At 42.7% G+C, this 144179-nt stretch overlaps 2 protein-coding genes across 4 annotated transcripts; both read left to right on the top strand.

Annotated features, from left to right (window-relative positions):
* The first annotated feature begins 26119 nt into the window (after positions 1 to 26119).
* On the top strand, positions 26120 to 113057 carry sema4c (sema domain, immunoglobulin domain (Ig), transmembrane domain (TM) and short cytoplasmic domain, (semaphorin) 4C). 3 transcript variants are annotated; one of them, XM_076730784.1, is made up of 17 exons: positions 26120 to 26633; positions 55072 to 55196; positions 71051 to 71246; positions 85700 to 85854; positions 90879 to 90941; positions 93555 to 93653; positions 94006 to 94102; positions 94669 to 94788; positions 96356 to 96507; positions 98675 to 98850; positions 101021 to 101165; positions 101743 to 101956; positions 105261 to 105376; positions 107150 to 107307; positions 107904 to 107995; positions 108258 to 110798; positions 111792 to 113057. In XM_076730784.1, the coding sequence occupies exons 3-16, from the start codon at positions 71135 to 71137 to the stop codon at positions 109151 to 109153; spliced, it is 2595 nt and encodes an 864-aa protein (XP_076586899.1). In that variant the 5' UTR covers positions 26120 to 26633; positions 55072 to 55196; positions 71051 to 71134; the 3' UTR covers positions 109154 to 110798; positions 111792 to 113057. The 3 variants fall into 3 exon arrangements, with proteins under 3 accessions (XP_076586899.1, XP_076586900.1, XP_076586901.1); XM_076730785.1 differs by having other exon boundaries at positions 55072 to 55204; XM_076730786.1 differs by lacking the exon at positions 55072 to 55196.
* Positions 113058 to 116022: 2965 nt separating this feature from the next.
* cdca2 (cell division cycle associated 2) lies at positions 116023 to 139582 on the top strand. Its single transcript, XM_076731275.1, has 15 exons — positions 116023 to 116129; positions 116738 to 116930; positions 117280 to 117416; positions 118984 to 119149; positions 119553 to 119707; positions 120743 to 120872; positions 132963 to 133294; positions 133517 to 133568; positions 133623 to 133628; positions 133990 to 134058; positions 134839 to 134969; positions 135162 to 135227; positions 135468 to 135539; positions 137722 to 137887; positions 138109 to 139582. Exons 2-15 carry the CDS (start codon positions 116738 to 116740, stop codon positions 139032 to 139034), a joined length of 2601 nt encoding a protein of 866 aa, XP_076587390.1. The 5' UTR covers positions 116023 to 116129; the 3' UTR covers positions 139035 to 139582.
* Positions 139583 to 144179: the final 4597 nt, after the last annotated feature.

Here is a 144179-nt window from a genome sequence, read left to right as displayed (position 1 = left end):
CATCATGCTTACAATGACTATATTACCATGGTGATGTTTAGATGGACAGTTTACCATGTTTAGTGTGTTAGCATGCTAATATTTGCTGATTAACAGAAACAACATTACAGCAGGACCTGATTGGAAAGGCATTAGTTTTGCATGTGTGTGGTCAAGTACTGGACAAAGTCCAATGTCCTGTGGGATCCATGCATGTCTGTATCAAATGCACAGAGACATCTTACTCTGAACCCCAAATGTTAACCTGCTGATGGTACGAAAGGAAGACTCACTGGATCACTAAAGCCGTTAGGCTTCATCCTCTCAGAGCAAAGAATGTCTGTACCAACATCTGTGCCAGTCCATTCAGTAAATATTTAAGACATTTCACCTGATAAGTGAAAGCTTCATTCAGCTGATAGTGCTAGAAGGCATCAACAAAGAATTCGTCCTCTTGAGATCTTGGATATCCATACCAAACTGCAAGCAGTCCAACAGTTGCAGAGATATTTCAGTCTGACTCGACGGTGGACTGAACAATATTGCCATCCCTGGAGCCACAACACTAACTTGGATAATAAAAATAGGCAAGTTAAAAGCAGGCCTAACTGCAATGTAAATGATATTGCCCATGGGATTACTAAGTAATTTAGATTAGAACATACCCAACCATGATGTCTGAATGTCTGGAGTTGGTAAGATTTTATCAGTGATGATTGGGCCCCTGCAAAGGGACACTACTGAATGTGCAAACTCTCCACTTATTAATCCAGTGCACACACTGACTTCGGCCGCTCGTCCAGTGACATCCAACATGTTGTTCCTTTTTTAACTTAAACACAGGTCCTGTCAGTCAGCACTGTGTGTAAATAGCCTGTTTTTCTTAATACATCCATGTCCTATCTCCCTTTTCATTGTGATAACAGCAGCTGAAGTTACACTAAAATTACACTGAAATTGGCCGTTGCTCTCAATCTCATTAAAGCAACAAGGAAAAATGGCCCCAACGATTGCTACACATAGTATCATATACAAGGCACACTGAGCTGATGTACTATTTATCTGATCCTGGTCACTTCGACCACTGGGTGACCTGTGTGGGTGAAGGAGCAGCATGAGTTCGAGCCTGAGAAGACAATGCAATTTATTTCAGAGTATAACACACAATTCATCCATGTGTTAGTGTTGGGTTATGGATAGTTGTTAGCTAACGTTATGTAAACTGTTACTGTTGTAACAAAACTGCTTAAGGGCAGAAGTTATTCTTCTTCTGGCAGTTTTTCCAGTTACCAAAGAGCTTCAGGTACGTTACCACCCACCTCCTTCCTGACTGGTGGAGGACTGATCCTAATTTGCATGCACTGTAGCCCAGGAAAACCAGCACAGATTGCAATCAGATTCACGTGGTATGTGTCTAAGTGTGAATCTCATCTGGATTTTATGTGGGTACGAGACGCTTGAAATGACAAGTGTAAATGGGGCCTTTGAGTGTTGTATTTGGAAGTGTTCCACTGCGATGTTGCAGAGTTTTGGTGGCATGTTGAAGCTGTAAACATCCTGTGACAATCCCTGGAGAGTTTTGAGGGATGGAAACTCATTCTGTTTAGCAGCAACTGATCCATGTTCAAAGTGCCTTTAATTGCTTGTCTTGACCATCAGGCAGTAACTGAAACTGTGTGTACTACATAGTTATACCATCAGTCCTGGCCATATGGCTGACTGTCTGAGGCAGTGAGTAGTCTGTAAATAGGAACATCCTGCATGCATTGATAATCTGTAAATGAGACTTATATGTATATGTGTGTATTTCGTGTGTGATTGCTCATCTGTGCACATATCCTCTGCGGTAATGATGGTGGGAATCTGGCTGGACAACAGCTTGTCTGAAACAGAGACCCATTCAGAGTTTCAGAGTTCAGACGTCCTTCCCAGCAGCCCCCTGGGAGCTCCACCAAGAGAGAGAGAAGAAGACGGAGGAGAGTGGGGGGAGGGGGGTTGGGTTGGGCGACACAGGAAGTCATTACAATCTGCATAGAGATTGGTTTGACCTCAGCGTCCACCCCCTCACCACTCTGCCCAAAGCCTGACTGGACACAACAGATGTTGGTGGAGGTGGAGTCAAGGGACTGAGGGGGGGTAAGATGACAGCTGTACATTGTCTGTCCTCGCCAGCCATTGTCTGGAATGGAAAAGGGAGAAAAAATAGAGGAGGAGGAGGGAGAAAAGAGAAGGGGAATTGTTGATTACTGGTGTTTGAAACTGCATTTTGTGTAGTGCCTTGGCAGAAATGCCAATAATGTGATTGAACTAATGGCAGAATGAAGAGAGAGAGAGAGCAGAGAGAAAAATAGGAGAATGAGAAGAATGGGAAGAAAGGTAGCAGAGCCAACCAGGCATTGTGTGAAGTTACTGGCTGCTCTCTGGACACAAGAGTTCTCAAAAATAATGGAATCTGAGGCACTTAGGAAATATTAGAAAATCTTAATTCTATTGCCTGTTAATAATGGGAGGTCAAAACTGTTTTAGTCTTTCATTTAATAAAATAGTTTCAATGCTGTTTCACCCATGTTATGACAGTTGTCACAGCAAATTGGTTTTTTATTCAATATTCAGTACAGAGGGTTCAGTTTCGGTTGCTTGTTGCTACAATAGAAATATAGAAACACAGCCTATAAAGGTCAAACATTTGAAAACATGTATTATGTTTAGTCATACAGTATTTCTCAGAGAAAGCAGTATTTTCTCCATTATGCATAGGATGTTATTTTAGTTGTTTCATTTGTGTGGTTGGCCAGTAAAAAAAAGCATCTATTCTACTGGCTGAGTTGATGTAGACGTGGACGAATACCACAGTTTTAAAAAGTGATGAGAATTAACAGACTAAGAGAGACAGAGACAGATGGACATGCAAGGGCAAGCATCCTGGATGGTGGACAGCCAAGGCTGACAACTTGATATAGGACATAAAAAAAAAGAACTGCTAGGTCAGGCGAGAAACCCCAAAAGCGAGGGAGAAAATTCATGACATTCACATCACATCAGCAATATCAGTTTACCGAAAAACAGAAAGCAAGGCAAAGGGAGAGATAGGCAGGAAAGGAGAGGAGGATGAGAGGGAGTGATAATATTACTAATGATGCTCGTAGAAACCAGAGTATAGACACAGCTTTTCCAAATGGCTCAGCGCTGCAGCCAAGGGAGGGGGAAAAAAACCAGCAGGGCTCGTATCGATGCAGCAGAGGTCTGGAGAGATCGAGAATGACACAGCCACGCTTCTCTCGGGGGGGAAAAAATGACGAGAGTTGTTCCAAAATCAGCTGTGCAGACATCGGTTCTTACCAATGCTGACCAGCAGCACACAATTAGAAAGGAAAAATGACAGCACTGTTAAAACGGTAGAGGCTTAGTCAGTGTGTCTCTGTTACAGAAGTTGCAAAATGAAATTGATAGTGTTGAGAGATGATTGTTTTTCAGGGAAAGCTTTTAAGCTCAGCGTACTGGAAAGAGAGCGCCCTGAAAGCCGAACACACAAGCAAAGTTGCACACAGACATGCACATACACAAGCAGACACAAAGCCACACATGCATGGATATAAACAGGTTATATTAACAGGCATTCTACTTCTTCTGTGTCAAATTGAATTATCACTCAATTTTGGAGTTCCCTTCACCTTCATGGAGCATCTCAGCATCTTTCAGCTCATTGTTTTTGTTTTACAGTTGTCTCTGATAAGCCTGCTGTACGCTACATGCACCAAGCAACAAACAAAGTCAGCAATTAGCTGATGGTGGAGACCAAAACAGGGCAAATGATGATTTTCCTATCTTGTGTTTACAGTTTGTTGCACAGCCCCCAAGCAGGCAAAATAATAACAATAATATTCATAATAATTGATAAGTTAAATTGAAATAATAGAACTTTAAGGAGCCAATTTTTTGTAAAGACCAAATATCAAGTGTAAATTGCCGAACACAGACTTGGACGCCATGCCCGAAACATAGTATTTCTAATCATCTGACAACTATCAGAAATTTCAAAAGTTCACTATTTACTCCGTTTTGGTCTCCACCATCTCCTGAGGAAAATACCTGGCTACATTTAGTGACCTGTCTATCTGCCTGTGTGGTGCTTGGTGGCTTGTGTAGCAGTTTTTGGGTAGTTTTTTAGCTGAAAACATCTGCCTGCTTTAATAACCGAAACAAGGAGCTGAAAGATGCAAAACAGCTGAGGCGTGATAGTGACATCTTCCACATTACATGTACTTATATAATCTATTATGAACATGAAAATATCGATTAATCCAGCTTTAAGCATTTGAACGAACTACTAATGCTGTTTTTTAAGGTCACAGCCAGAACATTCATAACTATTTTGACCTCTATATCATATTTATCTAATAATATCTGGTCAGTTATTGCTCAGCTCTATCAAAAGAAACCTCTCAAGTCAGATCTCAGTAGCTTTGAAAGTTTGGCTGCAGGTTAGGTGCAGGGACTTTGCTACAGCTTTAGTCAACTTACTGCTCACACCTCTTCCTGGCATTTTATTGCACACTTTATTGAACCATTAAGCCTCTGCCCTGCAAACAAAATAAATCCAGAGAGAGAGAAAGAGCAATTTTCCAGATTTTGTCTCCCCTGTATTTTTCTGTCTCTCACTCTCGGTCTGCCAGGTTAATGCTGTGCGACACTGCCCGGTCAGTCAGGTGGTCATTTCTGCCTCAAGTCTAATGCAGGGCAACGATTGCGCATGGACGACATTAAATATTTACAGCTACATCTTCTCCCCCTCTGTAGTCATCTGCTCTCCAATAGTCTGGACAAACAGCCCACTAGCACACACATAGTTCATATACACATGCGCGCGCACACACACACACCCATACAAGGGAAAGGTTAACTCATAATGTAACTCATATTGTACACCCACAATCACTTGTAACCCTTACTGTGCACTCACATACATAAATGATAGGACACAAATAGAAATCCAGGAAGTTATTGTTGTTCATTTTGCTATTTTCTAAAAAACTAAAAGCATTTGTATTTTCTCACCATTTTCCTATTCTATCAGGGGCTTATTCTGAGCTATCAGTTTCAAAAAAGCACCTTGTTTGCTATAAAGTGAAGGGATGGGGTCCTCTTGCAACAGGGATCACAACAAATTTGCTTAGAGATCACTAAGCTCTTTGTGAAATCCAATGTGCTCCTTTAAATGAGCTTCTTTGTGACAATTTTGGAAATAGATCTCTTCGCTTTCTTGCCACAAGTTAGATCAGAAGAGCACCGCTCTCACTGTGGTGGTTTGGAAAACTTTGGTTTTTTCGTGTGCTGTGTAGAGGTGTGGGCCTTTGTTTCCTGTGTTTCCTTGTTTGGCAGAGGCTGGGCGTGGTTCTCCAGGTGGCTTGGGAGCTGGCTCCTTCTCAGCTGAGACTCATCACAATCAAGCACAGCATAAAGACTGTGGGCTGCAGAGGACTCGTCGCCAAATTGTTTCCACTGCTTAGTGGTGTTGTTGGCTGTTTAGTTGTAGTTATTATCTAGTTTTGTGTTCTCTCGACTCTATCTCCTGTGTCTTTTTTTTCCCCCTTTTTTGCTCAGCGAGTTGTCCTGCACTGTTCTCCAGCTCCAGCATCTCTGCCACCACGCTGCCCAGCTTCTTGCCTCCACCTGGCTCAAGCCTCAAGCCCTCAATCACCACCTAGTTTCATTTGTGCCTCCATCACCACATGCCCTCAATGCTGTACTCGCACCACCTGAGCTCCTTGCACTCCAGCTTATCTCTGAACTGCTCTCCACCTCAGTACCTCGTGCCTCACCAGCTGATCTCAGGACTTCCCAGCTGCTGGTTTCCTGTGTACCTGGAGCTTCCACTCATTGCTCATTTGATAAATTCCAATTTTTCCTTCATTCTGTGTCTGTCTGCTATTGAGTCCAAATCCTACCCAAACATAACACTCACATCTGTCCATTAAATTTGAAGCTACAGCCAGCTTACTTTAGTTTAGCTTAAAGTTAGTCTTAAGGTTAGTTTAAAGGCTGCGGAGAGACAGCCAGCCTGCCTTTGTCCAAAGGTGAAGATATCTACCTGTACCCAAAGGAAGTGACTGCTCCCGAAAATAAAGAATTGGCCCACTTATGACAATATTTTTTCTGGAAATTATGTTTGGAAAAAGTGGTGCTTGTATTATTTTGAAGGACTAGACACATATTCATTTTCTTTGAATAGAGAGAGCAGCCGTCCTTACAGAGAGCACCTGCTGGCCTACATTATGAGGCTGTTGCATTATGTCGCTTTCATGATTTTTTTTCTTTTCTTTGTTTTTTTTAATTACTCAGCCCTAAAGGTGCTCGCCCAGTTTACCTTCACGGCTCATGTAATGTGTTTCGCTGCCATGGAGGAAATGCATTCCTTCCAATAGAAAATGAGTAGAGTACAAAGCATCTCCCAACATCTTTACTGCAGATGGACTCAACTGCTAAGGAATTATCTCTGCAAACAAATGTCATGATGAGGAATTCAAAAATACTGACGAAGAAGCTGAACCACAGGGGAGCTGTTTCCAGTCTTTGCAGTTAGATAAACTAACCGTCTGGCTTTATATTTGATATATATATATATTTAGTGTACAGACTTGTGGTGTTGATCTTTTCATCCAACTTTCAGTGGGAATGCCATTAAGCTTAATTCCCAAAACGTCAAACTTTTGGTTGGAAAAAATGGTACTGGTGACGATCAATAGACATAAAAACAATTGTTCTTAATGACAACATGTATGTGCTGCTGTTCATATAAGCATACAAACAGCATGCTAACAACATACACATGCATTCGTAACCACACACTCTGAAGGGGGCAGACTCAAGCAAGTTGAATCTGTATGCAGCCATTCACATGAACATACATTCAAACATGCAGACACACACACACACACACAGACACACAGATACACACACACACACTCCTGAACCCACCGCTTCAGCCCCGCCCATGCATCCACATCTCGGGGTGTCATTGTGTGTGGCCACTCAGGCAGGTAATTCACTGACAATGAATAAAATGAGATGTAATTATTTTCAAGCAGTCACTTGTTGAGCAAGGCTGAATGGGCTGAGAAACATGTGTTGCTCCCGCACTCCATTATTGTCGTGCCGGCGTGCGTTTTACAGTAGCCAGACAGAGGTTAACGCTTCGCAATCAAATTGTATGCCAGTGTGTGAGTCAGTGTGTGAGTGTGTTTTCGATGGGCTGGGAGAGGGTGGGTGGCAGAGAAGCAGTTGGATGGGAGTGTGGTGGAGTTGGAGGGGGGGGGTTGTGGTGATTGGAGGGAGGTGAAAAATAAGCCTCTGGCTATCATCACAGGAAATGGCCTCAGACATCCACTTCTCTGTCTCGCTGCCACCCACCCTCCTCTCGCTGTCTATCTCTCACGCTGTTGCTATCTTTCTTGTTCATTCGACCTTTTTCTGTCGTTCTCTGCCTCTTGAGCTTTCTGTCCCTCTCTATCTCCTCCTCTAGTCCTCTTTCCCTTTCCTAAGATAGCTTTCTCATTCACTTTCCATCTCTCTCTCTCTCCTTTCTGCAGTCATTATCTGTTTTTGCCACTCTTCTCCCTCCCTGAGACTCCTGTTCTCACTCTTAAGATCTCAGATTTTTTCCTTTCTCCTTCCCTCCACATGTGTCTGTTTTATTCTTCCTGTCCTCCTCTTTCTTTTTATCCTCCTATTGTCTCTCATTCTCTCTGTCTCAATATCTCCTATGCACTCTCTTCCTCGCTCTCCTCCCTCCAGTGCACCAGAACAGGTGGAGGACAAGCTGATAAGTCTCAGTCTGACACTTTCTCACCAGCAGCCATCATTTGCTCTCAGATCCACTGTTACTTGAAACACACCTTTACTGTTATCTGTGTGTGTATATACAATTCGAGGATCACACCATATCTATGCATATATGTGGCTGCATTACATCCAGGAGAGATATATCCTCTGCCTTTGAACTGTTCACACAAAGGCAGCTCTGCCTCGCCCGCCACACCAAAGGAGCAATTCCAGTCAATTTCATCAAGTCCTGTCTTAGTAATTTGCATCCCTTTTCTCAGCTGCTCTCTTTTTTTCCCACCTTTTTCTCTCTCTTGGCTTAGTGTCATTCATCTCAAGGCAGTGCTCATAATACCCACAAATACGCAGAACTCTTGTCGACATGCGCAAGCACACACATCACGTTCTCATATCTGTTATTGCCGCGGCTGGATAAGGTTGAGCAGGACTGGAGTCAAATCGTTTAACATATTACCGGCTCCCAGGGGTTCCTGTTTATGCCCGCTCACTCCAGAGCAGATGAGTGAGATTCCAGTAGCTGCCATGCATTAAGCAGATCTCGGCAGCTCCAGAGGGCCCCCGTGGACCTCCAAATGCGACAAATGCTCATAGTGCGCAGAACATATTGAAGTTATTCACAAATTTATGCTGTGGTAGACATGCAGACATGCAGATGGGGTGTAAACACATGCACAGCCATGTGCAGTGCAGACACATATAGTGAATTAATAGAGTGCTGAGGTGAGTCTGACATGTAGATTAACAAGGTAACAGCCATGGTAGCAGAGGATGAAGACTAGAAATGGAGTTGCTGGATGAAACTTTTATAGACCACTTCACTATTTTTAGTTCCTTGCTACCAGCGAGGGAAATGTAAAGCTTGGCCTGAAGGTGATACCACAAAAAAGGCCTTGTTGGTTCTTAAATCAAAAGCATTTATTACTTCAGGACATTTCAGGCTAAGCTTGATCAACATAAAATGCACTTGGTTAGTACCCTAACACTCAGACTGAACAGCCGTTTGGTTCCACTTCATCCATACAGCCTGATGTTCTGTTCATTATTGCTGCTGTCTTCTTGGGGAGAGGGGTTGTTTTGTTTTGTTTTGCCCTGACCAATCAGAAGCAAGTAACATATCCATCCCGCCAACATCATTTTCAGACTCTATGGTAGTGGTTTCCTGGGGGTCACTATTTTCACACTGATCAAAGAATTATGCCAATTTATGTGTTTATTTCTGGAAGTCAACGTACAACAATCTGTCCGGTTCCATCAATCTCAGTGTCACTGCTTTTACATAGCTGTGGTTAGGGAGGAAGCTAGCTGTGACACCCCAGGTGAAAAAATCTTACACGGATTTATATTTTTTGAAGAATGTGCAAAATACCCTTTGTGCCATTTGTGTTTTTACAAAGTTAAAGTGTACTGAAGTACAATGTACACCAGTGAAAATCATGATTTGTAAGCATTCAGAACACTCGTGCAGTGCAATTGTATTATACGTATCAACACTTTGTTGATACGTATATAAATAATATACTTAAATATACTTCAAATAAGTTAAAATTAAAATTAAAGAACACTTTAATCAAGCACCTGAAAATAAGCATACATTTCATAGGAACACTTTATTACTATCAAAAGTATTTGTCATTTAGTATACTGTTTAAAAGTACACAGTACAGCACAATTCATAGTCCACATACAATAAAGTAAACTGTTTATAAGTACTTTGAAACTGCTTTAAGCGTTGCAAAAATAGTATATTGATTTTTAATACATATAAGACTTAATGACATCTATTCAGAAGAACACTTGTTTAAAGTATACGTCAAAGATGCTTCAAATTAAGCACAAAAAGTGAAAGTGGACTCGTAATTACTTTTCTATACTTAAATTATTTTTCTGAAACACTACAACATATACTTTTTAACCAGGAAGACGATAACGTCCCCATTCTTAGTCCCGCCTACAATTCTCTGATTGATGTTTTCAGCCACAAGAAACAGCTGTCAGTTGCTGAACCATTCTGCCATGTGGGCAGCAGCTCAAAGGTCTGGAGCCAGACTAGGCATGGCATGTAGCATATGCTAATATAAGAAGTGTAGTATGTTGGACTAAGGCTGAAGGGAATCAATCACTTGTTCCTTTGTAATTAAACTTAAATTAAATTTAATAAGTGTTGAAAACTGGAAATGAATTTTTGGTGTCACTATATGCAAAGTCACTAAGATTTTCATTTTATGGACCAAAAATGCACCAAATCCAGTCACTACTTAAGTATTTCACTCCAGACCGAAGGCATACTAACAGGCTGATATCATCATCTGGATAGTGCTGTGCCGCTGGCAAAGCTTAAAATGGATATTTTGTGTGTTCATCATGTGCTCATACATGAAAAGATCTACAGATATCACTGATGTAAAAACAAGCAGCACAGCTGTAACTTATATCTTATTGCTGTTTAGTGTTAGTCCCTGTCGAATTAACTGCAACACTTGACTGTTGTTTTTTTTTTTTTTTTTAAAGAATTGCATGAACATTAGAAAAAAGTGCAAAACAATCAGTTATTTCTGTACAGTTATTATGAAATTGAAACGACACACAAACACACACACAAACACATACGTCACTGTATGTCTAATTTAGCCATGCCGGCCGATGCAGAGCCATATAGTATGAATATGTCCAGAGACACACACACAATCTCAACTCTGTCAGTGCAGACTGACCTTGTTACAGTAACGAGTCACATTGCTCACCACACTCCAGTCAGCAGTGCGTTCACATGCTCCTCAGTACAACAAGGCCTCTATGTTGCTGCATCCCTTGGGAGAAGGGGTTCAAAACGTATCCAAAGGACTCCGGCTGAGACAACAGAGGCCCGTGTTCTCCGGCTGCTGCTGTTGCTCTGCTCCTGGCCTGGTGGAGGGGAGCACAGGGGCTGCTGATGGAGAACAGTTTCAAGTTTCAAAAGGATTTTTTTTACCAACTGGATCAGGGCAAATACAAACACAACACAGGGGTGTGTGGATATGCAGTGTGTGAGTTTATTATAGCATTTGGAAGAGAATTTGAACCGTTCACAAAGCCCCCAGTATGTGCATATTGTTCATATCCAGGTCGCCAGTGGAGAGCCGCATGTTCTGTTCTCATCACCACCTGATCCTACCAGAGTCTGTATTGACAGCACAGCAGAGCACTGTGTGTCAGAACACATGTGCTTGTGTGTACACCGTATGAAAATGCGTATACGAGAGTGGAAAAAAGTCACATGGAGCCGTTATGTCACACAGTCAGAGTCGCAATTCGTCCCATATGTGCTTTGTTATCCGGGTCTCTACCCCCTGAGCTACAATAGCAGCCCGCTTTTAAAACACCAGCACAATGTGCATCCGTCACGTGGTGAAACTGAGCCCGGTCAGGAGATACCACCCAAGGGAGTGACGGAGGGGGGATTTAAGTTCAGAACCAGGAAGTGTTTCGATGAAAGCAGCAGGGCCTTGGGGAAAAGTTCTCCACCCCTCCTCCTCCTCCATTTTACTTTCCCTGCCAGCTTAAACACATCTGTCCTGGCCTGACCACCCACCCCTCTCCCATATCCCTGCAGCTGGAGTCTCTAGCCTCCCTGCAGCTGGAGCCTCGAGCCACCTTCAGGTACTCAATGAGAAAAACTGAGATTTGTGGTGAATACAGTGGTAAATATGATTAGAAAACATGAAACACATTGCATATGAAAATTGTAAAGTGGGATTAGGAAGGTAGGAAAGAGTTTACTCCAAAGCCTGAGCCCGATGATATAAAAATGTAGTGTACAGAGGTAGAAAGCATAGACACATGGCAACAGCTCACAGTGAAAGTAACTACTTAAATGGCCTATTACAAATAAAATGCATCACTATTGTAATCGTATGTGTAAATGTGTGCTATCAGTACATGCTTTTTTTTATTTCAACCACTTTTTCTTCCTGAAAAGTAGGCAATAACCAGGACCAATGGGTAAACATGCAACCTTAACAGCACACTGTCCTCTTATTCCCCATCCCTTCCTCCAGCCTTCATAAGCCCAAGTACACAAAACAAAACAAGGAGAAGAAAAAAAGTGTACTTGTGTATATGTTCTGAGACTGCACTTTATATACATTAGCGTAGCTCTAATATATCTAGAAGGTGCATTAAAGCTGTGCTAGATGGAAACCAGTGAAATTGCACTAAGCATGTTAAAAGTTCTATTAAAGATGGTTTAAATATAACATAATTATACTAATTGCTGTGTTCTTTGGGGATACTTTTGCCTATCTCAGGTGTGTGGCCTTGGCCCCCCTTGACCTCCCCTTTGTGATGCGCCTGGCCATACTAACTTTATTTATTTATTTATTTATTTATTTGGCACTAAATTACTGAACACATATATCACACCAACTTGTGCAATTGCTGGGCCTGCTTCTCTTTGGCGAGGCGTCTGATGTCAGATGGTAGTGATGACGATGATACTCACAGCTGGTTTTCTAAGTTTGGGTCCATCAGTCTTGAGCAGGACTGAGTCTTTAAAAGAGTCAGTTTTGAAAAGAGCTGCTCTCAGTAGCAGGTCGTTACTTTGCAGGAACATCAGCTGATTCCACGTTAAACAGTAAATATGTTCAGTTCCTTTTGTTTACTGTTCATGTCCTGAAACCTCTTCACCTAATGCCTGAAGTAGTTTTCACACTCAGCAGCATATTCAGACGTCACAGCAGCTTTTGTTCTTGCAGAGCAGGAAAATGAAAAGAAAGAAAGAGTGTTTCCTCTTCACAGTTGCTTTAATTTCATTTCAAATGACTTCATATTTGAAAGCAGAGAGCTGAGAAGCTGCTGAAGCTTGAGGTTCAGCTCTGAGACGTTCTTGCTAATGTCCATCATGAAGGACAAATCACACAAACACTTGTTGTCACTGAGTTTCCACATCAGGTTTTCTTTCATCTCTCTGAATTATTGCTGACAAACTGGCACTTTAGAACAGTTTTACTTTGTCTGGTGTTAGCAGCTCTGCAGCAGCAGCAAAGCACTCCTTCACAAATTCTCCTTCTGAATGAGGTTTCAGCTTCTTAGCTATTAGGTCATTCACCACAAAACTTGCCTGTAGAGCAGGCAGAATGTGGTGTTTTTTTAAATATTATTTTATGTTTTTTTCTTTATCACTGAAAGAACTAACTGCCTTCTTGTATTTCGGAATTGTCTCATGGGCAGGATCAAATGGTTTCATGGACAGTATACAGCTCAGAGGCCACCGGTTCCCACCCCTGTTGTAAATAATGTTCTACATTTTGTAGATCTCATTCTAATACTTAATAAAATAAGCTGTATTTATCTTCACGATAACAAGACTTGGAGTCTACAGTCCTGCTGGTCACTCAGAGAGGCTACACTGTCATTTCAGCATACTAACATGCTCACAGTGATAATGCTAACATGCTGTTCTTTAGCAGGTATGTTGTTTAGTATGTTAACATTGGCTAATTATCACTAAACTCAATAAGTACAACTCAGGCTAATGGGAATATGTTATTAATTTTGTAGGCACTTGGTCATAAACTAAATTTTGACCTGATGATGGCACTAGATGTAATGCAGTTATTGTAATTCATCCTCATGGAAAGATGAACGTTTGGCCGTTTCCTGCCTTAAGTCAGTTTCTTGAGTTTTCCTGTGTTGATTGTTGTCTATTTCTGCATCTGAATGCATTCTGTCTGCAAATAGATCATATTGGTCATATTTACCAGTTTGCCGTATGTTATCAGATGTGTTTGCATTAGACATCTTATCTGATATGAATCTCTGGCACTGTACCGTGCTGTCATGCAGAGCAACATAAAACTCTTGTAGCGCTTTGCCACCTACTAACCAACTCCACTTTCCAAAATTATGCATGCACAATGTTGAAAGTGGGACAAGTCTGGCTTTAAAGAGGGCAATTCTACCTTCAAATGCTCCACATAAACTCTTGCTTCCACTCATAAATGTGACTTGCAGTGTAACAGCAGTCAAGTTCTCTTGGTTTAAAGAAAAACTGACGCTATAAGCTTCGAACAGCACACAGCACAGGAGATAATACACATCAAAAATACAATTGATGATGTGTAATAAAATGAAAAATGATATCTAAAATAAAAAGTAGGAACATATGGCACTAAAAGAGATTGAAAAATAAAAAAGCTACATCATATTTGCCAGCAGGTGTTGGCTCAGCTTCCCTGCTTTGTTATTAAAGGTCAGATTTCTTCAGCTCAGGCTACCACATTTAATGTCATTCATATGTGCTTAACTTAGAACTACAGTATTTCCACCAGTATTTGAAGGCAGCGTAATTACTGAAGCGGTGCTGCCACCTCCCATCCACCCACCACCCGCCCCTCTCAGGGTCTTACTGGGAGGGTTGTTAGAGAGCTGGTTGTGTTTTCTTTGTGCGGCTAGGCCTCGCTATCACATTACTGCACACATGCTGATGCAGCAGCTCCTGCAGCCCTCCCCACCCCCCACCGCTCCACCCCTACTCTGTCCCAGCCTTTTTCACCAAGCAGCCCTACAATGGAGTGAAACAAATTACTATTTCAATTTAAGTAATGCCACATTACAGTTTCCAATCACAGAAATAAGTTGTTACTTTTGTTATCTCCACTTCTAAATATAAGATTAAAATTGAATTATCTGGGAAATACATCTCACCCCCCTGCAGTCGCTCTGATTAATTTTCATAGAATTAGTCATCGTCCCCTCGAAGATCTTGCTGAGCTCAGATGAGAAATGACAGAAAAGTTGGCTTTGCCTGCAGGAAATATTCTCTCAACTTTGATTTTATCAAGTAGCACAGAGAGGGAAATTAAGTTGAGTCCCAGTTTTAGAGGATAAGAGAATGCAACTGACAATTTTACAGCGAGCTAAAATAGTGGTGTAAAAGTACTTTTCCAAGGGAGTAACAAGCAAATTAATGTATTACTTTTTGAAAGGAGTCCAAGGAATTGTGAGCTACATTACCTGGCATGTTAATCATGCTCCTCTTTGGCAGTTGCTTGCTCTCTCACAGTAAAAATCTCCAATAACTCAGCTGCCTCTCTTTCCTCAATGTTCAGGGACACCAAACAGATTTGGCAGCCACTGTTGTTGCAATATGTTCACTCAATAAAATTAGGGACTGTATGAAAATTATTCAGGGGGGCAGGGCTGCGAAATTTAAGATGCCAGTATGCTTCATCAGAACTGCCTGTCATAGGGCCAGGGGGGTGGAGTCCTTTGTGCGGAGGCGAGAGGTTTGAATTTCTCTCTGAAGATCTCTGTTTCTGTCCATAACACAGCTGTTGATTGATTTGTGGCAGTTCAGCGTGAACAACCGAATGGAAGTCAGTCTGAAAAGGTAAAAGATTATCACCTATCCTGCTTCTCTATGACCACCGGCTTTTCATTCAGCCTTAGAGCAAGGCCTTTCGGCTTACACACCTATAAACAGCTTTCCGACGTGGTCAGACATCATGTTGTAAGAACTAGTTATTTTCTGGTATTATGTTTAACCTTTTGAAATAGCAAGATCTTCCCCAACTTCTTGAGATTTTCTTTTGACTCTGGAAAAAACTGCAAAACAAACCTTCATGATCTTAAAATAATATATTGAGTTGGTACAACCCTTTTTGACAGGTGGAAAAATTACAAATAAAGAATTTAAGACGATTTGTCAACTTTGCGTGTTATTACATAAAAAGTGGAATATTAAATGGATATTTGGGGTTTTTTGCTGTGTAGTCACCTACAGTAGATGGCGATCGGCACGCAACCAGTTTGGAGAAGAAGCAGGAGTACAAGCACAAAAGCAAAGGACTGTGCTGCTGCGGACAGGGTCAGCTGGACTTTTTAATCTGTTTTTCTATCAGAAATCGCACAAGAGAAGGCTGAATTTTGAGATATACAATTTTCTATTATTAAAAATAAAAATTACAATATCCTCCCCCTTTCCAGACCACACTTAAATACTTAAAAAGCTTTCCTGCAGAGAGGGTAAACTACCACACAATAGTGCAGAATGCCAGCTAATATGCTAAAATCTTGGACAGTTTGGGGATAATTTAACTACAGAATCTAATAAGGAAAGCAAGTTCTTTCTGTTGGAACAGGAGTGGTACAACTGAGACTGAAACGATGTTGGATATCTGTCAAGCAGTTTCCCAAGATTCACATTGTTTTTTTTGCCAGCCTCTGTCACTGAAGACAGGGAAGAGCTCTTTGACTGTACAAACACATCTAAATTTGACCTTTCCACAAGAAAAAGATGAAAGTGGACAGCACAGGAAAGCTACCAGGTTTGATTGGGAACTGTAGCTACAGTAGTGGCCTATGCAGCACCAGACTGAAGAAAAAGCAAAAGGAAAGGGATCAGTCAGGGTGTTTATTTTTCCTCCCAGCAGAAAAGGCCTTCATTGATGGTTTTGGATATGCTGCCCTTTTGGAGACACAGAGCGGTTTTGACCTGGCCTTTCTTTCTTTTTTCCTCTCTTTCCTCCCTGCTCTCTCACCCAGGAGCTAGAGGGGAGCTTGTAAGTCAGCAGCCATACTTTGGGTTATAAAAATAATCCAGGTTTTATTGGGATTGCCATGGGAGGGTAGCATGGGGGGATGTGAGGGTTAAGTGGTTATACAGCACAATTCACCTCTCTTACCAGAAAGAACTGCACTGTTCTATACTGTACTGACTGCTCCACACACACACACACACACACACACACACACACACACACACACACACATACACACCAGGAGACAGAGGAGCTATTGGAAATAATGATTTCTTGGAGATAGAGCACAAAGGTAGGAGTGTTGACGTGTATGTGCTTTTCCATGTGCATGTGAAGAGGCAGTATATGTGAATCAGCATGTGGGGGTATTAACATGTTGGTATTTAAACTGCTCCTCTAACAATGGGCCTTAAGTCTCTAGCCAGTGCCCACAGCCTCTCTGCTAACGGTACCAGTCCACTCACGTACCGAGCAGGATGGAGACACTCCAGTGGCTCTATGGAAATGCTAAATATCACTAAATGATCCTATGGAGCCCTTTATAAATGCCACATCTGCCTGTAAACAACTCATTTTTGCTTGCGCAGGAGTGTCAAATAGAGATTTCCAGGAACTTGACAAGCCCTATTTGCAACAGGGAAGCAGATATGTCAGGTTGAACTCTGGGAACATCTCAGTCAAGTTGGTTTTGGCTAAAGGTCATCGAATAAATGTGTCTGAGCAAGTTCAAACACTGTCCAAGGCATTTTCAGGGCGATACAATCACAGCTGTGCGCTGCCAGGCCCACATGCGGCACTCGGCTTGAAGGACAAAGGGCTCTAGAAGAAATTGATAGATTAGAAAAGGGCACGGTCAGTCATTTGTCTTTTGTTTTCCCTATCAGAGGCCTTCAGGGTTGCCGTGTTGCCAGGGACAACATTATAAAGCATGAAAGATTGCTTAGCTTATAGGCATTTATGGCAAGTGTAAGTATTTCGACTGTTTTTCACGGCTGAGCGAGTTGCCCTTTAGCATTGCAAAGATGCCTCGGAAAGGCATTCCTACGCCCAGGCTCCAGAGAATGCAAGATGTGGTGTAAGGCAGGGGGCTTTAGCAGACAGAAAGAAGCTCAGTCTCTGTCCGTTATTGTCCAGACGTTTGAGAGGCCATCCAGGGTCGCAGCAGTGGAAAATGTCCTCGGTGGGATGGGCAAGGGTGTGGGAGGCGGTAACGGCTGTCTCCAGAATTCAAACACCGTCAACCCTTCATATCTGTCTCATCCCTAACGAGATGAACCTGTAAAATTAGCCAGCTGAAATGGGGAGTAGTTACAGTGGGAGAGGGAGTGTCATGACAGGGATATTTGTCAAGAATTGGATTAAGGCAGATGGCTTTCTGAAACCTCAAACCAGTGTGATTAGATTTTCACCGTTGTACACTGATTGAAGGATGATTGCATTAGATGACACTGGGTCGGAAAAATACAGACAAAAACAAACTCGATTTGAGCAGTGTGGCAGGATTGCAATCCTCTTGGTTGTTTACACCTGGATGCCTTTACCAGCCCATTGTCCTCAGTCATCAAGAATATAACCGAATATCATCACAGTCATGCACACCTTACATTTTATTTAATCTATAGTTGTTACATTGCTTTCAGCCCTCTAGGGATGGTAATGTTGGCCTGTTGGTGTGATGTTCTTCCACCAATTTGTTCCAAACTGAAATATCTTGACTTTGACTTTTCTCTTGTGCCACAATTCAATTGCCATTTTAGTTTTTTCTGTTTTCTGGGGTGTTCACAAAGCTCTTTAACAACTGTCCGCAATTTCTTTCAATGTTTTCCAGCTGTGAATCTGAGTCTGAATACCGACTGTTTGGAGGATACTTAATTTTGTCACTTTTCTACTGACACACTACATATGCAAAACCTGCTTAGACTCACTATGAATTATGAATTTGGGACACACTTTTAGTCTTATTAAATCCGACCATGTATTCCATGTGGAATCTACCTGTGGAAAAAAAAAAATGCACAGTCACACAAGCACATTCTCAGTGCTGGAGCTGGTGGAGCTCACTGTATTCAACCCTCAGGCTTGTTGGTGGTAGGCTTGGAGAAAGCCTACCACCAACAAGCCTGGGGCTCAAAATGGCCTTTTAAAAAAAATGGTTAAATAAACAATGATTGTTTTTATCCAGACTCTGGGCGAACTTTTAGCATCCCAAGTGATATTATCAAAGGCAGGCGTAACCAGAGCCTGTTCTGCAACAGAACAATACAGTGTGGGTGTTAAGCTGCCCATGTAATTTCTCTCATGTTTGCCAGTGTGTTTGCATATGCAGGGCTGACGAAGAAGATTCATCAGACAGGCTTTGCAGGAAGGAGAGTGATGGAGCTGAGGGGAAGTGAGGGTGCAGGCTGCTGTTTATTAGAGTAAGCCAGTTAGGGGCCAGGGGCGCAGTAGAAGATGGAGAGGGGGAGAGAGATACAGGGGTCCCAGGGGCCCCAACCCTGCCTCCCTCAGCAGTTTTTCCCCCTACACTGACAGGCGGCACACTCTCGCTTGGGGACTTGCGAAATCCCACTTTTACAGTTTCCAGTGGAATTTAATAACCTCCTGAAACTATTCCTCTGTACTAAAGACAGAAAATTAGCATGCTGTTATCAAGAGAGAAAGTTCGGCAGTGAGGCAATCTATGGAGATATCCACATTCAACAATGATTTATAAGCTTGACGACTTTGTGAAATGAAGTGAGAGAAACTCAGGGCTGAACCAGTGGTTTATCTCTGTCAGCTAGCTGATCTATCACCTTAACATTTTAAAATTAAGCTTGTTTATAGTGAGGGAAAAACAATCCTAAAATGAGCTACCTGGCTTTGATGAAAGCCCTATTCTTGTCTTTCTAATCAAACACCACAATTTTAGCTGTAGGTCAGATTAAAAAGATGAAGAATGTTTATGAGGCAGTAATGAAAAGCAATTCTTAGACAATTTTTTCTCCTCCCTGAAAATGCTCTGATTAAAACCTCGCTTGTCGCTTCCTATCGCTCTTTAATGAATATACAAGTCGCATGAAATGATGTTCTGTTGAGCTGTAATTTCCGCCTTCCGTCGGGGGAAGGCGGGAGCTACTCATCATATGGGGCATGCTTTAATACACTCATCTCAATAGATATTAACCATCAGGCAATTGCAGAGGCAATGAAACATTTGGGCCATTCATTTCAGATGAAGACAGGAGATTTCTCCACTTCGTTCCACAAATGTTTACCCATGAAATTGCAATGAGATGAAATGTGACAGATCAGCATCGGCTGAAAGCGGTTTTCTGTCAAAAAGCTAACGTTGCGAAAAGACCTTTAGATTGATTATGACAACTTTGGTTCTCCACCGTTTAGAATCAAACTGCCACTGCTGGGTGTTAAAACCACTCATTACTTTTCATTTCAATCTCTTTATGATCCAGCTGATGATCGAGTATCCTAATTCTGTTAAAAGGTCAATTCTGCCTACTTTAATTAGACTGATGTCTGCCAAATATGATATATGAGAGAAATCGTGCATATTTGGATAACAATGATTTCAATAAAGACATTACTGGCTCCAAGTTGTCTTCCACAAGTGACAATAGACTTGTGCTCATTTAACACGTTTTAACATCCACCTGTGATGTTGAAAGAGCTGTGAATTTCTCTGTGCTATTAAAAACTCCTGCAGACAATGAAAGGTAACACGAGGTAAATGAGGTAATCGCTCAGAATAACTGCTTCCTCACTCAAACTGTTCCCCAGTATAAATCTCAGGCAAAGCAAACCCAAAGTGATGGAAAAGTTCAAACAGAATGAAGCGACAGGAGCGATGCAAAGAGAGCAGAGGCTCATGGGAGGTGACCTGTGCTCTGCCTCGTAATGAGACTTTACCCCACTTTCTCACCACCTGGCCTGCTTTCCACATTTTCCAGACGTGCTAAATAATGTTCCTGGAGCTGCCGGTCAGTCAAACAAAATTGGTACCCCCTGTTCTGAGACATGGTCGGGCTGGTAGAGGTGCAAAACAATGATTTTGCATTGTGAGTCCACCAGTTGAGGATATATTGAAGCATGGATTTCTTTTTTTTCTTTTTTTTTTTTTTTGTCCTGCCTTGAAACTGAAGTTCTTTAGGGTTGAGTGCCCATCAATACCAGCCAAATCTCTTTCTCTGTTGTTGCCGGGGGAAGATTGACCTGAATTGTGAATCACTAGAGTTAATCCCTCCTACGTTTACTATATGAGGAGCAGGATTTCCAGAGCCAGCCTCATACAGACCGTCCTGGAAGCTAACAGTGTGGATTAAGCTGCATTCTGCATCAACTTGATTCCTGCTTGCACACTATAGACACTTTATGTCCTTATTTTGAACCGGTCCTGTCGCTACATTAAACCGTGACAGGGAACAGGAAAATCCAAGTGTCACAGCAGCAGAAAAACAGATTCCATCTAAGTGCAATGAGACATGGTCACAAATAGAGCGGGGAGAGAATCAAGTTGAAATACGGTATTTTAGTGCAAAAATTGTACTTAAGTGATTTAAATTGAGTGCTGGATAAAATGTCATGTGACTGCAGATTGCAGTGCAAGCATCTTAAAATGCAGTTATTTCACTTTTAACAGCAAAACCGCTGTGTGCAGAGTGTGTGTCTGAAATAGCAAGACAAAGGTTATGCCTGGCAGTGAGACTGACTCCACTGCTGCACTCGTTTTAGCCGACTTAAAAAACAGCTGGCGAGTCGGACAGCAGCGGGGACAATACATGTGTCCTGGTGGAGCAGCAGCTGAAGGAGCTGCCCAGAATATGCAGGGTTTCATGTAGGAGGTGGGAGGTGTCGACTGAGAGGACAGGCAGTTCGGCCACCATCTTTCCATCTCCAGAGAGCATCTCAGAACAGAGCCGGCCACTCTCTTTCTGTGTGCTGCTGAGATGCTGCTGCCCAAGCAGACCGCTGCATACATAATGGCAGATGTCACTACAGAGTCTCAGAAAAGTTTCAGTGCCCAACAGGCTCTAAGAGACTTTATGGTGATCTGACACCTAACCTCCAATCAATGTGGTCTGCCTGCATAACATGTACATGAGTGTGGGGATATAGAGTCATGATGAAGTAAAAAGAAGTTAAACCAGGGGTGTGTAAGTGTCTGTAATACTCCGCTCATTGCTGCAGTTCCACAGTAAAAAGTGAGTGAAACAGCTGCAGCTGCTTAGTCAAGTTTACGCTGAGGAGAGTCTTGTATCAGACTTATGAAGCTCAGTGTAAGCTTAATCAGCAAGACTCCCTCTCTGCTCATTCATTCACTTTCTCTCTCTCCCTCCTCTGTCTTCTTAATCAGCTGACTGTGGCCCTTTACTCCTTCAGTTTAACTTTAAATCTGTTCTCCTCTCTGCTGCTGTCTTTTCAGTGCGAAATCACGACCCTCGTCCACCCCGGCCACCTCCAGCTTCGTCATCCAGCCAGCCCAGACTGAGCTCACCAGAGACCTCTCTTCATCTCATCTACATCTTCATTCCAGCACCACCACCACCACCACCACCACCACCACCCTGGAGTCTTACATACTGTCGGTGAGATAGACAAGTGGAGCCTCACTGATCCATATAGGGTTAACTCAGAAACCTGTGATTTACTGAAAGACTTCATTTTCTTAAAATAATCTATTGAGAAAAAAAAAATCTGCATCTTTATATCATCTCATATTAATTTCAGAAAAAAAAAACACATGCTACAGGAATGCTGTAATTACTTGCATATCCTTGTTATTGTTTATCAGATGCTGTGAAAAACAGGGTAAGCGAGAGCTCTGAGCTGCTGACTCGCTATCAGCCGCTATCTTTCTTTGCCGCTCTGTCAGCCATTAGCCTATAATTTATGCTTTCACACTCTCAAGGCCTCATGCTCAAAGCAACAGCATTGCTGTATGCCGGAAAGTTTTCGCTTTCAGGCTGTTGACGGCTGTACATTGACTGATAAACAGAAACGCTGACAAATTGAGTGCTCCTTCACGCCCACTGCAGGTGTTCGAACAAAAATTTTTAAAAAGGCAATAAAAAAAACAGCTCCCATTGGAGTGGAGGTGTGAATTAAACTCCAGTGCAGTTTGGCATGAAACGTGATACATTTTTAAAGCTTAGAAAAAAGAGACAGCCAGCAAGACAGACTCTGAATGTGCTCTCGTGATAGACAGTTCAAACAGCCATTTCTGACCATCTAACTAAAAGCCGAAGCCAGAGAATGAATATAAAGGTGATATATGATCAGGAAAGAGAAGCTGGAGTTGCTTCTTTGACAAATTTGAAGATTTTAAGATGAAGCAGAAAGAGTGCAATATTGTCCGATCAGCACCATGGATATCTTAAGCAAGATCTGAATGGCTTTCACGGGGCCTCGGGGCCATGAAACTGGCTCAGCATATAGGAAATTGAGTAAGAGGACAAGTAAAAGCACCACATAAAGTTGCTTGGTATAGCGAAACTCTTATTTATTCCGCGCTGGCTTCTTGGCTGCACAGTTCATCAATAACAAATTGAACTTGAGGTCAGGCATGGAAGCTCACACACGACTGCTTTTTCACGTAACACATCTGAAGTCTATTTTATCCAAGCTTGGGTGCGAATAATCCCTGCAAATTAATTTTCACAATAGTCTGTCATTTTGAGGTGTTATTGAATGGGACAGACGGTGAAAACGTAGAGGGGAGGTCAAGGCCTCTTATTTCATGTTTAAAAATGCTTTCTTTTATTTAAATTCCTAGAAGGCCACATTCACCATACTAAGCACAACTCTGCAGCATGAAACCCACATTTTCTCAACAGTGTCTCTTGATGTGGCCTGAGGCCGTGCTACTTCTCTTTTTCATCACTGAGCTGTTTTTAACACACTGCAGAATGAGAGTCCGACTCTAAATTAGTGTCCTAAATCCAAACTCATTAACTCTCAAACCAAACAAATCTGTGCCAGAGCGTCTACAACCTGATGTGTGTTTGAGATTATGAGCATTATAATTCAGCCTTGTTTATTTGGTAATCTGTCTGTGCGAGGATTAGGGCAGCTACCTTCACAGCGCTTCCATCAGGCGGCATGTAAATTCAGACGGTGCGTTCAGTTTAGCATTGGGCGGGGCTGAGAGGCGCTAGACACGCGCTTCCAGGCGGCAGTGAGCTGGAGTTAAAGTGCTGCATGTGTTCCTGCAGCAGAAGAAATTACCGCAGATGCACAGAAGAAGATGGGAGGGAAATATCGCGTGGCAGTCTTTGTTTATTGATTTGTGCTCGGGTTAAAAGGTCCCATGGTGTTTGCGGCTATATCACTAATTAGACTGAGACAAAAAAGAAATGGCAATATTTTCTGTGCTAATACACAGAGATTATCAAATATTGTTATTGCATTCTAATCTGCACACTTAATCTTTGGATCATAATCCCATTCCATGTTTTTATCTTCTCTGCTCAGGATTTTAAATCTTAACATGAGATGCTTAGCCTCTTCTGTAGACACAACATAACAAGAGTCATAACAACAGTCAAAAATCAGGTTCTGATCAATAAACACCCACATAGAGAAGGATGGTGTTGTGAACTCATTCTATGTTTTGTATTTCAGCTGCCTGAAACAATTCATTTATTCTTGCAATCTAAATCAACCTCCCAGCATGCACTGGGGCAGCAAACCGATAGACAAAAGTCTCATGTCGTGTGTTCTCGCATTGCTCCTGCTGTTATTGTGTTTTACATTGTGTTTTACACTGTTCCCACAATGCAACTGTTGTTATACAGTTCATTATTGCGGGGAAACTCTGCTGATTTTACACATTAAGTTCAGTTTACAAGTCATAAGGAGTGCGACTCAGTCTGTGAAACAGTTGTCTAATGTCCTCTGTGGGTCTGGAGGGAGCTTTTCAAAGTCTGAAAAAATAACCCTGATGACATCATCAGGATCATTTATTCATATTAGCAGCTAAAAGTCATTACAGTTTGTCTTCTGCCGCTTTGATTTGGACTACTCTTTTTTTCTTTCTTTTTTTTTTTTCAAATTTGTCTCTTGCAAGCCCCCCAACCTTATGAAAGCACAATACTAAATTGCTGGAGTGCCCCTTTAAGAGCACGAAGCAATATGAGCGATGTACATGATTGGTGACTTGCTCTCCAGTGTGAGTGCATATAAAGTGACTTTGTGGAAGAGTAGTCTGGACATTAATCTCAGAGTTGAGGGCAAAAAAAAAAAACCTCTTTCTTTGTATCCTCAGTCAGGACAATGAACTTCTCTTGTTTAACAGGCCAGAACTTGCAAAACATGGTCATGTGTAATAGAGAGCTTCCCTCCAGGCATGTTTTAAAAACACATGAAAACTTTCTGGTTTGATTAATATTTTGTGTCTGATGTGCCTTTCCCAAGTGGAATTATCTTGTTAATAGTTCACTTAAAATTCCATCTATTCCACTGTGTATGTCCACACACTGTGTGCGGTACATAAAATATTGCTCATTTCAAAAGTTTCACTTCATGACTCATGGTGTCTCCTGCTTTACTGTTAAGTCCATTGAGAATGGATGGATGGATACTGGAGGCTTCAATTTTCCACCTCATTCTTGTGTAAGTTGCATACTGGACCGTGATTGGCTGCCGCACCAGTTGAGATATCACAAATTCCTGCTTGTAGGTGAATGTACAGGTTGAAGAGAGATTTAAGGCGAGCACACATAAATTCTCTTCCTTCAGCAGACAAATGTGAAAACAGCCTGCTGTATCAAACTCTGCACATCATCATTCTGCACAGTGAAGCTCAGACATCCAAGCAAAGAAACAATAAGCCAAGCATATTTCTTCGTAATGTATGTCTATATTAGTGAATAGGGGCTTTTAGACAATACATTTCATAGCTTTGGCATCCTCTGTTGGGGCTGATCTTTTAGAATAATCACAGCAGATACCTTGCAATTCGTGCTGGGGGAAAAAAACACAGGCTCCTGCACATAAACTCACAGATCCCAAATGCTGTCATGTGGAGAAGATGCTTTAGACCACAAACCATCCTTTCATAAATTTTCATAAGACAAAGACAAAATGAAAAGAATACCAGAAACTAGAATAGTTGGATTTGGTTAAAGGCTTCATCTGAAAAGAGATCAAAGACTCACAAACAACAGATTATGTTTCCCCTGTTCAGCGCAATAACAGTGAAGGCAGTAATAGTATTGCTGTATTAATACTGGATTGGTCTCTTGCGGAGCATTTTGTCTGCTTGTTCTTTGCCATAGAGGGAGATCAAAAGTCAGACTGGGACACGGCAGGCTCAGAGCAGGTGCCTTGCTCACTGGCTCATCTGCAGGGCAGGAAGTGAACCAGACCCCCAAGTCTAACAATGGTCTCTTTAACAACCAGGCCCGGCTCCTCAGCCCCGTTCTAAAGGACCTCTGCGTGTCTTAGGTCAGACCCCAAGTTGGGAAGCACTTTGCCAAAACAGACTTTCACTTCCCTCTCAATGAAACTGTCTTAATCAAGCAGTGCAATGGCTGCTGGGGCCCCCCAGTCTTTGTGGGGCCCTTGTTCGGAGAGGCTAATGGGCGGAGACCTGTTAGTGTGCCTTTTTTTAAATCCTCCTAGGTCCCTGCTGTGATGCGTACTGCAGAAGTAGGCTGGGGGCGCACACACGCCGCAGCGCCACGCACCACACACACACACACCCACACACCCACACGCACACACACACACTCACACTCACTCGCACACACACTCACACACACGCATCATTTCCAGTGGAGACTGGCACAGAGACGCAGCGCCACGACCACTCCGCTGTGTCTGCTTGGTGCGGACTGCTGAAACTTCTGCGCAGAGGCGGATAGATCCATCCAGCTCGTCCCAGATAGCGGATTAAATTCACGCTTTCTTTTCTTTCTTTCCTTTTTTTCCCCCTTTTTTTTCCTCCTCCTCCTCCTCCTCTGGTTTCGTGTTACAAAGCCTTGGGAGGGAGTTGCGCGAGGAGCCAGTTCCTCTGTGCAGAAACTGAATGACAGGATCATATGGCTTGATTTGCCTTATAGTCCAAACATTTCAAAAGCAGAGGCGATAAGAAAAGAGGAGAGGGCGAGCGTGGGCGAATTCAGCTGTGACTGATGAGGATGCGGAATAATTCATAACTCCAATTCAACAACAAATCCGAGATAACGGGGGGAGAGAAGAGAGAGGGAGAAACGGATACTGGATCTGTCGTCAGAGAAAGACGGAGAGGAAAGCGCAGGACGCGTTGGCTGTGATCAGCAGCACCATCACCGTAATAAGAAGGTAAGTTTGCAGCCGTTATTTGTCCTCACGGTGGTCGCAGCGGTGTGAAGCGGCTGGATTAAAAGTAGACGAGGGAAGCAGAGGTAGGAAACATCCTGATGCGGAGTCCCCGGCTCTCCAACTGTTGCCACGAAGCCCCCTTTTCTTGGAAATAGGACGCCTTCAGATACACCGTGTGAACAGATTATTGGTGATTAAGGTTGTCCGTTTGGGGGCTTTGGATGCAACTTTATCTCCATTTCGCGCAGTGTAAACACAGCGCACTGCGGTCAGGAGCTGCTGGAAGGGAATCAACTCCGGGGCTTCACTGTAGGCTGTGTATCTACAGCATGCTCTGCTCCAGTCATGAAACTATACCGTGCCATTTCTACTATATCATACTTATGATACATACATATTGTGTGTCTGTGTGCTGTAACATGCCAAGATTATCTCTATGCACCACGTCTAAGGAAAGATCTGTTCCTATTTTCCTATTTAATGCTTCCTGTCATGAGTGTGTGCTGCCTTATAATGAACTTTGTGGAACCTTTCTTTGCTTGATAGTGTTGTGCATCTACTGTCTATGGCATCAGTGTAATATTCTAATTGTATTCCTAACTTACACTTTGGGACTTCTGCTGGCTGCCTAAACAGAGTTTTAGATGTTATAGAGATGTTATGGCAAATTATCCTGCACTCAGCACACAGCATCCTACTGAAAACATATACAGAGATTTTAATTACTCATCTTCCCACAGTAGTTATAGGTGTCATATATGACAGCCCTCAGCCACTTCCTATGCTATAAACGCAATGAGTCCTTTGAATTGCTGCCTCAGTTTCCCGCTTGCTCAGCTGACACTCAAAAATTAAGCTCTTGTGGTGACAATAATCCACTGAGTTGAGATATTGCTTTGGAGTGCTTTTTTCCCCTTATTCCCCCTTCTGATTTTTTTCCCACTTTAATGAAGTAAGTATTAGCTTCAGTCGAGTGATTATTGTAATTACTGAGGGGGGCAGCCGTCCACACTGGACAGTGGGCAAGGATTTGTGTAAAAAAGGTGGTGGTTTAGGAGGAGGAGTAGTGGGGGGTCTGCCTGCTTTTCCTCGTCTTTCTTTTTTACAAGCTGGATGGTGCCACTGCCAGTTAACTAACAGACAGTACGGGGGGAGTACGGCCCTTCAAAATAAAGACAGCAAGAGTTGTGGGGGACGTAAGTGGAGTCATGTTATTGCCTTGTGGGATGAGGAGGTGGGGTGGATGACTTTATATAGCAGTATTGTGCTTGGGGATCCACTTTCTGCTTTAATATTTGTGTAATTTTCTCATAAAGCTCTCACAGAATTTGTCTTTCATAAGGCTGTTGGGTCTGTGTCAGCGCGTGTTTGTGTGTGTCACTGTGTCATTTGCAAAGATTAATGAAAGTAATATACTGGTAGGATTCAGCGTTAGCACTGAGCCGCAAGTTGACATTTGCAGAGATGCACGGGAGGATAATCCCTCCAAAATTCACTTTACTCACCTTCTAATTTGTGAAATCAAGTTCGTAGACCTTTAAGAATAGACATAATCCTCCATCTGAATACACACAGTAGATTATACAAGACTAAAGCAGGTTACAAGAAGATATTTCTGAAAACCAGTTTGGCTGTTGAAGCTTTCCCCCTGACATCTGCATTATTCCCTGAAAAAAAAGCTTTGAAAATCCAGCTTTATCCAGGGCAGTCGCAACAAAGACACACACACACACATACACACACGCACGCAGCCCTCTGGCCCCAGATGTTAATGCCTCCATTGAGAGAGCCACAGGACTCCTGCCGACTCGATCTCTTCATTGTCGGACAGACAATGGACTCCACATCCTGACCGCCAGCCTCCTTCCCATCTTCCCTCAACACACTCCTCATGCTCCTCACACACACGCAACGAAACTGCACACAGTCATGTAGACAAAGGACCACATGCATCCTACATTTCTGCATGCTTTTACAGTCGACTTCACATGTGCAGGTTCTCACACACCATGGCACGTTTCCCTCAAGGGTGCTTTTAATATTCTGTTGTGGCATCTGATTACAAGTTGGACAGATGTGGAATTTCCTTAAACATGCGTCTTTTATTCACAGCATGTTTGTGTATTTATGTGCGCTCACGTCGCCTCTGGGTGTTGTGTTGTACATGTGTCCCTGCTGCAGTCCACGTCATGATAGAGCAGGAACAAACCACTGCTCGATATGATGATGATGTATTCATCTGCCGGTTCTTTTCTCCATCAATCAATTAATTGTTTTGTCAATAAAAAGTGAGAAGATAAAGAAAAATGGCTATCACAGTTTCCAAGGAGCCAAGATGATGTCTTAAAATGTTTTGTTTTGTCTGACTCACAGTCTTAAACCCAAAGATGTTGAATTTACTATCATATAAAACAAAGAAAAGCTGCGAATCCTTCCATCTGAGAAGCTGGAAAGAGATGTTTCTTTACATTTTTGTTTGAAAAGTGACTCAAACGATGAGTCGGTTATCGAAAGAGTTGCTGATGAATTTTCTGATTAGTCAGTTAGTCAGCCAGTCATTTCAGCTGTACTTCACTATGTCAGTCTATGCATTTGCTCATCTTTGTGCGTGTGTGCACATGTGACATAAACTGCGTGCTTTGACACCAACGGGCCAACATTGCACCATAGCCGCTAGATCATCACTGCACCAGATGTCTCCTGTCTGCTGTTTGTGTGTATGTGTGTGTTTAATTGTCATCTCTGTGTCACGTGCATCATGTCAGTGCAACAGATACTGTGGCCCACATGGTGAGCAGCTGAATGCGCACAACCCTCCTTTGATAACGGCATGATTTTTGACAATGCAACTGAAAAGCTTTGCATACGGGAACACACACACAGATCATTCCGTCTGTGTTGTTGCTGTTCATGCTATGGTGCTGTGGGAGCGTATTGATCTGAATTCACTGATGATAATGTATTTTCAACGGTGGTAGAGGCTTTTTTTTTCCCACATCCTCTGCAGAGCAACAGTTGATGTGCCAGCTTCCCACAGGAGGCATTTTTTTCAAAACATCCTTTTTATTCCAACGGTTTAATTCCTGCTCTATGTGCCTTTCTTTCCTTTCAAAACTCTCTTTCAGAGGCAGATTTGCTTTTGTTTTGGCCGTTTCAAACTGCTCTGTGTTTCCTGCTGAGCTGAAGGGAGTTCACATCTCCGGCCGTGCCCTCTGTGTTCTGATGCCGCATGAACAGAATCACCCTGACTCGTTTTTTTTTGTGTGTGTGTGTGTGTTTCACAGTGTGTATGTGTCTGAGCCGGTGTGTTTAAAATATGTGTTTGTGTTGAACAGAGATGTGGTTCATGGCAGGCCAGATGCAAGAGCTGGAGAGCAGAAGCAGATGGGTTGTGTGTGTTTGGGTGTGTGTGTGTGTGCCCGTGTGCGGATGTGCCTGCGTGTGTGTGTGTGTGTGTGTGTGTGTGTGTGTGTGTGTGCGTGCTGGAAGGGTACAACGGGAGGCGGGCCTGGGCCGGACAGGCTGATGTTTAGAGAAGAAGGAAGGGAAGGGGTTTGTTTACAAGACCATCATGGTAAATGGGCTTTGGCAGGGTGCAGAGTCAAAGTGATATAAACCTTATGTTTTCATGCTTTCAGTGCATATGCACCTGCATTATTATTGCTATTAGCTCATTATCAAAGACCCTGTTAGCTAAAGAGATGAGGTTACGTGCGTGTATGTGTGTGTGTTGAGAGAAGCTGTGACACAGCACAGCTGTGGACTAGAAATGAGAGTGACACCAGATCGGAAATCTGGCTCAGCAAATCACACTCACATTCAGGATTTTAACACATTAGCATGTCATCCACACGATCTAAGATGATGAGGCAGCTTGTGACGTAAATTCCATTTTTTAGTTTTTGCCAAAATTAAGATTAAAAACCATGAGTTGTTGCGTCTTCTAACTAGGATGTTGCGCCTTGTTCTTCCTCCTTATCTTCTTGTGATGTGGGCTTATTTCTCTTGAATGAGAATGAATGTGTCAGGAGGCTGTTTTTCAGGTTGTTTCATTGACCTTTCTCCCCCTTTGGCGTCTGCTATTTTGACAAAGTTTTATCTCTGCTAGGAGAACAACTTCTACTTCTTCTGTGCCCAAAAACAATATCTCTTTGTGCAGTAAATCACTCCAGGAGCAAATCTATGGTGACCAAGATAGCTCAACACACTAAAATGGACAGAGCACAGCCAATCAAGAGACACTTTCATCAGCACGTTAAGAAATGCACCGTAAAATGAAAAACACAAGCTGGTAGAGAGACGCTGCAAGTTGCACACACAACACAAGGAAAAGTTCAAAGAACACAAAGGTTCCAGCTAAAAACTGATCAACATGAATGTGATTGGCTGAAGCTGACCAATTGTTGATAATGTTGGAAAGAAAGCTGACAATGTTTTAGATTTAACATTCTGATTCTGATATTGCTGCTCATTCCTACCGTGTTGTTTGTTGGATTTTAGTGTCCCCCGAAACTTACAGTGTGATGACTGCTGTCTCCCAGCTCTCTACTACATCCTACATGCAGTCAGTATGTAGTGTGTGGTAGGGCAGTTATCTTAGTTCACTGTTTTTGCAGTTAGCATTCAGAAAAATAATATACTTCGGAATTTTGTATCAAGGAAATGATACAATGCGCATATCGAAGGGCATCTATCTTTTAAATGTCACTCATTAAATCTCACAAAGAGAAATGAAACTGTTTTTCAAGTGATTTAGTACTTACTTTTTTGTTTTCCAGTATGTTTCTCAACACCTCCAACTGTGAGGGTCGCCAGCATTTTATTTCTGGACAATAGTACCAGCAGACTCAAAACACTCAATCTTTTAACATGAATAATAGACTTTATTTTGTCACATTTTGTCTGATGTGAACACACTACGTGCTAACAACCTTAGCGGTTAGCATATATGGAATTATGACACAGCTTCCGACATGCAGTGTTCATGTGTTGGGTTTTCGATATGGGTGCTTCTTCATGCTGCATATGTGTTGTGAAATGTGGTCTATTTATGTGCAGCAAGTTTTTAATGCCACATATGTATTGTCACCATGTTGATGGTGTTTTCTTAATTTGATGATGTTTATCTGCAGTGTGATGAGCTGTTCCCACTCTACCTGGCTAGCATACAGAAATGTTTCTAATGCCTCAAATATCATGCAGCTATAATTCATTGATGTTAAAATGCTACAGCATAAGCCCAAACACACACACACACACACACACACACACACACACACACACACACACACACACACACACACACACATGCACATGCTGCACAACCTCCAGCCCCCTCTCAGTGGCTTTAAGGCCTGTTGAGAAGTTTCCATCAGGCAGTGAAGATGGATCCAGAGGGTTTTGGCAGCGGCTGTGATTGCAGTTGTTCCGAGACGAGAAGCTTTTGCTCTTCTGCAACGTAGCCCTTCCCTTTGAGCTCTCTCTCTCTCGTCCTCTGTCTCTCACCCACTTACACACACATTTTTTCTCCTCTTCCTCTTTCTCACTTGTTTCGGGCTCAATTCAAGTAGCATAATGAGGTCATTTTTGCATTGCCAAAGTGTATGCACTTACCACTTATTAAGCTCAACTTTAATTGAACAGACAAGTGCATATTCAGCGCATTGTGAATGAAAACTGTACTTGTGTAGAGGAAAGTAGTATAATCCTGTTGGTAGCTCTAATAGTAGTGCCAGTACCCTGAATGCAGCCATTATGGATTTTTCTCTCTGAAGTTAGATTAAATGAAGTCTTATTGGCATTGCTGTCAAAAAATGACATTATTGCCAAAAAAAAGCAATACACCAGAACATAGAACACAAGGCACTAATAAATATTTGTCATTCTATGAATGATGCAGCCCCCCTTTGGGCCAATCAATAAATAAATAAGCCCTGAGGGAGGAAAAGTGTTTCCAGGAAAGTCAGACTGGTGGAAAATCCAATATGGTGCATGCTGACATTCCTAGAGGCAAATCTGTACAGCAAGTATAGCTGGATGCACCAAATCCGGGTGCTCTTGCAGTGTGGAAGTTATGTTTATCAAAGCTTCTCATTCTGACCTGTAATTTCCCCGCTGTCAGGCTGATCAGTGTAATTCAAAAAATGTCAGAATGCAGTAGTGAGAAGCATCACCCAAATCTAACCACTGTTGTCTGAAACAAATGAAAGAACAGATGGGGAGTAATCCATTGCTCCCTGCCATGACGTAAATGTTCGTGCTTTTCTTTGGCTCCGCAAACTCTCTGCCTTTATGTGACCCACTCAGAGAGTTACTGGATGCCTTTAGAAGAAGCTTGGTGGAGCTGCTCTGGGTGGCTCGGTTCGTGTGCATTATTTATCAGCTGTAGAATGGAGGTGGAGGAGAGCCCTGACCTGCTTGTTTGTTACCAGCTGACCACTATTGGCCATCTGCTGCCTGCCAGCCTCTCTCTCTCTCTCTCTCTCTCTCTCTCTCTCTCTCTCTCTCTCTCTCTCTCCGTCTATCATTACTTCTCTCTCACTATCTATCTCTATGTTGCTCTGCTCTCTGTGTATCCATCTGACAATATATCGATAACTGGGTTTCCATCCAAGTTATTTATGGAAAACAGGGCACATAGAAGGTTAAATGGATTGTTGCTTACTTGTGATTTAGCACGGTTCACTAAAAACAATGTCATAAAAAGTGATGACAAGGCAGTTTGTCAATATGTATTAACATACAGTGACAGACAGTGCTAGATTCTGTTTTCAAAGCAAAAAAAAAAAAAGCTAGCTAATTAACTAGCTTAGCTTTGCTGGAAACAGGGAAGCAGCTAGTCTGGCTCTGTCCAAGTGTGAACAAATCCATCATATAACCCTGGTTTTTTTTTAAATGGAACAGAGTAAACAAATGACATATAACGTTAATTAGAGAGCTTTAGAGGTGCTGGTAGGCGGGTTTTAGTAGACAAAGTCGGGCTAGCTGTATTCCCCTGCTTTCAGAGGTTTTGCTAACATAAGCTAAGCTAGCAGGTGTTCAGAGATGTGAGTGGTATTGACTTTCTCATCTTTCTCCAAGCACATGAATAAGCGCATTTCCCAGAGTACAAATGATTCCTTTAATGAGTTATCGCTGCAGCAACAACATTTCTTTGGGCTCAATCATTACAGTGTCATTTTATGGTATCTCCACGCATACAGCAGCATCCAGCCATTTATAGCGTCGTTGGCCAGGCGCTGTGTCTTTTTGATCTGTCAAGACACACTCAGGGAGAGAAACCTTCATCATATTTGATACATATCCAGTAATTTCCTCTTGAAATAGCAGCTGGACTCATTTTTCCTGCTTCATCCTATTTCCTGGGTCTGCCCATCCCTGGCTGTTGTTGAAATTGTAAAGCTGGACTGGGGAGGCACGGTAATATGCTCGGCCAAAAACCTTGTCAGCGAGCCAACTGTGTTTCGGGGGCACCATTGTAAGGTATTATGTGTGTTTTCTGAGGTCCCCGACGCCTGTTCGTCGTCTGCTTGTTGTTTTGTTTGTTGCGACTCAGCAGATGTTTTCTGGCTCAGTTGTCTGCTCTGTGTTTTGTGTACGGGAGACCGCCAGAATTGTTCTCTTTTTTTTGTTTCTGGTTTTGGTGACACGTCAAAGCTGTGTGGACCCAGTGTGAATGCGGAGGTTCCTATTGTTAACTGTCAGGGGCAACATTGCTGTGTGTGTGTACTTTGCATAGAGGATATGCCCATGCATATTCAACTCTTCCTCTTGCTGTTTTCATGCATTGTTTCCTGGATAGTGTATGCAAATGTGCATGAGCTACCAGCAAAAGATAACAGTAAAAAATACTGGTTCACAGACTGGATATCTGAGATTGTATGTGTCAGTGTTTGAGTGTGTGTGTGAATAATGATGCAGATGCAGTGGGCAGTAGGAGGGTGTGTGGAGGAAAGTAGGCCCCTACCCTCCTGGTTCCCGTGTTAACCAGAGCATGGTAGTTTGTTTTTATGACAGCCTTTTTTTGGCATTGTTCTGGTCCGATAGAGCTCGCCCTCCCCTACCGTGGGACTGGCCGTTAGTGGGCAGGAAGTGCCGGGAGCGCGCAGCGTGAGCGCACACACACACAAACACACACACTGTGCTGCACACACAGCCCCTCCTAAGCTATCGCCCCACACTCACACATAAAGTTTTGAAAGGACAATAAAAAGTTGCCCTGCGGCTCGCAGGCTGGTAAGCTGCAGCTTATCCAGGAAGGCGCTGCAGCCAGGCTAATGGCCTCTCTCCAGGCTAGTCACTACAGAGGAGCCCATGCAGGCTTATCAGCAGCGGGAGGGCCCCTACATGGTTGCTCTTTGAGAGCTCAGATGAGCTAGTATGAGAGAGTAGCTTAGCTTTCGTAGCTGTTGGGAGACTGAGAGCTATCTTTGCTTATTTCCTGTTTGTCTAATGTTATCTTGGCAGTGTAGGAAAATCAGAGTTAGTCATTAGCCCGTCCTAATGACGACACAGATGTTTGCCCAGCGTTGCACCTCTAATTGGAAATTCAAAGTTAACTTAGCATGACACTGCTTAATGGGAACTCAGCCTATCAAGCCTTACTATGAAGTCAATGCTACTCTTTATTGTTGAAAAATCAATGATAGACCAGTGTGGCTTTTACCACTAAGCAAGTGCTTCTTTCTAGAGCCATGGGGCCCTTTTGACAAGTGTGAAGAAGATAGTGGCAAGTGTTTGAAATAATGATCAAATATCTCCACAGAAGAGGTGTATTTCTTTTCTTTCATTTGAGATGTCAAAGCAAAGGGCCAACATGATTTGTAGAATGTGACTGAAAGTGAGATGAAGTGAGTGACTAGCCATATTTTGCCACATAGATGCTAGTATGACGACTCCAGCATGACTGAGCCCATGAGTCACTGCTCCTTTTCTTCATTTAAACTGAAGCAGGGAGTGATTTAGTGTTCACAGCAGCTGCTAACTCTACTGCAGCGAGGTAACCCGCTACTGTTACCGCCGCCTCGTATGAAAGATTTACTAAACACAACCCTTTTCTGCCTTGAATGGAAAGTAAATACAGCCTGTACAGGACCGTGCCTAAATATCCTGAACCTGCTGTTTGTTTTTGTTGACGATGCCAACTCCCCACCTGCTCTGCTGCTTTGCATATTGCCCACGATTTATGTGATCACATCCTGCAGACAACAAGGATAACACATACAGTGTTATTGCATACTCAATGTAAATGGGGAGATCAGACTGACATACAGCTGGGTATTTGATCCTGATGTGGACAGCATCTGTATGGAGACAGCGCTATAATGTCACTGTAGCCTACTTTCATAGTGGGACCTGTTCATCCACTGGAGCAGTTGAGGGTTAACTCTTTAATTTCTAATTGTTTTTGGTGGTCTGCTTACACTAAAACAAACTGTATATTTTTCATTATTAAACTCTTTCAATAAATTTGAATCAAACTCAATCCAGAGTAGGCATAGCTAGGTAGCCTCTGCTTTTAGCTGCTGCACAATTGTGATCTTTCCATGCAGTTCCTGATGCTGGTACATATTGTTGGTAATGTAGACAACACGCAGGAAGTTATAGACTTACAGACTAATAGTTTTTTCTTTTTCAGCTGCAAAACCCCCCCAAAAAAAGCATCTCTACGGCACATGTTCTCTTCAGGATTGCTGTAAACACAGCAGTTGCACAGCAGTAATCTTTGATTCCGTAATGAGACGTGGTGAAATAGAAGTTACCTGGACTGCCAACCTATTGGTTTGTGCGTAGCCCACTGTAGCTCAATCATAAAGCACATTTAAGAATGTAAACACATTTATTACTGTGGTGTATACAATCAAAGCATTGTACATCTTGATCATACGCGATCATACGGTTTTATGTTTATCAACGGGTGAAATCCAATGCTGGACTATAAATATCAATGGGATCCGCAGTGGGATTCCTGTTAATCCCCTGTGTCAAGTATAAATCCATCTTTAATGATTCACTTCTGGGTCTGCTCCCTCTCATGCACTCAAGCATCATTGCTAGTTTAGCAGTGCTAGCCCTGGTTATCACTCTATTAGCCTCACCTCCAACCCAGCACTTAGGGTCTCTCCTGAGCTCAGCCGCATCAGCAGCTGGACCTATAATAGTCCTGTTGTTGAGGTGTTGGTCTGGTTAGTGTGCTGAGGAGGGGGTGGGAGAGAGAGACTGAGTCTGTGTTTGCCCCCTTACCCGCCCCTGTCCTGCTGCAGACTCACCTTTGACCCCCAGCTGGTGCACTCCCCCCTCTCCTGCTGCTCTTTTCCAGTCCAGTGCTCTCTGCATGATGTCTGACTGTCTGAAGGGAGGGATGGAGAGAGAGAGAGAAAAAAAGAAAGAAATATGCTCTGTGGGATGAGGCCATGATAATATGACAGAAAGGAGATATAAGAGGAGAAAAATGGAGATTGGGTAGAATACAAGGACTGGGTAGAGAGAACAAATAGAGGAAAGTGTACAGGTTGCCAGGTTTGGTCCATTGCTAGAGAGAGACAGAGATTTGAAAGCGAGAAAGAAGCCAGCTCACGCAGACAACAGCCCTGAGAAACTAAGATAAGAGCTGACCAGCAGTCAACAATTACACCATCAATTTCCAGGCTGGCTTTCACCTCCTTCTCTCACTCTCTCTTTCAATCTTTCTCATCTTTTGCTTCTTGGTACTTATTCTCTTTTCAGCCCCACTGCTGTGCCTCCTGTGTTGTTTTGTAATCGAGCTCTCCACATGCAGTCTGTTACATACACACACTCACACACGTGCTGTATTATGCTCTGACACATACATGCAAGCAAAGCATGAATGAAATTTAGTCAAGCAGTGTGTTTCAGTACAGTTATGATGTACTAGTGTTCTACCCCTTTGCTGGTTCATGTGTTTAATCTTCGACGTTTAAGAGGGAAATTATTGTACTAATATTAGTTCACTGACATACACGTTGCAAGATTTTACATACGAAACATCCGTTCATCTAAAATAAATATATCTGAAATGGATATAGGAAATTATACAAGGCACTGAAAGACTTAAAATATGAAGAATATGTAACAGAGTTTGGATGTTCCTGTCATTGTGTGCAAAATGCATTCAAGTTCAGCTGAAGCTAATATGAGACTTCAGAAGTCTGACACAGTCAGCTCGAGCAGGTATCCTCCAAATGCACTGTCCTCTCTGTGCCTGATTTTCTCTTTGTGTTCCCCTTGAAGATGTTTCCTGCTGATCCGAGGCGGAGGGATACATCCTGTTACCACAACAAATATCTTATTCATTTGGCTAACTCAGTCTGCCGCAGGCTCGTATTAGCTTCAGCTGAAGATATTATAGCGACATGTTTCATAGTGCGAATGGTCGAGTGAGACCTGAGTGTTGTATAAAGAGAAACTTTCAAATTCAAAACTTTAATCTTTCAGTTCATCTGAAAAATTACAAGATAGATGGCGTTCAGTGAGCAGACAACTGTTGCTTGTTACTTTGACTTGAGGATCTGAATACTCCTTCACTCATCATGCTTTCACACACACACACACACACACACACACACACACACACACACACAAACACACACACACTCGCTCACAGACTTTCAAACACACACTTGCAACATCAGACAAATATGGAGGGCCACGTGCATTTTCTCACACGTGCTCTCACCTGTACTAACACATTCACACATGTACGTATTTGGACACACACCTTCAGAAACACACACACATGCACATTGTCTCTGACTTCTCTGTCACGCTCACACACACACATACACACACACACAGGCCCGTGGCATATGGAACAGTTTATCTCAGTGTTTTTTTTTCATACCTATTAGGCAAAGTCTTTTTTAAGAACACCAGGGAGGAGGGAAAGGCAAACTCTTTATTATGATTTTTTCGCCCAAGGTTAGACCAGCCATGGAGAACAAACACACACACACACACGCATACACACACACACAGAGGCATATGCACACACAAAAATCTGAGCCCCCCTCTGCTTCTACGAGTCAAAAAATCAATAACACGTCTCTTTAAAAAAGCCTGTAAACTAATGGAAAGAGACAGTGAGAGAGTGAAAGGGTGAGAGAGTGAGAGATGGATGCTGATGAACCCCACCAACACACAGACACACACGCACATTCACTCTTTTTCCATCATGCTCACTTTCTCTGCTGATTGTGCTTTTTCTTCTTCTCTGTCTGTCAGAAGATAGATAGATAGATAGATAGATAGATAGATAGATAGATAGAAATGGGAGAAGTGTTACAGTGAAGTAGGAAAAGTAAAAGTAGTCATATCAGATTGAAGCGAGTGAGTTAAATGGCTCTTGCTTTTTAAAATTCATTGACCGTCCATCCCCTATCCCTCCCTCCCTCCCTCCCTCCCTCCATCCCTCCATCCCTCCATCCATCCCATCCTCTCATATCTCTGCGGCTGAACAGCCCTGATTTGTGTACCAGGATTAAATTCCTCAAATTTGTCTTTCACTCCCTGTGGGAGAGGGCCGTGCTTTTTAATTAATTGATTTTGAAATGAAGTTAGCTGCTGTGTGCGCGTGTGTGTGTGGGTGTGTTGCTGTGTGCGCGTGTGTGTGGGTGTGTTGCTGTATGCGTGTGAGTGGGGGTGTGTGCTGCGTGTGTCTGTCTCTCTTTCCCTAACGCTTAGCTGGGTAGCAGAGGGGTGGGGATGTGTATTTTGCTGAGTGTGTGCCTGTATTCCTATCTGGGCCTTTGTGATTATCTATAGACAGGGAAGCCAAAGAAATGGAAGTCAATGCAAAATCTACAGTAAATCAGAAGTGTAGAAACATTGTGTGGGTTTATGGGGCTTATGTGCTGGTCGGTTTCAGTTTCTTTACACTTTTTGCATGGCTCAAACAAATGAGATACAATATGCTAATTAATGAGCTTTAGAGGCAGATTTTGTTACCCTAGGACAGAGCCTTTGTGCTATGCTAAGCTAATCAACTCTTGGCTACAGCCTTTTATTTATGTTTAATGGACAGCTGTGAGATTAATATTGATCTTTCCATCTCACTCTGAGCATGAAAGCAAACAGCTTTTTCCCCAAAATTACCTCATGCAATCCCTGGTTTAAGGTCAGGTATAGAAACATTGAGGCCACATAGACAAGCACGTCACCTGTTGCTCCATTCAACTACATTTGGAAATTTTACAAATAGAAACAGAGAAAAATGGTTTCTTTGCAATGCATCAGCCTCATCATGGCAGACACGACCATCAAGCTTTTGTCGAATACATGCAACAGTCGCAGATAGTGCTGTAAGAGTACTGGTGGAACAGATACAGACTAGACCAACAGTGCTGAGCTGCTGTGATAAATGTGAATCAGAGCCTACATGATAAAAGCTTCCCTCAGTACAATTACATGCTTCTACATCTTTTCACCTAACTGTTTCACCTGAGTGACCATTTTAAGCCCAGTCAAAACCGATCTGCTAAACAATGAAGCTCCTCCAGTAGTGTTTTCAGCTGCAGCTGCTAAAAGTTTGTTGTCAATATGTAATGTCAGCCTTCGTTCTCCAGGCTCCTGTAAACGTGTGGGAGAATGTAGCCAGTTCAAAATTTACAGCCTCCTGACAGAAAGAGCAGAAAATGTTAAATACAAAAAAAAAAAAAAAAAGTATTCAGAGCAAATAGTTAGCTAACAGTAAGCATTAACAGCAAAAGTCACTGTCAACACTTGAAGAAGGTAGTAGTAAAATATCAACTTTGCAAATGTTAGCTGCAGGGAGTGGAGCAGACAGCTGTATTTAAAGGGATCTGGAATTATTGGTTGATAAGTAATTTGTTTAATGAGGTTGGTATCAGCCCTGAAGAATTTTCCAGCAACCACAACTGTTACATTTAGGACAAAGCTGTCGTTAACTAAACCGATTTTTCACTGTGACTCTATATGACCCAGGGATGCTTGTAAGATGAAAATGGAAGGGAGGCTTTAGCAAGAAGACAATTAGCAGCTGGGTGAATCTCTTTGTCCCCAGCCTATCCTGATTAAAATCCTGTCATAAAAAAATCATAGGCGGGCAAATCATAGCCACTTTAACGTGAGGCTTGTGCCAGGTAACTCCGTTTGTTCTCACTCCTTCATAATTATTAACCAGCGTCTGTGTGAAGGCATGAGCGCTCTGCTGTGCTCCATTAGTGTTCCTGTGTGTGTGATTTCTCTTTTTCTTGCGGCTGCATGGGCACTTGCTTTGTTCCACAGAGCTGCCGTGTTGTTGTATTATGTAGCGCACAAAACCGTCCTCTCTGGAGCTGCGTTCACCACCGCAGCATGCTGCCTCAGCGCTCGTAGCGTATGAGGATTGTGTGGCTCATCGGTGGAGGGTGGTGTGCGTCACAGCGCTGGTGGTGGATCTGCTGCATGCTGTCAGACCCACACCGTCTGTCGCAGTGTGTGTGTGTGTGTGTGTGTGTGTGTGTGTATGTGTGTTTTCTGTGTTTTAAGTGTGTGTATCTGTTTCTTTGTGTCTGCGTGAGCCTTTGTCTGTTCATCTGAGCAGTCTGTGTGGCTGTTTCTTTGTGTCTGCATCCATGTGAGTGTATGCTAACCTGTGTGCACCTTGATCTCTTTGTGTCTGAATGTGTGTAGTACGTGTGGAGCTAATTGTACCAGCTTCAGTGTGTCTTTATGTATTTGTGTCCTTGACTTTGTGTGTGTGCCTGAGCGTGTGCGCGAGGGTGCGTCTTTGTCTAAGTGCTTTGTGTCTGTATCTCCTTTAGTCTTATTAATTATATATATATCTGCATATTGTGTGTGGGTGGATGGGTTGGTGTGTGTGTGTGTGTGTGTGTGTGTGTGTGTGTGTGTGTATCTGTCTGTCTGTGTGTATGTGCGTTACCACGCTTCTATGACAGACAGAGCTCCCGCTAGACTTTATTAACAACATTTACTAGAAACTCTGCTGGGTTTGTCTAAGCTGGGAGATTAAGATGTGCGCACATACACACACTCTGACACACACTGACAAGACTGACTCACAAAGGCACGAGGGGTTTTGGGGGGAGAGCTTGTTTGTCTGTGTGTGTGTGTGTGTGTGTGTGTGGGTGAGTTTGCAAAATCAACAGACACATACGCTGTAGCGTTCCAACACATTCATACATGCTGTGATCTCACATATTCCTGTTCTGTCGTACATACTGCGTCACGTCTCCCACACACACACACACACACACGCACACACACACACACACACACACAGGCAGTTTGTAATTATTATGGGGGTTGTCATTTATGTGTGTGTCTCTTCTCACCTGGGCTGTAGCTCTCAATATGATATCTTACGCGCGCACATACACACACAAACCCTCAAACACTTTAAACAGTGCACCAGGGTGTTGTTACCAAACTATGAAGACATCAGTGTGTATCTCCGTCTGTGGCAGTGAGTGTGTGTATGTGTGTCTGCTCTGTGGAGCAGTAACAGCAGTTGGGATTGGGTTTATCGACATATTGGAACAAGGGATTAGTCAATTCCTCATCCTTCATTTCAACAGAGGAAGTGCACAGGTAGACATTAGTCAGACATGAGAGAGAGGCATCCTGAAAAAGTTGATGGAATAGTTCAACATTATGGTTGAAAAAGACTCTTAGAGCGACATGAGAAGATGGACATTATCCTCATGGCTGTGCATTAAGTGTCAAGCTGGGGACTGGAGAGGCTAACTGTTTCCCTCAGCTTCCAGTCTTTATGCTAACATATGCTAACCGTTTCCCGCCTGTAGCTTCATGTTCAGTGCATTCAGTGCAGTGCAGACATGAGAATGGTATCAATCTTTTCATCTAAGTCTTTGGAGGAAAGTTAAAACTTGTATTTCCCAAAATGTCACACCATTCCTTTAAAGTAAAAGCGACAGAGATATAGTGTCAGGCAGCTAAATAGGCCAGAAATGGGAGAAACAAGAAGGCAGACAGACAGTCCAATATACACAAAAAAAGGGGAAGTCAGGAAGTGCCAGACAGAGCTGAGAATAAGAGAAATTGGAGGCTGAAATAAATGAAAGAATGGAGAAAACTCATATAGAGCGAATGGAAGCTGGAGAAGTGTCTGAGATGATGAAAGAGAATCAAAAAAAGTGAGATAGAGTGATGCAGACAAGAATAGGAAAGTGGCAAATGCTGCAGATAAAAAAGACAGAGGCGGAGTGTGTGTGAATGTGTGTGTCGTCGTCAGCAGCTCTCTGACTTCTGCTTGGTGACCACAGGCCTCCTCTGCATTTCATTTATTGTCAGTCTTTATTTGATTTCTTTGTACTGCTGTCATTTTCCCCCCTCCCCGTGCGCCACCCAGACACTCTGCCACTTTTGTTTTTCCATTGCAGCAACAAAATGGCCTAGTTCTTTCCTCTAACCTTGACTTAAAGAGTCAGGGAGGGAACGCTCGTTCAGCCTTTCTGGCGCTTGTGCGAAGTTATGCCTTTGAGCATTTTTTTAATCATAGTTTCTTTTAACAACTGTTGATTGAAGCTCTGCGGTCTGTTTTAAAGATCTTACTTTTCCGTCTATTTACCTCCACAACTTTCTCTTTTGAAAATGAGTGGACTCTGCAACATGTTTTCCTTTGAACGTCTCAGCATGCGTCCTAGTTTTTCTATAATGTCGTAGAAAAAGAATGATGTGTCTCGAATTTGACACATACCAATTTGTATTTGCATGCTGCCAGTCAGCCTAAACAGCCAGCCCTACCACTGGTTTCGGTTATGTGCAGATACGGCTTCAATTTGCCAGACTGAAGACATTTTTGCATCTCAAATTGACTGCTGAGCTTTTGATTCAAGGGCTGACAGCGTGTGTCAGCTACCAGTGAGCTTCGCATTATTCGGAGGCAGGTTTGTTTATGTTGACATTATTCAAAATGGTCTGCAATTAATGACAGTTGAGGGAAAGTTGAAAAAGCCTCCCAGTGACAAAGCCGCGTGTGATGACAGTTTGGATGAATAAATTATGGGTTCTAAAAGCCGATCTTTATGTGTTGCTTAGAATAATATGAAGCTGATTTTATTGAGTCTTCATCTGTGATTGTGATGTAGGTGTAATGACATTTCTCTGGAGCCTCTGGGCCGTCAGCCTTTAAAACCCTGCAGTGAAGCTTGCCTTGAGGGGCTGCTAGCCCACCTTTAACAACTTGCTTGTATGTTGTTTTTTTTATTGGGAGTCTCCCGATGGCGTAAAAGCAGCTTCAGAGAGTTTTCCACCCAGAGGATGAGCAGAGTACTGAATCCAAGTTGTTCTTTTTAACAGTCAAATTTCTACACCCTGAATATCCAGCCAAGGTGTGGACGATTTGCAGCTTCGCCCCGCACATATCAGCCTTTGAAGATCCAAATCTGACTCCATCTCCTATCAATAACCTCTCCCTCTCCCACTCCTACATCAAAGTGCAAATTTATCCTTACAACATTACAAGCATTCTGCCCGCGTTGAACGGCCAGCAACTGCATTTAACGGGCAGCATTACACTTTAACATGGTCTCTCACTGTCCATTACTGCACCATTGATTCCAGTTAGGCTACATTGGAAATGGATAAAATGTAAGTGAGCCGAGGGTTTGAGAGGAGGGTTTCGTTTCGTCTCCACTGGTCCTGACAGCACATCGAGCAATTGGCTCCGGGCCCGCTGTGATCTCATGACGAGGTGATATAATCCTTGTTGGTCATGGTGTCTGGGCTGCCAGTTGTTTACCATTTAGTGAGCCGCAGAGCAGTGAGCTGAATGTAAATGCCTGGCGTCTCTTCACTTCTATTTTTGAAGAATCATTGAATTTACATTTATTTATATACACATGCAAGAATACATAAAAGCATAACATACAGTCTCCCTCAAGAGGCCACTTCAGTTCTTTTTTTCCTGTGAGGATACACCAAGACAATGAGCCCGCACTGTAGGAATAGTGTTTTGGGATGTCCCAGGGCTTCGGTCGTCTTAGCTGTATAACTCATACCAACACAGTGTGCTCAAACCCAGCTGGCAACATTTGTGTTTGTACTCTCACTGTCTTTTCCATCTCTCCACTCCATGGCATCCAAACGAAGCACAAATACCATAAAACAGCTTCGTTGAGGTGGAAAAAGAAATTGCCTTTTAACCAAATGTTAAATGCAGCCTAACCAGAGCGAATGGTAAAATTCACCAGCTGTTCTGCATTTACAGTGCAAGACGATCTGCTGAGGTTGAAATGTGTCACATGCTCTGTGCCTGAACTCCCTTGAAGATCTGGCATGGCTTGTAATTTATATTGTCACAGAAGGTACATCGTGTAATATATAACTTACTGCATATAACAGGAAAACTCATGTTTCATGGTGGGATTCGTTAATATGATAATCTGCCACACCCCTCCAGTGATGCAACACCCTATAGTGATTAAAAATAGATTCAGTTCATAAAGCTTTTATTTGTTTGTTTTACTGGAGCATAGCTGTAGTAAACACTCAGTGTTATGTAATTGATTCCCATGAAGAATCCTCTGGAACAAGTAAAATCATGGGAAGAGATGTGTTTCGTATTTGGCAGCAGCAGCAGCAGCAGTTTGTTTAGAATAACCAGAAGAAGGTGTATCTTGCCAAGAGTATCACCTACAAAAGTCCAAACTTCATCAACTGAACACCCAAACAAAGAAATATCATATTATCTAATGATGTATTAAAGTCCACAGCCTGCTCATTTATTTAAATGAGAACGCTACACAGGCACAGCGGGGGTCTGGACACAGAGCAAAAAAGATGGCTGTAGCCCATCGAAGAGGGGGCTTAACCTGGCACTCTTGATTTACAGGTTGATTGATGTGTCAGACTTCAACTATGCTAATGAGTTTTGAGTAGAGACTGAAAGCACAAGAGTGGTTGTGTTTTATTCAAATCACATTTTTTTGCCTGCAAACGGATGGTCCGTGTGGACCCTCGTGGACATGGCCAGACGACAAAATCTTACATCACACAGGGATGCGGCAAGTATAAATTGGACTTTAGGGAAGCACAGAAGAAGAGGAAGAGCTCAGAGTAGATTGAAATGATCCAGATGAGGTAGTACAGGCATCTTATTTGGATGCTCCCTGGTCGCCTCCTTTTCAGACTATAGGGCAAACCCAGAATGTACTGAAGTGATTCTGTATCCCATATGGCGTGGGAACACCTCGGGATCCACCAGAAAGAAATAGAGGGCGTAGCTAGGGAGAAGGAAATCTGGGTAACCTTGCTCAGTCTGCTGCCACCACGACCAGGACCCGGATAAGCAGCAGGGAGGGGATAGATGGATGAAGCAAGGACAGTCAGCAGTGCACTGCATGAGAGTCGTGCAGTCCTGCCTCAAAGCATTAGAAATCTTTGTGCCGTGTTTTGAGGTTTGATCAAACCTTTCTTGATCATCCTTTCACGAGCACCTGTAGCAGCACACAAACACAGCCACCTGTATTGTTTTAACAGAGCGCTGTTTTCAGTCTGAACACCTGCTTGCAAACAGATGAAAATCCACCTGTCCCGATGCTGTTACCCAGAGTTTCTTGCTCAAGAGCACTTAAGCATATCAAATGGATGTAATGCTGCACTGATCCTAGGTCAGGCCCTAACATTACACACACACATGTTTAGAGATACACATACATAAGTAGATAAATCAAAATCAACACTGACATACAAACTCACACATAAGCAGACAGACTCGTTCTCAGGCTTTGATGCAACAGCCTGCTTCTCTTCCTCTGACTCCCTAACACACCCACCCACACACACACACACACACACCCACACTCGACGCACACCTGTCCTCCTCCCTGAGGCACGTCTTGTGGAGAGCCATCCCTCTCCTTTCCTGTCAGCAGGAACAAATGAGCCGGGGCATGTTTCTTAGTGTGTGTCTGTACGTGTGTGCAGGGCAAACTTCCTGTCTGCCCAGCCTTCCTCTCTTTTGCTTCCCCCAAAACACACAAACACACACAGACTTACTCACTCACTCACACACACACACACACACACACACACACACACACACACACACCTGTTCTGCACTGTTACCCTCTGACAGATCACTGACATGCTGTCTCTAGGCCATCCTGCACTGTGTGTGTGTGTGTGTGTGCATGTGTGTGTGTGTGTGTGTGTGTGTGTGTGTGTTGTTACAGACAACCCCCCTACTGTGTCAGTCTGGCAATTGCCATTTCTCAAGGAGCTAAGGAAGGGAGGGAGTGTGGAGTAAGGATGGAGGGAGTGCGAGGGCCTTGATGTGAGTGTGTTTGTTGTCAGAGGGTTTATTAATAAAGATGACCTCAGCCAGAGCTGCTCAGAGGGTGTGTGTGTGTGTGTGTGTGTGTGTGTATGTTTTCTTTCTTCCTTTTTTCTCTCTCTCTCTTTGTGACTCCTTGATCTAGTCAGTGATTATTATTTTGAGAAGAAGAATTCCATTTTTATGTATTCATACATAAATTTCAATCTCCTGTCTTCTCTCTTTCTCCTTTGTCATTTTGTGGCAACAGCGTGCGCTTGATGCACAATGCTTGTGTGGACTCATAATGCATCTTAGGGTGCATGCAGACTCATCTGTGTGTATGTGTGTCTATGTGTGGGTGGGTGGGGGGTAACAGGGATAATCCTTCTTGATATAACTCCTTTGTGTCTCAGCGTCCGTGGATGTGATTATGTGCTTCATTATGTGGGGCTAAACAGGTTGAGTTCCCTGCGTGCGTGTGTGCAGACGTCAGTCACATGCTGTGTGTGTTAGGAAGAACAGATGTCCTCACAAGAATAGAAAGATGAGTAATTTCATTCGTAGCGCAGGGCATTTATGCATGTCATCACTGCGACTCTCCGTCACAAGTATGACTTGTTCATAGTTAAAGGGTCAGTTGTCTCCAATTACAAAAATGCCTGTTTTCTCAGTTCCCCCTCATGGCATCTGGCCATGCAGATTATTTCGCTTTGGTTGCTCAGTGTTTTCATACAGTGGTATAAAGGAGTGTCATTCTGCATCACCTAACTGCCTCTAACAAATGCACAATAACTTTCACACTGAGGCTGATGCTACCAGTGCAGCCATCCATTAAAACTAGACCTTTTAAAAGCAGATGAGTTTTTTGGACAAATTCGAGTTCCCTCACAACAACAAAACATCCAGAATCACCCCTGAGCAGCCTCCGCAGATAGCTTAGGTAGGCTGCAGGATATTTGCATTGTTGCAAAATTGCTATTTATATTTAATCATATCAAGCAGCGCAATGATTTCCCAAGATATTTTGTATAATGTCCCATAGTGATGTTCCTGTGTTGAGCTTCAAACAGCTGCTCCAGCATGAACTCTGTACTCAAGTTCAAATGCAGTTTTAAACACTTTTGTACTTCTGTTTCATGTGCTGCTTGAGTCAAGTCAGAACGTACATTATGTGTTCGTACACTTAATTTGGGTGGACTGACTCTTTAAAGACAGAAATTGGATTTGTAAAGTTAGGCGAGGTTGATGAACTGTATGTGGAGTCAAGTTAGGTGGAGGTAGACGTGGTCAGTAGTGGGAGGTGATCTCATTTGTTTAGCTGTCAAGCTCCCCTCTGAGTCCATCCCCCAGGGCTGGAGCTGGAGCCTGATTGGGACAGCCAGCCAAACAATGGGCCCCCAGGGGTCCGGTAGTTTCCATGGAGGGGGAGGTTGGCCCTCAATTTGCCCTCTGTCTGCCTCACCATGATGAGCCCAGAGGCCATTAGGGACAGGGTCTTCCTGCAGCCTGGGAGAACCATGTAATGAGATAATGCATGGCGCTCATGCTGTTACTCTCACCTACACACACAAACACATACACACACACATGTGCATGCAGGGGCACAATGCACATGTGCACAAATTACACTTCACAAACACATAAAGTGGAAAAATGCAGGTGGTACGCATATGAACACACACACACTCACTCACACACACCTTAAGTAGTAGATGCATGAATTGATCCCCACTCACATATATTAATCTTTAACCTTCCTCTCTTTCAATAATCCTCCATCCATGTAGGGTTCCCTGGCTATTTGCTATTTCAGCTGCAGCTCTGACCCTCAGCCAGTTGCATTTTGTAGGACAGACGGCAGCAGCAGTGAGAGGAAAGCTAATGAAACAGGATATCCCTGCCTCTGGTTATTCCACAGGAGAGGAAGAAGAAAAATCACACTCGCTTTGACCTTGAATGAGTCTATAAAATCAGACTATGCAGAGAACAACTGTATGTTTATCTAGTTTACTTATTCACTTGAAGGCGCCATTGTTCTTTAAGGCTCTCGCAAGACTGGAAATGCTACGCACTCCCCCATAGTGGTTCAGAGTGTCAGGGAGACACTGAGTCATATAGTGCCAGTTGGTCTTTGCAGAGTTCAATCACACATAATCTTAGGACCAGAACAAAGAAAACATGTGTAATAGCTAAGTTGGTCCAAAGTGCAAAATGTATTGGTTTCACAATAACGGCTCTGAAAGTGACCTTGATAATTCAACAATATGACAGGTTAATGTTACGACCATTGAATTTCATCATTCCTCCGGCAATTATGAGAAGTAAAGGGTTTTGTTTTTTGTTTGTTTTGTTTTTTTTGCCAGTTTTGCATAGCTGAAGGCTTAATAACCTGTGATCACCCATGTCTTTCTTGCCACTCGGAGTTAAAATATCTGATGTATTATCGTATATCCTTAGTGGTAAAAAGTTAAGTGGTTACGGCAAAATTCCTAGCAGACATCTTTTTACACATTTATATATTTAACAGACATGGAGCAACATCAGCATTCATCTGGAGTTGTGTTTCTGGCAACCTAACAAGTGTAAGTTACATTCACTCTGTTTGCAGCTCTGTTTTGGTCTCCACAAAAAGACGTTTCCTGAGAAAAATGTCTGGCCCTGTCACTGCTAAATGCTCCACTGTGTTCCCCAGCTCATTGCTGCCTTTGTCTGTCTGCTGTTTTATGCTGTGCAGTGAGTTTATCAGACATTTTTTTTGCTGAAAACAGAGTTCTTGAGAACCAAAACAGTAAAGTTGCAGGGCGTCGAACCAAAACAATAAGCTGAAAGATGCTAAAACACTATGTTCAGCTAACAGAAAGCACAAGGTCGGATGAGGCTTTTCTCTGCGTTCGGCACGAATGATAACTTAATCCATTTCTAATAGAGAAATGTTTAGCATTGCAGCTTTTACAAAACGACTTTTCTGACAAGCAAGGTTACGGACTGTGTTTGACACTGATTGATCTGGAACATCACTGGCTTCAAAATAATCTGTTTACTTGCTGGATTTTGCTTAAATAGCGGCTCTTTTTCAACATTCACAGCTTTATCTGACATTTCACTAGATGGGAAAGTTGTGTTGTGAGGCCCCTGTATGGAACATTTCAGCTTCCATCAGAGGGCACCTCAGCAGGAGGGATTTGTTAGGCTTTACTCCTTTATGAGACAAATATTGGGACTTGGCCTTGTTGTGAAAAGGCCTGGGCTAAAGCCAGTGATTTACCATCACATGCTCACACTTACGTAAACAGATGTCTTACACAACACACACACACACACACACACACACACATGCAGAAACCTCCCAACCCTTGCACTCACCACACTCATTTTATGGGGCTTTCCTCTTCTCATGCACATACACCTTAAAACTCAAAAACAGACTTCACTCGCTTGAATGAACTCTGTGCCCTCATGGAGCGATTTCATTCCTTTTAACTTTCAAAACAGATAAAAACTAGTCAAGTATGTGCCTGTGATATAAAGCGCTTGTACCTATGTTGTGGATATACTAATAAATGTGAGCGTTTCTCCTCGTGTGGGTCTTCCTCCGTTTAGTTCTCACGCCAGGTGCTGCTCAGTATTTCGTGTCCACCGTGGCTCCTCTGCGTTCTGGCACAGTGAGAATAATAATCACAGGTCCTCAGCTCAAACCAGTATCTGTTGCCAAAAGCACCCAACGCAGGCTCTGCGCCTCACGCAGGAAATGAGTGGATGATAGTGGAAAGGTCCCACTTCACTGAAAAAATCCTAATCACTTTATCTGTCGACACCAACAAATGCATAGGGGTTTTTTTTTTCATCACAGCGCAGAGACAATAGGACTTCAAACCCGCTTGTTCACACTGCCAAAAACTTGGTCGATGCGTTCAGACCTACTGCAGTGCCAGAGGCTTTGATAGCATCTGTGCTGTGGGCTGCAGTTCAGAGCGGGCAAAACAGGTATTTTCCTCTGGTACTGGTAATGTTATCCATCTTAACAATGGGTGCAACCATTCACCGCTTTTTTTTTTCTGATAGCAATAGAGAAATGAGAAGCTTTGAAGCTTTGAGGCCAATAAGCAACTCTTCATTTTAGTCATTTATTCCTTTTTGAAATGATTTTGTTCTGAGAGTTTTAGTGCCCCGGTGTCTGTGATTCAGAGGGCAGTTTGAGGCAGTTTAGCAGACTTCACACAGCTCCCTCTGGAGACACAAAGGCTTTGTGCAACTTTTTTTGGCATATGCAGTAGTACTCCCAACACCTGTAAACAGACTTTGAAGTGTAAAGCGCTTTCCCTTTAAGAAATAATGTTGGGTTAAAAAGTTGTGAAAAATCCCTTTAGCTGGTGTTTATTTCTGGAAATATTGCTGTTATAAATTTTAGTAACATTAAATTCAGAAGTTCTTAAATAGATCATCTCCGGAACGTCTGCTGCTCCATTGCAGAGTATAGATGTGCTCACTGTCCAGTCACAGAGATTGTTCTCACAATCTGGCAACTCAATATTTCACACACAGGGAGAAGCATGAAGAAGACGAATGCTGAAGCGTCCAGCGTGTAGCAGTCATTTCAATGTTTCGCTGAATAATCGATCCTTCAGTTGAACATGGATTGACGACTCTCATGAGGGATCTCCATGGGAAGTGACGTTGTCATGCTTCACTGCTGATAATGGCCCCAGCAAATGGCGGCCACCTCTAATTTTAGCTTGTAAATCACAACCCGCGAGTAATGGGCTGCACTTAGAGGGGTGAGAGTTCACCACTAAATCACTCTGGACGACGAAGACTGTGAAGTCAAGCGTTTTATCTCAAACTCTTTTTAAAGGGGTGCGAGTGATGGTGGTGTTGGAGGTATGGGTGAGGTGATAAGGGGGTTGGAAGTTGGCATTCGTTGCTCAGATCTAGATCTGACCTTGACCAGATGTCCACCAAGATGGAGTGTGTACGCATATATTTGTGTGTGTCATCAGCCAGGTTTTGGAGAGTGCTTGGCTCTAATAGGGACTGGCAGGCATTTTGTTGAGCTTTATTGCCACATGCCTCTTCCAATCCTGCTGCTGATTAGAGCTGCCATTACTGGCACGCACACACACGTGCATGCACTACAAGGCAGACCCACACACTTTGGCACACGCTCAAAGCTCGGGCCTTTGCATGTGATTAGCATCCCATTGCGTTGTCTTGTGCAGCGATCAAACGGAGCGCAAAGTTGTGCTCTTGTCGAGGCAGATTGGAGGAAGTGACGGGTACATCGTCACTCCACTTTTATTCTGCTCATCAGGGTGCTGTCAGCTCAGACAATGTCAAATTTGGTGCAAAGCAATTAAAGGCCTGGGCTGTCACAAATGGGCCTGATAGGGAAGGCTCATACAGTGGCAAGCACACGTGGATATACAGCGCATCCACCCACATGCACGCACGTACGCCCACACACACATACATTTACAATGAGCACGCAGGCGATTAGCTCAGAAAGTGCAGGTTTAAAGTGTTAGTCATTGCTGATTCACAAGCGGCTGGCTGGCTTCCACACAGCTACTCACTGTGCTGCCTGTCAAACACACAGGCAGCCAGCAGCTGGAGGTGTGTGTGTGTGTGTGTGTGTGTGTGTGTGTGCGTGTGTGTGTGCAGGTGTTCTTGAAATCCTGCTTTTTAACCAGAGCCCTCTTCTCCCCCCGTCACTCCGCCCCTCTTTGGCCTTGCGTGTGGAAGTGTGTGTGCACTGGTTTGTGAGTAGACTTTCATGCCTATTTATGTGTGTGTATGGTTGTGAGCTTGTGTGGAGCCTTGCAGGGTTTTGGCTGCTGTGTTCTCCTGGATGAGGCCAATGGAAAGCTGAGGTCTGGATGACTTACTTATTTAGGAAAAATCCACCAGAGATGGCCGGCATGCTGCTGTGCTGTCACATAGTCGTGTGTGTGCGTGTGCGTTCGAGTTCATCCAGCTCTATAGGTAACCCAGCCAGTGGCCTCAGTACTAGCAGTATATTTCATTTTGCAGAGATTTCTCTCCTAACAGCCTTTAAAGTTGTTCTGCTGCTGTTAAAGCTTCAGCAGACACGCCGGCAGTTCAGTCCCGGGTGGAGACACTCACTGAAGGGTTAAACGCTTTACCAGAAGCAGTTAACAGGCACACTCTGGCTCTCATATGGTGAGTTGCTCATAGCTGTGAGGTTCCTCGTTAAGTCTAAATTCACTTTCCAGCGTATATTTAATTAAACTAATTCGATCGTGGAGGACCTGCCGTCAAATAGAGCGTCAGATTTTTACGTAACCTGTTTTTTCTCACAGCCGTCACAAGAGGAAGTCAGTAGCAGGTTTCGTATTATCACTGAACAATGAAGGATTAAATGCTTTTATATGAGTTCAGAAAATGTTTCTACTGCTTTGGATAAACAAGCCATTTAAAAACCTATTGGGACGCTTGAAAAATGTGTTGTCAAAAAGATTTACACGGTTTTGTCTTATGAAAAATAAACAGTTTGGAAATGTGTGGTTTTTCATAGGATGCTGATTTTTTTTACATACATGCATTACACAGAGTATTTACATAAAACAGCATCGTGCCATTTGTGTTAATTAGCCAAAAAGTCTAAACTAGAGAAGATTTCTGATTTCCTTTTTGTGAGCATTATGTCAAGGTTGTGTGCACAATTTGTGAGTTGGGGGGGGTCAATCAATATAGTCTGATGAACATCACAGCTTTTCTAGTCGATATAGTGCAGCACAGTCTGCACGGAGTGTAGCTGAGTTTCCAGTGTCTAGTTTATTGACAGCAGTGAATGAACTATGATGGTGTCAGAGGTTTTGGTGTTGCCCTGGTGTAACACGAGCCAGCCCATACGTTACTGACAGTATCTGCTGGGTCCTCAGAAGTCTCGCTGTGATTAGTGAGCCATCGATGTTGACATGAATCTTCGCCTCTTCACACACACGTGAACCACACGTTCACTGGCTGAGACCTGGCAGTTAGTTATGTGATCTGCAGTGTGAACCCTGGGATCTGATGAATGTGAGCCTCAAGGGTTCAGGTGTGAGTTCAGATGTGTGGCTTTGCATGTCAGAGTGTGTGTTTCATGTGTGTGTCGAGACACGGTCAGAACAGCAATTGAAACAGCAAAATTTTGCAGCAAAATCAAATAATCCATCAAACTTTCTCCATCGCAGTTTCAGTTTTGGTCAACTCTGAATTCATGCCGTTGGCCAATAACAAGCTGTCCTGACAGTGCTGACCTTTGAGGGAACTTAGAGCCAGAGACTCCAAAATGGAGGATGCTCTCACAGCTTTTTCAATGTTACATCTTTCACTTCTTTTATAACCCTCCTTTGTATAATCTGCGCCAAAAATGACCAACTCCTTCAGACAGTTATGCGACAAAAGTCCAAATGTGTATATTGAACTAACTAGAGCTTATTGTTCCAAAGCTTCTTTCCCTCTTTAGTAACTCTTTATGCATTGAAATGATGCACGACTATGAGAACAAAACACCAGAGGAAAGTAAGTCTACAGAAAATAAAAATCTTGGAGCGCTGTAGAGAAGTCATGACATCACATGTGGGCTGGCCTTTGTTCCGCCAGCTTCTGTAACGCAGCGCATTCACTCATTCAGCGTTTCCTCTATCGTTCTGACATGAAACACGTTTGTGGACTTTACTGTGTGTATTCCATGACAAATAGGCTTCTGCTACACCACAACAGTATATCATGCTCTGACAGTGTTAAACAATTCATTTGGTAGCATTCAAATAACTACAGCTGCTGCCGCTGCTTCCATGAATATAGCACGTTCCTGGTTGGCTAGCATGTTAGTGATTACCTCACCGGCTACAGTACATCATCTACTGTGTGTGAGCCGTCCCTATGTTTCTTGAAGTACATATATATTTGCTGTAAACCACAGATGATTTCCACTGTGTATCTATCTGTCTGTGTACATCTGTGTAGCACAGTTGTTTGCTTGTGTGTTTACGTGTAGGCTACTTATGTGTGTGTGCAGACTGAATGCCAGGTTTTCTCTGAGAGAGACATTAAAATAATTAAAGCAGTTTTACCAATCTCACATGAGCATGCATATGTGCGCGCACACACAAACACACAAACTTGTGTCCCTGTCACTCATTACCCCTCTCTTCTTCTTCTCTTTTTCTCCTTAAGGCCAATGTGACCTTCATCTGAGTCGAGTGTCTCTATTCAACATTCACAAAGAAGAAGGGCAAAAAAAAACTGAAGGAGATTAAGAAGAAAGCACACAGACGCACGAGGGAGGAGAAGAAAAACAAGTACGAAAGTAAAAACAGAACAAAGGGTGGAGAAGAAAAACAGCAGCATCTTTTCTACCTCCTCTGAAACCTTCCTCAGCAAACAGTACAACTAGCAGAGTAAATGAGAGGAAGACAGAGGAAAGAAAGGAGGAGGGATGGGGGGGGGCATGTAAAATGAGTGGAAAATCAAAAGAAATAAGAAAGTGAATATGAGGAGGGAAAGGAAAATCATGCAAGAGGGAGGAGAGTAGCAGTTGTCAAAGTAGGACGTGGAAATTACAGCCATTTTCAGGTACTCCCGGAAAGAAATTATTCTGAAACAAGACAAAGAGAAAGAGGACAGAGATGCAAGGGCTGGGAGATAAGAAACAGCAAACAGAAAGAAAAGGGAGGGAGAGCGACAGGCTTGAATTTGGGTAGGATATTGGATTTCAGAACATTTTGTTAAGAAAGAGGCTGAGGTTATGGGTTGTGTGAGAGTGTGTGCATGTGTGGGGCTCTCACACCCTTTCCTGTTTGTGTATGTGTGAGTGAAAGTGAGGCGGCCATATTTCACCCGGAGTGCAAAAGTGGAAAACTAGGACGAAAGAAAGAGACGGGGGAAAGAGAAATGTAGGGATTGCAGCACCGCTACGAGTTAAGTGATTCTGACGGACCGTGCGCAGAATAATAAGCTGAGGTTTACTGAAAATGAATTCTCTGATTTGTGATTTGAACACTTCATCATCATTTCCATCAGAATCAAAAGTTTTAGTCTAAATGCACAAGGCTGTAATTTCCACTTTTTCAGTTTTAGTTTGATTCACTCGCTAAAATCTCTCTGAATTCAGATGAGAGAAGTTGATAAAAGCATTTTTTTTCCTTGGATTACCAACCACCGAAAGCACAATAACCAATTTTCACGACCCCACCTATTAGATGGCTCCTCCTCATAGAATCAGGGCTTGTAATGTAAATCAACACTCCATTGTGCTCCCTTTTCTTCTGAAACCAAACCCATGCCCTTGCCATAGTAGGACACTATATGTATGTATGAGAGCGTGTAAGGTAGTGGGGGCCATCTCTACTTTAAAGTATGTGATGAAGGGCTCTCTCTCATTTACGGTCAATCGTCTGTTTGATTGAGCAATTGGGAGCTCCGGCAGACTTCATTAAGTTGCCTGAGATTTAAAAAAAAAAAAAAGTCATTTGTATCCCAACTTCCGCCCACAGAATACACAGACACATAGAAGAGGGACGCACTTAAACACTCCCACACACACACACACAAACACACACATACCGTGACAACAACAACGACCGAGCCGCGCACACACACACATTCACACACATAAACACAAGGCGTGAAAAAACAGCCTCGGGCAACATTGCTATGTTCCTCAATCCATATTTTTTCTGCAAGTGTGTGTGTGTGTGTGTGTGTGTGTGTGTGTGTGTGTGTGTTTCTCTCTCTCTCACTGTCACAATGCACTTATCTCTCATCCTCTCAAATAATTCTGATCTCTCTCTCTCTCTCTCTCTGTCTCTCTATGGGTCTCTCACAGTGTGTCTTTATCTCTGTGAGGATATTGGGTGCCGATCATAAATAGCTTTCTGTGACAGGGTGCCATTGCAGACACCAAGAGCTCGGGGAGGAGAGGGGGGGAGGAAGGGAGAAAGGGGACGCAAGGGGGACATGACAGTGAGAGGAGAGAGATGGAGAGAGCGATAGAGGGATGAAGGGGAAGGAGAGGAAAAGGCGAGAAAGATGGAGGTGGAGGTTATGTACATCAAAACAGCTTGACAGATGTCAGCTGTCAGCACACGTGAATGCAGTGCACTTACATGCTTGCCCCCATACACACCCAATCACAATGCAAGAGCTGCTGTGTCTATGCACACTACTCTCTATGATATACAAAACAAGCTAGTGCCATGAATACTCAAACAAAGAGCAGCAGGCCTTTATTTGAAACAATTAGTTAATGCAGGCCTTTATTTCTAATCTTCTAGTATATTTCTTGTACATACAGTGTATCACTTCCAGGTTTCCTGGAACACTGTTGAGCTACTGTCATGAAACACTACCATTAAGCATTTTACTGGTAGGCTTTTAATGTTCTGCAGGAAGTGTTGAGTTTCACTGAGGATGTCACTGCACCCAGTCAGCGATTCCTTTAACATAATTACTCATTAATTCATTCCAATTGTGTTTGTTTGTGTTTTTTGCCACCGTTTAGCTACCGTCTAACGATATTTAACACTTCCGGTAGCAATATTTCACATTAAAAGCCTTCCAGCAGCAGGCAACGAGGGCATGATCCTGCTCTGTCCGTGTAGGCTTTTAGAGTTTCTCTAGCAGAAGCATTATTCCAGACAAAAACAACACCTGGTAAAGTAGAAGAGATTGAAATTATTGAGTGACTGAGAGGAGCAATTCTTTAAAAAAAAAAAAAACCAGAGCAGCAGATTGGTGAGCATGACATGTTTTTCTACAATTTTTTGTAATGTGTATTATGTTGAAATGCTTTTAGGGTCAGCCCTTAAATATTCATGTATTACTTTGTAGCAGTAAACATGCAAGAAGCTTCTGCAGCCAATAATTAAGTATATAGACACACACTTGTACAAGCCAGAGATGATGCTTGCCCAAGCGTCCTGGCACACACACACACGCACAGGTTTGCCTCCATCTGGTTTGATGAGGTGAACGAGTGTGAACCTGCCGCATCTCGCATTCCTCTGTCCTCTCTCTCCACGCAGCAGCAGTCCTTGTCTCTCTATCGATCCCATCTTATCTTCCCGTAAACCTGGACCTCTTTTCTCTCCTGTTCGCCTCACCACCTCCTGCCCTCCTCTCCTCCCTCCTCATTGCTATTGATCAGCCTGTGTGTTCAACAAAGTAGAGAGCAGGCAGTGGTTAATGTAGAACCGGGCTGGAGGAGCTCTGCCCGCGGTTTGCGTATCGCCTTTACCTCCTAATGGGCCCAATCAGGCTCTCATAGAGCCGGAGTTAGAGCATCGAGTCCTCTCTAGTCACTCCTCTGTACTCTTCAGCAAACGTCTGTCTGCGCTGTATGTCTGCCAGGTGCATTTTTAGCTGATGACCGTTGATTTCGCTAACTGATCCGATAGCTGTCGTAGGCAGATTCTTTTTTTTTATACATTTATTCATCCAGGGAAGGATTTACTTCTGCTGAGTATGCACATGCTTCTTCAGAAATGTCCTGCTGTGCATTTTTTACAGTAATGCACATTCATTCCTGGGAACTGCCCAGTACAACCACAGTCTGCTAATTTTGGCCACTGGGAACTGCCCAGTAGTAGACACTCAAGTCTTTCATTGTATCCAGACTTCTCTAAGTCACTGAGCACATTGAATCTAGCTGGCTGAAGTGCCTTGCTCAAGGGCATTTTCATTGTTAGTAGTCTTTGCGTCAAGGGAAAGTGTCACAGGCAGTAAACATACTACTAGCATAGCAAGTTGACACTGCTTTATTTTTTAGGGCTTGCAAGCCAGCCACAGTCATCCAAACCATTTAACTTGAAGATAAATCCAGAAGTGAAGTCATCTGAAATGTCCAGATGAGTCATTGCACAGGAAACCTGTGTCTACACACACCTATTGTATTAGCACAAAGTCTGTAAACTATGTAAATAGGTTCCGGCGCACATGCTGAACTATTACATTAACAATGTCATTTACCATTTACTTCAACAATAATCAGAACATTTTGGCTTGGGGATGTGGCTCCGCTCGTGCGATATTCCGAGCGAGCTTGACGCAGACCAACCTGAGCTCACAAATCCCACAGCCGAGCCTGAGATACACAAGATCTAATGAACATGAATACATATTGAGAGAAACATTCTAAATTCAGCTAAATCTAAATGCTAATACAGGAGGCGGCAGGAGAGGTAGAAGGAGTTAAATGTGCTGAAAGCAGGGAGTGGTGTCGCAGCAAGATTACAGTGCTCAATGTAGATGCATGCAGAATGAGTGTTTATATGGGCTATCTCGTGTTAGAGACCATATATGATTGGGCGGTATATGGAACGTGTGACTCGAAAATAGCTTCCAACTACTGCAATGCTCCTGAAAGCAGTAAAAATAAATAGGAACTTTACAATGAAAGCCTGAGCCCAGAAAGACTCTCTCACCCTCAACATTTACACTACAGTCACTCATGTCACTCCCTTTCAGTCCTGTTTTTCTTCTCTTGGCTGTCATTCTATTCATCTCTCTGTCAGTGTATCCTTCCCTCCCTCCCCACCTGCCTGCCACTGAGGTGTGTAGGCTGTTCCTATAGGAGTCCAGCTAGGTGTAACCTTTCTGCCCTGTGGCACCTCACTGCGTTCCTGAGCCCTGAGCTCTGCGTGAACTCCTGAACTCTTCTCGAAAGAAACGCTCAAAGACCAGAGCTGAGGAGAGGGGAGAGGACAGAGAGAGTGGGAGGGATACCGAAAGAGCACCACCGGACAATTAGCCCCCCTAGGAGCATAGTAGGCGGCCTCCCCGAGCCAGAATCCACTGTTAGTGTTTCAGAGACAGGCAGCCAAAGAGAGAAACCAAAGCAAGAGGGAGATAGTGTGTGCGTGGGCGTGTGTGTGTGTCATAGCGTTTTGCATTCGCACGCCCAGCGGTTGTTGTTCCAAAATGAGACAGTACGTCGGGTGCCCGCAGGCGTCAATACGACCATTTCTATTATTCAGAGCTGATTACAGCGCTAAATCGTACAGCAGTGAATACTTTTTAATGAGCTTTGAAATACAACAGAGAAAGTTTGTCAGCTTTTTTGTTTGTCTCAGTGTGGCTGGTGGGGGAAAAGAGCATATTTGCTGGAGTGATTTTATTAGTGCACTGGTGTGTGAGGCGCAGGCTGCGAGATGCGTATGTGCATCTGCAGCTGTTCATATGACATGTGCTAAAGCATAGCTGTTATGTTTTGTGCACAGTATATGTTCATTTATGGTCCACATAAATATGCGTGCATGAATGCATGCATGCATGTGTGTGTATGTGGTAGCATTTATATTCAGTGTGTGAATGTGCACCACAAACCACTGTTAGTCTGAATGAATGTGTGTGTCCATGTGTGTGTGTTAGGCTGCTGTTCATAAGCCAGTCCATTGCCTTAAGCAAGGCTGATCGACCTGTGACTGCATGGTGATGATGAGCCAGCACACACACACACTTATAGTATGTATGTGTATTGATGATACGTACTTTGCAGCAGGGTAGAAGGGATGTGGGTTTTACCATTTTTCGCTGCACTTTTGTGTTCATCAGAAACAACATACACTGCACTGGCAACACAAGGTCAATCAGAGAAAAAAGAGAGGAGTCCTGAGATGGAGACAGAGAGGAAAACACAGACAGAGTGTCTGCTCGCACAGGAGTAACCTGGTTACTGTTGCCTTTCTGAAGTAATCTTATTTCTGAAATGTCAGGTAACCAAAAACAGGTTTCCACAATCAGGTTAAAGGATTAAGAGAAAATTGGTTAATGTAGCTCCACTGTCAATCTTTCACTGATGTAAACATATTCTTATTGCAGTTAATAATTAGCTTGATAAACAGACTGAATTCACATTTTCATGTCCATGTTAACAGTTTACAGGTTATTTTACTGTGCTTTCAGAGTTATTTGTCCTAGCCAGTCAGTAGTAGTGACTGTCCTGTCATCTAATGATATCTAATCAACGTCATATTCAGTCGACCAGAAAGCAAAAAACAGTTAACAAATTTTGAATGAATCTCATCCAAGTATTTTTGTGGCTCTGGAAGATGACAACCCCTTTCTTTATCTCACATACAAAACTTTGATTCGCTCAGCTGTTTTTATCATTGCATTTATCAAGATAAATTTGCCAATATTATCATATTTAAAACTTTTATAACATAATTAATCTGATGTTTATTCGCGGTGCAAAGTTTCTGAAGCAAGAGTGCTATTAGTAGCACATTACCAGGTCTGTTCATTTTACTGATTAGCACCTTTAGCCAGAGGCTAATACACCGAGTGAAATGAGCTGCTGAAGTGATTGGTCATCACCAGTGATTAGAATCATTTTTGGACAGAAAAGACTCTGCACTCAAACTTGTGAATTTCTTTGGGCTTGCTTTTCAGCTCCTTGAGGTGGATGATGATGGCTGCCAAGGGATTTCATAGATTCAGTCAGACATGGCTAGCATGTGAGCAGGCAGTTGCCTATTTAAACACTCAGCAGATGAGAAACAACATTATACGTGTTTGTCCCCACCTGATGAATGTTAAGTCCGTATTAATTCTCTTTTGGCTTTGGTTTCCACCTTCTTGAGCGAAATACGGATCTTGAGATACCAGATCTTCCACTATGTTCACCAGCTAGTCACTAACTTTGTCTGTCTGCTGTTTGGTGCTGCACAGGTAGTGTACAGCGGGTTCATCAGAGCTTCAAACATTGAAGGTGCCGGCCATGACCAAAAGAGTGAGCTGAAAGATCCCATCAGAGGTTTTACCGACTTGTCAAATTTCCTGGTTTCTGCATCGCAAATAGTCACATCAATCAAATTATGGACAGAAGCTGTGAGGTCAATAGGTGGGAAATATTTCCATACTACATCCACTCCCCAAATGTTTGCAGTACAATCTGCTTCCATCAGGCGTGCGTTCACTGCCACAGACCAAGAGCACAGATGGTCTTGCCGTCCGATTAGCTGGACGTCAGTCTCTCCGGTTTCATCTCGCCTGCACCTCCTCTTCTATCACTTCTTCGGGTCTGAGCAGGTGTTTGGCCCGCAGTCAGAGTCCAAATCAGATCCATTTCATCTGTAATCAGCTGGAGCCCCTGGCACTGATGGAAGAGATCAGAGCTCCGATCAAAGAATTATAAGCCCACCACGCCTGACCAGCCGACCATGACATGGACAAGGCGGAGGGGGAGGGGAGCAAGCAACCAAGAGTTACAGCGGGGATGAAAGGAGAGAAGATGGGGATTTGAAGGCCTGCAGAATCTCCCAGGGGAGACACATGAAAGGGAGCGGGGTGCTAGGGGGAGGCAGCAGGGAGGCTAAGATGTTTCACTGCAAGCCCTCATGGGAGTTTTTTTTTTCTTTTTTGACGTTTCCATCAAGTGGAAATAGGTTGTTAAAAGTCAAATGTGGTGCTCAGTTCCGCTTCAGTTTGAGGTAATTAGGATGAGAAGTGAATTCCAATCACAATGTGAAAGGAGAGTCAATGACATTAACTTGATGCAGTTGAATTGCTTGATGCCTTGCCACTGGTTAGCAAATCATTAATTGTGTGCAAATATGGGAAATCATGTGCTCAGGTGCATGAAAATCAATGGGCGGCTTACATATTGATGGGAAGAGTTTTAAAGGGGGATTTCAAACAGTTCTCAGAATATGTTAACATGATGTTTCAGAAGGATTCTCCAGCAAGCATGATCACAAATCTTTCACATTCATCTTCTGTATTCACACACACACACTCACAGACTGCATGCAGCGGATCAAACCCCTCTTTGATTATCAGTCTTTCATCTGTGCCAGCTCAACATGAACACAATCTGCCAGCACATCACCCACACACACATCACCATAAACACGCAGCTCTTCAATGCGAGCTGGTCAGCATAGTGTTTCACACCTATATTCACAGATATGCTAGTTAATGCTGTCACTGAGACGCACACTCACTCATGCTTGAGACCATTCAAACCATGCAGCTTCTCATAAACAAACACACACTCTACCTGCTCTAAGCGTACACCTGTGTCTTTTTACTAAGACTTTCAGACGCTGAGTTTGCAGCGTGTGGGTGTGTGCGTGTGGGTGTGTGTGTGTTTCAGTGTCAATGGAGTGTCCATGTCTGCTCCATTAGCTCCAGACTCTGAATAAAAGCAGTGCATCAGCTCTGTTGCCTTCATCTGTCTTGTGACTGTATAGGGAAAAGCTCCTCACTTCACTGTGGAGCTGTGTTTTTTCAGCCCTGTTGCACGTGTGGCTCTGCAGCACTGTATGAATAAGTGACAAGAAATAGCAAGAAAATGTTCAAGTCCATGTTGACTTCCCTCACATCCCACAAGTCATCAATTTTGCAGGGAGCGCTGTAACATGATATTTTTTCACTCCAATTTCATAGCCATTTTGCTCTGGACTTGAACCCAGAACCTTGAAATCTCGTCTTTGATGCATCACCGCGACTGGAGCCATTGTATATTTTTACATTCATATTCAAGGCATTTAACTAAAGCTGTCTTGCAGAGCGACATGCAGCGTGTGAGCTCAGATCCAAATCACAAAAAATAAAACTTTTTTTAAGAGGTGTCATGTTTTTGAAGGGCTGATCTCTGATCAAAACGTTGCAACTGTAAAAATTCATCTAAATTGGTGAAATTTTCTCCCAAGGCTAACTGGTGGGTTCACACACTCCCTGATAACATGTTTGAACCCCTGAATACATTTGAATTACAAAAATGAAAGTAGCTGAACTCAGGTCGTAAATTATCATTCGGCAATGAGTCTTTCTGTGTGGAAAAAGATTATGTTTTGAACAATTTATCTTTGAGTGCTCTCTCTGAAAGTAAAGTTCAAAAAGCTGAACTGTGCCACCCATCAAACCGTTCCGCTTATGGGACCCACATTTTTCTTTTTCAGTGACATCCACTGCCTGTGTGATGGAGATCTGTCTGTGGTCACAGGTAGTAAAATACCAGCAAGCCATCAAGTCATTTTGTCTATTGTTTTGTCTTCAAAACAACTGAAATATGTGTCAGTGCAGTGAGATCATTTGAACTTGCTTCCATTAAGAACTGACATTTTTCACGTAGTGTCATTTCTGTATTCTGGGTGCTATGTGCTGCTTTATTCTGTGTTGTTTCACGATACTGACACTGGTGTCCAGAAAGTTCTTGAAACAAGTTGACGGGTTGTATGGGAACCAAGTTCAAATCATCTTTAACACTGGCAGATTTTCTCACTTGCTTTGAAAGCAGGAGCCTCAAGCCATGCCAGCAGCTCTTTGAAGCTGTACTGCACAGCTGTGCTTTGAGCTAAATGCTACCATCACATGCTAACATGCCAAGTTTAGCAGGTATAATGTTCACCGTGTTCACCATCTTAGTGTAGTGTGTTACCATGCTAGTGTTTGCTACTTAGCACCAAACACTAGTACAGCTGAGGCTGATGAGAATGTCATTAGTTTTGTAGGGATATTGGTTATAAACCAACTAAACCTTTGACCTGATGATGGCACTCGAAAAGTCAGTGGATCACCAAAATGATCACAGTTTATCATGTGGGGTATGTATGAATGTAACAAATTTCATAGCAGTCCATCCATCAGTTGTTGAGGCATTTCAACACACATCTCTCCTGTAGTTGTAGAGACATTTTAAGAGCAAGTGTTATTATTCCATTAGAGAGAATCAGGGGGAGACATTCCCCTTTATTATCACACAACATGCACTGGACACTGCACACGAAGGTCCTCCGCATTTCTCCCATCCTGGTCGTCCTTCCTCCACGGCAGACCAGGAGCGGTGGGCTGCCATCCAAGCGGCGCCCGGGGACCCAATTGCGTTATGTCACCATTGGTGGTGATCTTCTTGCATGTTTTTAGTGGGGGTATGTTTTACGGAGGATACCCCAGGTGAACACGGGGAGAACATGCAAACTCCACACAGAAAGGCCCTCCTCGAGCAGCAGGCACCGAAGCATGGTGGAGGACACACCCAGTGCCCGCAGCGAGATTCTTGCTGTGAGGCGACAGTGTTGTCACTGTGCCACCGTGCCACCCTGTTAATAACCTGTTCTAGAGTGTCATCAGTCTTGGTTTCAATGCACTGCTGACTTTCAGCTTCCCCATAATGCTCTCATTGCTATTTCAGACACTTTTCCCTAGTTTGTCAGGACAGGCCTTTTTTTTATTTTTCCAAACGATCCAATGTTGAAAGCTGGCAGCGTCAGAAACCCATACATGTCAAACCATTTAAGCGGTGCTGCTCCAGCATCCCGCTATGCAGAATTCAAAGTGAGGGGAACGTGGCATAAATGTCCTGCAGCCGCTCTCATCCCTCCGTCCACGAGGTGTGAAATCGTTTGATCCAGTTTGTTCTATTTAGGTGAAACAGCTTTTGTGTGTGTCAGAGATTGCGCTCGTGCGTATTTGTGTGTGGTTTTTAACGCCCCCGGAGCACTGAAAGGTGGAGGGAAAAGGGAGGGGACGGGGTTGCAGGAAGGAAGGAAGGAAGAGAGCTGACGGTAGCTGCTGTGTTTGTTTTGCAGGGAGGCGAGAGGGGAGATGAAGGGTGGGAGCTGTCCTTTAGTCCATCCGTCCGTAAGTGTGTGTGTCTGTGTGTGTATAGGGGCAGTTACGGGTTAATGGACATTAAGTCTGTCCCAGTGTGATAGTCGGAGTGTCGGGCAGTGGGCGATGTGCCCTGGCCCTCTGTAACCCACAAAAGGGTCAGAGGTCAGGGTTAAAAGTCAAACAATGCCTGGAAGGACTAGCAATCAGCTGGGACTGCACCAGAGGTCAGTGTGTGTGTGTGCGTGTGTGTGTGTGTGTGTGTGTGTGTGTGTGTGCGTGCGTGCGTGTAGTAATACGTGAGGAAGGGTAGGAAGAGGCTGCCAGGAAAGGAGAGGTGGGGAAAATGAAGGGCAGGAAGAGGACAACGGAAAACACAGACATACAGCAGCGAGGAAAAGAGGACAGGCGGATGGGGCCTGAAAACGCTCTCCTCCCTTTTTTCCCCGACATCCGCTCACTTCGAAGAAACGACCCTGCTTTGCTGCTCCCTACAGGGACTCGTCTTACATCCAGATACACTCTGACAAGAAACACACGCTGAATACACACAAGCCCAGATTCAGGCAAAAAAAAAAAAAACACACACACACACATGCGCATTCAAATCAACAAGCACAGCCAAAACACACGCAGGAGCTCCGCAACCTAATCAGAACATGTGGCCTATTTCTCTGTATGTTTTAATGAGCTCTCCATTGTGGAGTGCTGACTGATATTATTAGGCTGCCGTGTCTCAGCTCATTAGCTAAACCAGGCTCAACAACAACACCAGCAGCTAAAAGATGATTTGATGCCGCCTGCAGAGTTATGTGACACCGCAGGACCTTAAAGAGGCCATGGTGAGAGACAGAGCAAGTGAGTTAATTTGGTCACCAGGGGAGAGCGAGGCTGAATCTCGCTTCTTATGACAAAGCGAGGGATCATAAGAGTCGGCTTGATAGAAAGAAAAAGAGAAATGTATCATAGACTGACTTCAGCTGCCTCCCCCGGCGTTCATAAAGTTCCGGGCAGATGTGGTTTGAAGATTCAGACTGCAATTTTAGCAGCAGAGTGGTGTCAAGTGAAGAGAAGTCGTCAACGACAGTGAGTAGGAAACAATATTACAGTTATTGTGGCTAATCTGTTCTTAGTTGATTGTTCTTGCTCTGTGGTGAATGGCTCAATTTTTTTAAATTGGCACTCCGTGGGATCCCTCTGCTCTGTGCTATTAAAGCAGCTAAACGAGTCAAAGTGAACCAAAGACGATGTTTGCGTTTGCTGTTTTTAAATGACTTGTACAGCTACCTACTCTCAAAGCTAGCACCACTGTGAGCGAGTTAACCCGGGGGGCTGTGCATTGTTCCGACGGCACATTATTCTGAAATCCCAATAGTCTGACACCAGTAATCTGTTGGTATGTTTACGGTCAGGTGTAGTGTGTGGGATTTAGTGGCATCTAGCAGTAAGGTTGCAAATTACAGCTCATTGAATACCCCTCACTGAACCCTTCCCTCCCCAAGCGTGTAGAAGAACCCATGGTGGCCATGAATTCATGAAAAACATAAGAGGCACTCTCTAGATCCAGTGTTTGGTTTGTCCATTCAGGGCTATTGTAGAACCATGGCAGTGCAGCATGGCAGACTCAGTGAGAGAGGACCTGCTCCTCTGTGGATATAAAGAGCTCATTCTGAGGTTATGAAGACAAAACAATTCTTTTTTTCAGGTAATTACACACTGATGAATACATACTCATGAATGACACTGCTTATAAATGACACAGTGGGTTTAACAGTATTGTTTTAGGAGTTTTTTCTGATAATGGATACATTTCAACAGGAATTTATCATGTGAAATCACGTTTGTTGTTTTTTGCTATGATGGCATTGAGCTGTTCTTCATTCATTATCTAATATTTCCTCAGCCGGGCATTCCAAACAGAGTTGCTCTTTTATCGTCTGACAGACACACACTCATTAAAGATTTCTGTGATAATACAGCAGTGATACAGAAATTGGAAAGTAATTTATATCAAAGATCCCGTGCAACACATCCATTTGATGTTATAGTGATGCTATCAGCAGGTGCAATCTGATGGAAGCTACATATCTATAAAGGCAGTACTGTTAACTCCTTTCTTTAGGTATAAATCCATCGTTACAGTACAAGACACAAGCTAAGCAGTCTACCCTCCCTCACCTTGCGGGTTATGGTCCCTTGTCTCACCTTATCCCAACCAGTTTTTTCCCGTTCTTGTCAAAGGAGGGTTGCAGTATGTCCCAGCATGCACTGGGTGAAACGGACAGACAAAAAAACGTATTGATGAGATTTCACTAGGACTTTATAAACCGCTGCTTCCTAGATTTGAAAATCAACATTTACTGTTACGCTTTGCCAATATTATCAGTGACAAACTGTGATGCTGTTAGCCTGACAGAGAGGAGGAGAGAGAGGGGGAGACTGGATGAAAGAAAAGAGGCAGCGAACAGGAGAAGAGGAGGTATAAGTGAGAGCAAGGTGTACAGGGAAGATTTTGAAGCTTTTTTCATGCAGAAGCCTTGACTTGCCATCTCCTCCACCATCCTCTTCCTCCTCATCTTCCTCTTTAATGTTTACACACTGACTCTTCACTTAATCCGGCCTTCAGGATGCCCACTTCACTTCGTTACCTCTCGGCACAGAGATGGAAGAGTGGATGCTGAGGGGAGGGAAAAAAAAAAAAGAGAAAAAGAAAAATTGCCAGCCTCCTGCAACGTCTCCAGATGTGTTTTTTCTTGCTCCATAACTCTCCCTCCATTTCTCTCGTCCTTTCAGCCCTTCATCCCTCGCTCCCTCCCTCACTCCTTCTCAATCTCAATCTCGGCTCACTCAAGCGTTGGCCGGTGAGGCCTCCAGCATCGATCCAATAAAGCTGGTAGTCGGCACTGCAAGGCTTGAAGAGCTTTCACCCAAACCCAGCATTTAACCACGCTCATTTAACAGCACGTCGCCATGATCTGATCTGGGGTGGAGGGTGGCAGGGGAGTGCCGTGGGGGTGGGGGGGCAGTGTTTGATTTTTTTTTTTTTTTTTCTTCTTTCAGCCTCTTCTTATTTTCCTCGCAAGAGTCTAATCAATAACAGTCATGTTGGTTGGACGTGGGCACACAAACACACACACATCTCCAAATCTCAATTACCTCCCCTGCCAATCTACCAAATAGACCAAATGCTTCTTTTCCATCACTGGAATTTAATATTCACATGTGGGATGGAATGAGGGAGAGGGAGGAGGTGACAGAAAACGTGCTACATATACAGAGGTATTTTCTGTCTTTGTGCTGGGTTAAAGTAAATACAGTTTGACATTTTGTGCCTGTTTAAAAGTCGATGGATTGCCTTCTCCAATGAGCATGCATCATCAAAGGCGCCATTTCACTCGCTGATATGCAGCAGCAGGTGCAGAGGGGAAAGCTTACAGACGATGCGCGTGCATTTGTGTGTGTGTGTGTGTGTGTGTGTGTGTGTGTGTGTGCGCACATCTTTGTATTTTAATTCCTATGAGGAACAAACATAAAAAAAGATCCAGCATTCCTTACATCTGCAGTGGTTAGGTTAAAGTTCAGTAATTGGTTGAATATTAGGTTTATTAGTCTTGGTTTAGATTGCGGTTAGTGAGTTGGAGATGCAGTCGTTGTCGGGGTCAGTTCACCTAAATTACTTTATTAAAAAAAACACCATTTCATCACTCTCAGCGATATCTAGCCATGCAGAGATTTTCATGCGCTGAGGTTCTGACATACCCACCCACCCTCTGAGATTTCTGCTGCCAGTTGAATACAATAGAAGTGAATAGATTTTTTTTTTTTTTTCAGCACTCGCAGCCTTTGAAAATGACATTTAAATGTAACAGTGTCATCTCTGTTCCAGACAGTGTCCCAGTTACTATGGAACATCTGAAAACCATACTGTGAAGAGCTTTCATTGGAACTACTTTTTACTGAAAAAAGGTCCCAATATGAAAACTGTGGGCAGAAGGTTTTGTCTATCATCCTTACATTTTTATGAGTCAAATAAAGTGCTTTTCAGATTATGTAAGTGTCTGAAACCAATTTCCAGTAGTGTAATCAGGCAGAGCCGCTTCTTACAATTTTTTAACCTTTCAAAAATGAGACAATCACACCCACTAAATGCAGTGATTGGCTAAAGACACAGAAATCAGGCATGCAGCCATAAGGAGGTTATGATGGCAGGCTTTTCACCCCACCTTTGAGTTTGGTCATTATGATAGCTGCTAAGACTTTTACCTTAAGATGCAGTGCAATGACACGTGTAGCCGCGGAGCATAGCAGCAGAAATCCCAGAGACAAATAAAACCAAATGGTATCTAGAGGTAAGTGAGAACATGTTTTTTTGAGTCTAGATTTTTTAGCAAATATGACCACCCACTAGTCGTTTTGTAGATGAACAAGCAGGGAATGTAATTTGTTTCTCAGCGGCGTTAGCTCGCACCTCGTCATGGATCATCGAGGTTTGTCAGCACAGGTGGCTGCAGCAGTGACAGCAGTCCAACATATAAAAAAATATATATTCAAAAAGTTCTTTTCACACTTCAACACTCTGCTAATGAAAAAGAAATTAATTCATCCAGGGCTGTTCCTGGTTGATTTTACAGTTATATCTCAATAAATGACATGTTCATCTTGAATTTGAGTCTGCTGAACAAATGTATGCCTTTATACTCGCTGTCACTGTGTTCATACAAAATGACAGTATAATATAATGGAAAGGTTCGAGAGCTGGCAGGATCTCACAAGCAAAAACAGACTTGAGAGTGTGTCATTTGTGTGTGTGTCAGTGTTATTTTAATGTGAAATTCCTCATCTCACCCTGGGCATCAGTCTCACCTGCGGCACCGTAACAAGTCAATCATCCTGTGCTGTTATTGGACTGTAATGCTGTTCTGCAGCCGCACACTTGACATGTTCATTAGGTAAACCAATTCATTTACAACGCAGTGCTATTGGATTGTCCTTGCCTCGACATTCATTTCCCAACGCATTGGCATTTGATGCATTGCCAGCGCCAATTAACTTTGATAACTCAGCCCCAGTTTAATATACTGCCACTGAATTGGCTTGACAGGAGTGCAGTGATAAGCTCTTTCGGAGCTTTTTGAGTGGTGATAGCTGGATTATCGGTCAGAGTCAGGGAGGGACGAGTAGAACTTTCCTGCATGAACCCCCCCCACACACACACACGCACACACACACACACACACACACACACACTCCGGTCATTAAACTGTTTGGTTTGTTTTTGTTGGCAGACACGCACACACAGAGGCACATACACTGATTACAGCTATGTCCTTGTTGGCTTTAATGATTTGAAAAACTCATTTCCGTTTTACATTATTGTGGAATTTGATGACCATGTTCCATTTTAAAGTACATGTTTTCAAAGGGAGAAATTTATCTTTCAGTGCAGCTGGAATGTGCAAACTGTTTTGTGTGGCTTTTTGAAAAATGTGCAAGTTGTAAATACTGTTGTGACAAAATTGTTTCTGATAAACAACCAAGCCAATAAAAGAAGTGAATTGCTGCTTCCAGCTGATGTGTTGGTTTTTCTGTCTCTCGGCAGGCTGCCAGGAGCCGGGCTGCTCTCTCCAGTCCCTCTCATCAACTGATTGATCCCTCGATCCATCGCTCAACGCCAGTTCCTGACATGGGAGCCATGGGTGGGACGAAGGTCTTGCTCCTGGCGTTTTTGGTTGGATGGGAGAAGTCGCTGGGTCTCAACTGGAACCCAGTCCCACGCAAGACTGTTCGATACCAGGGTGAGTGAGCAGTGTAATACCAGCTGATAGAAGAGTTTGACCTGAGGGGTCACTGAAACTTTCCAGAGAAAGACAGACTAAAAGAAGTCCTAACAGTAGCAGCTCCTTAAAGTCAAAATGAAAAACACAGTTTCAAAGTTGTAATCCTGTGAATTCTTCAGTTATCTCTTGTCACATGCTCAATATGGGTCGAGAAAACTTGTGTATTTATCCAATCAAATGTGATTTGGGGCAACTGCTCAACCCTACCCATCATATGAAACCACACTTGACTGTTAGCTTGGGTTGCTAGCACCATTTTTGCCATCTGATATCGTCACAGACACCTCCTGGGATATTTCTTTGCACCTTTGCTTGCACAAGATATGTGATTCTTGAAGCTTGGTGACATAGTGATGACTCACAGACTGGCTGGTGAACATGCCAGCCAGCCGGGGAGGCGGGAGTGCTCACAGCTCGCTGAGCGTCTTTCTGTTTCCTCCGTGCTGGATTGTGCCTGGGTTTACTACCTCTCACTCACAAGCTTGTTAGCTTGGTTGCGAATAGTTCACCCAGTTAATGTAGAAGATGAATTACACCATCAACTTCTATCAGAGCAGCTGTCTCAAACTATTCCTTTTTTTTTGGAGAAGTTTACATGTCGGCAGAGGGAGAGTAAATTAAAGTACATGATGAACACTAGACTCTGTTGTCTCAAAGATCAGTACTGTCTAGATGCCTGGCTACTACTCAACATGCAAATTATTCATGTCAGAGTTCACCAAAATTGAACTGGCCATGTATTTGCTTTCCATCCTGTGACTAAATCCACTGAGGCCAGACCAAGACGGATTTTATGAACTGACAGCTGTTGGTAGAATCCTCCAAGTTGGCCCTGGAGTGATTTCTCTGCTCAGATGTCTCATACAAAACTGATTATTGCAGAAATGTATTCCATTACAACAATCAGGGAGGCTTTTCCATTATATGAGAGGTGGATGATTTCTGATTTTGTTAAGACGCTGACATCGACCCCTCAGTAAAACAATACGTCAGTCTAATCCTAGTGCTCAACTGTATTTGCACTCTTTATCTCAGCCCTCCTCTGCAGCCAGGCCCAGTTTTCTTCACTGAACAATGCCAATTGTTGCAAGCTGAGGAATAGTCTTTTTTAATCCTTCAAAGGGGAAGTGCTGCATTCTCTCTCTTGGGGATTAGGGAAATACTATAAAGAGAGGTAAAAAATATGGGAAACAGCTATATTTTCTCACCTCTCTGTGCCACCTATTCCACCTTTCATCCCATATCTATCTCTCCTTTCCCTTCTCCTCCTCCTCTTTCTTCTTGCCTTTCATCCCTCCCTCCCCCTTTTGCTTTGTGCGCCACAGCTCATCGTATGAACCCGAAATGCTCTTATGGCGTTTTCACAAAGAGCTCCGATTTCAGCCGCTCTCGAGGAGAAAGGCGCTCCGTGGCGGTGGCGGTGGAGTGTGGGGATATTTCAAAAGCTGCTTTCTCATGCTGCTATCTCACACCCCCCCTTCCCCTTCCCCTTCCCCTTTTTTTTCCATACAGCCCTCCTCCCTTCTCTCATCCCTTCATGCTACAGTCACTCCCTGGTGTTGTGGTGGGATGTGAGGACAGAGGATGGGGGGGTGAAACAATCGATAGGGCTTCAATACTTTCTGGTGAAATGTTCCCGTGTGACAAAGCAAAGCCACTGTTGGCAGAGAGCGGCCCAGATCTCTGCTGCACTTTAGCCAGAACACACTTTGGGCAAAGACACAGCAGACAGGGCAAACAGGGACAGCTCGAACACATGGTCTTATATGGCAGGAGCAAAAAGACACTCACTACCAAAAAGTGTCTCACTTTCAGTACCTTTCTGAAAAACTGAATAAATCTGCCTATAGAGACAAGATAACACTCTGCATTCAGCTTCCCTTTTTTTGTCATGATGGTCTTCAAAATAGAAGGCTCCTCATGAATCGTGGGAAAAGGCAGATCACGTCACTCCTGTCATACTTGATTCGAGTGTGGCACTCAAGTGCAGAAAGATTCTTGATGCAAATTGATTTGCATTGGAAACAAGTGGGATTATCTTACCCGTTGACAGATTTCTCCACTTGGTTAAAGAAAAATGAGATTTTCAGGCTCAATACTGGGTTAAATGACTTATATGGATGGGTTCTTGCTACAGTGCTGAGGAGGAGATAGGAGAGACGAAATGGAAAAACAAAGCTGCAGAAGGAGGGAGGGAGAGATTGAAGGGGAGAAATGAGAAGAGAGAGGAGATATATAATGGAAAGAAAGCAAGAGAGAGAGAGAGAGAGAGAAAGAAAGAGACAGGTAGAGAGCCATAGAGAAAGAGTGGGAGAGAGAGAGGCCAGTCACTAACTGCCTTAAAAGGACAGAAAGTAGCTTCAGAGAACGACAGAGAGAAAGGAAAACACTCACTCACACACACACACACACACACACACACACACACACACACACACACACACACACACACACACACACTCTACAGGACATTCACCCAGTGTTTCATTTTGCATGGAGGCGTCTGGACACACAGCAATATTAACGTGTGTGTGCATGTGTGTGTGAGCTGCTGTATGCAGGCAGTGTGAGTTTGCAAGACAGAGACAAGAAGAAAGGCAATGAAAAACCAAAGTGAGAGAATATGTGGGGGCAGAGAGGGCGTGTGTGTTTATACCTATTTGTGTAGAGACTGTGTGTGTGTGTGTGTGTGTGTGTGTGTGTAGCTGTGTGTCTGTCTATCTAATCCCCTTTTGTTTATATGTGTGTGCGAGTGTGTGTACTGCTTAGGCTGGCAGTCTGAGGGATTTGGAGCTCCGGGCAGTGCAGGAGGGGTGTGTGTGTGTGTGTGTGTGTGTGTGTGTGTGTGTGTGTGTGAGTTGGGTTATGTATATGTGTATATTATGGTGGGGCAGAGATGGTTAAAGAGATAATCTACCCCCCCCCCCCCCACACACACACACACACACACATATACCCCATCGCCACCACCCTTGCCAGGCAATTACATGAGGCTTACATGAGGTTGCAGAAGAAGAAACACAAACATCCTCCGTGTGTGTGTGTGTGTTTGTGTGTCTTTCCCCTCAGTATCCATCCACCTCTTGGTCTTCTTTTATTTTTGAAAGTCACATGCTGACATTTTGGATTTCGGGCTGTTGTTATTCCTCACCAGCCGCTCGTCACATTTATGGAGGGGAAAAAAATCATTGTTGGCTCCTAATGAGACATTTATGTCCACACATTATGTACGGCCCTCGCAGAGCAGCTAATGACTGCTGTAAATTTACATACTTTTCTTTTCTAATCACTGACACAATGCATGTATCTTCATTTCTTTTCACTTTTATGTGCTTTATATTTCACTTTTATGTTCATATTGTATAAATTTGTCATTCATCTTTTTTTTTTTTTTTGCTTAAGGTCTTCTCATCCATGCAATTTTACTTAACGTTAAAGGAAAAGGCTGATGTTGCTCACTTGTGTTCCTCTCTGACTATCCTATCCTGTAACAAATCAGCTGGCCACTCACAGTTTTTAACAAACGTCACACAAAGAGGACTAAATAGTGCGTTTTAGGGGGACTACTTTGAGCTGCAGATTAATACACATTTGGGGTATTCACTGCACCTGCACACTGCTTGTGGGTTTAACTAAATATCAATTGAAACACCCGTGTTCACTCTGATGAAGGAACACGTTACCCAGGGCTCTTTATAAGTCTGGAAGTGGAAGTCTGTGGTGCAGACAAATAACCTGTATCTGGCTACACTGCCACAACAGGGAGTGCTTGTTGGGAGCTCCAGAAGTGGGATAAAAGTCATTGTTTTGCATGTCATACGTCCGAGGCTTTAGCTCTGAATCCTGTCAAGTTTGAAATTACAAGTTTCGCCCACTGTTGCTTCATTAAGTGCAATTTAACAGGACATCCACAGATGTTTCCAATGCGGTCTTCTTTTGATCCAGCACCTGTTGGTGCGCCCTGCAAATCCATCTTTCCCTCCAGCTTGTGCACCGTGATTGGCTGCTATTGGTTGATTTGCTCTTTTGTCAGGAAAATGAAGGCTTTTTGTAACATATATTTAAATCTTTGGGCTCGAGTTACCTCAAGTCAAAAGATTAAAGTCCAGGTGAAGTCAAGAGTCACTGATATTAAAGTTTCTGCCTTAAATGTAGATTTATGTATAAAACATATATGTGATGTTAGCGTAACAGTGGCCAGTGTGAGTGGTGAGCAGTACACTATCACCAGTCCAGAATAGTCTTAAAAGTCAGCACACTGACATCTATATCCAGCTATGCTAATATTAGCAACCATAAGCTAGTGGTTAGACCAAGTAAGGTTGCATCTGTAAAACCTTCAAAGTGTTTTGAATAGAGCTCGGACAAGTTGAGTCTAAACTTGAACCCAACTGGCTTCCAAGTCATGTAACCCCAGTCTGCACCTCTGGAATGGTCAAGGAATTGTTTCTTCTTTTCATGAGATTTCTTGACAAGAAACATCTCCTTTAAACTTAACACCTAAAGAGGAAGGATTTCATATCCTCTTGCTCACCTCTTTCTTTCTTTCTGTCTGTCTGACCTGCTCTGGCCACAGCTGATTGGAGCGTCCATTATGTAGTTTTAAGCTTTCTTCATGTCCTTAACCTCCACTGGCCACAGAAAATACTTCACCTCACAACACCACCCTCTTCTCCTTCTCCTTTCTGTCTTTTTTTTTTTTGTCCTCCTCTCTTTTTGGGTTTCATACACACACACACACACACACACACACACACACACACACACACACACACACACACACTTTCACACACACAACTACACTCCTTAGTCCAGCCCAGTGACAGAGGCCAGTAAGCCAAAACTATGACAAAATGCAGCAGCTGTGGTTAAACAAAGAAAGGAGGAGAGAAAGAATGTGAGAAAGAAAAGAAAGAGGGAGGTGAAGAGGGAGGGGGAAACAGCCCTTAGAAACTTGATATTTGGTTTGAAAATCTAGCCTGCTTTGATGCAGCAAATGAGCCCCGCATCTTTAAAGAAAAGCCAAAGCAAATGTGTGCCTCTTGATTTAGAAAAAGAAAGACAGATTGAGAGATGCAGGCAGAAAAAAAAAGCAGAGAGCAGGGGCAGAGTGGAAAAGGGCTGGGCCTCTGACCTCCAGAAACCTCTCTGCCTCCCTCTCAACCTTTCTCTTTTTTTCCCCTTCCTTCTGTGTCTCTGCCGTATCTCCCCAAACCCTCCAATTACAGTAATGAGTGGTTGAGAGCGCGGCAGTGGAGGAGGCAGAGAGAGGCTGTGCGTGACTGGGAGGATAGATGGGGGAGAAGGAGGGAGGGATGGAGGAAGGAGATTCATCACCGCTTTTTATCTGCTATGAGTGTCACTCATCCCCTGACCCTGCGCTGATTGGTCAGTGAAGATTAACAGCCGGGACCAGATGTCAGGACCTGGAGTGCTCTCTGTTGTCGTACAGACTTTGTGAGAGCTGATGTGTGGGCAAGTGGATTAAAATGAAAATGTCACAGGCTGCTCTTATCCAAAGCACCTTCTTGTTGTAGTAGTGTCACGGCTGAGCTGGTGCGCTGGTTTACCACCACTGACAGTACATTCAAACCACTGCCATCCATTGTCCTTACCCTTAAAACCATTGATTGCATAGTCATTGCACAAATCATAGAGTGCTGCAGAAGATCGACAAGAAAATAGTCATTTTGAAAGTCAAGTAATTGTTGAACTCATTTCACATTTGCTGGTTCTTGCATCTCAAATGTGAGGATTCACTGATTTTCCTCAGATTTACTGGAGTGTAAATTGAATATAGTTTGGGTTTTACAGTTTGTGATGACCATTTGCTTTTTGCAATGGTGTTTTATGAAGTAAATGATTTGATCGTTTGATTTAGCTCTCGAATTTAAATAAGAAGTGGCAGTTGTCAAACTGACAGCCTTGAGATGTACGTCATCATGTACACGCAGTATATGGGGATACAACTTAATGTGTAAGACTAATTAATTTGAGGGTATTAATTACCATTACATAACAAAAATACTAACAGTCAGTCGTGTGTACAAACTACCAAATATATCCCTGATTCTCCTGCACAGACCATTTATGGAGTAGCTTTCTGAATGAACTAAACCACATGTTGTACCTCACATAGCTGTGTTTGCCTCCACAGACTGAGCGAGAAATGGGTCTATTTTACTTAGAGTTTCTGCCAGACTTCCATTCGAGGATGTGTGAGGCTGTTTCATCATTATCAAGCTGGGTTTGAGTGTAGTCTTCCTCAGTCTCAGTGGCTTTTCACTTCAACAAGATTTCCTGGCCTTGTGAATCACCAAATACTTCTACTAATTTCTGCAATGTAAATCATTCAGTGAGTCAAATTCCAAACCTATAGTAGTGCCGTGCTGCACCCGTTGAGCTCCACAGGCTCCCCTCTATCTCTCTTTGTGTGTGTCTGTGTGTGTCATCACCACAGCGTCGCACAAAAAGGCCTAACTCTACCCAGCTGGAGCTCGCTGCTGTACCAGTCAGACATGTGAACCATGACGCTGAGATGGAAAAACCTCACTTGTGGCATCAACCAGCTCTTGATTTGTTCTGCTTGTTGTGGATTGCAATGGCGACCCCCCACTGATCTCGACTGCTACAGCCCCCCCAACTGAGCTTTCATCTGCTGCCTTCACCCCCCCCCCCCGAAAACCATCCCCCCACTGGGCTCACTTGTTCCGTTGTTGTGTTAATCCACTTTTACCACTTCCTCTCCTCCCACTCTCCCATCCCTTCATCTCCTCGTCCAATTCTGTTGAATTCAATCACTCTATTGCCATGACTGTTCATCAGAAACAATAATGGTAAAGCTGTATTGGAGATACAAATGCTCCATAGCTCACAAACAAGGGTTTTAGACATTTAAGTGATGCAGAGGCAAATAATTATTCGGCTTAAAAACATGTGCTTTTATTATTCATTCATCAATGGGCTTGCTTTTATTATTCTTTATTTCATGTTAATTCAGTCACAAGTGAATTAAGTATAATAATAATAATAGTCTTAATAATCTGTCAACTCTCTTACTTTCCAATAGCATTTAATCTGTGAGAAGGTAGATTCAGTCAACAATTGATATTTTTGCAGATCTAGCTGGTAAACGCATGTGCGTCTTTCCCTCTCTATCTCCATGCTCTCATTCTGTCGTACACCTGACTCTCCTGTGAACTTGTCGTCTGTTCAGCAGACAAAGCTTGAGCATCCACGTGGGAGTGTGCTCTCCTTTGTGTGCACTGAGTTGTTTTTTTTTTTCCTCAAAGAGGGTACCTGCTCAGATGAAGGTCTGACGAGGCTCCGTGCGCACGCTCGGGTATATCTGCCTGTTTGTGTGGGCGCTGCGCAGCGTCTCTCCTCCTCTGTCTGCCTGTCTCTGTCTCTCACTCGGTGTTTGTCGCTGCTTCAAAGCTCTCCCCAAAATAGGCCTTTAATCATAGTTTGGTGTGTGAGTGGCTCGGTGGTTAGAAGCTATAAGCAGAGGCTGCATGTATTTATAGCAGACAGGCAGAGGGAGGCTGGAGCTCCGCTGGAAGGCTGATGGAGGCAGATTACAGAGGCGAGGCCCGGATCGAGACCTTTTCAGCCGGCCGTGAAGCAACAGGCGCTCCCCCCCCTCGTCCCCTTTTCCTCCACCCTGCATGGGAGTTCTGTTTGGTCTGGCTCGGTTTGGCTTGGTTTGAGCTGGGCTGGGCTGGATGATGAGGCGGTGGCATGACCCTAAGATACCCTACAATGAAGTGTGCACACGCGGACATGAACACATGCAAGCACAGAGACAAGCACATTATATATACACTATACATACATGCTGGTAGTGGAGTGGCACTAATTTATGTCATTATAAAGTAAACAGCTTCAGAAAACAGCATGTATGTAACAGAAAATCTTTTCATTACTCACTTTGCAGTAGCTTGCCATACTGGTGTTGGTCCAGTGTTGCATATTTGAACCCATTAAGCACAGTTGTATATAAGTACATTACTGTTCAAAACTTTCCAAACAATCCCATTCTGTCACTGCTTGCCTTTGTTTTCAGTTCGTGTTGTGTGCCATGATCTCATGTTGCACGGCCTGATCAATCACAGTGAACGTTCTTGTCCTTTTTGCTCAGTTTCAAAAAGCAAAGCACATTCAATACATGAGACATGGCTGCTGAGCTGCTGCACTTTGTGACAAGAAGTGAACAAATCCACATTGTGCTTTTCAGAAAGACTATTGTTGTGTTCAAGTTTGCTACATTGCATCATCTGTCGATGACATTTTGTCTGAAGCTGGATTAGTGCTGCATGATACTGCAGTCACGCGCAGAGAATGAGTGAAACTTCTCCCTTGTGGTGCACTCGAGGACACTCCGACATCCAACACTCAAACATTTAGTCTGCCAAGCATCAGATGCACAAGACATACACACAAGTAGAAACTAGAAAATCAATGAGAGATGGCTAATGTGAAATTGGTAGTTTAAGGCAGTAGTTACCCACTCTCAAGTCTCAGCTGGTACAATTTACTGTCAGGAACCAAAGAGGAAGTTATTCCAAATAGTCCTGTTTGCAACTCTGTAATGACCACATGTCTTTGACCGTGCTGGGAAGTAGCAAATTACGTTTACAAGTACTGTACTTCAGCGCAATTTCAAGGTGCTTTACTCAAGTGCTTCCATTTCATGCTACTTTATACTTCAACACCACTGCATTTCAAAGATAAATATTGTACATTTTACTCCGATACATTTATGGATCTGCTAGCCATAATTACTATTTGAAGATTGAGATTATACATGCAAATGTGGTGAGTTTAAAGACATTACATGAGGCACTGTTAGAATACACTATCCAACAGTAGGAGTTAGCTTAACCTGCCAGGTCAGTAGAAGGCTGCCTACACACCATCACTAATAATAAGGACATTTTGCTCTTCTTTACTTTTACTTCGACAAACTCGGAAACGGAGGACTTTACTTGGAACAGCACATTTTCACACTGTGGTGTTGCTCCTTTAGCTAAAAGCAGAAGTTTGACATTTTGGGAAATACACTTAATTGCTTTCTTGCACGGAGTTGAGATGAGAAGATTGGTACCAGTCTCATGTCTCATGTGCACTAAATATGAAGCTACAGCCAGCAGCAGGTTAACTTAGCAAGCATGTTTCATGTCTCTGCAAGTTGAAATGAAATGAATATAATGACTGCGTGAAAGCAAGGAAATCAATCTGAAAACATATGGCATGTGTTGTAAATTGTTAGTTGTAAGCATAGTCTGCATAGGTTTTAGTTACGGAGCTAAAACAGGCAAATATGCAGCTCTCATATGGCTCTTTAAAAAGCTCATATATTCGTGCTATATATATCAGTTTGGTGTCAGTTTCTTTGATCCTGTATTTTGCTCCAAAATTAGACCAAAAAGCTGGTAAACCCATTCTTCTTCTTTATTTAAATGTATGTTTTTTAACGATATGTAATCCACCCACACGTACACATCCAAATGCCTGTCATACCCCGTTTGTCTCTTTTCATTAGTCTCTTTTATCAGTGGCACTCTCATCAAAAGAGCGAAACACACACACACATGCAGACGCTCACATACACACACACACACACACACACACACACACACAGAGCCAGTGAAGAGGTCGTGCAGTGCGGTGATCTCTGATCACCTCTGTTTCCAGTGGTAGTGACCTCGGTCAGGCCCTCTGAGTTGTTTATCTTTTGTATGCTCTCTTCCTACTCAGGCTGTCTATTTTTTCCCCTTGTGTTTGTATTTCTCCCATCATCTGTTTGACTCATTATGCCCCCCCCCCCACCTCTGCCCTCCATTTTTTATTTGCACTCTTTTATTTATATTCTCTCTTTTCTTCTGCTGTCTGCAAACCGTTGTCTCCGAGCATCAAAGGCCTTATAATTTAACCCACACACACAATTTAAACACATGCACACTCACTGGGTCCCTCAAATGATGGAAAAGACTCAAAACTATTCTAGTTTAAAGCTTGAAACAGTTTTCAAAAGCACATACAATACACAGCTGATTCGTTTGAGGATACAGTGGCCTTATACATGCAGCATAAGTGTAGTTGTGCAACGTGTTTCCATTATGTGAGTTTATACATTCTTGTTTCTTTCCCTTTTCTGCTCAGTCATTATCAGAACAAAATGTTCCATCTTTTTCCTCCACAGCTAAAAGCATCAAAAAAAAGCCAGATTTTTCTTTTACCTACTGATGCTGATGCATAAATTTGAACTCACACACGGGCTTCTGAAAACACACACACTGAACAACAGGTGTGTGTCTGTTACAGAGACACATGAGCGTCACACACAGCAGGTAGCCTCAGGGCTGCCACAGTGTGGTCTCAGATGGTAAGTGCATCTGCCCATATCGCCTCTTAATGACAGAGCCGCTGATCACTTCAAACGAGCCACTCAAAGCAAAAACTTTCCCTCTGTTGGTGGAGAAAACGTTCAAGTCACTGAGCAGGTACCCCGGAGAACCGTTCAGGACTGAGTGTGTGAGTGCGTGTGCATGCCAGTGTGTTTGCGTCTTTCAGCTTACACACAAACATGTGTCTTTTTATGAGTTCAGACGTGCACTGATTTGTGTGTATAGCCACCACATACCTCAACTCAACCCAAGAGTGAGCTTGTGTGTGTATGTGTGTGTGTGTGTGTGTGAGACTTAGTAGAAGTGTGTCAGCTCTGGAGTTTTTTTTGCCCGGCTGTGTGGAACACAGCAGATGTGCTCAGTTCTCCCCTGAGGATGCTGCCTCTCTTTCTCCCTCTCTCTCTCTCTCTCTCCCTCTCTCTATCTCTCTCTCTCTCCCTCTCCCTCTCTCCCTCTCTTTCTCTCTCTCTCTCTCTCTCTCTCTCTCTCTCTCTCTCCCTCTCCCTCTCTCCCTCTCTCTCTCTCTCTCTCTCTCTCCCTCTCTCTCTCTCTCTCTCTGTCCCTTCACTCACTCTCATCAAGCTCCCTCATCCGTACATACCCTCCAATGTTTATACACCGGTGCTCTTCAGATAATAAGCTGACTTCAGTACTTATCCCCTTCCTTCCTTTGGTTACTTATTCCCACCTCTCCTCTATCTCTCTCCTTCCATCCCTCTGTACCTCTGACAACATGTCGCCTCTCAGGCTTTTTTGACTTATGACTGACTGTGGCTGTCCGTAACGTTTGCTGTGTGTTTACGTGTTTAACACAGAAGCATTGGCAGAAGGGTGTAAGTGGAGGGTTTCCAGTAATGGTCAAAAGACTTTTAGACTTAAGTCTGGAGTCAGCAGTTAAAACTTGCATCGCTGGGTATCCTTATGCATGAAAAAAAGTTCAAATTTAAAGTGGATAAATTGCAAAAGTCTGAGTCAGGGTCTGCCAAAGGGCCTCTTGAACATATGCTTCCTCTCCATTATTCTGAGACTTTCAAGGCTTTCCATTCATATTTAAAAAAAACAAGCTTGTTTTTCTTTATTATGGCATCACCTTTGGTGTAAAATGGTCGATGCGTTTGATGCGATTGCCCTCAGTTGAAAGGAATGTTGGGTTTCTGTGAAAATGAAGAACATCTCTTCATGTGAAAGGGATCACTTTGGATTTGAAGCAACAAAAACAAAATCTTCTAGGAACAAAAAACAGAGCTTAACGTGAAAAACAATTCAATGACATCAAGGGCATCGTAACACTTAAATAATCACACCATCAAGCCTTCAGTAACAAGCCTCACTTTTCTAACCTTTTTGTTAAACACCCACGCAGATACACATAAACACATTCATCCAGTACAGCCTGCTCCATGTATATAAGTCTATTTAGTCCCAACTAGGCCACAGCGTCACATGAGCAGTTAGTCACACCATAAATCACACCAGTTCCTGCTGTTCCCTTCCTGGATTTCAGCTGCTATTTTCAGTCAGGAAAACGGCGAAAGAAGTGAAAATGTTCATGCTGTAGAAAACAAAAAAAAAAGAGAAACATTCAATTTATGAGATAGCATTAAGTGCAGCGCGGGCTGTCGTCGCCTCGCGTTTCGCACGCATTCTATCAGCCCAGATAAAGTGAGAGAGAGGGGGGAGAGGGAGAGCAAGGTGACACTACAAGCAACATGAGTGTGGATAATGAAAACTAAACACCATCCTTTCTCTCGTTCCTCCTGTCTCTGTCTTGCCTTTTCATCTGCTCTGCACCACTAGTTTGTCTGTATGCTAGTCAGGGGATTTGAACGGTGCATGCGTGCATGCTTGTGTGTGAGAGAGCGAACGAGGAAAAAAAAAAACAGTGGGTGCATCTTTTTTAAATTTTGATGAAAAAAGTCAGCTCTGGATGTTCAGCAAATGCTGCAGATGGGACCGTGGAGAGAACATTTTGTGATTTTCTCCTAATCTTTTAGAGATTGTTTGTATCGCTGTGCGTGCACCAAAATGAGAAACAACCCAAAAATGTGGGCAATCCTCTAACAAATCAGACAGTCCTGAGATAAAGCACATCGATCCAGCTATTTGATCAATAACAGGGTTTACAAGGAGGCTAATATTCCATTAATACTCTGAGCGACAGCCTAATCAGAGGCAGAGGTCCTCATTTAGGCCTTGTATTAAAATGCGATTCACATGTGAATGATCAGCCCAGATAATGAACAATCTAATCACACCTGCAGATTTACTCCCACTATTATTAGTGTGCATTTATTAGCGATTTTAAGCTCTGCATTCTGTTCACGTCATCGCTCGGATCTCATTTTTCATTCGCGATAATGCTTCTTGGCCTAACTCTGAATCCCTACATTGTTGTGTGTAGGTGTCTAGCCTAAATTAAGCTGCCCTTCTTAACGCTGCAGTGCTGAGTGCATGAGTCTTTTAACAATCTTTAGTCTCAAAGCTGCGTTAAATTGAGGCACAACACAATTTAGCTTGTTTTCCAAAACAAGATGAGACGATATTCTCATTTTGAAAATTACTAGTCTTAATGGTATTTGTATTGAATAAGTGTATGAATACAAACCTCCTGGCATCTGGCTCAATAACAAACTCACTTTAAAAACTTGCATTTAAGCACTGGCTGATTGAAGCTGTTGGAGGTTTGTTTCTTTTATAGATGAGCAGTTTGTGATTCTGTAGATTGTGCAGACTTGTGCGACCATTTCTGTTAGTCCAAGACTTTGGTGATATCATCTGTATTCATGGCTATACTACTGCTTTAAAAGCTCTACATGCTGCCTTCACTCTGCTGTTAGATTCATAACTGCTGGCTGTTGTGGGCACGGCACTCCTCATCAAAACAAGGGCTGGTGGGGCAAGAGCATCATTGCTTCTTGTTTATTTGCACAGCTTTCCTAAATAGATGACCACCTTATCTCACTTCTGACATGCAGATCTGGAACTTATCAGACTTGCCCTGAAGCCTGGCTTGTACTCCAGGTTCTTAAAGTAAATACAGAGCTTGTGAAGCTTTCAGTGCAGAGTTCCATCCTGAGGGAGTAGTTTACAACAGATCTTGAAGCCAGATACTGTGTTTCAGCAAACTCCTTAGGACCCAATGAGTTGGAGCTGTGAGAGCTTTTCAGAACTTGGGTTTATGTTGTGTTACTTTCACTGTCTTTGTTCTCTGAAGTGTTCTTTAAATGGAGGACTCTTGTTTCTCGGTTTCTATGAATTGCGGGTTAATATAAATGCACTTTGGTGTTTTACTCTGGTAGTCGAGGACAAAGCAGAGGTGTAAATGGTTTCAAATTGAAGCTTGTAGCCACTTAAATAGAACGAGAGAGCAGCTGGTCGACTATCTGCTGGACTGGAGAACACTACAGGCTAATAGTCACTTTGCAGGCAAAACCATTTGAACTTGCATGAATTGATTTTTCTGGCCACTTGAGGACAATGCGTCAACACTGTCAAATTGTCACTTTTATGAAGACAAATTATATGATATGCCAAAAGCGCTGGCATACACAAACCCAATATTCATCAGCATTTTTACTGTACTACTCCCAACAGAAAGGTCTGCTTCTTTAGCTGCTAAATGGCTATATTCACCAGCTAGCTGCTGGGTTGAAGGTCATGAGCAGGTTAACTCGCCACAGGGCTAAAATGTGCAGGAGCTTTCAGGGACTGTGACTCTGTGTCTGACCAGCCTCTAATGAAAAGTGAAGATGTGGGTGAGATGTACCATGCACGGTGTTAGCAGAGTGGATGACATTAAGCTATAGGTGGCGGAGCAGGCGAGGCTTGGTGGTGTGAATAAGCTGAGACATCAACAAAATTTCAGCAAGGGAAGTGTGAAATGTCCTTCTCGGGTTTAATTCGGTCATCTGTCAACAGAGCGGCTGAAAGGAAAGATGAGCGTGTTTTGCAGCCATGTATTACATCGCTAATGTAATGATGCATCTGTGTGTCTTCATCTAGATGTGTTGGACAGCATGGCGAGGTTCAGCATTCAGGGGGTCTTCAACTACAGCATGCTGACTCTGTCCGACCACGAGAGGGTTTTGTATGTTGGAGCGCGGGAGGCGTTGTTCGCCCTGGACCCCAATGACATTAGCAGACAGCTACGGCCACAGGTAACACACACACACACACACACACACACACACACACACACACACACACACACACACACACTTTAAAAGCTTTATTTGCTACCACTTAAGATGGTTCAGTTTTACAAAAGTTGAAATATGGGATAAAACACAGGATTTCAAGAAAAACAATTATATTCACTGACTAACAGTCACTGCAAACACCCACACATTCTGAAAGGCTCTTGTAGAAATGCGAGAAATGAAATGATAACACATAAGATTTAGTATCACAGAGCTTCATGACGGACAGTTAAAGAACAGAAAGCACCATCTCCTCCACACGGCCTGATTACTGAGCTCTGCAGAGATAAAAACACATTTCAAATACTTCATTTAAATACACCAAATTCAATTATGATATTAACTGTGATATAATTATTATAGAAGCGCTGAAATATTACAGAGGTTCGGCTTGGATAAGCAGGAAAGGAAAGAAAACAAAAGCATAATCCCTGCCTCTGCCACACTTCTTAGCTGCTTATTAACCAGACTGACCTAATGTTATTTTATTTATTTATTTATTAATTTGCTTAGTTTAGACTCAAGGACATTTGAGAACACACGCACACACACACACACAGACAATTCTGGCAGATAATCAAAGAACCAAATTATACCATAATAAAGTCTAGTGAGACATGCTCGTTGTTTGGTATTTTATTGGTCTGGCCTGAGCTTCTTTTATTAAATCTTCAGGCCTTGTAGAATCTAAAAATGTAAGCACTGTCAAGCAATTTAATACCTTCTCAAAATGTATTAAAATGTCCTTCTTGAAGGGTCACAAATATAATAAAATGTATTAATTGCTGCTGTTAGCTAAGAGCTGTGCAGTGTGTCAGCTTTTCCACAGCAGAAAACAGCCTTTGGTTTGGCCCACATGCATTTTTTGAGTTTATACATTGTTTTTGGAGAGGTTAAAAACAAAACCACAAACCAAAGTGTTCTAGCACTTTTTGTTTTGTCAACTGTAGAAAACCATGCACGTCCATATGGAGGCCTGAAACTGACAAAATGTAGTAATCATACAAGTTGTCACACAAGTCAAAAACTGCATACATCAATGAATATTTATTGTTAGTTAAATGAAAAAAGAAATGTGCTTATTTCCATAGTGGCCCTTGAGGAAGGAAGGAGATGTGCACTTTGTTAATGTTAACAATATGCAGCACAGTACAGATGATTCATGTTATGTGTACTGGTTGGTGTAGTTTGATTAGTTAGCTCCAGTGAGGAACTGAAAAAGGATTGGAGTGGAGCTTCGTGGGTTTAGCCATCGTCAGTGTTTACAGCATAAAGATAAAAAGCTTATTTGCTTTTTACCAACTGATGGGGTTAAAGAAAACCTATAAAGCTTTATTTCTATGTCCAACTGTTAATTACAGAAGCAATAATATCATAAGATTGTCCGTATTGTTTTCGACTTACCTGATAACCGTTTAGCCTCCAGACATGAAATCTTTCAAATGAGTTAAACAATGAAAGTCACCAAACGTGACCGCTCGAAAAGTCAATCTCATAGACCCCCATATTCCAAATTTACAGCAGAAAGTAACTTGCTCATATTAATTATATCACAGCGTAAAGTTATGCATTGTTATGGGCATGGACGCTTTGAGTGACAGCTAGCTGCTAGGCTTCAGCAAGCAGACTTTATTCAACCCACCTCAGCTCCACCCACTCCTGTGGGTGACATCACAGAGACTGTTTTATCGAGTCTGTGGTAACAACATATTGAGAATGTTATTGTCACACATAAACATACATTTCTTACAATTTAATGATTGCTTGTTAATCAGCAAAGAGATTTTTACTCAACCAGGTTTTATGTATTTTGGATTCAGTTCAGATGTTTTCTGACATTTTGCTAAGTTATTACTTTATTTGGAAGATATTTATGTTATCTGTTGCTAAAAGCCTTCAACTGTAATAGTGTGAGTAAGCTGCCAAACATCAAGATCGTAATATGTGTGGCTATTGGCTCCAATATTTCACTTCTCGCAGTACAAACCACTGTGAATGTGTGGGAGTACACAGGCACTCTCACACACATACAATTGCATATACACTGGCACAGGTTTTGGCCCTGCACTTCGCAGTTTATGGTGCAGTTATTCAATCATGTTTTTTTTTATTGTCCTTGTTTTAATTTGTGTATCTTGATTTTGCGTGTAGCTCTCTGGGCCAGCCTATTTGTTAAAAGAGCCCCATAAATACCCTTGACTTGACCTGATACACAAACAGAGATGCTAAGGCCTCAGACACTTAATCTGGTTTTGCTTTGCTCCCTCAATGATTGGTCCATATTGCAATCAATACAATTACAGCATTCCAATGAATGTGTAGAGAGCAGCCTGCAGCGGTTTGGGGATTGTTATCTGATTTACCGCCGTAATGAGCAGTTATTAGATACACAAGCACACACACACACACACACACACACACACACACACACACACACACACACACACACACTGTCACAGGCAACACAGGCACAAGCTGTTTGAGTGAGGGTTATGAGTCTTACAGTAATGATAAGACCACCTGTTGTCAGCCCCCAGTGTGCAATGTAGAGGGAAGGAGCCAACACAGAGAAATGAGTGCACGAGGATGAGGGAATAGTCCGTCCCCTCTGTCACCATCTGCCCATCACTCTCTCACCCCTCCTCCCCCTTCCTTCCTTTACTCATTGCTTCCTTTGCTGCTGTCTTACTTGCTGTCTTTCTTCATTTCTTCCATGTCTGTCTTTCTCCCCTGAATATTTTCTGCGGATATTCTCCTCAGGATTTTAACTTTTTTGCTTTCTTCTTCTTCCCATTCGTGTCTGAAGCGCTTCCTTTTACATTATTTAGTTATGTTCTGGCCATAAAACAACACAGATAGAATTTCGACTAAATTTGCAACAGTAATGCACTTCTCACCTTCTCCGGCATTTTAAAAAGCACAAAATGTTGCAAATGTTCAAATGACACATCACAATCATACATCCACCTATTCCTCCTCTACAAATGTGTTTTCAGCACCATCAGTGTACATTATATTACAGTTTCAACCAGCACTTGTGTTACTTGAGAACCGGTGTTCAATTTACAGTCATTTTTTATTCATCATCTAATGGCCAAAGCTAATGTAGACTGCATTATTTGCATATGGCCTAAAATATAAAACATCAGCACATGCCTTTCAAAATGCTGAAACCAAGTGGCTGAGTAACAGCACTGAGGTTTTTCCCAAAATAAATGTTTCCACTTCATTTTAAAGGTTGAGACCTTTTCACTGACTGAGATACTTATGAACCAAAGTTACTTTCTGCAGACTGTTTGCCGCATAAAGACCCTACGGTGGATCCAGAGACACTAATGTGAAGAGAGTTGAAATATCTGTCTGAGAGCTGTAGCTTATTATTGCCATGTGTTAATGTGATGTAGAGGACATGTATTTTGGCAGATGTGTCATTGTAGGTCATTAGTCATTAATAATGAGAGCTACTACTCTTACCGCTGCCTGATGTGTATATACATTTCTTTTTTAAAATATCTATTCTGTGTGGAGCAGAGGAAGAGTGAACTTCCTGGATTAGATGGTAGAATAGACAGTGCCTCACGACTAATGAGAGCCCCTTGGGAACAAATTAGAAGTAACAATAAACTGCTGCTGTTGCTATGCTTCGTTTTATCATTCTTTAAAAACTAAAGTGCGTCAGTGAGAACCACAGATCATACAGGTAATCTTTCACAGCCACCTATCCTAATAATTAATTCAGTGATTAAATCTTAACCATTATTACTCCATCATCAGTGGAGTGACCACGGGAATTCTGTGGATATTCCTTGGGCAGTGGGAGGGAGGGGGGAGATGAATCATTTTCTTTTGCCATGCCAGTGAAACACTATTATATTAATATGAATTGTACCAATCAGAGAATTTTAACTTAGCTAAAAATAAAAGACATACAGTATATAGACTATATGATGATATAAAAGTCAGTACTATAAAGTGCAGTCTATCTAGAAGCCCAGTGTATGGAAATAACCCATTGTTTGATTGCTGTTGGTTTAAATCCAGTCAAGTAAATCCAAGTTTAATACTGAATTTGCAGCAGCTCTCGGCCTGTAATGACCAGTGTAATTATTTCTAATGGTGTGGAAACCTCTTAGTAAACACTGTTCATATTTTAGACCTCTGTCCACGGAGCAAAGTTCAGCCATGTGTCACGCAGCCATTAAAAAAGCAGCTACTGTAAATAATACTAAATAGCAATAGTCACCGTGAAAAGGAAGTATGGGCATACAGAGTGGAAGAACGTTTTTTTATTGGCTTCCTTCCCACATGTTTCTGCAGAATTGTGCCTTTTGGAGGACAGAAGCTTATCAGTGGAGTAGTACTTTGTACAAGTCAGTCTGTCTTTGATCCTTTAAACAATGGTATGATCATTAAGGAATGTTGCTGCTGTAAGGACCTCACAGCTTTCTACCTACCACTAACACTGCCTTTGATGGGGCCAACTCAGAAACACCACTGACTGAAGCTGGGTCTCTGCACCGCCTGCAGAGCCCATGGACCATTTTATCTGGCTGAACGCTTCAGTTCAGGGTAGACTAGTATCACTTTGTACCTACATGGTGCGCCTGTTATAATGCACCTATAGAAAATAAACATTTTTCACTTCCAGAATATGCTTGTAAAATGTGCTCTTTTTACGAATCTGTGGTTGTTGCCATAGTTACAGCAGCTATTGGTCAAAAAGTGCGAAGTCTACAGCCCGAGTCAAGCAAACTGGCAACAAGGAAGGCACATGCACCCCATGCACCCTATTAGAAAGAAATGAGATCATGTCATCTACAGTACTCATCTATTTACAGTGTGAATATGTTTCCTGGTCTCTGCCAAAGAACAGAAGTGATGTATTGAGCCTTGCTTTCGGAATGTATTACTTGTGGGCCAAGGTGATCATTCCTGGAAACGACGCGTTGCCCACGTCAAACCTGTCTCTTTCTTTTCCCCAGATCGAGTGGCCGGCTCCGCAGGATAAGAAGAGAGAGTGTGTAGCCAAGGGGAAGAACAACCAGGTAACATTGATTTCAGAGTAGTTGGGGCTTCCTGCCATGCTCAGCGGCACCGTGGCAGTATTTTTTGAAGACAGTAGGTTATGAGAGCAGCATTACTCACTTCACTTTGCTCAATTACAATTTGTCAAGTCGCTCTCGGGTTTCTAACTGGAAACCTTCCAGTCATTACATTAGCAGACAGTGTGTCTCCCAGACAGCGTTAGCATCAGCAACTTTAAGGTGGTTCGATCCTGGAAGTGTTTCGTCTCGAGCTCCAGAAAGAATCTTGTATGTGATAGACTGACACTGATGATTTATCACTTCGGCAATAGTAAATACAATGCAATACAATTAGTGTAACCCCACATCATTGTTCAGGAACTTCTTTATCTGCTGTCTAAGGAATGATGCATGGTGTTTTTGCTGATTATTCATCATACATTAAGCAATATAAAGTGCAGCTATAATATACAGTGAACTAAATAAAGGTACATATTGGGAAATATGCTTTTTGTTGCCAAGAATTATCATTAGATGAGAAGGTCGAAAGCACATTAAGCTAGAAGCTAACGGCAGCAGCTGTTTAGCTTAGCTTAGCATACTGAAAACAGCAGGTAGCAGCTAGCCTGTTTCTGCCCACCAAAGTGTGAAAACATCAAGTTGTAGTTTTGTGGGTGGTGTTTTTCTTGGCATGGTTACATGGTTGTCACAGTGACAATAGGATTCCAGACAATGCCCAGCCAAGAAGTAGTCCAGGACATAACCCCTGTAAAACTTGTCATTGTTACACTTGGTTGTGCGAATTAAACAACATATGGCATGTTAATTAGCGAGTTTTAGCTTTAGCTTTGAGGTGACATGCAAGCTGTTCCCCCCGCTCCCAGTCTTTAATGCTAAGCTAATGGCTGCTGGCTGCCGGCACCTTGCTTCATTTTCAGCAGACACACATGTGAGTCGCATCTTCTCATCCTCATCTCAGCATGAAAATCTTATTATGATGTACAACTGCACCACAGTCGGAGCAGCATTCTTTAATCAGATTAAAAAAACACCAACTAACAAATCTCATAATGATGTTCCATTTTTTCCAAATGTTTTCTGATGATATTTGGCAGAGGAGAAACTCCTTGTAATTCAGCATTAACTCATGCATTGTCCATGCTTATGATCATCCAGCTCTTACCCGTCAGTTTTGGTGCATTTGGAAACACAGATAGGGAGCTGGCCCCAGCCTCAGCGAGAGCTTCTCACTGCTTAAGATGCATAATGTACATTTGCAAGAAGTCTCACTTAATATTTTATAGAAACACATAGCCTTTGGAAATGGAGCTAAAACTTCTTTCATTGCACAACACAAACTTTTGATGTGGTTAAAAACCGAATGGGAAATAGTTCACTGGAGTGCAGTGGTAGCAATACTACTTTAACTAAAATTGACTCCAAAGAAAAACATGTTGGGAAATTAGTATAACAGGAGCTTAAATAATACAGTGTTTTCAAACAGTTATTAAAAGTTAATGTGTATTCAGAATTCACCTTCTGAAAAGCTGAAAATGGTTTCAGTGTTTGTGGTGTGGTTCTTCAAATAGAATGTGATGGTAGTCAAAAAATCATTATTCTGCAAAGCTACGCTAGTCCAGTGATTATGATAACTGTGAATTCTTACATATATATACACACACACACACAGTATATGTAATTCCTGTTATATATATAGTAAATATAGACAGGAATTGGCTTACTGTGCAGGAATAACCATATGGTGTTTACACTGCCCGTCATTATATTTAATGATTAGTCTTCACATGTAATGCTGTAACAGGGGGCTTGAAAGAGACCCGTCTGCCAGACAGATCTCCTGATTATCCTCACTGATTGCAGGAGCTGTAAAAATGAGTTTTAAAGAAATCACGTTGCTCGTGTTATAGCCGTGAGCTACAGATATTGTTTCGCTGCTGCAATGGCAACATCAACTGGATGCACTGAATTATTCATTCCCGAAGCATCATGTGTGAGCATCTGTTTCCAGCTCCATTCAAAGAGCTTTATTGTTCATCACGGCGCAGACATTAAAGGCCTCTTCCCGTATAACACTGCATATATTATACCGTTAATTACACACGTATTCTCTAAATGGAAACAATCTGTCTCTTTTTTGTTCAGTTTAAAGGTTATTTAGATAATATGGTTGCCTCACTACATCATCTATTAAGTGATGTCCTCAATACGATGCTGAACACTTGTATCACAGTGTTGAATTTGACTGACATCCTCACAAAACAAATAAGAGTAAAACGTAGTCCTTGTAGGCTTCCAGTGTGTTGTTTTTTCAAGTTTCCCCATTTGAATACCCAAAAAGAAAAGGAAAAATAGCACAGCTCAAGGATCCTTTCAATCGCTGACTGGCCAACTGATTTCACAGTTTTAATAAAAAGGATATTATCAGCAAACTTGATCTAGTGTCAAGGTTATTGAGGTATTTGAGGATTTAAAAGAAGTCACATTGAAGCGTTAGAGTAAGGCTAAATCTCAGAGAACGTGTCAAAGACTTGATGGTGGAATAAGCTTCACAACACCGATTTCTGAAACTGAACAACGGCAGCATTCTAACAATGCCTCCTCTCTGCTTTACAGACTGAGTGCTTCAACTACATCCGATTCCTGCAGAGCTACAACCACACGTACCTCTACACCTGCGGCACCTACGCCTTCCAGCCTAAATGCACCTATGTGGTACGTATGCGTGTGCGTGTGTGTGCTTCCCTCGATAGTGAGTTATTGCGAGCCAGCGCTGACAGGTGTCAACTTGAGATGTCCATCTGACCTCAAGCTAAGACCGCTGTGTGACAAAATAAAAATAAATGCAATGGAAAAAAGCATCTCATGCTGGTTTAGCTGAATGTGTGGATGCTAGTGTATGTCTGTGCGGTGACACTGATGCGATAAGACAACATGGTGAGGGGTGCAGCTATGGCTCTTGCGATGGACAGACAGAGCTTGCAGCTGTGTCATGTAGGTCATAATACACACTGACCACAAACCACCTGTGTTCCTCACTTGTGTGTGTGTGTGTGTGTGCTTGCAGAACGCAGACTTTTTTACCCTCAACACTGCACCCCTGGAAGATGGGAAGGGTAAATGCCCATATGACCCTGCCAAGGGGCATACTGGCCTAATCGTGGGTGAGTAAAAGTGTGTGTGTGTTCATGCGAGTACATACTGTACATAGTTTCATGTAAATGTATGTTTTCATGTATTCAATATACTAACTTTTTAGAACAGAAGAAAATAAAGTTTGGAAATGCTGAGTGTTTGTGAATGGGCGTAATGATCATTACAGGATCATTATAAACCCCGAATTTCATTATCCATTGGTGTGCGTATCAACACCAAACACACAGTCAGCTTTGTTGTTCCTTCTCAGCAGTGTGAATATTGAAGTGAGCAGCGCCATGTTTTTACTGTTCTAACAGAAGCATTAAATGTCCATCAAATCTCCACAAACCACTCCTGCAGCATTTCCAATCTGTTTTGTAACCATATGATTGCACTGAGAGTCCAGAAGTCCAATTCAACTTTGCATGCTGCCTTCACTTCAGTATGAACGGCTTCACCAAACCTGCAGGCGCCCGTTCTCTCATGCTGCTTTGTGTCTCCCCGCTGAACCACTGTCCTTCTCTCGTTGCGAGCCCGTACAGTTGTGGCTGAGAAACAGAGCTAAACTTAAGCTTGCACTTTTTTGCTACAGATAAGGAGCTGTACTCAGCAACGCTTAACAACTTCCTGGGTACAGAGCCAGTCATTCTGAGGAACCTGGGCCAACAGCACTACAGCATGAAGAGCGAATACTTGCCTGCCTGGCTCAATGGTAAGTGAGCAACAGAACATGAGAGAGAAAATTGTGGTCAATACTCACGTTTGTATTTGACCGGTTATTTGCCAAAAAATTCTCTAAATCACCGGTGTTTGTGATCGTCTGGAAATAAGGTACAGCATTGTCATTGTACTGCAGATTAGCTAATCAGCCCAAGTATTACAGTACAATAATATTAATAAAAAGAAGATTAAAATGTTATTTCACTCTATCCCTGTGTCCCTGTTACTAGAATTCCATGCACACCATGCTCAATTACAGTGTGCTGGGTAGAGATTTAGCAAGCTACCAGCTGTAAACTTGGATCCTGAAATAATATTCAGAGGAAAATTTAAATTGATTGATATCTCTTCAACCATACTTAATGTCTTAGAATGAATCCAAAATATTCTGCATCAGTTCTGGTTCAAGATTTTTTTTTTTTTTTTTTTTCCAAGACCCTGCGACACTGACAAATTAAATATGTATTCAAGTAAAGTAAATCACAGTGAGGTTGATAACGGAGGCCTCTTTTTAACAGAGTTTCATTAAAAAATATAAGAGCCAGAAACATGCAAAAGAAAAAAAAAAAAACGAGAAATGAATCGCAGGAAATGAAGCACGGGACTTGGCTACAGCGCAGGATCCTTATCTTTTGGAGGGAGTCTCTTGGTGAGAAATGACGAGGAGAGAAGAGGATGAAGTCACAGCAAGAAAATGGGTGATGAAACAAGAGCCATTAGGGTTGTTGCCGATGAAAAGATAGAGGGAGAGGTGAGGGGAATGGAGAATGGAGGGGGAGGAAGGAGAAACATACAGATGAGGCCGAGGTTTGGACCGATGTGTCTGTTTGTTATTCATGCTGATACAGAGCTTTTATTAAAAACTAGACCCAGACCAATGAAGCCAGCCTTACCTTAATTAAAGCAGCTTCTGACCAGCCTAAAAACATTTAATTGGACTGAGTTTTCAGTGGAGGGTTGTAGTGTACCATGATGGCTTAAAATGCTGCTTCAGAGGCTTTCACACTTATATGAACAGTCCGTCAGGGCGAAACACTGTAACCTTGTGATTTTTAAGTGCTTTTGCATGAAAATAGTTGCAGTTAAAGCTCCCAGCAGTCGAAAAATGTCTATATCTGCATTTAAAAAAAATAAAAAACCCATCTCATTCACAATCTAATGAGGACCGGGTATAGAGGGAATCTGAGAAAGACAGGAAGGACGGGAGGAAGTGAGGAACACAAAATGGACCGCTAATAGGGAGCAGTGGAGAGACAGAGAGTGAGGAGTGACTGGAGGAGAGACAAGGCGAAAGAGAGTGATGATAGAAAATAGAGAGGTGAGAAGGAGCAGCACAGAATGAGATGGAGGTGTCAAGCTTGTGTGGCTGTGTGTGCGTGTCTGTTTGTGTGATGCAGTCCAAATGCACCCACAGGCAGAGGCTGTCTATTTGTTCAGTTGTGATGTATGTATTTACTATCATGTGTAAATACACTGTCTGATGCTACTCGTCTGTGTGTGCGCACGTGTGTGTGTGTGTGTGTGTGTGTGTGTGTGTGTGTGTGTTTGCGTGCATGCAGAGCCGGACTTTGTGGGTTCAGCCCTGGTGAGGGAGAGCAGCGGCAGTAAAGAGGGGGACGACGACAAGATCTACTTCTTCTTCAGTGAGCGAGCGTTGGAGCTGGACTGTGACACTGAGCTCACTGTGGCCAGGGTGGCCCGCGTCTGCAAGGTAACTCCTCAGCTGATAATCAAAGCAGAACCAGTTCAATCAGGGATCTCCTGAAACGGCCTCATTCTCACTCTCTGCGCGGTGGATGGAAGTTTAATCACAAAACTGAGGGAAAACAAAGGCTGTTGAAGAGAGCACAGGGACATAGTTGTGAGCCCAAAACAAGTTTGGACTGTAAAATCATACTGTAGTTTCATGCAGGCTTGGCTTGACATCAGCCATTTTCTGTTTTCTCCAGCTGTTTTATCAGCTGTTTCTAAGCATTTAATAATGTGATACAGCAGTTTAACAGTTTTGGGCTTGAGGAGATGCCTATATAAGGAGGCAGCCTGTAGAGCTGTTTTACAGCTATATGTGTAAAGTAAATATATATATATATATATGCATGAAGCTGACAAATCACACTTGGAATAGCGTGACGATACTTACAGCTAACAGAATGACGCTTTATTTTCAGGCCAGTTCCAACAACGCTTGCTCTGCTTCTACTTGAATTTTCATGGAAAGGACACAACCTGCCAAAACTGAGAGCACACAGCTTTCTAGATAGCTAACACAGGAAATACTGCTGCTCATTTAAACTGAGACACAGCTTCTCAAAATATCAGCAGTGCTCTGACTTTACTGCCTGTGGTTCTTTAGTGTTATATCTCCACTTCAGGATGGATTTTGTCATCACTGATCTTCTGTGCATGTGATCATCAAGTAAAGTTTAGATGAAGCCGCACTGGTGTGTTGAACGCGTTTTGCATCAGACATGATCTGATGTATGGAATAAAAGTAAAGCGAAGAAACAGTGCCTTAAAATGCAGTGTTTACACGAATGCCAGTGTAAAGCACAGAGAGAAGGATCCTGTCCTGTGCTTCAACTTGACCCACAACAACAAGAGCAAATTAATTCAGTTCAGCACCAGTTTACTAACAATGTGTTATGTGAAGACAATTACACTGACACAGAGCTGTTTGGTAATTAATACATTCATTTGCTTAATTAATGACCTCGTTAAGATAACTGATGAAGTTTGATGTACCACAGTGATTATGCCCAGACACCAGAGATGCTTCTTGTGAGGAAAGTCACTCAGCGAGACGTAACACTGCAGTTTGTTTTATTTTGTATGATTTCAGTGATCATTTAGTGAATGCAACAAAGGTTTAGGCTCTTGCTGCACATGCAACCATATCATCTGAGTTAAACTGAAACTACATAAATACATACAGACTGAGGAGATGCGTGTAATTACGTATACAATATATTATACACTGTTTTATGGAAAGTGTCTTTTAATGTCTGCACTGTGATGAACAATAAAGCCCTTTGAATGAAATTAGAAACAGATGCTCACACATGATGTGTACTAGAGCAGTGAATAATTTGGTGTATTCTGCTGATATTTCTATTGCAGCAGGAGCACAATGTCTATAGCTTGCTGCTGTAATATGAGCATTTGCATTTTTAATTCCTTTTTTACAGCCTCTGCAATCACTGAGGATAATAGGAATGAGACGTGTCTGGCAGACAGGCCTCTTTTGAGCCCACAGAATACTCAATAAAGGCACCATTCATCAATATTTTTAATGCAATGTTTATTTTATAATTGAATATTATTATCTTTATCCTGCATTTCAATGGTGCCCTTGAACATTTCAGGGTTAACTGATCCTTAAGAGGCTTTTCCAGCACAGCAACAACTCACTCAGCCAATTCACATGGAACAAGTTGATGATTATGTGCATACAGAATATGTGCAGTGTATGTACAGAGATGATTTTTGGAATCCATAAGGTGAAGGTGAGGCTAATGAAATGCAACATAAGCAGCAGCCACAGCATAATGGAGCAAGAAAGTGAGCAGAGTGCTGTCAGGGTGAAAAGTCGAGTCTGTTGCACCTCTAACACACCGCTGTGGTCAGGAGGGTGCTCCATTGCATCTGTAGCCACACCCAACAGTGATGTCACAGTGTACTGATCACACCCTTCAGTACGCTTTTACATCACTGAAGCCAAGTGAAACGTAACAACAGGACATTCAGCTGCTGCAAAGTTGATCTGATGCTCAAACATCCAACAATAAGCAAAACATGCTTTTGAGTGGAGGGGACCAAAAGAATTGATATATAATCAAACTAAATTAGCCACTGATGAGACCTGATATGTCCTCTCTCAGGGGGATCTGGGCGGTACCAGGACCCTGCAGAAGAAGTGGACCACCTTCCAGAAAGCCCGGCTGGAGTGCTCCCTCCCCGAGCGCCACGTTTCCTTCAACAACCTGAGGGCCGTCTTCACGCTGCCGGGCCAGGACTGGCGGGGAACCACCTTCTACGGCATCTTCCACGCTCAGTGGTGAGTCAGAGCGAGCACCGTCAGAGATGTGTCACGGAGGCTGTAGGTGCGGCTCAATGTCAGTACACCTCAGATAAAAGGGAATTCATTGCTACATGTGCCGTCGGCAGCCAGGCCGAGACATTACGTGTGTTTTAATATCGCATGGTGTTCACGTTTCTCATGTCAGTGAACCCATTTGCTGAGCAGAATGATTCAGTCAGGCCCTCTGCTGCAGACATAAACAAGAAGAGAGGACGTTTTCAGGAGAAGACTCAACTCTTTCCTTTCAAGCAACATAGGGTTAAAAATTGATCCAGTCATGTAGGAGTAACACTGACACTTGCTCTGAACACCCCATTGGAGGTGAGTAAAGTTAACCCAGTATTGTGCGGTGTCAGTTTTTAACCCAGAGTTGTTTTTAAACACAGACAAGCCAGTCAATAGATGGTCAATGGTCATTCTGTGTTTGAGGCACTGGTTGAATGAAATTATTAACATTATTCATAACTTGTTCTACCTTCCACTATTTTATTTCTTCTTGTGAGCAGAGATTCATCATACCATTGGTTATTTTAGGCCTAAATTCGAACATTTGTGAGACTGATCAAGGGAAACTCACTGTGTTGATGTCCACTGTTCTGGGCTCTTTGTTTTTAGCTTGATAAAGGAATATTTTTTCTTGTGAAGCAGCTATAGAGAAAACTTATTCCAAATTTGATAATGAAACTACAGTCAGGGGTTTAGAAGGGTGTTGACAACTGTAATTGGTTGTGATAAGTGATTGTGGTATTATTAGTGGCACGAAGATTGGCATGTGTTGGACCACAACATAGCTGTAATGTGTTAATGAGTTAGTTATCAACAAAGAAATAGGAGCGAGGGCAGGAGGTTTTCTTTGGCAGGAAAGCTGGAGACTTTCTGCCTCTCCGGGTAATGCCCTTTGATGTCAGTCTTTTGTGTTCTTCAATAAGATATCATATCGCAAAGTGAACCAGCTTTGAACTTGAAGCTTTGTTTCTTCATTCTGAGTTCCTACAGCTGCTGAAAAAAGCCCAATCCTTTTTCTCTGTGTGACTCGCTGGGGATTCCTTAAAGCCCCCTGGCTTTGATAGAGATAACATTAAGATAATTGGACATTATGTAAATGATGACTCAGAGTTCAAGCCATAATCTCACTGAATAGGCTGTCTTTTTAACTCGCTAAGACATCAGTGCTGTCCTTTGCTTTTGACGTTCACCTTATAAACCCGTGACACTGCTGCACATTAACAATACTGCTCCAGACTGGAGGAGCACTCAGTGAAAGGACACAAGCTCTCTTCTGCTGTTTATGGCTTTAAAAAGCCCGAGATTTTACAGCGTCAGTTCACCCTGCATTTAAAGCCGAATTTGGAGCCGTGTACCTCCATGACTGTTCCAATAGATAACTGCAGCAAGACTGTGCTACACAGAGTACACCCCATGCTGCTGAGCATGCAATCTGGAATTTATGTGTCATTTGTTAAGGTAAAAACTTTGCCTTATTTATAACTATTTGTCTTTTGTCAATATTTCAGCGACTCAGTCTTGAGAGCTAAATAAACACGATTCCACTCCAGTGAATGAGCATGGAAATCAAATCTATTTGCGAAATGAGGAGTACAAGTGGGATTTCATGTGTCTGGGTCATGCGTCGATACATAATTTGAGTACCACTCGGGGTCTGAAATTGGGTTGGATGATCCCACACCCCCGACCTTACCATTAAATGAAATGCATTTCTTGAGTCACAGCGCCAACTGATTGATTTCACTGGCCTATCAAGGAAGTGTATTACATGCACATCAATTTAGTTTGCTTGGCCACAGAAAGAGTGGAGATGTGTCAACACACGTCATCATTTCAGCTCACTCAGTAAAGGACGGTTTAGGCTGTAGAGTTAATATTTACTGTAAATATTTACTGCACTGTGATTATTGAAAATATTATTTATATATTTAAAAGCTCACCTTGACAGTGTTTGCCGATTGTAAACATGTTCAGTTTTAGTTCATACTCCTTACTTTTAATGCAACAGATATGTATATTTTGCTACATTTCCCCATATTCCACTCTATATCTCGCGTGTTAGTCTGGCGTGGATGACAAATTGTCTCTCGTTTTTCACTGCCTTACATCTCTAATTCACTGCCTTGCCGCCACGTTTCAGGGGAGACGTAGACGTGTCGGCGGTGTGCCAGTACCAGATCAGTGATGTGAAGAAGGTGTTTGAAGGATCCTACAAAGAGTACAGGGAGGCATCCCAAAGGTGGGCACGCTACACCGGCGCTGTCCCTGTCCCGCGGCCCGGATCGGTAAGAAACTGGAAGCCCTGTGCTGGCACATACGATGTATGATGTTTGGTAAATGCAGATATGTCCAGACAATTTCAGGAAGCAAGAAAAGAGTGGTATTCCAAAATTTAAAGGTCTTGTGCACCTGTTTTTTCTCAGCTAATGCATCACAGAAGGAGAGATGAGTGGGCAGAGGAGGGATAATGAAAGAGGGAGGGAGGGAAATGGGTGGTGTGGGGTACTGTAGCGAGAGAAATGGAAAAGAGAAAAAGCTGGCACAACACGAAAAGCTAAGAACGTAATGATCCAGGACGAAAGGAAAGGAAGCAGAGGAAGGGGTGTGATGGCAGGCGGAGGTGAGAGCGAGAGTGAAAGAAAGACGGAGAAGAGAAGGGGAGGGAGAGTGGGAGGGCAGTCATCTCAAAGCCAACTAGCCATGCCAACCTGTGCCAGCTGCAGCTAAGAAGTTTCCTCCTCTTCCTCTTTCTCCTTCTTGGCCTTCTCGCTCTTCCCTTCATCCATTCCTCCATTGCTTTCCATCCTCCATTTCCCCGTCCATATCCCTCCCCTGTCTCTCCGTCCTCTGTCTGTGCTGCAGTGTATAACTAACTCAGACAGGGAGAACGGCTACAACAGCTCTCTGCAGCTGCCTGACGCCACGCTCAACTTTGCCAAGAAGCACCCGCTGATGGAGGACAAAGCTCTGGCTCGCCCCCTGCTGCTCACCAAGGGCGTCAACTTCACGAGGCTGGCAGTGGATCGCGTCAGCGCCCTGGACCAGCGAGCCTACAACATGCTCTTCATCGGCACAGGTGCAAATTACACGAGGGTTCATATTTTTACATTGCTGTAAAAATGTTGCCATTGGTAGTTTTAGCTCTAGAGTTGCAAAAAAAAAAAAAAAAATGTACAAAACTTGAGTTGAAGCTTGAAACCACTCACCAGCATTTGCATTCCATCACATGAATTCAGATTTTTCATATCTTTCATGGTTTTTCAATGATCACAGTTCATGTCATGTGTGCCAGCTGACACTGAATTTTCTATTGTTTTCATTGTTAAAATTTAGTGGATATTGCTTTAATCTCTTCTTACACTTCAACTGAGTAAAACCAACTGAAACTGACCAACTTTTACCTTTAAACTGACACCTCAGTGACATTTCAGTTGCTTTCATCATATTCAGTTCAACTGCTTTCACTGCTTAAACTTGGAATGAAACATATGAAAGTTTCAGTTGCAGATACACTTGAACTAATTTTAATTACTTTCAACTTCAACTGATTTAAGTGCTGCAACTTAAGCTGCAACTCCTATTCAACATCTCAGTTAAGGTTAACAGTTAAAGACAACTTCACCTGTTTATGGTGTTAGAACCTGCAATATTCAGCCTAAGTGAGCATACTTAATTTAGCCTTAATAATAATAAAAATAATAATGTAACCTTTTCTTGCCAGTTTTTTTTTTTTTTTTTTTGGACAAGATAACACCACACTCTCCAGCTTTAAACATGACACACTATCTACATACATGAATTAAGCCTTACGAGCTAAGCTAGTATTTTTATAACAGGGTTGTTGTGTTGGATTACATTATACGGTGCATGGTGTGTTTCTGGTATTTTGCCCGCCTCCTGTAGTATGGTGTTCTTGATGTGGCAGTGAAAATACATCATAGGTACACAGTCATTCTTCAGATTCCCCCATTCCCCCACTGTGGACGAGTGTGTGTTTTGTGGCGGTGTGTGTGTTGAGCCGAGTATTTGTTGAAGAGATGAGAACTTACAGGCCGTGGCAGCAGACAGGGACAGGTACTGGCATTAGGTATGGTGGCACAAAACAACATGCCATCTGGCCAGACTTCAGCTGGGTTTCAATTAAGGACTTGATTTGCATGCTGAGATCCATCTTCATGCATCAAAGGAAACGTCTACGTATGCACTACTTAATTAATATCTCCAGTCAGTTGCCATCGGGCCCATATGCAGGTGTCCTGTTTTGGCATGGATCTGAAGTCAGCCGGCCCTCCCAGAGCCTTAATCTTGAATAACACAGATCTGACAGTGGATTCCAGGGAATGTGAATTTGAATGCAGCCCATCTCACGAATGGAGAGAGATTCAACTACTTACCATTCAGATCACTGCAGCGGCAGAGTGACTGTGGCAACTGACAGTGTGACAACAGCGAGCTCAGGGCTTCTCTGCTGGCAAGCAGGGAGGCCAACCCGGACACACGGACACACCAACACACACGTGGTCACACACATGAGTAACACTCACAAATTGATATGTACACACACACACACACACACACACACACACACACACACACATACGCACGCTCACACTCCCTGAGCCAAGTGCAGTCATCCCCGCTTGTCGTGCTTCACAGCACAAACTCAACAGGGCCCTTGGCAGACGTGCGCTCATAGTGCCAATTGGGCTGCGGGCTTGATTAGGTATTAGCTGCAGCATAGTGACAGCTGATGTGAAAAGAGAGAGAGGGAGAGCTTGTCGAGACTGTTTTTCAGAAAAACCAGGCTACAGGATTGAGGGATTAGCCGACACTGGTCCCTGACGCCGCAAGAGGCGAGTGTGATGATATGCCTGCTGCTTGCTACGCTGGTGTGTGTGTGTGCGTGTGCATGTATTTCCTTCTCCTGAGTCTCCCGTTGGCTACCAGGTCAGCTTTTCATATTATCCGTGACAGTCTCTTAATCAAGAGGACCACACAAGAAAGCACATGTCAGCACACAACACTGTTCCATACATAGATATACACACACACACACACACACACACACACACATCAAGGTCACCCCACCAGCTGTGCCTGAAACGCCTTTCATCACAGGGGATCTACACTTGTTCACAATGCCCTACATGAAAGGAGCACAGGATCTCCTCTTCCTCCTCCAGCATCAGCTCCCCACACACCACTTGAAAACGTCTTCAAATGCATCTGATAATATTACCATTACCCAAGGTCTTAAAAGGCCACAAACAGCATCCTGACTCTTTCAAATTCACCTTTAGATAGTTTCTTGCTGTGCTGTACGTTGGAGCAGCTGTACGTTCTGGCAGGAGAAGTTGTTTTCTTTTTGGTTTTCTGCCTTCCTCAGTTGCGGAGTTGCATGAAATTTTAGTGCAGCTGCCGTTAAAGTTTCACAAATTGAAGCTGATGAAAGTTGCAGACAACCTGATGACACTGTATGTGCATTGGTTGTTATCATGTATGTGACTGCAAGCGTACTTTCTCTGTTGAGAGGACTTCCTTCCTGTCTTTCACAGACCTTATTCACAGCAGATGTTTTTACATCATAACAGGAAAAGCACAGATGGAATAAATAACGTTAATTAAGGCTGTATTCTTAGATGCTCCAGTTCCAGGGCCTTGATATTTGCAGGCTGGTTGTCTGGCAAGACTTTACTGGAGCACCCCAAATATCGTTAATGTTATTAGTTTCGCCTGTGCAGCGAGCAGGCACTGCAAGGCGCAACATTAGCTGATCGAACATTAACATATGCAATCAATAGATTGTGAACAGCAGCTAGAATGTGGTCGCCAGCATACAAGTGATTTTCAGCATGTGCTTTAATATTTAAATCAGTTCTTCTGGCTTCAAAGGACTGTGTTTGTATATCATAATATCTCACCATTAATATTTTAATGAACTTCTATGCCATCACAGGTGTGTGTCCGTGAATGTATTAGTATGTCATTAATATTTAAGGGAAATACTGTGCAGTCACAGGTGTTTGTTTACAGATCATTAATATTTAAATTGAGTGATATGCAGTCACAGGTGTATGGGTAAATTTATGATATCATGTCTTTATTATTTAAATGAGCTGGTGTGCAGTCACAGGTGGGTGTGTAAATATTTTTTAATATCATATCAACGATATTTAAATCAGCTGGTCTGCTGTCAAAGGTGTGTGCTTATGGGGTATTTTGTATCGGGACTCAGTCGAGTGCTGAAGCCATCTGTTATGTTTTTATGCATGCCATGAAAAATTGCTCTGGGGGGGATAAAGGAAGTCTACTGCGCTGAACTGAACTTGAACTGAAAGTTTGACTGAGCTGAATCCTTCTCCCTCTCCTGTGCACTGCAGCGGAGGGTTGGCTGCAAAGGGTCGTGATTCTGGGCTCCGAGGCGCACGTGATAGAGGAGATCCAGCTGTTTGAGACGGCCCAGCCAGTGGACAGCCTGACGATCTCCCACTCCAAGGTAAGGAAGGGGGAATAGGATGTCTCTGAGTTCTTGATTCGTTCTTCAAGGGGAACTGCACGGGGAATTGTATTCTCCGCATGTGAAAGCAGCTGCATAATGTCCTCTGTGGCTCTGCAGGGGCTTTGTCAAGTCTGAAAAAATATCTTCTCATGATGTCACCATGGTTAGCATGAACTGTGATTGTTGACCACACATTTTCCCAAAGGCTGCATTACAAATTGGGAGCAGTTTGGAGTTTTCTACCTAACAGGGTGTCTAATGAACAAATGCAGCCAACGCATTTTGAGGCAAACTAGCAACAAATGTCAGGATATCAGTCGGTTTTGACTGTCATACCAGGTCAGAAGGCAAAATAGTTAGAACCACTCAGAACAGCCACACTCAAAGGCAGGTCGAAAAGCTGGTTGTCAGTGCACCCCGTGGCTCTGGAGTTGAGATGCAGACCATGAACGGCAATATCTCTGTTGAGAGAGAAAAAAAGCGAGCTTACTGCTTATTTTCTCGCCTCCGTTACAGAAGTTACAGAAAGTGTGGGATGCAGCGGTCCCAATCCTGACGTCAGAACAGTGTGTGTGTGTGTGGGACACATCACTTCCATTTAGTTCTGAATAGAGTCTAATATTTTCAAGACAAAAAGGAACATCTCAAAATGTCTTAAGTCTTGTGTTGGCATTTCAATTGATTCATCTCAGTCTGGATACATTTGTGTGGAGAACATGTTAACAGACCAGACTCAGTACAAGGCAAGCGCTCGAGGCAAAAGGGATTTTAATAAGAAGAAAGCGGCTCTTCTTCTTTTTTTGATCATTTGAGTTTGAGCTTCCAGCTGCTCCCACTCAGTATAGTAAAGCCTAGCCATGTGCATATTGTCGTCTTGGACTCCTAGCTGGATTGTTTTCTGTCTTTTCCAGAGATGAGAAATCTTAATGGTCTCTCAGGGGAAAAGTTGTTCAAAGTTTCTTTGTTGTTGTGGTAATCTCCTGCATGGCCTGCACATCCAGCATGGCTCTGTGCTTCATGCGATCACATCCCTCGAAAGTAAAGTTTTGGTTCCATTTAGCTTGCCTTGCTGTTGCGTCACTTGTTCATTGGTATTCAGTGATAACAGCAGGACTTTGTCTTCTGCTGATCTGTTAATACTCTTTTTAACAGACACTTGCAGTCATAGATCCATTGACAGCAGACAGGCAGTCAGCACGGTGCCACTGGCCCGGTGCCACTCAGCAGATGTTTTTATCAACACTGCCCCCTTTCAGATCAAGTGCCGCCTCATGAATCCAAAATCCTCTTCACAATAACAGTAATTACAATCCTTCACCGCAGCAGGGAATTGAACCTTTGCCCCTGTTGTTTTCTCAATCTCCCGGCCCTGTCAGCTGAGCCCGTGTGTTGACGCGGGCCGTGTCCCCATGGCTCGACGATGGCACGTCCGCCAATCGATGCAGTTTTTGGGCATTCCCAGCCCTAAAGCCCACTGCTTATCTCGTTAATGCTGGCTTAGCTGCCACTAGACATTTTATAACATCTTTTGCGGAAAGAACGCTACCCAGATTGGATTGGACGAGGGTTGGGGGGGTGAATGTTTTTGTAATTGAGAGTGATTATCCCATTATCTCCTCTAACCCCTAACTGAGTCACTCTTCCTCTGTCCCTGTGTTTATCTTCCTTCTTGTTTTTCCTCTCCATCTGGTTTCTGTCTCTTGCTGATGGCTGGACCTGTTCTTTGTCGTCCTCTTTCTCTCTTCTTCTTCTCTGTCTGTTTTTCTGTAGAAGTACGTTTACATCGGCTCTCGTTCGGAGGTTCTCCAGCTGCCCTTGGCCAACTGCAGCCGCTATCAGTCTCAGCCAGACTGTCTGCTCGCTCGGGACCCCTACTGCGCTTGGGACAGCGAGGGTCGTGCCTGCGTCCGCATCGACCTCCACCGCGGGTGAGATGAGTACACCTATGCATTCACACTACACTATATACATCGATATTCGTATTTTAAGGCTTGGAATGGACATTTTAAAGGAAGCTGCTGATTCCAATACAGCAGATAGTATTAAGATATTATGTGTCCCTTAAACTCTGTGTTGACACCCATACTAATGAAAGTCTTTTGGCTTTCAGCCTGAAGCTCTTGCATAACATCCTCCTGCTTTACATGATGTGATTTCTCTGGTCAGCCTTGGGAAACAAACATAACCAAAAATATTAAATTGACAGGTGGTTAGAGGAGGCCTTCTGCATATCAGAACTGCACAGCATTTACTAAATGTGTGTTATAATCGAAGGCTGATACACTATATTCGTCTATTTAGTGACATTTACGGGTTATTTGGAGCTAAAATTCCGAAATTATCTTGCAAACATCTACATTTGTTTTCATGTGTTACATAGATTCTGGCTGTTTTCAGTATTCCTGTTATTACACAACAGATCACACATTGGATCCATTGTAGTCTGATGTACTGTGTGTCCCTTCAGTTCTAGTGAGAGACCATTATTAATCTTCCGCTCTGCTGTCTGCCCTTTCCCCTCCAGGTCTACCTCCTCCCTGTCACAGGACCTCATGCTGGAAAGGTTCAGCCGGGGAAAAGCAAAATTCGATAAACCCGTCTCCATCCCCAGCCCTGGTGAGTGTGGGGCCATGCCTCAGTACTGGTCCCTTGTGGGAATTGACTGTCACTGCAGGAGCCAGTCCATAGTAAGAAAAAAGGATGGACTTGGGACGGAACTGTGTGAATGTATTTGGACTGAGCTGAACATAGTGAATTAAGTAGGGAAGTGACTGCTGTAGAATATGAATTGGAATTATGATGGATGATACTATAACCCCCTCTCCTTTCTTCTCTCCCTCCTGCCTCCTCCTCCTGCTCCTCTCCTGTTGCTCTGCAGAGCACTCCCGTCTGAGGAACGTAACAGTGGTGGTGGGATCTGACATGGTGCTCCCTTGCCAGTTGGTCTCCAACCTGGCTCAACCCTGTTGGGTTCTCAATGACCGTGAGCTCCAGCTGGGTGACCCCGAGGCAGGAGGGCCACGCTTCGACCGGACACTCAAGGCCCTGGTCATCCCTGAAGCAGGCCAGATGCAAGCGGGCCGCTATATCTGCTACTCTGAGGAGCAGGGAGTCAAGTTTCAGACAGAGCGCTACCAGGTGGCCGTAGTAGCCAGCGCTCCGGTCTTTATGGAGGCCCGGGCTCCAGACAGCAGCATGGGACTCTTCTGGGTGCTGGTCATCACCCTTGGAGCGGCGTGCCTGCTGCTCCTTGTGGCAGCTCTTTACCTTCGCAGGAGGCTGAAGCTGGCACTGGGAAAAGGAGCCGACATGAAGCCTCTTGAGAGCACCCTGGTCTACCCCATCACCCTGCCTAAGGAGCCACCCACCTTTGTGCCCAGCAAGATGCCCAGCGACGAGGACCGTTTCTGGGAGACGGGTGCCAACTACTATTATTCAGATGGCTCGCTGAAGATCGTTCCCGGTCACGCCCTGGGGCCCAGCAGCGTTAGCAGCACGGCGTCACCCAGCGCCATTCCTGGCCAGCCCATCCACTCCCCCAGCCGTCTCAGCCTCACTAACATCCGAGGCTCCGGTAGCAACGGCTACATCCGCCTCAACCTGAGCACAGCAGGGGAGGAGAGGGCTAGCGGGGCTGGTGCTGGGGGCGGTGGGCTCGGAGGCCTGGGCATGAGCGGGAATGACTACTCCAGCCCCTTCAAGGAAGAGCTGAGACGCACTCTGCAGCAGAGAAGCGTGCTGCCTGACGCCAACCCCGAGGAGTCGTCCGTCTAGGCCTGTCCTCCTCCGTCTCCATTCCCTGAGTTGGAAAAACAAAACAACCAACCTACCTCCCTCCTTTTGAGGATGCCTGCTCTCTTTCTGTGACACGCTGTCAATTCCCCATGCTCTCTCTCTCGCTCTCTCTCTCGCTCTGCCAATGCCTGTTTGGCTCACTGTAGACATTTTTAGCACACAGCATGTTAAATATACACACTCATACACCATGTTTGCCAACATGCACTCCTATTATTATTGTGTTCTGGGCAACATGCAGTCATGATTGTGGCTTTTTCTTCTTCAACTGTGCAATCGCCACTTGTGTAAATTGTGTATTTAATAAGGCTGAACGCAGAGGAGAACACCTCAAGCATGGAAATGAAACAAATGGCGTTTTCTGAAGGGCACATTTCTTTTATGTTGAGTGGACCAAGTGAGGCTTTTAGCCCCAGTGCTGAAACCAGTTGACGAGCAGCAAATACAGCTGACTGGAAATATGAACTGATTCCCTGTCCTTCTGTTCCTTTGAGACTTTTTCAGCTTACTGCACTTAAAAACTGGAAGCGTGTCTTCCCTTTTTGTATTTGTGAGCCAAGAGTGTGAGAGGAGTATAAAAAGACTAATTAATCTCGAAGCAAGACGACAATCATGTCCCCGTAGTAGGAGCTCTGCGTGGGACCGAGAGGAGAGGAGAGAGAGCGAGAGACAAAGAGAGAGGAAATTAAATGGAAAATGAAGTGAATTGGAGTGAAAGACGCAAGGGGGTTTTTGAATGAAGGACAATCTCTCAAGACTTTCTCTGCTCAATTTGTATTTTTTTCCCCCATGCTGTATTTACCCCGGAGAAAGTCCTTGATCCCTTCCACTTTAATTTGTTGTGATGGTTGGTTTGAATTTCTTGTTGTTCTTTTTCTATGTCTTACGGACTACAGCAGTGTTCACAAAGTCATCAAGTGACTAATGGCTCCCCTCTATGAATGACAATGCGAGGGCAAGCGCTTACGTTCCTCGCTCAGCCCTGCACGGTGACCTTCAAACGCACCTTCACGTCCAATATACGACAAGTGCACTCCAAACAACATTTATTAGAGTCACAGTGTGTAACAGATGCCTGTTATGTTTGAGCCCTTTTGGACGTGTGTTCATTTATTTAGAAAGAAAAGGCTATTTGGATTCAACTCTTAGCATCGGAACAGTAACTGCACACTTAATTCCAAATTGAAGCCGACGTGAAGACATTAGGCAATGGGAATGTAGTTGAACCCTCACTGTTGCGACCGCTGTGGATGTCTCAATAAGTGCTTTATATCTTAAGTGTTTGGTGAGGGTGGTAACTTGCACTGCCAAGAAGGAAACTACCCCTCCACACACACACATTTACACGCTCACGGTCCTCTTAATGCCACCCATCCAGGACTACAGTGTGTTTGTGATGCACACTGAAACACCGTGAACCCCCCCCCCCTCTTACCGATGCCCAGAGACTGACCTGGGGCTACTGTGGACTTAAACAGAGGAAGAGCACTGTAAAACACACCAACACAAAAAGAAGCCACACACAGTGTTGATGGAAGACTGGACAGACAGACAGACAGACTGATTGCCGCCATGCTGACAAACTGCTGGCTCCAGGCGGGAAGCAGCCGTGAACCAGTGAAAGGTATTGTTCAACTTAACTAAATTCAACAGATTCACGCAAAAGTGTTCACTTCTAATGATTTCCAGTTTTGATTTTTGTCCTTCTGGCTGTCCCTTTACTCAACTAATCAGAAGAAATAATTAAATATTTCAGGAAATACACTTACTTGCTTTATTGCTGAAATTAGGTAAGACCAATAACACTCAAATAGGAAGCTGCAGCCATGAAACAGTTAAAAACTCAAAGCAGGGGAAAGCAAAGGGAAAAAATAACATGCTATATCTTGTTTGCTTTATCTGTACAAATGTTAGCATTTAATTCAAAGCACCGCTGTGCCTAAGCACAGCCTCACAGAGCCTCTAACAGGGCGGAAGACTCAGTCTCGTTACATCATAGGTTCTGCACCATGTGCTTCGTCTCCTTCTCATCAAAAGCTGTCCTTGTGCACACTTTTATTGAAGTGGGGGCAGGGACAGGTGCATCAGAAAAACTACTTTAATGGCAAAAGATAAGAAAAAGACCCACACTGCCCAAAGCCTGCAACTAAAACATTTTATTATAGAAAAAGCGTTTCAATCTGACAAGATCAAAATCAGCTGACCTGAGCAAGATTTTTGTCACATCTGTTTAATAACAATGTTCTTGCAAGATTCATACACATACAGGACCTTTTCAGACCAATCGTCAACTCAAAACTGACACATATAACTAGATTTTATTTTTACAGTTGCTGCAGATTTTCATATACCTGCATATATTATTTATTCTACGTTGGTCACATACAGTGACTCAGTACGGTATAATTCAATGTTAGTACCAGACTAAATTATCTTATTCGCCAAAAGGCTCTCAGCGGAAAATGTGATGTGTTCCATGGTGATGTAATAACGTCCTAAAAAATCTAACCTACTTTCTGATCTAATTTCAAGGAAGCTTTGAAACAGTGAACACTACATATGTTTGCTGTTACTAACTTTGCATTATTCTGTCCTCTTTCTGTGCTTTGTCTACCAGGGTTGCCCTTTGTTTTTGGGACTTGTCTGTCGGGACCAGAGCGGCACACCAAGAAGGAATGGGAGGACAAAAATACCTTGTTTTTTGCCCCACTGTGTACAGAGAGATGTAGAATATCAAAATGATCCCAAGGTTGAAGAGGTACTCAGCCATCAGCACTCCATCCTAGTGTTGCATGATCCTCTGCAAGTTGACTACATCTTTGATATGATCATCCTTGTACAAGTGCATCATTTTGATCAGTCATTTTTGGACTTTTACAGACACTAATATTGTGGAACACTAATGCTCTCTTTGGAAAAAAATACAAAACATGTTGGATTTTATGGTTCAAGGGTTGTACAGGAATTCATGGCTGTGTTTCAACACGTTTACTTTTTCTGTGCCTCTTGACCTTTTGGATAAGCCAAAGTAGACTGCAGTTGCTTTTGTTCTTGTTGAAATTCTTAAATTAATTTTATTTGATTCCAGATCGATATTTAAGTCTCAGCAGTCCGTCCACTTTGCTACACTGAGCTGATGTCTGCAACCTTTCTGCATATTTTATCTGCAGCTAAACTTTCCCTCAAGCAAAATGCAAAAATGGCTTGAGGCTGATGGATTTCCTGTTTGCTTCCTGTTTACATGTCAGTACTGATATTCTCAACCCAGTTCTTTATCCCTTCACTGAATGAAAGGCTGAATAATGCCCTAAACCTTAACCATTATTTAATTTGTCAGCCAATAAAAACCAAATGAGCATCTGTTGATTCAAAGCAGATCAGTGACAGTGTGTGGCCACTTTATGTTATTAATCCCCCCTGAGGTAGTTGCGACAACATATTTGCTCTTTACACTGGTACTTGGTTATGTCTCAATCTGTTTCTTAATACCATTATTTTTACAACTGGGCTTTTGTTTTAATATAACATGTTGCAAAACTGAAAAGATAAAGGAATACAGGTCTCAAGCTTGAAAAAAAAAATGCATGTCTGATGTACTTTATATGCATTTCTTCAGTTCCTACACATTTCACTGCTCATAATATTTTCTCTCACACGAGGCTTTAAGTTCTGCTGTTTTTCGCATTATTAATTGTATTAGTCTATTATCACTCCAGTTTTATTTGGCCCCAGTTTTGCTTGTCTGTTATTGATCTTTTGTTTGTTTTTAAAATATGTTAAGTAACTTATTTCACTTGTACAAACATGTTGATATTTATTATCATTGTACATATGTCCTTATTTTTTATATGTGTATATATACACAAATAAAAATAGAGATATACTTGATGTGGGAGCTTGTTTGTTAAAAAAAAGTCAAATTGCACACATAAAGGTAAGTTTCCGAGACACAGGAAAAAATTCTGAGCCTGTGTCACAGAGAAAAGAACCCTGATGATGTCATAGTGATGTCACCAGAGTTATCTGAGCCTGGGCTTGGAGACTACAAATCAAAAAAAGGAAAGGTTCCATGATTAACGAGGGCCATAGAGTGGGATTTTGCCAAGGCGCAGAGGGTCTAAGAAGATATTTGGTTGCATTGTGGGAAATGTAGGATCCTTTGTTTTTGGAGCCTCACTCATTCAAAGCCTAAAAGTCAGGATATATCAACCTCTGCTACTTCGGTTTTAAATGTCTTTTGTGAGTCCCAAAACTGTATGAAAGTGCAACACAAAAATACTCCTTTAAGACATATTTAGGACCTATTTGCAACATGGATAAATATTGGAAAGTGTTTCTATATTTTAAGTGATTTAAGCCAATTGTGTCTATATTGGAGGCCCACTTCAGGTTCTGGAAGATAGGAGATCCCAGATACCTGAAGGTTTCTACACCAGACACAGTGTTGTTAAGTATGTTGATGGATGGCAGTGTTGGAGGGCTTCTCCTGTCCATTGTCATCTCCACAGGTTCGAGTGTGTCCAGTTCCAGGTTGTTCTGAGCACACAAGAGGACCAGCTGTTCAACCTCTCATCTGTATGCAGACTCAGCACCATCCCACATGAGGCCGATGACTGCTGTGTCGCCTGCAAACTTCAGGAGTTTAACAGATGGGTCTATTCTCCTGAGATGCACTCATTGGTGTGGGAGAAGAGCAGTGGGGAGAGCACACATCCCTGGGGGTGACACTGCTGATTGTCTGGGTGCTCAATGTGATTTTGCCCAGTGCCATCTGCTGCCAACTGCCTGTCAGGAAGTTAGTGGTCCATTGACTGGCATGGGCTGGCACACTGAGCTGGGTGAGTTTGGAAGACACATTTCCACTCATCCTGAGTCAGTGGTGACAATTATCACCAAGTGTTGAGAGTTGATAGTGCAGAAAATGTAATTTGCATGGGAGCTGGGAAATAAATTGTTAAAAGTGGTGGATAAATGGCTAAAACATCCAGCTTCTGCCACTCAAAGTGGTAGTCATAAAATACAAACATAACCAAATCTAATGAAACAAAGAACAGAAGACTAAACATCAGCAATTTCCACCAAACCCCTTTCTTCTATGACAAAAATGTTAGAACAATATCCACTTTCATTATTATAGTTTGAACTGACATCAAACTCAATATCAGATCAAAGCAAGACATTGGAACAAGATGAGTTGTTGATGAAGGAGAGCTTGAGCTCATTATAGTTAAAATGCTGTCAGTTATCCTATGATCATTTGAAATGTGTTTCCTGTGAGAAAATGAGGGCCTTAAGCAAAATACACAACCTAAAGAAATTTGAAAAGACCTGTGTAGAAACATCATAAATCACAAATCCTAACAAAACTTTGTAGTTAAGTCTTTTGCTTCCCAACACTCCATGTAGTCTATCATTGTGTTGCCCATTCTATTTTCTCAAAATAAGACTTCCAGTTTCTCAAATTGGAGACATCTCATTTTGGACAGGAACTCGCACACACACACACACTGTGAATGTCGATTCATTTCCTCAGCCTGTGCCGCACAGAAACAACAACAGTTGTCTAGCTTCCATCGACTTGCACAGCCTTGCCTGGTGTCAACAGAAGAAGCCACATGCTTCATGTGGTCGACAGCCCAGGCTGTGGAAAGAGGCTCACAGTTGCATCTGATCTCAGTGTACTCAGCTGCACCACAGACTCTCAAACCTCACAAAAGGAGGAACTCTGTGCAACTGGTGTGTGTGGGTAGGGTTTACTGAGCTTTTCAAGACTAGACCACAGTTCACCCACCTGTTAGGGCTTATTGATTTTCACTCACAAAGATTCATGGAAAACCATTGCAATTTCTTTGTACCACATGAAAATATGGTAATTTATGGTTATTTTTGGTTTATTCTGGTGGTTGTTTGGCTTATAACAAACTGAACTTCTAAGCTTATGTAATTTTATTTAGCATAATTTCACAATAAAAAATGAAAAGCAGATGGGGAAAGCGTGAATGGATATAAATGTTTCCTGCTGTGGCCCAAAAACCTATGTCTCTATTACGTGTGTTAAAAGGAATAAGTACAATACAATGTATCACAATATGTAACCACCAACAAGAAAATGCTGATAGCTACCTGTCTGGCTGACAGACTGGGGGAGTTTTAATGTTGAGCATCAGGTCAGCTATGACTGACAGAGGGATGCAGTCAAGCTCCAGCTAATTGTTTCAAGACAGCCAACAGCAGAAGGGGCCCTACGTTTTAGAGAGAGAGTTCCAGTTCAGATCGATCACTAGAATTTTTTTTTAACCTCAAAATTGTTAATTTTGGGCTACAAATCAGTGTTTCCTCAGAATTAATTTAAATTAACAGTGAATGGCTTTTGTAAATTTCAAGCTGCATTGCTTATAGTCTTATAAGTAATTCATTGATTTTAAGAATATGAATTGGTATAGTTCATGCTAAAACATTTATATTAGAAAATCAATATTTCTCTCTACTTACTTACTCTCTTGCTTTCGGAGATCACGTGGTAGCTTGTCTGGGATTTCTATTGGTCAATTCATATTAAACGAGTTCCGGTTCCTCTCAAGCTCTTCAAAATACGGAAATTAGGTCTTCCGAACGGTACCGTCTCCCAGTTATTATTGACACGTGCATCATTTTTATTCAGACATTTTAAAACAAAACTATATAATACACATCGCGTCTATGAAATTGTATGCGTGTGTGTTGTTGAAGAGCGTTGGTGACTAGTTCGCGGAGGGATCCACACACAGCCACAGCCGGATCTTATTGGCTGGCTCTGGCGTGGAACGTAATTTGAATCGGGCTCTTGTTCTTTTTGTTTTGTATTTTATCGGACATTGAGATATTAGTGATTTTTTTTAATGACACAATAGTCTATATGTGTTTTTATATATATTTTGACAGCAGATACTCCTTTCATTCACCTTAAATTTACAAGGTAAGTGTCAGCCCGTTATGTTCAACACTGCTGTTGCTTGTTACTGTTAACGTTAACGTCAGTTAATGTCTTGTGTGAACAGAGGGTCGTGGCAAACTAGCGGTAAACAACAGTTGTCCTTCGTTTCATTTCTCTGAGATAGTGGTCGATAATAACCTTACGTCCCTGGCAGATGTACTTTGTTGTTGTCGTCGAAGTTAATGCTAACTGTTAGCGAACCGTCACTAGTCATTCAATAAACGCATTTATCGTGAAGCACGTGCATGAGGTTTTGAGTTAATGCTAAGGTTCACATATTTGTTTGTTTTCTTACTTATCGGGGGGTGTTCGACTAACTATATCAGCCTCCTGTTAAAGTCAGGGTTAGCAGCCTTATGCATTTTGGCTTTCAGTTATGTCCATAGTAAGTGTTGATTTCATATTATTGTTTGCTGTCATGACCGTATCTGAACAACATAAGTTACTGTGTAAAGGACATCACGTACAGGTGACCGACCACCCCTCTGTTGTCATCGATCTTTAAGTGTCCCGCAGTAACTTCTGTTGACACATGTCCATGTGGTTCAGCTCCTCTTGAATTCTAAAATGTGTTCACATTTTCTGTGCAGATGGCTACCGTGGAGAGGAGCACTGGTAGCACTGAGGGAGATCAGAAGGAGAAAATGTTGTCCCCCTCAGAAGAGGACTCCCCTCTTGTTTTAAATGACACCTCAGCCCCCCTGAATTTCTCTGAGCTCACACCTTGTCAGTTTGGCATTTCTGTCCAGAGTTTTACCCCAACATCACTGTCAAACAGCAAAGGTGAGAGGACAGCTTCTTAAACTGCATTTGCATTTATGGTCTTCCATAGACAAAAGTGTTTACTTCGTACTGATACAGCTGTGTTCAGCCACCTGTGGTAGAGACCATGAGAAATGCTGTGTATATACTGTAGAGTTTGCTATAATCTGCAATGTTAAGATTTAAACCATCCAGAAACAAATGTGAGCATATTAATCCACATTACTGCCACAAATTGACCAAAGCAGTAACAGATGCACTGTTCAGCACTGCTGATGCATAAAATCAGAGACAAAAACATCAAAGTATTTTCCCGATATGGCACCAGTTGGGTGTTACTGAAGTGATAATCTTCTCCTTGTGGCTCTAGATAAGTCTCGTCTAGCACAAATAAAGGCAAGGCGGAGGTCCAGCATCGGGGTCCGGGGCTCGCCAGAGACAAATTCCCTCATCCGCTTCATGGCACAACAACGGATGAAAACTCCAAAAACCTTCCAAACTCCAGAGGTGAGATGCCTCTTGGGATATAAATGAGCAAATCTTGCACCTCTGTGACATCATGTGAGGCAGTGTTCAGATGACAGTCTGGGTTTTGTGGCCTCTCTGTGATCAATATTGAAACTGACATATATGAACTATATGTGACTGCATACTTTCTCTGTCACTGCCACAACTACATATGAATAGTTGTGTGTATTAGTTAGTGTATGTTCTATGCAGCTTAATATTAGAAGGAGATGACTTAAATCTACGCACATAACTTTTCACAGCCCCAGTGATGTAGACAGTGCATTGAACCTTTAGTAAAGACTTGTAAAAGTAATGTCATGAAATCAAAGAGCAATTGAAGTGTTGCAATAATTTGTACACCCACCGCCAAACAATACAAAGTAAAGGGTGACCAATACATTGACATGCTCTGATATGTAATTATATATGCTGAAATGCAAGGAAGAAAAAAACAGGTTGATCTGAAAATATGTAATTGCACGCTTGTTTTGTCCCTTTTCCAGTTCTGACCTGTTTCTGTCTGTGTCTTGGTGGAGACATCTATTCAGTTAGATTTAATTTTTGTCTCATACAATCATTGTAGTAATAGAAATATTACATTTAATACAATTCTATAATACGGACAATAGTCTGTATTACTCAGTGAAAAGAACGTGAATTGCTGGGCCCTCCCTGGTTTCTCTGTAATCAAAATAATAGTGTGAGGGGATTCACAAGATGAACCAAAATCAACTCCACAAAATAAGCCTTGACAAGATCAGTGTGGAGAAACAGGTCAAACCATGTGCAAGTGTAGTAATCCTTAAATCCTTGTAACTTCTGCCACAATGAATACATTAACATTACAGTACATTACTGCTTTTTCTAACATTATTAAGTAACATCTCATGGAGATGAAAGCATAACATACATCACCACTTTTCAAATCACCTTTACTCCATAATCCAAACTTTATGCTGCCCTTCCTTATTTGAAACATCTTTTAGTTTGACTGAGAATAAATAACCTTAGAGTTTAACTTGATTTCTGATGCTGATTAAAGGTTTGTCAACATCAGCATTAAAAACATTAAGCCAATGGCATGAACCTACTGATAAACCGAAATGGCTTGTATTAAGGCTTCAAATGAAATTGTATTTAGCCACATGTTGGCAAAATGATGTATGCTTGGAACACAGTGAGCATATAATGGACAGAAGAAACAGAAGTAGTCTGTTGCAGAAGAGGTTTATGAAGTTTCTATGGACTTTTGCACCAGGAGAGCCTCCAATTCTCAAGTCTGCAGGTGGTGATTCTGATATAAAGGGATAGCTCCTGGGTCAAACTTTGCTTGAAATAAAGTATTCATTTATTCTTGCGTGAAGCAAGAGACTTACTGTTACTTGCCTGTTAGATGATGCGCGGCTCAGCAACCCATAATATTCCTGGACTGTGTGTGTGGAAGGACTATGTGATAAATGTGCTGCCTCTCAGTAATACCACTTCAGTAATTTCAAAAGTCTATGACCTGTCAAGCTGCATCACTGAGCAGATATGTTTGTTTTTTTTCTGTCTCAACTTTCAGCCTGTCAGAAATAGCCCCTTCCTTCCCCAGGTCACCTCCTCACTGAGGCAGAAGATGGCCTCCTTCCAGACCCTGATGGATGTGGACGAGAGTGAGGTCTGTGATCCAGTGCCAAGGCAGGACAGGAGCACTGGAGGATGCATCAAGACAAGAGATTATCTGTCTGGTGAGGCCGCCTCATTGCCACAGGATTAATAGTTTCATTTCTCAACAAGGATCTATGCCAGTACGATTTCTTTATGATGTCTGCAGGCTCTGTTCAAAAGCAATGGATTAATGCACAGCACAGTATACGCCTGACTCTGACAACATCTTACAGCAGTCATTTCTCCTCAGCTTGGTCAGCTTCTTAAATTGGACAGTTTCTGAGCTGTTTATTGCTGAACTGAGACTTTATCTCCATTCCTTTGATCAGGTGTTGTGGGGTTTTTTTTTACTTGTTCAAGCAGGGTTTTTTATGTTTATTTGATATGTGTTCATTTTATTTCACTCTTTTTTCCTCTAAGTCCCACTGCTCTTGTATGTTAATGTTTATGTAATATGCCTTTTCAATGGGTCCCCCCCTTCAGATGGGAATGGCCTTGATGGAGAGAAGGAGAACCACCCACCACTGATGACACCCGCACCCAGCAAGAGGAGGCGCCTGGGCCCCTGCGAAACCTGCGAGTTGGAGATTAGAGAGACCAACGCTCCGATCCTGCACTTCACTTTAAAAGAACAGAAGGTACACTCACTCTGACCGTGTACTTACTTGACTATTGTGAATAATTCAACTAAAAGGTTTTACTTCTCTGTACTTCCATTGAATCTGCTGATTATTTTTAACTCCTCTATGAATGCTAGATCTCAGTGCGACAAAGGGCTTTTTGACTGCAAGCATCCAAAGAGACAAACAAGCACTCTCAAGCAAACCAAATTTAAGTGCAGGGTATTAAGGTTTACTTATTTATCATTCCATCTTTTTTTGTTTGTTTGTTTGTTTTTTAAACTCAATGCTCCTGCTTGTATCTTGTAAAGTACAATATCAAGTTTTGTGTGTCCTGTGTTATTCTAAAACAGCAGTTTGGTAAGTTTGTATTTTCTGTACACACTGTAGTAGTGCCCTCGCTGTTGTGGTGCTGTGCAACAGAATGAAAACAGTGGGAATTCCTTAATCATATCCACAGGGGGACGAAGAACCAGTGAAGAAGGTTGTGACACAAGGAGTGCTGACATCCAGTGAGACTGTGGCCCAAGCTGTGCTTATATCTCCACCCTTTCATGCTGACTTTGAAGGCCAAGTCTGTTCCCTTACTAAGACCCAACAGGTTCGGTCTTAATCCAGACTGAATGACTGATGACTGAGACTTTTAGTGATGCTACTATGACACACGTGGCCTTACCACTGTGATAATGCCATTCTTCTGCCTCACATTTCATTTTCCACTGGTGAACTACTTCTTTTGTAATGTAGCGACTGTATGAAATACAGCTTTTTGTCACTTGGGTCAGTGCCAACAGCTGTTGCTGTTGCACAACAAGATTTGAACGTTTTCAACGTGTTTTTGTCAGTGGATCAGTTTTAAATGTTGCAAGGAAACGAATGCAAAGAGCTGGTTAGATGAATTACGATCATTTCACATTCTGTGCCCTTCCAGATTATGTGTACAAAAATGTATGCTAATATCAGACAATTGCAGTAACTCAGTGGTCTGCTCTGTGAAGCTCCTTGAACAACAGTCCAGCAGAATTGGAGCTCTCATGTATTCTCTCTCAACAGGACGTTGTCTTTGAATTCCAAAGCCACAGCCAGCCACCACCTGATGATCTTGCTGCTGCTTCACCAGCCTGCCCTGCATCCTCCTTCCACATCCCCTCTCTCCCTTCTCTGCTTGAGATGAAGCCCACAGGTAAACACACAGTACTGTCCATGGCCATGCAAGAGTAACTGCCCTCAGGGTGCAAAATAAACTTTTATGTTCGCTGACCAAATGGCTAGTGAATGTTCAGGTTTTACCAGCCACTTGCATATTTTACCAGCATGGGGTTTGTGATGTTATACATACATATGATCGTGTGTGTGTGTGTGTGTGTGTGTGTGTGTGTGTGTGTGTGTGTGTGTGTGTATTACTCATGTTGTGGGGACAAAAATCTGTTTACACAGTCACATGTGGAGACTCCTTTAAATCGTTACATTTTAGGGTAAAGACTGAGGATATAGGGTTAGGAATAGGGAGATTGTGGTTAGGGTTAGGGTAAGTCTCCAGGAAATGAATGTAAGTCCATGTAATGTCCCCACAAGTGATGAAAACCCCCTGTGTGTGTGTGTGTGTGTGTGTGTGTGTGTGTGTGTGTGTGTGTGTGTGTGTGCGCGCATGTGTGCGTGTTTAAAAAATGATGACCACAAAATGGCCCTAGTAATACAAGGCTTATAGTGAGAGGGCTTGAACTGTGGTTTGTTCATCCTCCTGAAGTGTAAGGGTGAAGCCACTAAACAGCTTTAGGGATGTTATCATTAGGATTTTATCTTAATCTTATCCATACTCTTATCACTTCTTTATCAATACTGCATCTTTCGTTTAGCTGAGAATGAAGCTCAAAGCTGTCTGTCAGAGCTCCCCAAAATGGATCACACTGCCATCTGAAAGGGCTAAGTTATGTTCAGGATCATATTGATATTTGAATGGTTTATGGCTGAAAGGATTTCAAATAGTCTGCTCTCGGTTATGTTCAAAAGTCACGTCCTATGGTAGCGCATGCAGGTTGGCTGGCATTAGTTACAAGTTACTGTGTTTTTATCAGGTTTATAGATTAATGTTGCTTTTCTCCCAGCTTGTTTTAAATAGTTGAATACTGGTAAATTGGTGACCATGTTTTGTTCAGTTGCTTAGGTCGACTAGACTTGCAAGCTTGTTTTGCCTGCAGGGGTTTAAGGCTTGTGATTCAGCTCTGGCTCGGAGCAGTGACTTCAAATGTGTGTTGAGCATTGTTTAGAGTGTTCGACAGTGATAATTATGTTCATCTTTCATCGTGGTAGTTCGCAGTGTAGGTGTGATTAATCTTGTTAAAGACTCCAGTTAATGTTACTAGTAAAGTATGGTTTGTTAAACTGATAAGAGTCAGTGTAGTTAATTGTCCAGGCAAACTCAGCTGTGACTTTGAATCATTCATTTAGGTCTGTAAAGTTCAGTCTACAGTCTGTCAGTTGGCAAAATTGTAGGCAATTATTTGTGTTATTGGTGTTCAGAAAGCAGTGGTTAACATTAATAGGAGGTTTCAGGTTAATCAATGATACATTTTATTTACAAAGCACTTGCCAAGCATAATACACAAAGTGCTTTCCAAATACAATGCAATGACTGAATGACAGTACAATAACAATATTAAAACAAGCAGGAAAAAAAACAGTAAGAGGAGATAGCAGGAAAAAAATAGTGACATTGAGGCATCTAAAGATTATGCCTGTGTACTCGTACTAAATCAGACATCCACGGAGAGGAGCGTATTAGTGTATGGTGCGATATCCATCTGTCAAACCAGCAAGGTCGCCATTGAAAATGTCCTGGAAAAGTCCTAGAAAATGATCTCTAGAAAAGAGTGGGGACCCCCATAACTGGATTTGTAGCTGTCTAAAGAAATGTGGGGAAAATTGGGGAAAACGTATTTCTCAGGGAGCAGCTGCAAAGATCCAGAGGTGGTCTTTATTTATAGGTCCTTTAGGGTCCTGATACTGAGGGAAGACCATGAGGAGAGGGTTCAGTCTATTAAACAAGGACGAATTGGGGTCAGGGAGTGAGAGTTTGCAAATAAAAAGGGCATTTGGATTCGAATTTGAATTACGTAAATTTACATCTTTTGTTCGGAGCCACTCCTAATTATGCTTGTGTTATATGAGGATCTGATTGAAGCGTGATGGCTAGAGGTTCAAGAGCTTGTCCAGCAAGAGCAGATTCAAGCTGCAGCTTTGCTGGCTGGAGCAGTGCAAAGAGATCTGTTCGAAGAAAAGATACACCTCTACTGCACCAAGTCGAAAGCCTTTTACACATCAATCCAAATCACGGCTTCTGGTGTATTTGAGGAAGAGGCACTATATAATATATTGAGGAGACATCTTACATTGAAAAACCCCATCTGATCTAGAGAGATCATAGCAGGACAGACAAATCTCAAATATGCATGGACAATAATTTGGACAGAAGCTGGTTCATGGGTGGTTGAGTTGCCTTTTTAGCAATCCTACAAGCAGTTCTCTCAGAAAGTTTTCTTCGTCTTCCAGACCTCAACTTGACCTCCACCGTTCCTGTTAACTGCTATTTCTTCACTACATTACAAACTGAGGAAGCAACTAACTCAAAATGCTTTGCTACCTTCTTATATCCTTCTCCTGCTTTGTGGGCATCAGTTATTTTAATTTTCAGAGTGCTAGGCAGCTGCTTAGAGGAGCCCATAGCTACATAAAATTTTGAAGAGAATGTTTCATCTTTATGACTAATGACTAACTTTATGCCTTTTGGAGATCAGTCCAGTTCCTACTAACTTAAGTATTCACAGTAACAGAAGTTTGTATCAAACAAAATGGATGCCAGTTTAAAATATCTATTTCTAGTGGGTCAAATGTTCATTAATTTGTGTGGGATCTTTTGTCAGGACAGAGTGGCTCTGAATTTCAGGTGGTTGATGAGTGTCGTAATAAACGGGGGAGCAATTTACTGGCTTCTATCCCTGTGTTTGAAATAGGCACATTAAATTTACACAATAGATCCTCCACTTGAGTTTAGAAGTGAATGTTGAATTCTACTGGGAGGGAAAGGCGCTCCTTATATATGTCTGAGCATGGGGAGGCAGCATAGATATTGTCTACTTGAGTAATTTGCTCACTCAGTATAAGTAGTTTTTCCCAAGTTTTCCCTTACATGCACTATATGAAATTATTTCCCCTGTTACAGTAAATATGCCGTCAGTGTTTTCCACAGCAGTGATGCCAAGATCCCAGGTGCTCCATTAACTGCAATGAAAAAATCAATTTGACTGCATACAGACTTAACAAAGTCCCCATTTGACAATAAACACATATTCAGGTATCAAGGAGGAGGAGCACTGTCATATTCTTAAACACATAACTCCAGTAGTACTGAGGAGTGGTCTGATAACACAATAGCATCAAAAGAGCAGGAGTGCAGTGATTGTATGAGTTAATTGTCAGTCAGTACAGGTGAAGATGTGGCAGGCAAGAGAGAAGAAATAATATTGTCTACCAGATGGATTAAAGAAATGCCAGAGATCTGAAACATTAAATTCATCCATAAACACTGAACAGTCTTTGCTTAGCTTGAGGGTACACTGTTTCTGGTGGAGGAACGCTCCAATTCAGAAACTGAGCCATCAGTTTAATTATTCGAAAGAGTATTCTACAAATGGATAAACGAGCATAGCATATTTTACCTTAAAGGATCTTCAGCTGTTATAGCAAATAACTTTATTTTGCTAAGAGGAATTAGCAAATTTACACTCACTTCTGGAAATAGTCAGAGCTTTTGTATTAACTAACAGGACACCTCCCTTTGAAAGGAAAAACTGATAGCCAGTTCTTCTTGACTTGTGTTCAGTGACCATAATGCTTGATTCAAACTCACATAACTACACACAGAACAAATACTGACCACACATAACAACTACTAACACACAAACACAATAAGTACTACACATACAGATAAATGAATAAAGCAAATGAACAATTAATGAATAAATGATTGAATGACTGAAGTCACAAATGTAGCAACATACCAAAATTGTGAATGAAAACCATCAGACCAGATCATGCGTGGCATCGTAATCAGATGCACTGATTAGTGGAAACACAAAAGAGCAAGTGGATGAAATCTTTAAGACTTAACATTCAGTAAGCTTTCAGGCACTGTGAAGCAGCCGAGAGGGATGAGCAGCCAAAAGAAATGATGTGAAGTAATTAGATATCATAACTATATTGATGGACGAGAAATCCAAGTTTTTTGATTGAATCTAAGTGTTCCTGTTAATCTGTAGTATCAACCCAACATCACAGGAGAAGCATTGTTTCACCTGTTGCCAGGTGGTGTTCATCATGTGAGGCAGGACAGGAAATCATTGTGGGTGGGATGGAAATCATAATAACACAGTTGGCTTGGTCAGTTTTTGTAAGTAGATTTGCAGTTGTATTATGAATCAACGCTATTATTTAAAGCACTGTTTTGAACATAATGTTTTAGTTGTTCTGTCAGTCATTATTGTGCCTCAGCGTAGTTGCAAAAGGTCACATCAACCTTACTCATTTACTGATTAAATGCACCACCTGGTGAGCACGCTAAGTAACACAAATCAAACACACCCAATATGTTACGTGACCAACGGGTGCATGCTTGGTTCAAGGTGGTACAAGCTGTGATCAGTCTTCTGGTTAAGCATGTACACATGAACAACTTAAACACACAATCTAAGCTAATAATTAGAGTGACGACATTATGAATCTGCCGTGCAAAGTATAATTATATGAAGTAACCTTTTATATGTTTGAGGTGAAGAAAAACCAGGCATCAATTTAAAATAGAAAATTAACGATGGAAACAATATGAAAAAAAACGTCTACCAGTGGACACATTTTTGCCATCGCACGTTATGTAATGTCATAGAGCCCAAACTTGTCATATATGAACAAAACTGCCACAGTGCAGCTATTCTAAGTGAGTAATAGGCTGTCATAGTCATACTTTGTTTATACTTGCCGTCACGAAATCCATTGGCATTCACTTGGCACAGTAATCTGCGGAGTAGCTTTTAATGCAGTCCAGATTTGACACCAGAGCAGGCATGCAACAGATGTTTCCCTCCCCCAAATGCAGCCCGATGCTTCACAATAGAGGAGGTGTAGACAAGAAAGCTGAACATTTTCTTGGAATGATATAGCAGAAAAATGTGAGGGATGTTTCACTTGCCCAGCACGGAATATCATAACAGACATGACAACAAAGGGTCGGGGAGTCTCTCCCTTTTTGGATTTGGGGTTGCAGAGTGCAGCCAGTTCTCTCCTGGCACAAAGTCATTCGGATGACGCGCCCCAAATTCTCAGGCAAATTGTTGCGGCCTGCATGTGTCATGTCTGTTTTCCATGCAGAAGCTGACATTATTGGTCCTTAAGCGCGAGTGAATGTGCTTACTAGCTTAAGTGTGTTGAGTAAAGTATCCTCTCAATAAATGTCATGAAATTGTGCCAGTAAAGCAGAAATTAGTCACAACTTCTCAGAGCGGCGAAGCAAGTGTGTCCACCATATTCTGTGCTGTCCCAGAAGACAAATGTCTCTAAAATTTTAAATAGAACTAAATATTGTTTCAAGAGCAGCAAGAGTAAAGATTACAACAGCAAATTTATCACTATACACACACAATCATTTAATAAGACACTAAGAATCATGTATGCAGTCTAAGAGACTATAGTGAAGTAGCCTTACTGTCTGTCTCTTCATACATTGTGTAATAAAGGCAACAGAAGGTAAAAAGGCCTCTTTATTTTACTGCCTTTTCAGGGGAGGATGACTCCACTGGCAAGTCCACAGTTAAGAGCACGAAAAAGAGCGTGCACTTTGGAGTTCCACTCTCTCCGGAGTTCTTCGACAAGAACCAGCCCCCCAGCACCCCGTTACAGAAAGGGGGCACGCCGGCCCGAGCACCTACACCAGGTGGGAGCTTACAGCTGCGCTCGGTGCTGAAGACGCCGCAGAGGAGTGAATCCCAGACACCACAGGCTCAGCCAAACTTCAGCAGCCCCACCGTATTCGGTTCCTCACCTACACTTTCAGTGCCTCGCAACCGCAGAATGCTCTCCTCCGTGGGAGAGGACGAGGACGAAGAAGAGAAGGTAGATAAGATGCAAGCATTGTTTTAAGACTGCTAATGTATCTCTGATGCATGTTGTTTATGCAAGACTGTACATGGCATCAAAGTTCGCTTTGCCACAGGTCTTTTTTCTCTTAGTATTATACTTGTAAATTCTAACTGGATAACATTCTGAAGGGGTGTATGAGTTTGATCAGTTCATATTATTTACCATCAATCTGGTCTTCTTTATTTCTATCCCTAGACTGTTTTCTCTCCAGTGGAGGAGATTGACTGTGCAGTGATGAGTGATGCAGGTTGGTTATTACACTTTATTTGCCCTGAGAGGCATAACTTACTGTCATTGGCAGAATGCAGTCAAACTGTGTTTCTCAGATACTGACAGGTGCACTGCAGTCTCCTGACACATTCAAGTTTGTAAAGCTATAAGACTAACAGATATTAAGTTTCAGTTTGTATTACAAACAGCTCAGCTTTCTCATATACTTGGGCCATATGAGCTAAAATTAATTCATTTATTTACAATGATGGTATTATATCACAGTATGACAAAAATGTTCCTGGAGTAAGCATGTGATTTTATTTAATGCATGAATAGTTACATGGCTAGATTATTGGCAAGAGAGAACACCAATTTGGGAAGTGGAGTAACAGCTGAATCTCATGTACACACGAGTCCATGCAAAAAGATGACTATTGGAGCCAAGTTCCACCAGTAGCGATAGTTTGTAAAACCAACCCACTAGCGCCAATTAATTGGCCAAACTGATTAGTCGGTGGACGTCTTCTGCCCACCCCTAGTTTCTCATTTAATTTTTTCTCAAGTTTTCTTGAGAAACCAAGCCAATTGCAAGAATAGAAGTGTAGCCGTTAAATATCACGAAGGTCAAAATGCTAAACATGTTAAACATCTGTTTACAAGTATCAAAGAGAGTTCAGGACTCGTTCGTAGTCCATTGAAATGTTGTGTCTGTTGGTTGCGATTTACCTTACTAACCTACAGAATCAGTGTTAATGAAACAGCTGTCATTTCAGCTGTGGCTCTAACCTTAACCCTTCCTTCAGGGACTAAACCCAGAGCAACCTCCCAGATGGATGCCCTGGGTGAGCTGACGTCATTGCCAGAGCAGGAGAAGGAATGTGAAGCAGATGTTGAAGCTCCAGCTCCAGCCCAATCTAGAAACCAAAGGAGAAAGGTCTGCCACCATTATAGCTTTATCCATTTTATTTATCTATTTATTTTCATCTACATTCTTAGATAGTGATTGTGGGTGCACAAGCTATATTTTAGCAACATTTGACTGTTGATAAAGCCAGAGTAGTTATTACAATCCACTATAGCAAAGGTCCTCAACTACATTTGTCCAAGGGCCAGAATTTTTCCAAGCAGCCACTATGTGGACCAGACTTTACCAAAAGAAACGGGAGAAAAAGATTAGGCCTAATTAGCCTGTTATTGTTTCATATTTTCACTGTCTTACAAGTGAATGTGTTTTTTTATCAGCCTACATCAGTGTGAACAGAATGTCCATAATGATCATCGCTAAGGAAGCAGTCAGTCTCAATACAAAACCCACAATTAATTTACCAATGAAAGAGTCCTCATCTCAACCAAAACACTCTTCAGGATTCCAGGAAGGGAAAAAAAAAAAACACACGGTTTGAGACTCAATGCAACAGTTGGCCAACAAAAGTAAACCTAAGTGTTGTCTCTTGCGTCTAATAGACAAGCTCAATGATTCCCTTCAGCGAATGTCGTTCGTATCACAGTCAGTGCATGAGAGTTGGCAGCCCTGATTTTTTTTTTCCTCCTCACGTTTTCTGAATTCATTAATACCATGCTGGCCAGATGGGGCCTGCAGGCCACCAGCTGACGATCACTGCTTTACAGGTTCCCATACTGTGAAATTTCCCATTTCATACACCTACAATTTCTAAATCTCAGAACACAAATCTACTAGTGAGGCTCCAGCTCGCTCCAGCAGTCAAAAGAGAACAGTCTGGTATAGAGTGTGTGATAGAGAGACGATCTATGTAACATATCCCCATGCCAACTCTCTGTTCCCCCAGCAGCCAGAGGAGAGCAAACCTGTGAAAACGTTGACACGCTCTGCTGCCAAGATGGCCTCTGGGAAGATGAAGGTGAGTTGGCTGAGTCTGCTCGTTTGATTTCTCTTAACACCTCTTCACTGAGGGATCTGCAGATATGTCTTTCTGGGAGGCAGTCATGGAGCCGAGAGCTGACAATCGAACTGTGACTTACTTTGGCTGAGTACATGCTGTGTGTATGTTTACATGCCCCAGATATACCACCACAGATTTATCATCCTCAACACAGGATTATAAACAATGGGGATTCCATCATGAAATCTGAATTGAATCCATAGCGTTGTGCTTGAGTTGAGAACCTAGACTGCTTTTTTTTTTTTTAGAAAACACTAAATAATTGCCTGACACATACAAATATTGTGATTTCAACAAACATTATCTGTGACAGCAGTTAATAGTGAATCTTTTGGGAACTAACTTCAGCAGTGGTCTTGGTGTGCGAGTACTACAGTGTGCATGTTCTTCATAATGAAGGAACATGTCACTCAGTCCAACAGTGAGTACCTTTACATGCACACTAATATTCGACTGTTATTCCAAATATGGCAATATTACGTATTTGATATGGTTCATAAAAAGGGCATATTCCAGTTGTATTTCCAAAATAGGCCTTATTCCAAATGGAGCTTTTCTTGATTAAGATGTGAGATGTGCAGGTATTATTCAGGTTTCAGGAGCATTCTTTGGACATGCATACAAAGCATTCAGAATCTCAGTCGGGGTTTTACTGTAGTTTGCAACGCACAGCGTCTTTACAGCCTGTTTACAGTCAGTCCTGTACGCTGCCTAGCGAGGCAGGGCTGGAGATGAAAAGACAAAAGAAAAGCCCACATTGCTGTTCGGGACAAGGTTCAACTTTAAACATTATGATAGACCTGGATATCAAAGGGATATGAACGGAAAAAAGATGGAGGCTGCGTTCATTATTCGAAGTATGCATGGCTGCATGTAAATAGGAAATATTCATTTCTATTAGCCATGTAAACACTTTAGTAGGAGTTTTGTCTTTCTCTGAATGAAGGCAAAAAACAGAATATTTTGTGCATGTTAACAGCCAGTGTGGCTCACTGATGGGTTTGAATACTTTTTCGACAATAATGAAGCTCTATGGCATAGAGGGAGAAGATTCACTCACTGGCCACTTCATTAGGTACATCTGTAGAGCGTAATGCAATTCGATTCAACTCAACCAAAGATAATATTGTTCAATAAGACTGAACAAGAGTGAATATTACTTATCTGATTAGCATACATGTTTGAATCTGAAAGGATACAGATTGTGAAATAACCTCAATCAATTAATCTAATTAGCTTTCCTCAAACAACTTGTTTTATGCATAGTGGGATGTATTTTGTCAGCTACAATCGACCTGCTGTACTGTTGCACTGGATAAAATTCCATCCAGACCAATGTGTGTATATAGCCCACAAGACCATTTGATCTGGCCCCCAAGGCAGTTCTTAAATACAAAAAAGAAATTACATTTTCATAAAGAAAATAACATAACAATCGATACCGTAACATGGTAGACTAACACATTGTTCCGAGTGGTCCCTAAACATACCACAAATGTAACAACTGATATCACGTCAATGTATCATGATGACTGTCGACAAAACAAGAGTGTCGCACTTTCCAGGAGTAATGGACACGCAGTTATTTTTTATTGAAATAAAAGGCAAGCCCAGTGTGTCTAAGTTAGTTTGTGGAGACACACGTGCATTGATGCAAAGGGCAAATCTCAAGCATCATTACAGCTCGAAACACACGCTGACCTCATTCAAGAGGACAAGTTGTTCCAAAGTGTCAGTTTGTCTGGAATAATTCACAGAGATGAAGGAAAACCTGATGTGGAAACTCAGTGACAGCAAGTGTCTGTGTGATTTGGCCTTCATGGTGGACATTAACAAGAACCTCTGAGAGCTGAACCTCAAGCTCCAGCAGCTTCTCAGCTCTCTGCTTTCAAATGTGAAATCATTTGAAGTGAAATTAAAGCAACTGTGAAGAGGAAACACTTTTTCTTTCTTTTCACTTTCCTGCTCTGGCAAGAACAAAAGCTGCTGTGACATCTGAATATGCTGCTGAGTGTGAAAACTCCTTCAGGTGTTTGGTGAGAGGTTTCAAGTAAAAAAAAGGAACTGAACATATTTGCTATTTAATTTGGAGCCAGCTGATGTACCTGACAAACTCCAAAATGAAACCATTGAACTGCAAAGCAACAATCTGCTACTAAGAGCAGCTTGGTTCAAAACTGACTCAGTTCTGCACAGTTATTGAAGTTGTAGTTTGTAGTGGTGTTTAATTGGCCTGCATTATATTGTGAGGCATTTATAATATTTTGGCCACCCCATTTACATCTACATGACAGGGCCAGAATATTACCTTTCAATCTAATGCACTGCAGTATAGCACTACCACCCACCAACAACCTCAATCATAAACATTAAAGTAGAATTATTACCTTTGTGTCCATGTCAAAAAATCTGAAATGTTCTAACCTTTGTAAAAGTAGAATTCATGGCGGAGCTGTTATTGGTATGGTGCACATAATGGAGTGGCAAGTGGGTGTATATTAGGCTGTGGATACACACACAATACTTGTCAGTAGGATACATTTAGTTTTGGTTTTGGTGGTTTTGATGGTATTTGTTGCCAATAAAAAAACATACAAAATATCACCAGCGCTATTCTTTATTTCCATTAAGACAAGATGAGTTACTACATGGTGTAATCCAGATGAGTACAGTTAATGAGTCAATAGAGCACTAATGATACACACTGGTGTGGGAGTTTATCCAGTGCATCGATACAGCAGGTAGTTTGTAGCTGACAACATGTCCTCTATGCATCAAACAAATAGTTTGAATTGATCTGATTAGATTCATTGATCAATGTCATTTCGCACTCTGTGTCCTTTCAGATTCAATGGACAGACATGTATGCCACTATCAGATAAATTGCAAAAACATTCACTCTTACTCAACGGCCTGCTCTGTGAAGCTCCTTGAACGACAGGCCAACAGAATTGGAGCTCTCATGTATTCTCTCTCAACAGGACGGCATCTTTGAACTCCAAAGCCACAGCCAGCCTGATGATCCTGCAGCCGCTTCAGCAGCCCAGCCTGCATCCTCCTTCCACATCCCCTCTCTCCCTTCTCTGCTGGAGATCAAGCCCACAGGTAAACACACAGTGCTCTCTGTGGCCATGCAAGAGTAACTGGCCTTTTATCTTGTTTAACCCTGCCTTTGAGGCTTGGTATATAGAGCTAAGCCTGATGCAGTATATCCAGGTTGCAATCTAGTAGAGTGTGAAAGTGGTATTTTCAGGCAGGAAATTCATGTTGATTAACATCATTTGAGTTTTTTCTATGTTGTAGAACAGTGTTTGTGTCTTAGCTATAAGGGGAGAGTTAGTGGTCCTCATGAAATACCGATGTTCATATTAAATCTAACAGAATAATACTGGAAATAATGTACAGTATGTGTGGTTCAGCACCAATCACTCAGATTAGCAAATTCAGTTGTCCCAGTAATGATACTACAGACATGACCTTAACCCAGTCAAAAAGGTTTTTAGTTGTGTGAAAATCCAGCAATGTGCCAAATTTATTTAATAATATCTTCCTCAAGATGTGCAAGTAGATCATCCTTAAATTTCACAGATACAGTTAAATTGTGCTCAGTCTGCTATCGAGTTGAACTGGAAAATTCTGGTATGTCATGCAAAATATCCTCTGATAGAAACAGAAAACAGTGATTAATCTGTTTTCTGTTTCTTTTGCTATTTTGTTGTCTAATTGACATAAAAATATCTGAGAACCTTAAATCTATGTTGGCTTACTGAACTATAAATACAATGGTTAATCGGCCTGTTTTTGTTTTACCACATATTAATAAGACACTAAGAATCATGTATGCAGTCTAAGAGACTATAGTGAAGTAGCCTTACTGTCTGTCTCTTCATACATTGTGTAATAAAGGCAACAGAAGGTAAAATGGCCTCTTTATTTTACTGCCTTTCCAGGGGAGGATGACTCCACTGGCAATTCCACGGTTAAGAGCAAGAAAAAGAGCGTGCGCTTTGGAGTTCCACTCTCTCCGGAGTTCTTCGACAAGAACCAGCCCCCCAGCACCCCGTTACAGAAAGGGGGCACGCCGGCCCGAGCACCTACACCAGGTGGGAGCTTACAGCTGCGCTCGGTGCTGAAGACGCCGCAGAGGAGTGAATCCCAGACACCACAGGCTCAGCCAAACTTCAGCAGCCCCACCGCATTCGGTTCCTCACCTACACTTTCAGTGCCTCGCAACCGCAGAATGCTCTCCTCCGTGGGAGAGGACAAGGACGAAGAAGAGAAGGTAGATAAGATGCAAGCATTGTTTTAAGACCGCTAATGTTTCTCTGATGCGTGGTGTTTATGCAAGACTGTACATGGCATCAAAGTTCGCTTTGCCACAGGTCTTTTTTCTCTTAGTATTATACTTGTAAATTCTAACTGGATAACATTCTGAAGGGATGTATGAGTTTGATCAGTTCATATTATTTACCATCAATCTGGTCTTCTTTATTTCTATCCCTAGACTGTTTTCTCTCCAGTGGAGGAGATTGACTGTGCAGTGATGAATGATGCAGGTTGGTTATTACACTTTATTTACCCTGAGAGGCATAACGTACTGTCATTGGCAGAATGCAGTCAAACTGTGCTTGTATAATAATTTTACTTATACAGCACTTTGCAGGAACACGTTACAAAGGAAATGACTATATTAATAGTAAATAAAATTAAATCGATGAAGTAATAATGACAAGTGAAGTATGAATTACAAAAACACAGGAAAAACAAATAAAAACAGGAGACGAACACATTCAAGACAAAGCAGCTCTGAAAAGGGTTTTTAAGAGAGAGCTGCATGCTCTCCTCTGGCAGGTCGTACCAGAGTTGTGGGGCCCGGATCAAATTTTACAAGATATTACGAAGTTGTAGAAAGCACGGTTGAATGACTGACTTCAACACCCAGATGTTGACAGCTCTTTCCATTTGTTGCATTTTTAGAATGGGACATCAAGCCATTGAATTTAAACACTGCTTTCCATGAGGAGTCTCAGTCTCCGCTTCTGACAGGTGAGCTGCTGTTGTACTTCTCCATTTTTTCCTTTCATTGTCACTTTATGTCTTTGCTGCCAAAAGTGAGTGAAAAGTTGGCAAATAAAATAAATGAGGTCATCTTCCTTTGGCAGGTTGCTGAAATCCGCCTACTTCACCTCAAACACTCGTCACGACAACACATAGGTTGACTGATCACATTTTGTTTTGCATCGACTCTGCACGTTGGCAGCATGCCATGTATGACCGTCAGTCACAATTCTTTGATTGACCCTCATTGCCCCCCCATTGCTGCAGTTATGCTTCATTCATATAGCAAGCTACTGAGCTTGGTAATCCAGGACCACAGTGGAGAATTTGTGAGAATCTGAAAGTGTGTGGCTGCACACTGCTGTAGATCAACCTAAAAAAGAAAAATGAGGGGAATGATGGAAGTGCAGCTGTGGCTTCTGTTTTTAATGACATCGTATCTTATGTAGTTTTATGGCTGGTTGAAACGTTTTTTGGCTGGTGGACAGAAATGACAGTAAAAACTTTCTTTGATCATGAAACATAATGTTATTCTACAGCGTGGTGTGTCAGTGGAGTGTATGAACTACACTGCAGACTGGAGACTTTGTTAACAGTGACACACAGAAGCGTCTGTATCCTCACTGAGCTGCATTATGACACAATAACTATGTATCTATTAGTCCCATGTAGTTGACTGTGGAGGTGCTGTGGCTGCTTTGACATACAGTATGTTGGAGTTCACGTTTTCTGTCTGACCTTGAGCTCTAACCCTAATCCTTCCCTCAGAGTCTGAGACTAAACCCAGCACGACCTTCCAGCTGGATGCCCTGGATGAGCTGACATCAGTGGCAGAGCAGGAGAAGCAATGTGAAGCGGATGTTGAAGCTCCAGCCTCATCTAGAAATCAAAGGAGAAAGGTCTGCCTCCATCATAGCTTTGTTCATTTTGTCTTTATTTTTTTTAACCCCATTCTTAAATATTCATTATGGGTTCATTATTTTAAGAATACTTGACTTTCTGTTGATATCACTGGAGTAATTTCCTCTGTAGATTCCATACTGTGAAGTTTCCCATTTCATACACTCACAGCTTCTTACCCTCTTACACAGCAGCCAGGACCGGAGCGTGAATCTACCAGCGAGGCTCCAGCTCGCTCCAGCAGTCGAAAGAGAAAGGTCTGCTATTAACACGGACTGCTTTCAGCTTGATCCCACTTGTAGAAATCTCCATTTACCAGACAAGATTGTCTCTCTAATAATTTAGGGGTCATAACACGCTCCCATCTAATCTACTGTTTAATTCCACTGAATCTGAACTTAATCACGTCCGAGAATATCCACTTAATGTGTGTGAGAGAGTGTGGCAGAGAGACGATCTATGTAACATATCCCCACGCCAACTCTGTGTTCCCCCAGCAGCCAGAGGAGAGCGAACCTGTGAAGAGGTCGACACGCTCTGCTGCCAAGACAGCCTCTGGGAAGATGAAGGTGAGTTGGCTGAGTCTGCTCGTTTGATTTCTCTTTACAGCTCTTCACTGAGGGATCTGCAGACATGACTTTCTAGGAGGCAGTCATGGAGCCGAGAGCTGACAATCGAACTGTGACTTACTTTGGCTGAGCCGGGGACAAGAACTCTGTGTATATACAGTATGTTTATGTGCCCCAGATATACCACTTTAAGATCATCATCCTTAACACAGGGTGATGAATAATGAGCATTTCATTCTGAAATCTGACATTAATTCCTAATATTGTGAGTAGTAGGAATGTTCTTCACAAATAAGTTCCCTGATGTTCAAACAGAGGATTAAACTTGGTCAACTCCCATTCACAGAGGATTTCATAGGATCCCTTTAATTGAATTTTGATACTGTACATTTAGGATACATTCAGGGTGTTTGTCATGACTGAGGTTGAAGCTAAATACCTCAAAACCACCGGGAATGCAGATCGAGCCTTAGAATTCTTAAGGTGGTGGAGTTGTGTTCCAGGGAAAGGCTGGTGATATTACGCATAAAGATTTTTTAATATTGTCAACAAATCCCATGAAAAGACCAAGACAACAATGTGCTAGTCTCTGTGCTATTTTCTGACTACCCTACCCTGTCTGTGGCTCTCAGCCCCAAGCCATGCCTGCCTCCTTCAAAAACAAGTTACAAATATAAACTTGTATTTTTAGAAAACATTAAGTAATTTCCCAAAACACCCAAGTATTTTAGTTTCAACAAACATGAACAGTAGCAGCAGTAATGTTGACTCTGATGGGGCCGTCTTCAGCAGCAGATTGGTGTGCGAGTATTTACAGCAGCAGGACAGTTTATGTGGGATCAACACAAGCTAAACTACAGCGCCCACGTTCTTCATAATGTGTCGCACAGTCCAACAGTGTGGCTCGCCGATGTGTTTGAATGCTTTTTAAGCAACAATGAAGCTGCATGGCACAGACGATAAGAAGAATACAGAGTATCATCAGCCTTATCCTTTAAATCCATTCGGACAAGATGAATTAATAAATGGGATAATCCAGACGAGTACAGTTAATGAGTCGCAAGAGCTCGGCTTCTCGCTAACTCCACACATTGGTCCGGATGGAAGCTTATCCAGCGCAACAGTGCAGCAGGTAGTTTGCGGCTGACGATGCATCATCACACACATTGTTTGAAGACGGTGTGGATAGCTGGAGCTCTCCATCCTGTTGCCCGCCTTACAGCAGTCTGCTTACTGAGCCTGTTTGACTGATGTCAGACAGACTGTCATCTCATTATACTCTGTTTCCACCTTCAGTCCGACATTGCATCCAACCTAAAATCCTTTAAAGTTGACGCAGGTGCGTAGCCATGCCAACATGCTTTTTTTTTTTTTTTTTGCTGAGGTTTTATCAGTGAAGCAAAAACAAACTGATGCAAAGTAAAAATGAACTATGATGTCGGGTGAAGGACGGCTTCGACAGCCGTGTCTCTCATCTATAGTGGTCGCCATTGTTGCTGTTACTTCTCGTTTGCTCTGGTGCACTTGACAATGCTTGACAACTGGACAACAGTGTTACACCCGCCCATGGCGCTCATTGGATCAACTACTTTTTCAGAAACTGCTGTTTCATGTCGTGAAGCCAGAGGAAACGTCAGCTCTGTGATAAGATAAGATCACACTTTATTAATCCTCCATAGGAGAAATTACGGTGTTACAGGCAGCAGCAAAAGTAGCAGGAATATCAAAAGACCTGGAAGGGAATAGAAAATACAAAAACAACTGTGTATCCATACATTCTATACAAAAAAGGTGGTATGAAAAAATAACATTGCTAATGGGAAAAAGATTGAAAATTATACCTGGTTTAAGTCCAGTGGTTTTTTCACTATTGCACAGTAAATAAAAAATATGTACATGCATCGGCTTGGTACGAAAAGATAAAAAATACATAATATTGAAGAAAAATGTAATATTACACAGATATTGCAGGGATGTAATAGCAAGATGTTGAAACATAAAAGCTGACCAGACAGAAAGCAGTGCTGATAGTATGTGGCTCCTCTCGTCTGTAGTTACAAATCAATTCATCAGTCAGTGGAGTGTTTGGATGCACAAGAAACTCTGCATCACATCATAAGTGGATACTGAACAAGTTTCACATGCACAAACCTTTCTAATGCTACACATTGTCTCTCCACAGATGACCTCCACAGCAGGACGTCGGTGGAACAGGGATGTGGATCGCTCCCTGTACGGCTCCCGGGCTTACGCCTCCAAGAACCCCACCCTGAGCCCCATCACTGAGAGGCTGTCCTTCATCACACAGGCTCCAGCAGCACAGCACACTCCCTCTGTGAGCTGCACAGGTAAAACATGCAGGAAATATCAAACTTTATCTGGTAGTAATGCTAAATTATTGATTTTGCTTCCTTGGAATTATACTTTGTAGTCCCTGAATTTTTTTTCTCTCTGCACATTTTTCCATAATGTACTACCTCTCAAAATCTGTGGTTGTCAAGTCACTAAATTTATGTTTGATTCTCGAAGATTTTCCCTAAGATTGTTTTGTTCTCGATTCTCCCAACAGCCCCAAATCATGAGACCCATTTGGACCCTGAAGTGACTAACAACAGTCAACAGATGGGTGACCTGATTCTGACAAATGCCGTGGAAAGTCCTTCAGAAGATTCAATCACATCCTCTGACTCCAGCAAAGAAAGCACAAGGAGCAGGAGGGCAGGGCCAAGGGCTGGTGGAAGAGGACTGAGGAAGAGGAAGGTCAGTGTTGCTGATGATATGCTGCTCCATGAGGAGACTCTGGGCCAGACTGGAGGAAAGACGGAGGAGCACTGTGAAGATCAAACCACTACTAACCTTGAAGCAACAAGGGAAACCTCACTGACCCACACTGTACCTGAACAGGGATCAGCTGACACTGAACTTCATGGCCAGACTTCTACTGATACTCACTGCACAGACTCAGATGGAAAATTAGAATGTCATGGCAGTCTGGATGCACCCACCTCAGACACTTTGAGTCTGCTATTAGAGTCCCCACAGAGAAAAACCAAGCAGGGCAGGAGGGGCTGCGCAAACAGCTCAGTCCTACAGGAGCAGGGGAAGCAGGCAGAGGAGCACCAAACGAGCCATGAAGTGGAGGAGAGGGAGCAGGGAGACCAAGCACCTAACCAGCAGGAAAGCATCAGGTCAGGCTCTGATAGCCAGGAAGAGGGCGGAGCAGCCAATTTGGAGTTCGCCCCCTGGCAGACTGACTTTAATTTTGAGGATGTGTTCAAACCAGTCGCCACTAGAGGGAAGCGCTCAGTGCGCCGTAGCCTGAGGAACCAGAGCAACGCAGAGCACAGCAGCGACAGCGCGGGTCTCGCCTGGCTGTCTCAGACCCCCCCTGACTCCAGTAAAGAGGCCCGCAGGAGGACCAGGGGCCGACGGCTCAGTGCTGCTCCACCTGCCCAACCGTCACTCCCTGAAGAGACACAAGACCACGCTTCATGATACTTTTGAATGACCACATGGGAGACTGTTGGTTTTAGTTGTACCTCTTTAATGTCAGTTCATTCGAATGAGTGTTCATTAAACCTTCATACACACTTTAATTTTCTTAAGATGAAATGGAATGATTTTCCACAGATGGCTGATTGTCTTGTATTAGCTAACACACTGATGCTTTTGTTCCCTGTGAATTATTAGAGCTGACCGGTAATTTGTAGCCAGTTTCCCTCTGCTAACCAAGCCAGTCAATACGCTGAGAGTCCAATCATCTCTGCTGACCACCTCCTAATCAATATCCAACCACTCAGCTGGTAATCGCAGTGCATCTTCAGCCTCACTCTCCAGACTCACTGGATCGAGCATCTCCAAGTCAATATCTGCTCTCTGTGGATGGATGTTTAGTTTGGTTTTTCAGTGATCCAAAGTGTCAACATGCAGGGAAATGTCCAGGAGAGGTCCCTGTCTCATCGATCCAGCATACTGTCAGTAATAAAGAGTAATGGCCAGCTTGATTGGAATTGTCTTATACATTGCATCACATTTAAAATAAACTGGTGGGCTCTGAGTTTCCTGAAATCTTAAAATGTGCCTTGATCAACTCTGGTTCTGAGTGAATGCTTTGGTTGCATGTAAAGATGCCTCATTAGATCAAATTGTGTTCATTTAACCAGATGATTCAGACTCGCTAGAAAGGAATTCATCCAGATAATAAAACAGCCACTATCTCCACAAATGTGATGTTCCAGCTGTGTGGTCAGTTGAGTTCAAGTACAGCAGCTTTCCTTTCGTATAAACCACAACCTTTTGCCATAACTGCATGCATCACCACAGAAATTACCATTCCCATCTACATTTTGAACACAGCCAAATGGCTGGAAGTAAATTGACCTCTAACCTCAGATTCCACCAGTCACAGATTCAAATCGGCTCCTCTTTGCCGGCTTCATCCATCTGTCAGAGAGGAACGGAGGGAGCAGTAACAAATTGAGTTTCAAATTCAGTTCACATAGGAAAATTGGCTCCCAGAATGATGCATGGCTGTAATCTATCCATCACTGGGTAATTGACTCCCTCCTTTTACATCAAGTCAGAGTCACTTGGCTGAAGGACACCAGAGGTTTCTGGCTCCGTGTGCCAAGGTCTCCTCTGTATTCCCACTGGAAGACAAATGGACAGAATCGTGAAGCCGCTAGTATCGTTCTGGGTTGACGCAGCAGGACTGCTGTGCCATCTGGTGGTGGACCTGAGGAGCTGCAGCGTATTCAACCATCAACTTGATCAATATGAGGGGATGAGAGAAGTCACAGGAGCGGATGTTATCTGCAGGAGAGGAAATAATGCAGTGGATGAACAGTCATTTCTGTCAAATGGGTTTTTGTCACGGAATCACTTCCGGTGTGTGTGTGTGTTTGCTTTTTTTTTCTGTCCTCCACTGCATCGTGTGCCTGTGATATGACTGCATGTCTTTCCTCTGTCTGACTGGAAAACTTGTGACTGGCAGCGTCTTTGTGAACAAGCTCTTTTCTTGTGTTAGTGTACAGCCCAACTGCTGCACCTCTATATAAGTGGGTGTGGGGTGTGTTTTGTGTCTGGGAGAGAGAAAGAGTGTGTGTGTGTGTGTGTGTGTGTGTGAGTGTGTGAGTGAGTGAGTGAGTGAGAGAGGGGTGTGAAGCCGAAGCCCCTGTCCCTGGCAGACGGGCATAGTGAAGACGGCTTAACACAAGAACAATGGGGTCCTTTGACCAAAACGACGCCCCCAAGACATGTGGCCTCCTGTCACCGTGGCAACCCCCCATGGGACAGGGAGCGGGCTGACAGCTGGAGAGGAGGACTTACAAAGATGGAGTCCATTTCTTTCGACTGAAGCTCCCCTGCTCTATATCTTTTCCCTCTTCCCCCTGTCTTCTTTTACTCAAGGCCCTTATGAATGTGGGTTACATCTCATTTTACAGCTTCATGTGATTGACCTTATGGGCTCGACTCACCACCTACGACCCATCCGATTCCTCCAGACATAAAAGAGTTAAAGAGAACAATAAATCCAGTCTTTATGGGCTCTTGTTGCTGTCAGTAATAAGAGAGCGTTGATCTCATTGACAAATATGGGGCAGAGCCACAAGATTTCACACTCACTGTACACTTGATTTTACGCCTCATTTTAAAACTGATGAGCACTTTCTGTGCAGACACAGAGGCATAATCAGTTATTTGTACTTCCAGATTTAGAGACTTTCGTCTTTCAATTAGTTAATTAGTGGCTGAATGGCATTAAGTTGTCCCGCTGCCTCGGTCCTTTCTGTGCTCGGTGCTGTGAGCCCTCTATTATTGATGCTCAGAGGCGCGCTCTCTAAGCCCTGCACAGCTCTCCTATGGAGCTAAGGACAGCAGGAGGAGGGCAACAAACAAAGGCAGGACAACAACAAGAGACCCTCGAGCTACTCTCAGTTTGGTTTTCTGTCCCAGTGTGGCTGCACACTACGGCTGCAGCTGGCTCTACACGCAGCACACTCAGACAAGGTGTTCAGTGGATTTTAAGGGTTTGTTTTCAAATGCTACGTAGTTTACAGGGAGTGTGACAGTTATCATGTAAGCAGTGGGCACATCCACACTTTCAGTGCTGTTGCTGTACTGGAACCATTCAGTTATCAATCATTCTGTTTCAGGCAGCACTGGCTGTCTCATCATTAGCAGCACAATAGTAGTAGTAATAGTTTTCCAGCATAATACAGCACATATAGAAATCCTTTAGGTTTTCAACAAGGTCGTAAAAGATTTTCATGTCCAGTATTTCAACACGGTTTTCAATAAGTTCTTTTTATTTTGGGAATAAAAGTGAAAGTTAGAAAAGTTAGGTTGATTGAAGTTGGCATTTTCATTGGCCTCCAGCACCTTCAACAGAAAAGTCAAGTAATGTCACTTGAGTCAGTGTCGGGTGGGCCCCACGATTGAAAATGAAAAAATATCTGGGGGTGTGAAGTAGTCCTCTCAAGGCTAGCAGCATAACACCAAACTGTCGACAGTCAAATGGCATTGTGGGTAATGCAAGTGGCAGGTTTTGAGAAGGAGAATGCATAAAATGCTGGTTGTGATTCATTGATTTTGGTCCTTCTTTGCCTCCTTTAAGTCACAGCCGTGCAGGTTGTGAATTTGCTGTGAGAAAAACAAACTGCCCGGATTAAAGGAAAAAAGCACCACATGTCTCAGACTAAGGTGTCGCTTCACCTGGAGCCTCTGGAACAGCTGCAGATTCTCCAGATGTGTGGAACTCGAACAAAGGGATGAACATCATTCACTTGGATCGGGTGATATCCTCTTGAGAAATTGTGCTGCACATAAGGAGATAGCTCCTGGTGTGTCAGCAACTTCATGTTAGTGTCTGGAGCGGCTTTTATAAAGCGCCGTCACTGTCTCCAGGTTTCTGCTTTATCTGTGACCACATGCCGAGTGAGGCCAGAGGAGGGAAAAGGAGACAACTACGAACATCCTGTTTGTGTCGAGCAATAGGATTTATGGTGAGCAGGAGTTTTTGACACAGGCGATAATGACACTGTTGCTAATCTGACTAACAGCATTGCAGAGGAAAGTTATAGTGAAAATGATGTGCATGATTCAATCTTTAAAATGGGAACATACAACAGGTACATCCATCAGTGGGTGCGTTATAGAAAAACAAGAATACAGACGGATGCTTGTAAACGTGGTAGCAGTCATACGGTGTATTTAAAGACACATGGAGCGTGTCGAAGAAAAACTGCAGGACTGAAGTCAAACAGTGCCATCAGTGTGAAGTGCTGCTGTGTTCCACAAGACACAGAGAGCTGCCCAGTTAGCATACCTGCACAAACCTCCAAAATGTCTGGGCATGTCCAAACTCGATGTATTCTTGGCTGATACAATGTGGGACAGTGTCTCTTCAGCTGAGGAAAGGCAGCGTCTGCTTCATTGTTAACGCTTCTCAACATATTTACTCGTCCTGTCGAGTCTCTGTGCTGCAGGAAACTTTGAATTTATCCCAAAGGTTTGACGGCGCTGTAAAGATGTTTTTACTCTTCAGTGGAAGTCGGACTGCAGATGTTTCACACAAGAAATCAGCTTAACTGGATAAAACCATGAATCATGGTCATGACCACCAATCTATTAATCTGACCTCTATCTCTCTTCCAAAAACAAAATTCCCAGAATATCAAGTAAGACATTTGTGTCACCGTAGTTGCAGACACCATAATGAAGAGGAGACATCTATGAAAAATGACAAACCATCATCACAAGTTCTAGTATATTTGTATATAACTGGGTCATCAATTACTACTCATTTTATATCCACACCCACACGGAAGCTGCACAACACTTGGTGGGAAGTTGAAACTCCTGCCTCGTGTCAAAAATGTCCAGCTGAGTGTGAATCTGATCATGTTTCCCCCGAGTTCATGTGAGTTTCCTCTACATTCCAGAAACACGCACTCCCTGTGGGCGTGGATGTGAGCTACGCCTTTTTGTCTGTGTGTTGTGTAACTGTGTGAAGACTGGTGACCTGTCCTAAGTGGTTCCCTCCCCCTCTGCTGAGAAAAGTTTCAAGCCCCCTCCCTGTTAAGGAGCATAAAAGGACAGCTACACTGCAGGCGAAAAATCCTAAATGTTCGATACTGTCAAAATTTTTGTCCGTCTGAGACACACTTGTTCTGGACGGAGAAGTCAACTGAGCCAACATCATCGACACCGTGTCTCCAGAGAAAGGAGGCAGCCTGCCATGGCAACTGGAAGACAAGAACTAAGGCTGTTTCTTGAAGAAATCCCTGAAGAGAAGCTCTATCTTCAACTCTGTGTTCAACTGTGTGAGCATCGAGCTGAAGGGCACTGAAGGCAGCTAATACTTGTTCTGCAAACGGCCCTCGGAGATTTAGCTTAAGTAGTGCTATAAACTCAGCTCTGGTAAAGAAAAAAGTATGTTGCAGTTCACAAAGCAATAAAAAAAAGATATGCAGTATGTTTATTTAGTCATTTACAGGAATATAAGACATCACCCTGGAACAGATGAAGCTACTGATATATACAGTAGATACACTGATTGCTTATATGATCACTAATAATGAACATGCTGAATATTATTTCACCATGCTAGCGGTTAAAAGTGGCAACGTTGGTCTGTCA

Source organism: Chaetodon auriga, chromosome 5 (assembly GCF_051107435.1).
Source record: "Chaetodon auriga isolate fChaAug3 chromosome 5, fChaAug3.hap1, whole genome shotgun sequence".
Taxonomy (NCBI): domain Eukaryota; kingdom Metazoa; phylum Chordata; class Actinopteri; order Chaetodontiformes; family Chaetodontidae; genus Chaetodon; species Chaetodon auriga.
This window is presented reverse-complemented; position numbering and strand designations above follow the sequence as displayed.

Bases quoted from the DNA above. Each gene is read 5' to 3' on its own strand.
- cdca2 (XM_076731275.1), top strand. From the start codon at position 116,738: ATGGCTACCGTGGAGAGGAGCACTGGTAGCACTGAGGGAGATCAGAAG. The intron at 133,295-133,516 runs GTAGATAAGATG...TTCTATCCCTAG, and splicing joins ACAAGGACGAAGAAGAGAAG to ACTGTTTTCTCTCCAGTGGA. The intron at 137,888-138,108 runs GTAAAACATGCA...TTCTCCCAACAG, and splicing joins TCCCTCTGTGAGCTGCACAG to CCCCAAATCATGAGACCCAT.
- sema4c (XM_076730786.1), top strand. From the start codon at position 71,135: ATGGGAGCCATGGGTGGGACGAAGGTCTTGCTCCTGGCGTTTTTGGTT. The intron at 94,103-94,668 runs GTGAGTAAAAGT...TTTTTGCTACAG, and splicing joins GCATACTGGCCTAATCGTGG to ATAAGGAGCTGTACTCAGCA. The intron at 101,957-105,260 runs GTGCAAATTACA...TGTGCACTGCAG, and splicing joins CATGCTCTTCATCGGCACAG to CGGAGGGTTGGCTGCAAAGG.